This window comes from Perna viridis, chromosome 6 (genome assembly GCF_037379345.1).
Source record: "Perna viridis isolate PV_CMFRI_1.1 ecotype Kerala chromosome 6, ASM3737934v1, whole genome shotgun sequence".
In the NCBI taxonomy this organism is placed as follows: domain Eukaryota; kingdom Metazoa; phylum Mollusca; class Bivalvia; order Mytilida; family Mytilidae; genus Perna; species Perna viridis.
In genome coordinates this window covers 41,039,419-41,182,439 of record NC_142450.1, presented here as the reverse complement: position 1 = coordinate 41,182,439, position 143,021 = coordinate 41,039,419, and the positions used below count along the sequence as shown (strand labels likewise).

Sequence of the window (143,021 nt, the reverse complement as noted above, 5' to 3'; positions counted from 1 at the left end):
AGCACAATTTGTTCGCATTAGAATGCCGACTGTTTGTTAAAGATAAGAGCCGCATGACAGACGGTGCTTAGGCACTGCACAGTATTAAGGATACGTTTGTAATGTCAACAACGTTCTTTATCGTTTTGCAATCTATGTCTGCGTTTGCATATGAATCTTTTAAATGAATATATGTGTTTTCATTAAATTCATTGTTTTTTTCTCGCTTTTATGTCTACATCTGTAAGTCAAGCTACTTTTAGAAATACAAGTTTTAATTTGTATGTGCATTGTATTAAGTAAATTGTTTGAAGTTAAAACTTTATATAATTCAAAGGATTATTACAATGTTCAATAAAAAGAGAACATTGTCAGCACATTCTATTCATGTTCTGAGCACCTAAGAATTCGTCTGTGCAATGACATATTCAAATTAATCTGTCCATCATCATCAGTAACAATGAGAGGTTTCAAAATAATTTTGGGGAATTATTGAATATCGAGAGATGGAGCAAGAATAACTTTCATCAATCATACAATGTCGACTTTAATATTTTGAGTTACAACCGTCAGTTTACTCATGCATTACAAATATTTCACAGCTGATAGAATGTAAATATTCCGATACCAAGTTTTGCACACAATGCATACAATGGTGATCAAGCTGTTGGATTTATCACAACAAAAATGTTCAGTGACAGTATTTGGTATATCTATGATGCTATTTCTTCCGTCATATTCCGTCATATTCGAGAATTAAATTTTCTAGCTAGGTATTGTAGTGACATGAAGTGGAACCATTTATTTCTGAAAATAAAAGGAATTTCATTCGGTACACTTATAATTCGCAGGTAAATTGTTCTTTACTACACAATGACCATTTGGGGGTTTTCAAACAAAGATTTCATTTACTTATATTGCCAGTATGCACGGAATTGATTAGCAAGAAATGTCTGTATAAGGTTTTCTTACACATATTGAAACATTTCAGCAGAGGAAAACCTTTATCTCACGCCCTTTGTCCTATTTTTGCTTAAGGATATTCATTCTCGTAAAGAAGAAAACTTTAGTATTCGTTTTCGCCAAAATAAAACACGAACGAGAGGAATATAAATAAGGGTTATTTCTAACCTTTTTTGGTGCCATTTTTCATTTGTTGGTATAGATCTACCGACGTTTGATTGTGACCAGAAATCGTGAACAAGTTTGTTGGTTCTTTCTGTCAGGGCATCTGGTCTGGTTACGAGTGATGTAAAGAAAGAACGAGTGTTCGGAATGTAAGACATCGGTACTAATTTTCTTCAAAGTTCTACTATTTACACTGTACATCTAATTTTTGTGCAAAACTTTTCTTGGGTCCTTTCTATCGGATACATTTCCCCGCCAATGATCGAAAGGAGTGGATTTTTCATGTAAGTAAACAGCTTATTGTATATCATAAGGACGATACAGAATTCTCTAATGACGAGATGATATGGCTTAAATTCAATTTTCTAAAACATGAAATGCCTTTATGCGTTGTATACAGTCCACTTATTTCCGTAAATCATTTTTGGTATAATTTCATTACATTTTGTCTTTCAGTCGGAAAAGCACTAGATATTAGTCAAGATATTTTAATTACTGGAAATTTAAATGTACATTGATTGCCATAATGAATATATATAGATTAAAAAATACTATATCCGAGCCCACTAGATATGCCTCTTTCTTAGACCCGGCATCAGTAACTGAAGAGTGCAATTTATCATTCTCATGAGTCATTGGCATCGACAGAGAATAAAGAGATCATAACGCAACGCTACGCAAATACAGACTAAATTTGCATTTCCTATTCATGGCACCTTTAACTGATGAGTTTTGCGTTATAAAGATGCCGATTTTTGATGAATTAAATCAGCCATTGAATATTTTAATCGGGAAATGTTTTTAGAAAACGCTTAAACAGCTATCAAAAAGAAAAAAAACTTAGCAATAAATATATGGATCTCGTTAAGCATTCTATGTAAAGAACAAACAGTTAAACGACAGATAAAACGACAAGCTATGGTTAAATTCTGATATTAGACGAGAAATGCCAAAAAGAGACAGATTTGAGAAATTTTATAAAAGTCATTCTACTAAAATAAACGAATCAAAATACAAAATAAAAAAAAAACAAGGGCAAAAACATGATAAAATATTCAAGAGAGCTGTTTTATATAAACGCAAATGATCTTTAAGAGTATAAAGATCCGATAATAAATCATACTAGAAATTGGTTATAGTGCGTTTAGGCAATCCATCAAGTTCTACCACAATACCCCATTAAAAGACTCAGTTATCAAGCCGGTTTTAGAGCAGGTCATTCGACTGTTAAGTAGCAACATTTGTCTTCTTTTATACAATTGGAAAGTCGTATACAGTGGGTTTGGTGGTATTTCACGCGCATTTTAACGTTTCGAGCACTAAGGGTTAATAATCACATTGAAAGGATATGGCCTTTTGGAAACATTTGTAATTGGCTAATAGATATTACCGTGTGAAAACAAAAAGTATTTGTTAAAAGCTTCTCTCCCTAATCCGATGTTCTGAATACTGGTGTACCATTATGATCCGTTTTAGGACCTTTGTTATTTTCAATATGTATAAATTATATAGCAGACAACACGCATAGTTTATCGTGCTGATTTACAGACGATACATCAATAATGTATTCCGCAAGCTATTTACTTGAAACTTGACCTAATAATCTAAAATAATCAGCGAGTGGTAAAAAAATAGTATTTGACATTTAACCCCCTTCAAATTGAATAGTTTTAATTCAACCGTATCAAATATGCCAACTCCAAGACTGGTCATCGCTGGGGATGAGGTAAAACTGTGGACAATCTTGGTTCATCAAATTATCGGTGAGAGGTTCATATTGAAAACATTTTAAAAAGTGAATACATATGAAATATCAATACTTCGTCAATTCTAGACAGACTAGAATATGCCTTTGAAGTATGGGATGGGTGCAGTCAATTTTACTGTGATAAAATAGAACACATTCAATATGTAGCTGCGATAATTTTGACCGGACTCAGACGATTTGCCAATATCAACTTTTAACACCGAATAGGAACATCTTCATTCAAGAAGAAAACTTCGTAAACTTAGTAAATTTAATGTACAGCATCCAATATAAAAAATCTCTTGATTTTGCTAAGAACTGTGTAAGAAATATGAACGTTAATCGGGTGTACAATATCCGCAATAATAATAATTTGACAGTTCCAATTACAAGATTAAAAATTTTGTTCCCATCTACGATACGGTTATGGAACGAGCTTGATATAAACTTGCGTCAGTTGCCGATATTCAATCGTTTTTAAACTAAGTTATTAGAAGGAACGAATTCCCTAAAGCGCCGGCATACCTTTCAGTTCGGATCGAAAATTATACATATTACATATACTTCTGTACCCTCTATCCGATGAATACCTAGTTCCAATGTATTATTAATATCCCTTTTTGTACGGAACTGATTGCACATGCTTGGATCAGAGGTCAGAGGTTGCCGACACTGAACCTGGCATGTTTCATGAAAAAAACAACAAAGATCAGATTACCGGTATTCAGTTTTAAGCTCATCTTAGAGTATTGACAACTTTTTCCAAAACCTCTGTATGGCATATTATTTAATCCCTTTTAGAAATGTAGAAAATACGCATGAATCAAATCAATTGATATTGATTTATGGTCTGCAATTTGCAAAGCTTCCCAAACAACAATCACGTGACCAAATTACGTCATATGCCATACGAATTAACTATGAAAAGCCAGATTAACAAAAAATGAACATTTTCTGGGGATTTGACAAATTAAAATATCAACCATATTTTCTCTCATCTTAAAAACATTCTGCTTAGAAAAAATCAATGGAAATTAATAGTTAAGCAGTATTTAACACTAGAAAATTTTCACAATGAATAAATTTAAGCTACATGTAATTTGGGATATTTTTTTATTTACAGATATATAAAAAATGCTTCGAAATCTGCCTTCAATGCAATACAGAATTGATATTTTTTGTTTTAGTTTTTTTTTGTTGCTGTTATTGATTTTATAAAAGTTGTTTTAATGTACATGTTAAATGATTTAATTTTCTAAATTAGAATTAATTCAAATGAAAAATAAAAATATTATATGAAAAACTTATATAAAAATATATAAATATTTATCAATTAGAAATTAACAAGTTTCAATAATCTGATGATTGAGATCATCCTACACTGCTACAGTATATCAAATTTAAGTAATCTAAGAGTAATCGAGGGAACCAAGGTTACTGCGGTAATAAAAGAATGTAATCCAGGTAGAAATACCAGACATGGATAAACAGACATACAAAACAAAGAACATAGAGTAACTAAAATTATACATACGTTTTCTAAATGAGTTCAATTCCTAATCATTTTCAATCAAATGATTATTTGAATAGGAATTGTAATAAGATAAACATTATTTTGAAATAATTTGCCTTAAAAATGAATTTCAGTGTTTAAATTCTCACATATAAATATTTCTCTTTATATAGGCTTTAAAATAGGTTCTATAAAGTAATTTTTGTCCAGTACTATATTTTTTTCAATAAATCCAATACTAGCATATTTCTATTTATCTATTGGAAATGTATTATATCTCATATGGCTCTTCATACTTGTTTAATCTCTGAACCGGAAATGCACGGATTTTTGGGTAGGACATCAATAATGGCGGATTATTGACGTTTGATTTTCAGTCACTGGTGTAATAATTTAATAAAGACATGCACACAACACAATTTACAGAAGTGGAAAGTAGAATGCCTGAACTTTATTTTTATAAATAATATTAGCATCGTCTGTTAAATGTTCCTGTTCGGTAACTGAATTGGAAGAATATTATTTTGACCAACGGATTAGGAATATCCCATTATACTGGTTTACAACACAGATGTAGTGACCTAAATGCGAATCTATTTTGGTCAATTTTAGAAATGATGCTAGCTGTAGATGTGAGTGGCCCTGTGAAGATTTGCTTCAATATTTCATTAAATGTAAATTGAAAATTGAAAGGGGCATTAACTGAAAATACAGATATTCAAACAATACTTCCTGGTAATGACTTATTTTATGCTGAGCATAATAGCAGAATCTGTTTTTGCCGTGCAACGCCACAAAGAGAATAAAGGTTTGGTACATATAATTGATCTCATGACAACCCTTTCCCGCTTTGTTTTTGTTCTTTCTACTTTCACCGTCATTCTCTCCGCTCTATACATATATGTCATTTCTTTATAACATTTTGTATTATATGAAGAGGACATTGATAAGTAGTTCAAACTTGAGTCCAATGCTTTTATCTGATGAACAATGAAATATGTCTAATCTTTAAATTTGGATAATTTCTTTCAGTCAATATATACAGAAAGAACAAGTACTCAGTTGAAGAAGTGAGATCCTTCCTATTAATTCTAGCAAAATAATATTTGGGCAATAGCCAGCAAATTACAGCAAATCATAGCCTGAACTTCCCATTCTTTACACTCACTTTTAAAAATATCTGGATCCACGCTGGGTACTGAGGATGAGGGCTTTCATGTTCAAATTCACCCAACCTTTACCGCTACAGCCTTGAGTTTGAGTCTCGCTTAAATATAGTGCAGATTGAAAATGTTAGGTTTGTATGAGATACATAAGTACAAAACCGGCAAAAATCTAAAATTGATTTCAGATTTAACCAATGCTTTGATACACGTATTAGTTCTAAAAACAATATTTGTAGACACAATATACATGTAGAATATTATTTTGCATGTATTCGAAATAATTGCTCATATTAAGGAGATATTCGAATTCACCAATACTGTGCACAGCATCATACAGTTTATTCATTACTTTGATATATTTATTATTTGCTTTCCGATTATATTATTTAATGAATCAATTATATTCGACTGTTTACAGGAACATTCTAACTTTTATCATATATGTTGGGTCTTTAGAAATTTGTAAATCAGTATCGATTAAAAAAGGTGTTTAAAGGTAATTCAATAATATTTCGGCCAACATCATAAGAAAAACATAATTCGCTTTTCTACATAATACAGTAAAGGAGTGAATGAAATTTTGTTTTTTATTGTGACTTTATCACGGCGAGCCCCCATATTAGCCGTGCTGAAGTCACTATCTAAAACAATATGACATTTATTCCTTTTATCGGCAATTTGCTATTTTTAAAAGAAAATGAAGCTCATTATCTGAAATATGTCTAAAGATATTACTCAGAAGCATTTTTAAGTGCGGATTACTTTAACGGACGACGATTGGTGGTAATGATTTGTGATACGGTCAAGACAAAATTGTGCAATTAGGTTGTAACAGGGGCCGGGAAGGTTGGCATTCCGTATGATTATGTTTTTAACATCTGTTGTGCATTATTATCAGGATTTTTTAAAGGATAATGCAAATTATACAATGGCGAGTTACGATTTTGCTAGTTCTCTTGAAAGTATAGTCATTCCCGTGTAAGAATTGCTCGAAGTAAAAAACCAGCAAAGGACGATAAACATTGTTAATTATCAAGTTACCATCTATGTGCTATGTAGTATTTATAGTAACTAGTTTACATGACAACAAATAGCATCAGCTACATGACTCGTAAATCGGTAAAAACATCATTGTTTTTTGTGCATTATTTTTCTTCAGCGGGAGAGCAGACAGTTTACACGTACATGTAAGAATGCAGCAAATCTTTAGCGTGGCTTTAGAAAAGTATACCGATTGATTTACTGTAACTTTTTAGGATAAATGTCATAGTCATAGCAAATCGTAATTCCTTTGGCCTCCTCAATGTATTGAGTATTTGGCGATTTTTTTTTTTTGGCGCGTGCTTATTGCACACCGACCCGATAATATCTTGTATCAAGTCAGTCTGCCGATCTATACATTATCAGCAAGTACACATCTAAGGAACTCTCAAATTACCAATAATACATTTTGCCAACATCAAAACATTCAAAAGAACTTCTTTAAGGCAATTAATGCAAAATAGTACAAATCCTACCCTCTAAAACATGCCTAATAAATGAACTAAAAATTTCATTTATATCAAACAAACAATATTAACTCTACTTATTTGGTATGCATTATAATAGTTGTTATAAATACTGATTTAGTGTATTTGTGGGTATGCTTGACAGTTAAATGTCACAAAACGAAGCACTCTTATGTTTTGACATTCATTTTTGTTCTTTTTTATCAAAGACTTCAGGTACTTTTTTAAATTTAAATTAGTAATTTTAATTTTTGCAAATCCCTAATTTGTCATTTTTTATAGAAATATATGTAATATATTATACTATACAACATAATGTACGCAGAGAGACATGAAAAACAAACATTTCCGCCTTGAATTGTAATTTTTCAATTTGAAGAAAAACAGTTTCTAATAAGAAAATCAGTTCTTCTCATTGGAAATCAGATTGTCCAATTGTAGAACTTCGCCCAACCGGTAGAAAATAAATTACCTCTGGAAAACTCATTTTCCAATCGGAAAAAATGGATTCCAGTTGGAATATTGTTTATCATTCCAATGGGAATCATTTATGAATTATTTTTCTCAAATGAGAAGACGTTTATCCAATAGAATTTTTTAAAATTTTCCAATTGGAAGTTTAAAAAGGTAATATTGTACAAGGGTTATTTAGTTCTAGTATCAAATACATATTCTAAAGTTTAACTCGTTTTATATCGAGGACAAGTGATATGCGGAACAATTACCTCTTTTTTACAAATCAAAAACTTTTAAAAATTTCTATAATTCTATTTTGATTGATAAATGCAAAAACTTAAAACTATCGGTCAAAACCTTAACATAGACTTGATACAAATCAACTGTGATACAAACAATCACTAAAGTTGCTTAACACATTTTGTATTCTGTATTTTTGTATTTGTCCTATATTAACCTAAACCCCTTTTGTAATGACTTAAGTCCAAGAACACTTGAAGCTAATCAATATAACACTAGAAATGAAGTTTCAAACATATCAATGACAAATGGACACGTGTATACCACAAAACCCTATTTTCAGTTAGCTGTTTAAATAGAATATTTCAAGGAGTTTGTAAATGTATACTACTGCATAAAATCGGAATTTTTCAACTTTTAAAAATCTTTGAACTGAAGCTTCCATTCACATTGTTTATTCCGTTAAAAAATGTTAAATGCTTTTAAAATCTAAATTAAATTTCATTTTCAACAAATTGCATCAAACGAAAATTCTGTTAAGTTAAATACAAATTTATTTTTCCCATGGCTTGCCAATACTCTTTGTTTGCAAAATGTATAGTTCATTTTGAGAAAAAAGGTTGTGAAATTTATTTAGACCACTCCTTTTCATTTAGATTTCTGATGTTTTATATTATCCTACATCTCTCATTTTCTTTTCTCTTTGTTCTTTGACTTTCCAAAAACATCCTTTGAATACAGTTGTTGTTAAACTTTACTACATTCTATTAGGCTGCGGATTTAGGTCTTATGTTGGCGAATCTAATAGTTAGTTCATTAATCTTAGAATAAGCACAGCACATATCTTGATCAATTGACATCTATATTAGAATATAACAGAATCACATTTTGCGCATTCAATTATGATTTTACATGGATCAGGTTCTTAGAAATACTCCATCGTATTTGAACTGTTCTTTTTTATTTAAACTTGAAGGACTTGTTTGTTTTTGTCCACAAAATGATGAAGTGCATACATTGTAATCGGGAATACACATATAGTAAACATGATATTTAGTAGTTTGGGATTCAAAGAATAAGAAGACCATTGTTTTCAGTTGGGATAAGTTTATCATTTTCAGGAGGCTAATAGTTTTAAGTAGCTCGTCCATATAGCAAAAATGCGTGATATTTTCGTAGATAAAGATTTCATATTTCTTTGACATCTGGGTGGTTTGTATACACATTTAGATTTTCCTTTGAACATCATGCAATGCGTATAGGCTATATAACGATTAACTTAGGTTTTCTTCATACTGATAGAAAATGAAATTACCAGCGCATACACAACTGATATTAAAATGACATATGCACGGCTCGGCCAAATACGGGTATTTGGTATTTAGTAGAATGAGGCATCGTACAATGTATGATATGACTTGTATTGTATGCCAAACTTAAAGCAAACCATTTTTATTGTGTTCGTGTTCAGCTTTTCGACTGCAACACTGTTTTTTGTCGTACAATGGTATCATCATTTGACGTATGTTATCGTTCATGTTTTCGTACGATAAATCGAGTAAAACTTATCTGATCTTTTTCCTATGGCAGGAAAAACCTTTGCATAATTTCATATCAAAACGTAACGTAATAGTCAATGTTTAAAACAAGTTTCTGTGTAATAGTTATAATCATGTGTCAAATGAATTCCGCATGTGTAAATTCGGATAATGAAAGCAAACGAACAGACAGTGTGGTGATTCGTGCCAACATCTAACGAAAATGCATTTGTCTTGATCACGTGGATGGTGCAAAAAATGATGTTTCTTTCTATATCAAACCAAATAAAAACAAAGAGTTTGAATTGCCCGATAATAATGATTGCGGGCTCGTAATTGATAACAGCAGGAGGGTAGAAGGGAAGAAATTCAGTGAACTTAATTCCAGCCAGAAATTCTCAAGTGCAAATTAGCATATTATTACACACATAACTAAGAAAGAATGAGGAATTGCATTTTATATCAGGTGTTTTAAACGTACGGTTGGAAGAGTAAATTTATCTTATCTTAAACTCAGACTGATGCAAAGAAAGAAGTATTTTAAATACTGATTTTGTTTTTGATAAACTAAGTTTAATTGTATATAAAATATTTGGATTTTTTTAAAGATCTAGTATATTTAAAAATGAAAAGGGTTAGGTCGACAAGCACAGAATTGAACCAAATCTCCATTTTCATATTATAAACAAAATATTCAAAAATTGTGTGGTCGTTTTACCTGACATACGAAAACAAATAATTTATATGGATACCCCTTCCACATATTTTTGTTGTATTATGATCTTTTTATAGAAGATAAATACAATATGGACGAAGCCTTGTGTGTGACTGTAAATCAGTTAAAAACTTTTAAACCACTCAGCTGCAGTACATGCACCATCACATGAATGGCGAAATTTCTGAAATTTTCAGTGAATAAATTATGACGAAAGGTATTATTGTGAAAATATATATAGACAGGCGATACTTTAAATGATGAGTTCTTTTTTACCTAAACAAAATTATCAATACTGATTTCTTCTTGGTTGCACGTGTTAAACTTTCAAATGTGTGCAATATTGACTTATTGGCCAAATTACTTTGCCAAAGTAGATCTGAGTAAGCCGCTAATTAGCTGTCTAAAGAATCTTGGTGGGATATGTATTAAAACTAATAAAAATGTGTTTCTGTTGATAGTAGTACCTCAAAGCTACATCAGCTTAAATGTTAATACATAGAAATGAAAAGTTAACAGTGGGAAAATCAAAGTTGTCGCGCATCACAGAATATAATTGAACGCTAACCTTTGCATGTGGTTCTGAAGAGTTTCTAATTACATGGGATAAATGAAATGAGGAAAATCTGGAAATAGAAGATAATTTAGTAAAAATCATTATCTATATCCAGGAAGCAGAAATTAAAAGAACTATAGAATGGTTCTACCTCAAATGTGTTCAGAAAAAAATTAAAAATGTGTTTTTTTTCTAATGATAAATAAGTTGCCACATTAGTCAGGAATATTTTTAACAATTTAATGATACTCAAATGATTTCATCAATATGATTTTGATTTGTTGTTATGATACAGTTATTTTAATATATTTATATTTAGCTCTTAACTGTGAATGTAATTTACTGAATTTAAACATCGTCATCAAAAGCCGATACCAGAACCGCAGTATTTTTTCTTAAATAATGATTTTTTTTGTAATTAATATGAAATAAATTAATTTTGTGTGTTCCATTATTCTATTTAGTGTCAAATTCTTACATATTGATTTAAAATTAAAAAAAATTTATTTGCTTTTTTTTTAATTCAAGGTATAAAGATATCAGTAATAATTGGATCTTTTACTGAAATGTTATATTGATATTATTTTTTGTAATGGTAACAATAGTATGTTATCGCCAAAGGTGAATATGTATGCACAGTGCAATATTTTGTGGATACTGATTCCATGAACTCTGTCAATGAAAATACTACTAATAGAGATAGAACGTTTCATTTATGGTAAAGGTCACGGTGCTTGCTGATTTAGGCCATGTCTACTGGATATTAAAATAAATGGAATAAAGTAGAATTGACAGGATGATTAACTGCAGACTATTCGGTTTATACCCTTCTTGTAAGTCTTAAACATATTATCTGTGTCAAAGACATTGCTTGATTTTATTCATCCAGTCAGCATATTTTGCCCTGGCTATAACATCCACGACAGTTTTCATTAAAAGGCATGCACGTGTTATCAAGGAGGAATCTCAAAAGGATACAGAAGTTGAAAGAGTTTTAACTCATCTTTTGCTTTCAATATTCTGATGGTCATAAACAACACCCAAAATAGAAATCGAGGTACAAAACGGTACAAAATCAAACATTAAAAACCCACTAGTGAAAATTTAGAATAAACGGTACGCTCGCGAAAAGATATCATATCGATGTGGATGTTTAAGTACCTGATCTTACATTTTATGTGGTGCAAGTACATAACTAAAACAAACTAATAAGACATATAATACTACTAAACATTTCTTTCATATAAACACAAAGTACATGTGCCTTTGGAAGCAAAGTCCATGAACTCTACGAATATACTTACCATAACATATTTCGATACAAAAAAAAAACAAAAAAAAAAAAACAAAGTAATGTACAGAATAAACCGAATCCGGTTATTTGTTTCAACAGTATTTATTTTATTTTTATTAAATCTTAAATTTGAACATTAGGTGAAAGCATACAATGGTAATGAGTTGTTTACCAAGTAGAAATTATCTGATAAGTGGAATAACATTCAAAGAAGAACGATACCAAACGACGTTTCGATAAGAGTTATCGGACGTTATTAACTTTCTAGACGCTGTATTTATTATGTTCTTTTTGCGTCCGAATTTCCTCTGACCCTATGACCGTCATCTTTTCATTTGGATACGGATATATTGGGTTGTGTACAGAATGATGTGCCACACAAAGGATGCCACATTTCTAGTTGACATTATTAATGCGCATTATTAATTTTATGGATTCTGATACCACATCTATTACAAATTCAATTTTTATTTTTGATGCAATCAATGTTACACAGCGCCTATTCTGAATCGTCAGACAACTGCTTTTATTTAGATTTTGAATGTTGTTCAACCACGATTGTCTGCCTAGTTCACTTACGAGATTACCAAGAGTACTCAAGAGAACCAAGGTTCTAGCAATAAGTAAAATAATGTAATCCAGGGACAAACTTATAGCATGGACCAGGTGCACCCGTAGGGTAAATGTCCTCTGCTTATCTAAAACACCTATCAAGTTGCTCATAAAAAGTCAAGTCCGGGATAGACGAAAGAGGAAAGGAAAACTATGAGACGTCGAACAGATCAGTTTTCATGGTGCAGATGGATAAAATTTCAGTAATGATGACTTCACTCTTGTAGCAACATAATCCTGTCTCAGAAGCCTATTATATACAATATTTTTGGCCACAAATTGATTCGGTAATGGATAACAATACTGGATTTCGATAAACTGACCTTTTACTGATATGTACCGTCTGTGCGAGACTCGTTCTTTAAACAATAAAGGAAATTACAAGGAGGGGGGTCGACCCGGATGAAATGTTTGCTTTACAAGTGCAATATTTTTATTTATATTTTTGCAGCAAGCAAAATAATTATTTCTGTTTGAAAATCTGTCTTGTTAATTAATGTGGGAGTTTTTTTTTCAATAGATGAATAACTTTTAACAATTTTCTCCCAAAATACCAACCCTCATGAACATACTCCCTTTTTCCTCCCTCTTAAAATGGTCAATAATTTATAGCACTTTGCAATACTTTACATTATTTTATCCCTTAAATGTATCTCTAGCAACATCCGTTTCATTTTTGACCTGTCAAATCTATCTGTACAGATACCGGAATTATTACAGTTCTCGACGTATGGTGGGAATATTTTACACATAAATGCATCATGTGATGTAAACAAACTTCAGACGACAGATTCAAATTCCAAACAAGAAAATGATTGCCTTTCCTATCTGAAAAAAGCTAAAGTTATATTTTCTTCCGAGGCGGGTTAGGTTCTTGGCAACAGCAACCATGGAACAGCCGTAAATCCACGTGTTTTCCGAAGTTTTTATAAACATAATATTCACTTCTTCAAATAAGTGAAACAAATTAGAAAGAGACTTGAAATCTATCAGAAAAGATGAATTTATGTTTACTGAAACGTATCCTAACCCTACATATTTTTATTTGTTTGATTGAGGGAAATGATGAATTTTCTCCGTAAGGACAGTCACTTTTTGTTATTTCCGGGACATTACTTTTTTGTAAGTATATTGTGGAACCTTAAGGGAAATTTAGAAAGTACACGTAATAACGGTAGAGCTCACACCGCTTCGCGGCGCTCGCTATTTAAGAAGTGCCTTATTCAAAGATCAACCATTATATGCGCTTATTGTTTAATGTACTATGGTTTGTCAGTTATGGTTGTAAGCTGTGATAAAACAACTCTAAGGACACTGTACAACATTGAGTTGTGATGTCAATAAATGGCTAGGCGGTATCTACGAGCATGGCTAATATATTTTTTTACAAATGGTTAGCATTTCCTCAAATTTATTATAAAACGTGTCTGTAACCATTAAAGTATCCATCAGATATTCGTCTTCTACATAATCATTGAATTTCTCTTTAAATACTTTTGGGAAATGTTGTGCCATCCGGAAAATTGATGTAGGTATAAATGCATGTACATGCTTGTTAATGTTCCTGTAAAATCCATTCGAAGGTCTGTTGAGGATATGATTGTAATATTGCTAATGCAATTTTCACTTTTCCTGCATTCGTTAATGCAATAAAAAGTATGGGGTTGGCAAGAAAAAATATATAAATGATAAATTTTCTAGAGTACACTTTACAATAGCAGATCCAGTCATACAATTCAACAAATGTTTTCTATAAATGAAAATATTCTCTTGGAACTGATGGTGTCTTGAAATTTTTGGCCATCATTATATCTATTGAATTTATCCAATAATAATTACAGCTAGGTCTAAATCAAAATGAGATAAACAAGACTGTGAGTTATCATAAAACTACCGTGCATTTAATAATGTGATATGTTCACTTTTTTTTTCTCTATTTTATTACAAAAGTGAAGAGACAAACTTGTAAGTATATGTATCAATATACAATTTGACTCGAATTTTTCGAATTGGAAATTGTTTATATACAAACGTACCGCTCATATCAATATTATTATTACAAATGGTGTAAGGTGTTAAAATATTTTTTTGTGGACAAATTAATGTATTAATGAAGATTGTTATTGTCTCTTTTATCTTTTATGTGTTGGTGTTGTGTACACAACACCAACACATAAAAGATAAAAGAGACATGTAATATATGTACAGAAGCATTATGATATGTACATTGATACCTTATAAAGATATAGGCCTGGATCAAATGATTGAAAGAAAATTATCTAAAACGACAGTAATACTAGCAATGAAAGCATTTTTTGTCATTATGGCACAAGGGAAAAACATTGTTAAAACAATCTATGTAGAGCATTTCCTTGAGAATAAGCATCTAGAAATATGCGACTGAATAAAACAAATATTGTTTTTAGTATTTGTCATTTGTCATTGCTACATGTATGTCCAATATAAGTTTTCGTCTTTATCTATAGGCACTTTATTTCGTTTGAGTTACGACATCATACTCTTTTTGATTTTCATTGATTTAATCTGACTGACCCTTGAGGCAATTCAGATGGTACAGAACGATTTTGATTTCAAACAATATTTTAATAGTTTTGAGTAAAAAGAGTTTAAAATGTATAAAATGTAATTGTACTGATTCTTGTGATCCATTTACAATACTGAACAGTATATTTGTTTCATGGTGAAAATGTATTATCAGTATATTCAGTCAGTCACAGATTGTTTATGCTACAATGGTAAAATAAACACAACAAAATCAAAACAGAAGCAGATGGACAATCAGAGGCATTAGAAACTAAGGGCATGATTTAAACATGAGTATTTGAAATACAGAAACACAATGTAGAGAACAAAAAAACTACAATAAGGTATGACACAAAAATCTTACGATGGATTGGGTAATCTGGTTATTGTCCAATGAATTTACTTATGTGTTATCATTTCAAATACACAATCAAATCGTTTATCACTACGTGAACCGACCAATGGAAGCTTTGAAGTTGAGACAGAAAATTAAGGTTCAATAGGACGAGATGTAACCTGAAACCTTGTAAACAAACTGACGTTTTTCTGTGTATTTTATATTTTGTAGATTCGGGGTTTGACCAGGTTAATTTCTTGAAAGGTTTTGAGATTTTCTTTTGTTATCAATTCATGACAATAATTTGTTGACACATATATTCAAAACAAAAATGTGAGCTCATGACCGGAAGGTTCTGCAGTTATTAGAACATTTATCATTTTTTGGCTAATTTTGTTTCTGCTTTCTGGTCTTAGTCAGGGGCAGACAAAAACATTGGACTGGAGAAGAGGAGTGTCTAAACTGATTACTCAGACGATAAATGTTAATTAAGTTTGCCAAGCTCCGCCAACAGCAATAGTGAATTCTGCACCTTTAACGGGTTGTTAATCCTGTGACACGTGTTATCTTAATGGGGGTATCTTTTCACATCAGTGAGATGAAAACTTCATATTGCTCAATCAAATTGTGATGCAGACAATTAAACGTTCGCAGTGATAATACTAACAGTGACAGAACATTTACCTGTCTTAAAAGCATTCTGGACAGTATTTTCGTATATTTATGTGAATAAGAGCAAGCATAACTGACTGAAACAATGAGGAAGTTTGAAACATACGAAGAATATTTGGAGTATGTTTCGTCGATTATATTCACAAAAATATATAAGACATATCATTACTCCCTTGTTGAAAATGGCGTTGAAATTAGTCTTATTGTTTCACATCTAGTGAAACCCGTACCCGGTAAGACATTATTTTATAAGTACATAAATGAAATAAACGCATATGTGGTCACATGAGCGTTCATTTATTTAAATAAAAGAGTAAGATACCCGCTCTGGAGTTATACGAATCCAAAGATAATTCGGAATTCAAGATTGATCGAAAAACCTTCACTAAATTTCCAATTTACTGTTTCAAGGTCAGTGTATTTATCCGCTATGAATAAAAGGGTAATCAAGGGAACAAAGATTTCAACGGAAATCAAAAGAATGCAATCCAGAGAAAAACACTAGACATGGAAAACAGACATACACAACAAAAACATACAGTCACTAAAAAGGTAAATGAGCAACTATGACTCCACTAAAAACTGAACAAGGTATACCGTAGAGTAAGCGTCCTCAACTTTTCTAGAAAAACCCTAAAAGTCCTAGCTAGACGAAAGAGGAGTGGAAAACTATGACACGTTGGACAAATCAGTCTTCATGGTGTGGATACACCGTAACGATCCACGAGTTCATGGTGACGACTATAAAACTTCTGTAGTGATGACTGGATGACTGTAAGTTTGTAGTAAAATAACTCTGTTCCAGCAGCCGAATTGTAAGAAATCTACCACGATACAAAACGTCTATGAAGTTACGCAGGCTCTGGCATTAAGTATACGTGGGATGAGATAACACTTAGGGTTTAGCCCCTAGAGTATTTATGCTTCAGTTAAAATGGCTTATTTTGTATTTCTGTTTAATATTATCAAAATGTATACTTCTGGGGTTCTTTTGATGAATTTTGGCGGTTTTCGTAGTCAGAATTTATCAAAAAAGCGAAAAACGGGATTTCCTATTTTTCGGTCAAAAGTTACATAAATTCGACTTTTCATGTTATTGCTCAACTAACTTTGGCATCATTCGATAGATAATTTAATTGTCTACGTAAATAGATCACGAAAAATAAATTTTCCAAAGAGGATTTCTAAAAAAATGTCAAAAAAAATTACATAGAAAACTGGCCTCAATATCAAACAGAATTTCCGTTCAGAGCATACCAACACCAGAAAACTCACATTTTTATTATTAAGATGATAATGTCGTAAAAAGGAGCATTTTCAGAATTTCAGAATTGTTTCTATATATCATGCGATATGTGATACGGGACATTAATATAAAGTGTTAGCTTCATAATGAGCCCAAGTAATAAATATTTGAACTTTTCCAAGTCAAGTTAGGTTAAAACTTGCAACCCTACCCATGAAAAAAATGCCTCAACATGAACAAATTGTAAATTTTCGGCATATAATCGGTGTACAATAGACATGTTGTGTACTATTGTTTTAATTACCGATGAATTCAACAAATTTGCTCATTTCAGGTGCGTATTTTTCGGTTTCTATGTGTCAATGATGATTTTTTTTATAATAAGGGGAATCTTCATTGACAAATATGCCAATTTAAGCGATTTTCCGGCAGGGTAAGGGTATTTGTTTAGTTTGGTCACACATACTATCACAGGAAGACTTAGACGCTCAAATAATTTTGTCACAAACATGTTGGCTTTTTGACCCAGTAGGGTACAAATATAGGCTTATACTGAAAAAGAATCCGATAATATTCTTTGGCGAAAAATCAGATTCGATAATGGGAGGTATAAAGGTACCTAAAAATCACCATGAAGTTGAAGAGTTGAGGGGATGCACGGTGGACTCTCTGAGCCCATGGACTAATAACGTGTGAGTTCTGATATAAAAACTCCATACGCAGGCGCTGAAAGGGGTGTAGCTCCTGATGAAAGTTGACAATTTCTGAATTAAAAGTCATCACGTTTGTCGTTTAGTTTACCCAATAGTTTTTCTTCACCGTCGATCTCTAAGTATGGGTCAATATATTAGGATGACCTAACACTGTCTCTAGTATCCTTTATCTCAAACTATGATTTTTTAACCATAATAAGTCATCTTTATAGCGAAAATTGAGATTAAAGGATCTAGTTAAACGATGTTCTTTCTTTCGGATCACATTCGTTTACAACGAGACCCAATAAATTAATAAATATTTAAGAACATAAAGATTCAAAAACTAAAACATTTCAAGTTCAACATTTATAGCTGACCATGTCCATCAAATGTTGAAAAGGATAGCGGTATAGTTGACTTGAATTTTTAAGAGCAACTCGGCTGGTGTTTCTAGAAAAGCAGAGGACGCTTACCCTACCGGTGCACCTGGTCCATGCTCCCTGTTTTTAGTGGAGTCCGAGTTGCTCATTTGCTTTTGTTACTTTGTATGTATGATTTTAGTTACCTTATGTTCTTTGTTGTGTATGTCTGTTTCCCATGTTAGGTCTTTGTCCCTGGATTACATTCTTTTGATTACCGCTATAACCTTGGTTCCCTAGATTACTCTTTTTTTAAAATGAGTACGTCGATACATATATATATCATTTAGTGTTATTTCATATACGCTTTTCTTATTGATTAAAACATGGTCATGTGTTATTTGTAAATTTGCTTTTAAATATCAGAAGTGTTAACATGCATGATAATGTCAGAGTCTTTATCACATAGTAATGACTTTTTCAGATTCTTCAATGAAATAAACACAAACGGTGCTTATGCACTGGTATTGTCGATATATTGTCTACCCTAAGGAAGCAATAGTGCCTCCCAATATTGATAATGCTCTTGCTTGCGTCTCAGGACATTATCAATGTTGCAGGTAATACCACATTTTCTATTTTACACTTATGCTTTACCTGATGTGGGAAAACAATCTCTTAACAATGAATAGACTATCAAGAAACTTTCACTGAATCTTCATTACATTTTACCATTGATCACGCACTTTGAGATACTTCTTAGATAGCTTTTTTTGGAAGTCAAAAGATACGTGTTATCAAATGGGAGAGGGGTATCAATTTAGTGAGCATTACTAACATATTTCCTGTTGAAATCTAAATTTGTAACAAAACCAGTGTTGCTATAGTCTATCCCATATTCTAGAAACATTAGTTCGATGCAATGCGAAGTAAAATGCAAGCTTTCCACCCACCAATATAGAAAAGCAGGGATTCATATTTTATATTGCACGCTCTGTTAAAATAAAAAAAGCTCCACATTGTATAAATATATAATGTATAGCCTTTCAAACTATGAAGTTGATTTGGCAAAAAAATATACCATTTGATTTGAAAGTATCCAATACACTTTATACTAACCTGTGATCCATTTTACTAGTTGCTACTATGTGTAAGGACAGCTATGTTAACGAAAAATCACTTGATGGAACCATACCTGTGGACAGTGTTGCGCTTCGTGTCATACAACAGAAGATAATTGCATCTGTAAAGTCTGGATCAGTTATTCACCAAACACTCAGCCTGTTGTTTATATAATTTCTTCTGCGCCAAAAACTACAAAATGCGGCCTAGACATTATTGTACGTAACATTACCTGGGCGGGGGAAAGAGTTCAAATATTAGACCAAATCCAATGCCTTAAAGGCTACAACTATCGTCAGCTAATTTTTTCGAGAAAGGTATAAGATACAACTTGAATCAAGAATAAAGGTTTGGATCATTCACTTCCGGATATTGTCTGCAGATATACAGAGGTAAATAGATTAAAGATGTAGAAGTAAAAAACAGAACAATGAATACAATGTAAAAACGAACTTTACAAATAATGATAAAATACTTCAATGTTTATATAAATATATGTATATATGGAAAACAAATAGTCGCAAAATTATGTAGCTTATATATAAGTTCAAATGAACTAGTTGTATGCCTTCATTTAAATCAATACAAAGCAATTTCTTCATTTTCAACAATATTTATAAAATTTTGTTTGGAAATAAACAAGCAGACTGAACGTCTACATTATACTTGATCTAAATTTATAATGACTTTTTAATACGAACTCATTGGAATAATATTACATGAAACATTTTTATTTTATTTTACATTATTTTGAGTAGGTTTTAAAATAAAAGCCTCAATTATGAATAATTAAACTGTGTTTTATCTAAAAAAAAACATCAAATGTTCTTTGAGAGAGCAAATCAAAGTAAATAGTTATCATATTGATGATTATGATGATGACGATAATTATAATAATAAATTTACATAACAAAAGATTACGTTATCTTTGACGTTAAGCTTTCTAAAGTTTTTATCGAAACTACAAGAACTCTCGTTCTAGTTTTATTTTCCTAACCGGAATCGTAGTACGTATTGCAATCCGAAGACTGATTTGCATTTTATTATTTACTTCCAGGATCTAGAAACACTGCATTACAAGCCTCTTTATGTGCTTGTCCTAACATTATCATCATGTGAAAATAGATATTTATCATTTTATGTTGCTATTTTTTTCACGAAAAGATGTTTTATTATAATTACTGAACTCAGCGCTTTGTAAACCACAAATTTCAAAGCATTTGAACGGCACATTGGGATCATTTTCGTGAAAACACGGAGACATGGGACATGATTTGCTTACCCTTTAAAAGTTAGATTCAACAAAAGTTTATTATCCTAGTCCAAATATCCAAGGCGTATCAACAGTGAATATGAATTATTAGTGAAATTTGTCAACATTTCACATTGAAGCCAAAAAAAATAAATCTATTTTCAATTGTAATGTCGGCTCTGAAGATGGCAGCATTATATTTGTGTGATTTAATTTGTGATAGTTCTCCTGTATTTCCCGTGTAGATAATAACAATCAACACCAACAATCCTTCTTATTGAGTTGTTCAAAACCAGACATCTTGACAACATACGAGGCAACAACCGAATTAGAAATAGGTCATAGTACGTTTTCTGATCATACCATAAGGCCCAATGAGGTATATTTGACTGGTGTGCCAACAGCAAATCAATATATGATAAAACAACACGATGACCCAACAACAATATCACAAAACACCAGTAAGAAGTATAGTGAACTATACTGTGAAAAATCCTTTTTGAAAAAGAGTAATCACGGGAACCAAGATTCTAGCGGAAATCATAAGAATGTAATCCAGTTCTAGAAACACTCGCCAACTTGCTCATAAAAAGTCCAGGGTAGACGAAAGAAGAACGGAAAGCTATGACACATTGAACAAAGCAGATTTTATGGTGCAGATTGATACACCGTTACAATCCACGAGTTCGTAATGACGAACATAAAACTTCTGTAGTGATGACTTCAATCTTAAAACTACATAACACTGTTCCAGAAGCTTAATTGCAAGTAGTTTAGCGCGATACAAAAAGAAATGCTTTGGCATAAAGGTGTGATATGAACACTCCATACGCAGGTGCTGAAGGGATGTTGCCATAGATTAAAGGAAAGTTGAAAATTCGGAATGAAAAATTATCGCGTTTGTCGTATAGTTTGGTCAATAGTTTTCCTTTTCCATCGATCTCAAAGTGTAGGTCAAAATATGAGGCTGACTTTACAGTGTTTGTAGTATCCTTTATCTCAAGTTCTTTTGTGGTAGAAACGATGTATCAAATCCCATAAACTAGGAATTTGTTACGATAATACGTCATCTATATAGCGGAAACTGAGATAAAAGCATCTAACTTTTAGATCAGATTAACTATAAAGTCAGCCTCATAAGAGTGACGAAATAGGTCGGCAAGTTAAGGGGCACAATTTGTCCCCATTGTAATGCGACCGTTTGTTGAAAAACGTGTCCACCACACTGGACAAATATTTTGTCAATAAAAAATTCCAGCATTTTGCAAACTTTTTTTCTGTATATTTGAAGGATGAGTTTTTTAAAAGGTATCGGGAATCTCTATCAAGAACTACATATTTGTATATAGGTGTACCGTCTTTTTTGGAGTAGCAACGATGAAGTCAATACGGTCCACTTCGATCGTAATAATGCTCGAGTACAACTTTTAGTTAAAATGCAGAAGAGATCTGACATAATGCTTACGTACATGGTCTTTTCCCATGAAATTATTATGAGAGATACATACACGTAAATGGACTACAACCATTTCCTTGTCCCTGGATTGCAGGTTTTGGAGTTCCGTTAGAATCTTGGTTCCATTGATTACTGCTTCAATATAAATACATTATAAAAAATGGAGGAGACAACATAATAAATAATGGCAATGCAAGCAAAGACAATAGAATTATGTTCCTCTACTTATTGGATCCTGTCACCTTTATATTTAATACTGAACAAATATGAACCCAATATTAATGTTTAATGCTCAATGTATGATAACAATGAATAAAATAATATATTCCTCCTATCATGGTATAATGAAGAATAGGACAACAATGATAGTCTTCTCTTTTTTGCAAACACTGCAATTTTCAGTCTTTCACAGAGTATTAAGAACATATAAATTTTGTCAATATCAAGTAAAGTTTCCTGGGTTCATAGTATTAGTACCTTGATCCGTTTCTTGGCGTATTTTACATAGAACTGAAGAGTGGATTTTTGTTCTTTTGAAAAACATGGTCGATGTGACTGAAACATGAACATAGTGGTCAGATAGTTGTTTTTCACACATATCTCCAAAACCATTAGGTTTAGCAAAATTCTGGCATAGAGTATCAAAGTGTTCAGCATGATGAGATCTATCTTTTGTCAAATTTTCATATTGATCTGTTTCATGTCAGCAATGTTGGAGTTTTGGCCTTTTTTGACATTCGTTTGCTATTTTTAATGTTAATTCTTTCCATAAATTTCTCCATTGACACTATTCGACCGATTTGAACCGAACTTGGTATGAATCTCCAAAACCGTTAGATTCACCCAAACTCTTGCAATTACTGAAATGATCCTTATAATGATGCCTTCAAAAGTCTTCAGGGATAAAAGTTGTCTGGCGACTCCTTTTAAGAGTCATTGTCCTTTAAAGATGATTTATTGTCCTTGGAAGACAAACATTACCAAATTGAGCTATTCAGGCTCCTTGGAGTCTCTTGTTTAATATTTGGTCCGATTTCCACGAAAAAAACTTTTCTATTGAAGATTTTATAAAATTCCAAACTGCATTTTTCTATTACATTTCTAATATCTCTTACAGTTTTTGAGTTAAAGAGGCCAAAGGGGTCACAACACGCAAAAAAAATCATCTTTTTGTTTTAGTCCGATTTCGAAAATTTGTTTTAATTTGAATTCTAATAAAAATGTCTCCCTGCGTTTTTTCAGATAAACATCTCTTATTATTTTTAGATCGTAGGCAAAGATAAGCACTCTCAAAGCAAAACCTTTTTCCTGCTAACCTTTTTGCTGTACTTATGCCCAAACCAGTTCTAGTGTTCATATTGAATTTGTTATGCTTGAGCGTGTCAAAAACTAACATTGTGTCAAAACTTGCTCCAAATGAACATACTTCAAAATTCTGCGGTCGTAACATGCTGCGCTCCACCAATCCTCTTTATTTCTACCTAGTATCTTGTTGCATTATGATTGTATGATTTGTAACATTATGATTCGTTCCTATTTTGTACCAAATGTTTACCTAGGTCTTCAACAGTTATATAAATTAATAATAAAAGCCATCTTACTTGTTTTTTTTTTTTTTTTTTTTTTTTTGTACGTGTGATACTTTGTCAGGAATAAAATGGGAAAAAAACGAACAAGGAACCGCAAATATGGAGATGAACTACGAAATTCCAAAAGGACAGGATCCATCTTATTGCAGTTCATTGACCAAACCCCACCAAGTGGAGAAATGTATGAAACTGTTGGTAGTTCATCATAACTTTCATGCTATTTTTTCGAATGTTTTGTTTCCTTGATTTTATCTTTCAAAAATATTTATTTCAATTTATGATAAGTCTTTACTTAGTTTTAAAGAGTAATTAAGGGAACCAAGGTTATAGCGGTAGTCAAAAGAATGTTATCCAGGGACAAAGACCAGACGTGGAAAACAGACATACACAACAAAAAACATAAGGTAACTAAAACCATACATACAAAGTAACAAAAGCAAATGTGCAACTCGGACTCCACTAAAAACTGGAACATGGACCAGGTGCACCGGTAGGGTAAGCGTCCTCTGCTTTTCTAGAAACACCCGCCGAGTTGCTCATAAAAAGTCAAGTCCGGGGTAGACAAACGAGGAAAGGAAAACTATAACCCGTTGAATAAATCAGTTTTCATGGTGCAGGTGGTTACACTATAACAATCCACGAGTTCATGACGACGACCATAAAACTTCTGTAATGATGATTTCAATCTTGTAGCAACATAACCCTGTTCCAGAAGCCTATCCGTTAGAGCTCCAGCGCAATACAAAAAGTCTGCGTAGTTTCTGCAAGCTCTGGCATAACGTATGAATTGTGACATGAACACTCCATACGCAGGTGCCGAAGGAATGTTTCCACAGATGAAATGAAAGTGAACAAATAAGATATTGTTATAAAAGCCTAATCAAGACATTTTTAAGCATGCATAAATAAGAAAATTAATAATATTGATTGCTCTTTTCTCGAGTCATCGCAAGTTCCATAAAGGCATTATACAAGCCTAATGAGAGCTTGGGAAGAACAAAAAAAACTCATGACCAGTACTATCTTAAATATGCCTTACAGGTCATTCCACTTATAAAGTTATATCAACTAAGTCGACAACTATTTATTCTTGTAAAAGGGCTGGAATAGGATTATTCAATATTGATGCTTTGTTTACTTTTATTGAAATATGGTAATAATTACATTTAAACACGTACACGAAAAGCACGAAATCAGCTTCCAACCCTGTATATATGTACTTTCTGTTTACTATGTTTACTATATAAAAACTGCTTTTTGGAGAAATTAAATTTATTTCTGGTATTGAATGAGTAATCAAGGGAACCAAGGTTATAGCGATAAACAAAAGAATGTAATCTAGGGACAAAGAACAGACGTGGAAAACAGACATACACAACAAAGAACATAAAGTAACTAAAATTATACATACAAAGTAACAAAAGCAAATGAGCAACTCGGACTCCACTAAAAACAGGGAGCATGGACCAGGTGCACCGGTAGGGTAAGCGTCCTCTGCTTTTCTAGAAACATCCGCCGAGTGAATAGTTTTCCTTTACCATCGATTTCTAAGTATAGGTCCGGATATGAGGCTGCCTTCACAGTGTCTGTAGTATTCTTTATCTCAAATTATTTTGGGTAGATGCGATGTTTCATATCCCCTAAATTAGAATTGTTTAAAGATAAAATGTCATCTATATAGCGGAAACTGAGATTGAAGGATCTAGCCAAACGATATTCTTTCTTTTTTCTGATCAGATATAAAGCCTCATAAGAGTGAAGGAATAGGTCAGCAAGTAAAGGAGCACAATTTGTTCTCATTGGAATGCCCTTCGTTTGTTGCAAAACACGTCCACCACACTGGACAAATATGTTTTCGATTACAAATTCCAGCCAGCATTTTCTAAACATCTTTCTCTGTAAATTTGGAAGATGATTTGGAATTATTTCTTACAAAGTATGAGGAATCTCTACCAAGAACTGCATATTTGTATCTAAGTGTACCATCTTTTTTGGAAAAACAACGATGTACAATGTTTTTAAGTCGGGATTTTAACTGAGTACGGGGAATAGAAGTATACAGTGTTGGTTTTAATGTTATTATATTCAGATAAAGTCTTGAACTAATTATCTCTAAAAGATCTTTCGAATTTTTCAGGATCCACATTGAATTGATACCACTACGGGAGTAACAAGTGTTGTGGTAGGACTGCAGACCCTCTTTGACAGTTGTGAGTATAGAAGTTAAAAGTTTTGAAAGAAGTTTGGTGGTACATTTTGCAGATTCATCTATGAAGCGTTGTTTGTGTGGCTTTTCTGGAGATTAGGAATCCACTACATAGACGGTAAATCACCATCATCGTCCTTGGTAGAGAGATAGGATAGCATAGATTTATGGTTTTCCACAATCTTTTCTTTGGAGAGTGTGGGAGCAATATATGACTCATCACTGCTATTATGTTCTACGTCTACCTCTGATAATAAACATTGGATGTAAAATATTTTGCAGACAAAAACAATGTTGTTTTGGGCTTTGTCTGCTGTTACGACAACATATTTGTCATGTATTGTAGACAATGTTTTTGGTACATCGGGGTTTTTGAAAATTGATGTAGCCTTGGCATTCATAGACCTACTTAAAACTTTCATTCATTTCAAAATTAAGGACCTCACGGCCTTTAACCACTCTGACAGAGAATCAATGTCTTCTTGTTCTCGTTTTATCCATTTTCTTGCATAGTCCTCGACGGCATCTATAAGAACTTTAAAGTTATAATTCCAATTTATGTGGAGCGTGGTTCATGGTACTTGGGACCTTTAGAAAGGATATCACGCAGAGATTCGTTTTCGATGATGGATAAATCTCCCGTAATGAATGTTATGTACAAAGGATAAACTAAAAGATAAATGATACAAATTGGCACGAATTTCAGCAAACATTCTCCTTTAATAATTGTTGTATGCTCGTTTGCATGGTTGTCATTTTTTACGATGAGTCGTTTCAATTTTCTGCAGTTCTTGTGATTGAAAGACCACACAATGACATAAAATGTATTTTGATTCCTAGAATCAAGATGGGTTTTGTTTACGGTCATCAGATTATCGAACATAATTATAGGATGGGTTATGAACTACTAGAATATATCCTATTGAGGAAGTTTATACTTTATAAAACGCGCACTCTGTCTCATGTAAACTGTCCTGGATAATTTTAAAGTTACTGCGGAACAACCTTACTTTACTAAGCCTAAAGTATTGTATTAGATAAACGAAAAACCCGAAAAAAGGCTAGTTCTTCGAAGATCATTGTTCGTTTCTCATTATCACACACTGCGTTTGTTTGGAATAATTTTGAGTTGTGCAAGAATATTTCGTGGCAGTCTTTATAAAATTCAGACAGTTGATGAATGACTTAAAGTACATAACTGATCTCTATTTGCATTTTAATGAAATCCACTGATATATTTACACAGTTCGTACAGCAGTCAATCAAATAACGACTTGACGATATAAATCGATCTAAAAGACATGCCCATTAGCACGTTTGAGGCATTTGATTGATACACAGGTGGTGAATAAACTTCCATATTGAATTTTATTTGTGTTTCAATATCTTAGTCAACATTGGTTTAAAATAAATCATGCCTGTACTTTTGTAAGCGAGACCTTTATATCCTTTTCAGTAGCGAAATTGTAATGATATAAATGAAATGTCGGTACCCCCGAAGTACCCTCTTGCCATGTCGACAAGAAGAGCTGTAAACACAGAGCAATATTCAAAAGATTTCTTTTGTAAGTAAAGGGGTATGTAAAAGCAGGCCATACGCTACATGTAGTAGATATAAGTTAAATATTTTTTTTATTTTGGTTTCAATACCTTATTTGATATTGCTTTCAATGTCGAGTAATTTGCTTTTCAAATAAGTTGAAAAGTTATAGTGTTATACACCTATGCTCTATCAACAACAACTTTCTAAACACAAAAGTTTAGAACCCCACGGAACCCCCTCTCCTTAGAAATAAAAATAGTTTAAAACTATACTACAGCCGTATGTCAAACACTGTGTAAATGTCTTTAAATTTAAATATTAATATTAATCTGTTTGGTTCAGATGTTGTTAACTTCTTCTAATATTTCATATATATCTGATATCAAACCAAATCTCCAGCTGAAAAATGGCAAATCCCCAGTTTTGACGGAATGACTTTATTACATGTTTAGTATCAAGATAACACAACTACCGTTTGTTTAGTCCATCGGACACCTGCATTTTTAAATCTTTCAATTCATACTTTTTCATATGGTCATGCCAATCGGAACTACTCGACCTTAAGGCTGATGAATTCCGACTGAGACCATGCAGGTTTGAGCTCAATTTGAACAGTCGAAAACAATGTCGGTAGGGTGTTTAATATTGTTGACAATCACATTGATTGTCATGTGCATTTTATGTGTATTATGATTTTGCATTTATTTATTTTTCAAAAACAATTTAAATAATTGTACTAACATTTACGTTTAAGATTTTGTGCATGATTGATTAGATAAGTATTCTAATAGTATGTAGCACACAAAGATGCTTTATTTTGTACATGTTATAATCAATATGGTGAATACGAAGCAAAACAATTGTTTAAGGGACTGGTCATGTTTTATCCCTAGGGATGGGCCGGCAAAAATGATTGCGGGGGTCACAAACAAATAGCAATCTTTGAAAAAGGGTGATAGTTTTTTTTTCTGATTTATTAAACAGAGGTTTATGATTCAAAACAAGATATTATTCATTCATAGTTATATGATGCAATTCATATTAAATTATACATGAAATTTTATATACCAGTCTGGATATCAAATCACTCTGTGTGTAAATATGATTTATGCATTGTTAAATCCAGATTGCATATACATCTGCTCCCTTCTAATGTTACTTGAACTTTCAAACTCAAGTTTGCAAATAAAATCATTACCTGTCTATGTTAAATAAACTTCTATACTCCAGTCGTGATATAAAATCAGTGTGTGTTAGATGCACTTCTATATCCCCGTTCTGCATAAATAAATCAATATATCTTTATACTAAATGCTCTTTAATACCCATGTCTAGACACGAAATTGCTAAAGAACTTTCATACTGCAGTCGACATATAAAATCAGATCTGGACATGCATATCAAACGACTCATTGCGTATTATCAATGCCATTTCAGCCTCCCTGCATATTAAACCACTTTCTATGTAGCATATGTGCATCTTTATGCTGAAGACTTTGTACATCATATTATAGAAATATATATGTTTTCATTATGAAATATATATGACCCTCGAGTATAAAAGGCATTTCTCTATTCGTTTTCATGAAATACTTCTGATGTTATGCCGTTAAGATATACAGAGTGTCGTTCAAAGCAGATATATCATTCAGATTCAATAAAAAAATTAGTCGTTGTAGCAGTTTGTGTATGTACGAATTTTGAAATTTTGGGAGATTTTTTATCACCTTCTGTAAACCACCTTTGTCCTGTAGATGACTTGAAAGCAAACAACATTGGCTAGATTTGCTCCAAATGTGGACAATAAAAATTTGACATCAAACTTTATACGTCCTACCATTGAAATTGTACATGCATCCAGTGTGAAATGAATACTGACACTCGAGTATAATTTTGAGACTAAAATTGACATATCTTTGTTTTATGTATTGTAAAAATGCCCCCAAAAAATGCGTCGAATATTATGTATTTAAAAGAGGCATATATGCAGATTTTTTGTAGTTGAAAAGGGAGGTAATAACATTTACCCATATTTTGAAAAGGTGTGATCAGTTCTATTTGTCAAATGTAAACTTACATTTTGGCAGCCAACCCCCTACGAATAAATAATGTCTGGTCCTTAATCTGGCAGAATATTATATTTTGTTGCCTCGTAGTATATATTACTTATCCCATTTTAATCTGTACCGAAAAATCAATTAATGTTCAGACGTACAAATGTACATGTGTAATGGTAAAGGTATCATTTTCACGTTCATATTATAGTATAATGGCGTTAAGTTGTCCATGTTTTTGACTTATTAGATAAATGCTAGTCATATTGAACTGAGGCTCGCCTGAAGGGTAAAGTGAGAACCAATAACTTAGCCAAGATGAACAGCCTGACTCTCATATACATTTTATGTGTACTTGTATTGACCAATCAGTCGTATTAAATAATTCGTGGGTTTATAATTTTGCCCTATTGTCGTAATAAGATTACGTTTTAGTAGTTTGATGCTGTACATATATATATTTGCATGTACTTATTTTAGCGGAAGAAAATTATCATTACCAGTCTTTACTCAAATGACACTGTGGTAGAGTCTGGTACAGTTTAATAATTCCAAGACGTGTAAAACTGACTGTAACGTTTATCACAAGAGTAAACGCGAGCTCTCCGAATATAATACATGTTCAAATATATATACTATTCAATTATATAAGACATATCCATCAATCAATGTGAAACTGAACATAAACATTCTATGTGTCCAGTTTACCCGCCCATTTAGTATTTGTGTACAAGTATTTCTGTCCTCCAGGTATCGATACATTTCTTTTGACTTGCTTATTACTTGTTACTTGTTGTTTTTCATAATATGTTCTTTTACTTCCCCATTTTGGTTGTTTTATACCCGTAAGCCTTTTTGGTTGTTTTATACCCGTACATGCATAAAATTCAATTTATAGTTAACATGAACAATATTAATTCTTAAGGTCATTACACATCCCTCCCTTTCTAAAAATTAACAATTTAATCAATAATGTCTAAGCACTGTCCTATCACAACACTTCTTAATCAATGAAAATGTAAAATATTGTAGTCAATCTACAATGACACACACAAAATCCACAAGATAACATAACTCCAAATGAAAAAGTAAGCCTTCCAAAGAATAAGAGATCAGGGTGATAACTTTTCTTTTGACTATAACTCCTATGTACTGTACGAGCTTAAAAAAGACCAAAGATTAATTCTAATTAAATGCTATGATCAATAGCTCAAAATCATAATTTCGGTGTTGTAGTTGTTAACATGTGTGAGATGAATTCGGCGAGTGAAAAACTAACCAAAGAAACGAACATACAGTGTAGTGATTCATGCCAATATCCAACACAATTGCGATTTTTTGCCTTGATAACGATTTAATAATGTTATCAAGGCAGTAATTGACTTTTCACTATATCAAATATATCAAAAACCAAATTGTAACAATCGTTTTAATTGGCAAGTACGTTGTCTTATGCACAACTACTTTGCCCAAGCAGATTTAGATAAGCTGCTGAGCACTCTCTGACAAATTAGTGTAATTTTTAACCTATGTATGAGATGACGACTTCCGATTTTATCTGCAGCTTAGATATTACCTTAAAGAACTAAATAGCTGACCGTTAGAAATTCATTCTCGTCGTGCATATTAAATCCAAATAAAGCATCTGGTCCAGATATTATAAGTCATAAAATGCACAAAATATGTCCAGAAAAAATAGCAATTTCTTCAAATCATATTCAATAAATCTATTCATCAATGCATATTTCCATCTGAATGGAAAATTGGCAATGCAATTCCGATATTTAAGAAGGGTGACAATTCATTGCCATCAAACTATCGAACGATATCGCTAATAAGCTGTGTTGGTGTAACCGGGTAGATTCTATGAAATAAACACAGTTTCTCAGTAGTTGTTTATTGTGTACAGGACATAAAACAAAACAACCCTGTAATGACAATAAAAATAAATACAAATTACAAAAAGTATAACAACTAAATTATATTATGCATATAATACAATAATAAAAATGTCCTATAGGTATAGTAGATATTATCAGTATTCAATATTTTCAGTAATATTTCAAACTGCTATAACGGTATATAATTCATACCCTAATTAAAACAATGTACGAATAATGTGAAGCAGCATTAACATGTGAACCATGATTTAACCATCATATAAATACTAACACGAATAACTTAATGCAAGATAATCGATCTAAGCTTATTACATAAATACAAAAATATGAACTCAGTACCTGTCTATGGGACTAAGGTTATACAACAATACAACTGTCTTAATCACTATGGAAACAGCTATGTATATCTGAAATATTATGGATATGCGTTATAATAAATACACATAGACTATACTTATGTAAGCACAATATACAATTATGGCACAAAATGGAAAAAATGTAATAAAACCTTAATTGTCACATTAACCTTTATCGTAATGATTAAGTTTTATGATCCCAGCTTTAACAATAAGGTAATTAATGATTTAAAAAGGAACATGTTCTTGTTTGCAGAATTTCTCATAGTACAAAGCAATTTACCTCATAACTCCACAAATTTACACAAATAAGTATCTCGAAAAGTAAAATATAAATACCTTTACTTCATGGAACAACAGTATTCCAAATAACATAAATCCAAGCAATGATTTGTGGATATGTTCCACAAACATATAAGAAAATATAAAAGATCAATATTACTTCAACACAATGAAAGAAAATGAAAGAATCTAAATTCCCTCCAATACGTTCAACCAATCACAAAGGCTTCTCAATCCTCATGAGACATACAACCAATGACAACTCTCGGATACCATTACATCACATCTCAAAGCTAGCTCTGACATCACTTACACACCAGATCTAACCAATCAGATCACTCGCTCAGACATACATCATATAATATTATGTCACATCTAACAGTAAAATTACATCATAGAAAGAATGACCCTATATAAGTCACATGACCAATGCATGTTCACTCTATACCTATACATGTAGTAAAATCAATAAGTCAATAATATAGTCAAGTTAGCTGGAGATAACTTTAATGGTTTAAATGGACAATACATATTTGATTATCAGTTAGTGAATCGATAATTGCAATACACATCATACTTGCTTATACTATTAAAAATCAACCCTATCACATTGGCAAAGTCATGGAAAGGATTATATACAAGCATGTTTACAATAATATTGTTTCAAACTCGGTGATATATAAGTACCAATCAGAATTTTTACTTTTACCCAAATATTCTACAGTTCATCAACTTCTTGAAATGTATATCTGTATACTTGACTCTGTTGAAAAGAAAGAAATTGATTGTTTTGTCTTTTGCGATTTTTCTAAAGCTTTTGATACAGTTTGGCATAATGGGCTATTAAAGAAATTACCGGCTTATACAAAGGAAATGATTTACTTCGTTGGTTTAAGAGTTATCTTGATTCAAGGAAACAAAGATTGTTTTAAATGCGTTTGAGTTGGCTTTATGTAGCATAACCGCGAGTGTGCCTCAAGGTTCTGTTTTAGGTCCCCTGTTATTCATAATATATATATAAATGACATTTCTGAGAAACTTACTTCGTTATGTAGATTATTTGCAGATGACACTTCGTTTAATTATTCGTTTGACAAAAGCGATGAGCATATCAAAACAGTAATTGATCACGATCTCCAGGAATTGAATGACTGGTCAAAGCAATGGCGAATGTCATTCAATCCAGATAAAACTGAAACTATAATTTTCTCAGTGTAGGAAGTCCAGATATAACGTTTACTCTCAACGATGTTGACGTTCCCATTACCAACTGCCATAAGCATCTCGGAGCAACATTAAGTGACGACGCAAATTGGAACCTCCATATTGAAAATATTGTAATTAATGTAACGAAGCATCTAAATGTTTTGAGAAGATTGAAATACCAGTTATGTAGAACTAACTTGGAAAAATCATATCTAGTGTATATAAGGCCTTTATTCGAATAAACTTCTGAAGTCTTGAATAACAGTGGTGTTGGAAACGCATCTAAACTAGAACAACTCCAATTGAAAGTAGCAAGAATTGTTATAGGATTACTAGTATTTACTAAATTAGAAACTTTGTATTCCGAAGTTGGGTAGGAATCTTTGGCAGATATACGCATATATAGAAGGTTACAAATGTTTTATAAAATACAAAATCAAGATACACCTGAATATTTATCTAGACTCACTCCTGCTAAGGTCCAAAGTTTAAGCGCTTATCCATTACGTAATGGAGATGACATTATTATACCTTATTGTTGACTCTATATTACAAATAATTCTTTCATTCCAGCAACAATTAGGCAATGGAATAGTCTTGATCCAAATATACGACATTTTAATTCAATTGGTGTTTTCAAACATGCAATAAAAGGTACCGGGTGGTACGACCGAGTAGTGCCAAGACATTACTCTTATGGCCCAAGAAAATTGAATATAATCTTAACTCAACCGAGATGTTCGGCATCATTTGTTAACTTTGACCTGTGCAAAGCCAAACTTATTTCGGACCCTGCCTGTAGATGTGGTACAGGAAATGAAAATGTAAAAAAAATTTGCTTTGAATGTAAAAAATGTAGTGGATTATAGAATAGAACTTTTTGACACTCTGCACTGCCTACCTATTGAGATGACCACATATATACACATGCCTGTGATAATTCTGAACTTTCATATAATCAAAATGTAAGAATATTTAAATCGGTATTTGAATATACAAGGAAATCAAAACGGTTTCGCATTGTGTAATCATAAGTCTCAAAAACACATCTTCAACATTTGACCCTTTTGTATATATTTCTCCTATGAATTTATAATAGAAAATGAGTGCACGTTCTTGTACCTTGATTTATGTAGTTCTATTATATATAATCACACACACACACACACACACACACACACACACACACACACACACACACACACACACTGTATTGTGGAGAGGGCTTCATAAGTGTGAATTTATTGTGTCCAATCGTTTTTGTTGTTTGACAAATAAAATATGTTTAAACTAAACAAATTGTAAGTTGAAACGCGTACCACTTTAGTCCGAAAAGTAAATCGCGAATCATTGAAATCAAACTTTGAGCAACACTAATGATTTGATTTTCGGATTGTTTGTTTCTAGATTAATTTGTCTTTAATTTAGTTATGAACAATGTATATTAAGCGTGCATGTCCCTTACATTGTGAAAAACAGCATTGCACTTAACAGTACCTACGATGGTGAAGTGAAACGATTGTATATAAAAGTGTATGCATATCTTGCTGAAAACATAATACAACTTGTAAAATTAGAAATCATTGCACCTATTGTATTGTTTATAATGTGAAACTTAACGCCTTCAAAGACAATTTATTATAAAAACTATACGGTATTGCATAAAGTGAATTTTACCTCACAATGATTTCGGTTTTTTATGTCAGTTTTGGTGTTGATATAGGCTATTGGTAAATTAAAGATGTTCATAACAAGATGAATAAATATAGAAGTAAAATTACCCGAGAAATTTAGATTTAAACCAATCAAGTATCTCATATCAAGTCTGACATTATTTTTCGGCCCATTTTCACAGTTGCTAAAGCTCAAAATGTTAGCCCCTTCCTTGTCTAACTGTGGAATTACAACTAGGGTGAAAAAAATAAAGCTTTAACAATGAGTGTCGTCACTTTTTTTCAATATGATAGCTTTATTATGTTTTATCTTATGTAAAGACTCTACTGATTGGTTTCCAAAAGTAGAAATCGGTATAAGTGGAACTGATGAATTACTTTCTAATACTATAAGTCAATTATCAATTTATACATAACAAATATCACTTTAGCAACCGTGGATCGGTGATTAAAATTCAGCTTTTATAACAAATGATAAATATTACACACCAAAATGCAAAAAAAAAAGTTAACTTAATATTTTGCAAAACAAGCGCTATCGGCAAAACAACAGAACTTTGATTGATCTAAAACTATAATTAAAATACGACCACGCCCAATACGACTATAACTAAAGTTTAAAAAAAAGAGTTTTCTATAGAAAAAAAAACCTTTAAGACATACCTTTAAAATCAAGAGCGGATACTTATTATACAAATGATTGTCATGCATGATTTGTAGCCAATGAACTGTGCTGTCCTGGATCTTATACCAAATAAGGCAATCTGAGTCATGACAACGGACAAAATTACAGCAACATTTTTAAATCCTTAAGTTCACCTTGTTTCCAAGGAAAGTTCTTTATATTCTACAACCGATGAAAAATCCATATTAATTCATAATTAAAAAAATATTCACACGGATACCGAGCATTTGATGTGAAATTTGTTAGTGTTTATTCGTAACATACCAAAATCAAAATGTTAATTAGTACGAATCATGAAATTTTTTTTCAAAAATGGAAATGGACATTTATACACATTGGATCGTTGCAAGATCAAAAATGTTGCTGTTTGGAACACTAATGTTCCACATAGAAATATATAAAAACGTAGATTTCAAATATTACATCTATAATCAAAAAGGTATCGTAGTATTTGTATTGCCCTTGCACCTATTAAACACAGAACAAATACTAAACCGATTTCCCCGAGAACTGTCAAATTTGTGATGCAAATTTTTAGTCGTTCACGAGTTCATGATAAAACTTCTGTAGTGATGACTTCAATCTTGTAGCAACATAACCCTGTTCCAGAAGCCTATTTGTTAGAGTTCTAGCGCGGTATAAAAGTCTGCGTAGTTTCGGCAAGCTCTGGTATAACGTATGAGTTTTGATATGAACACTCCATACGCAGGAGCCGAAGGGATATTGCCACAGATGAAAGGAAAGTTGCCAATTCTGAATGAAAAGTCATCACGTTTGTCGTAAAGTTTGGTGAATAGTTTTCCTTTACCATCGATTTCTAAGTGTAAGGCAAGATATGAGGCTGACTTCACAGTGTCTGTAGTATCCTTTACCTCAAGTTGTTTTGGGTAGATGCGATGTATCAAATCCCGAAATTAGGATTGTTTAAAGAAAATACGCCATATATATAGCGGAAAATGAGATTGAAGGATCTATTCAAACGATATTCTTTCTTTCTGATCAAATCAGCTATAAAGTCAGCCTCATAAGAGTGATGAAATAGGTCAGCAAGTAAAGGAGCACAATTTGTTCCCATTGGAATACCGACCGTTTGTTGAAAAACACGTCCACTACACTGGACAATATGTTGTCGATTACAAATTCCAGCATTTTGTAAACATCTTCCTTTGTATATTTGGAAGATGATTTTGGATTATTTCTTACAAAGTATGAGGAATCTCTACCAAGAACTGTATATTTGTATCTAGATGTACCATCTTTTTTGAAAAAAACAACAATGTATAATGTTTTTGAGTCGGGATTTTAACTGAGCATGGGGAGTAGAAGTATACAGTGTTGAAATATTATAGGTTTTAATGCTATTTTATACAGATAATAGTCTTGAACTGATTGTCTCCAAAATATCTTGAATTAATACCACTACGGGAGTAACAAGTTTTGTGGTAGGACTGCAGACCCTCATTGACAGTTGTGAGTATAGAAGCTAAAAGTTTTGAAAGAGGTTTGGTGGTGTTAATAATCGATATCGCCAAAGTGTGAATAGTTCCGTTGTTTTTTATGGGACTACTTTCGAGGATCTGCTTTATCGTAGTTTGACTTTTACCAGAGAATACTTATTTGTTACTTGACGGGTGTCCTAATGGAACAAGAAATGCTTACCATGCCGGTTTAGTTCAAGAAGTTTTCATAGAGCTAGAAAAGTCGGATGACTTAAGTTGCAAATCAAACTTTATATTTGGATTAGAATACAACTTATGTGGTCGAATATATGGCGGTAAAAAACTAACAACGATTAAACAAAAGAATGTGTGGTCATCGTTCGTGAATAAATACCTCAAAATTCCCGACAGTGTATCAACATTTGAATCAACAAGATCATTCAATCCTCTCTATAAAAGTTCGTATTTCAGAACAAAATTACCATCCAAAGAACAGTTCCGTTCTAAGTAAAAGCTATCGTAGGGAAAGAGGGAAGTACTGGATACGCAGAATAGGTACTGTAATACCTTACGCATGCAGTGACAATATCAAAAGTATAGCAAACCTTTCAAGCCAATATAACAATGGCATAAATGTGATGAATTTATTTAACAAAAATCCAATACGGGAAAGGAGGCATGGCCATCGATGAAGAAAAACGATCATTTCTTCCACTACCGTTTGTCAACAAATGTATAGATGCAAGAAATTTGGCTAATATCCTCCATCACAAAAATTCCCCCATATGTCAAACCAAAGCCAAACCAATTATTTCATATTCCCTTACTTTAGCCATTGCATCCAAAATTTCCAACTATAAAAGGCTATTGCTGAACCTCGTGATTGAAGATTCAAGGCTAGACCACCTTATTGTTCTTGAAAAAAAAAACCGCTCCATTCAAATATGGTCCTTCCAGTCACGTTGTTAAACGAAAACGAACCGCTGCGTAGTATCCTTTCTAAAATTCCCAAGTACCGTTAACCACGCTCGATAAATTGGAATAATAATTTTTAAGTTTTTATGGATGCCGTGAAGGACTACGCAAGAAAATGGATAAAACGAGAAGAAGAAGACATTGATTCTCTGTTAGATTGGTTAAAGTCCGTGAGATCTTTAATTTTGAAACGAATGAAAGTTTTAAGTAGGTCGATGAGTGCCAATGCTACCTCAGTTTTCAACCGATGTAGCAAAAACAATGTCTACTATAAATGACAAATATGTTGTCGTACCAGCAGACAAAGCTCAAAACAACATTGTTTTATGTCTGCAAAATGTTTTACATCCAATGTTTATTATCAGATGCAGACGTAGAAAATAATAGCAGTGATAAGACCTATACTGCTACACACTCACAAAAGCAGAGATTATGGAAAACCATAAATCTGTGCTCTCCTCTTTTGGTCTCACTACCAAGGACGATGATTATGATTTACCCTCTATGTACTGGATTCCTTAAGTCAATAAGAATCAATACAAACAACGCTGCATAGCTGGATCTGCAAAATGTTACACCAAACCTCTTTCAAAACTTTCGACTTCTATACTCACAGCTGTCAAAGGCGGTGTGCAGTCCTACCACAACACTTGTTACTAATGTGGTGGTAATAATTCAATGTGGATCCTGAATAATTCGAGGATCTTTCGAGATAATCAGTTCAAGACTATCATCATAAAATAATTGCATTAAAACCTATAATTTGTCAACACTGTACACTTTTATTCCCCATACTCAGTTAAATTCGAGACTTAAAAACATTATACATCGTTGTTTTTCAAAAATAAGATGGTACACTTAGATACAAAGATATCGTTCTTGGTAGAGATACCTCAAACTTTGTAAAAAAGTAATCCCAAACCATCTTCTAAATATACAGAAGAAGACGTTTACAAAATGCTGAAATTCTGAATCGATAACATATTTGTCCAGAGTGGTGGACGCGTTTTTCAAAAGCGGTCGGCATTCCAATGGGAAAAAATGTGCTCCTCTACTTGCTAACCGTCTCTTCACTCTTATGAGGCTGACTTTATAGCTGATCTGATCCGAAAGAAAGAATATCGTGTAGCTAGATCCTTTAATCTCAGTTTTCGCTATATAGGTGAAGTATTATCCTTAAAATATCATAATTTCGGGGATTGGATACATCGCATCTACCCACAAAGAACTTGAGACAAATGATAAAACAGACACTGTGAATACAATTTCATATCTTTACCTACACTTAGAAATCGTTAGTAAAGGAAAACTATTCACCAAACTTTACGACAAACTTTATGACTTTTCATTCAGAATGGTCAACTTTCCTTTCATCTGTGGAAACATCCCTTCAGCACCTGCGTACGAAGTGTTCATATCACAACTCATACGTTATGCCAGAGCTTGCCGAGACTACGCAGATTTCTTGTATCACGCCAGATTTCTAAAAAGAAGGCTTCTGAAACAGGATTATGTTGCTACAAGATTGAAGTCATCACTACAGAAGTTTGATGAGCGTCATCATGAACTCGTGGATCGTTACGGTGCATCCATCTGCACCATGAAAACTGATTTGTTCAACGAGTCATAGTTTTCCTTTCCTCGTTTGTCTACCCCGGACTTTCTATGAGCAACTCGGTGCGTGTTTCTAAAAAAGCAGAAGAACCTACCGGTGAACCTGGTCCATGCTCCCAGTTTTTAGTGGAGTCCGAGTTGCTCATTTGCTTTTGTTACTTTGTATGTATTATTTAATTTACTTTATGGTTTTGTTTTGTATGTCTGTTTTCCATGTCTGGTCTTTGTCCCTGGATTATATTCTTTGGTTCCCTTAATTACTCTTTGAAACGTCCAAAACTGACGTTTTTCTGTATATTTCAGCATTGTACATTCAGGGTTAGACCTGGGTAATTTTTCAAAACGTTTTGATATTTTCTTTTGTAATCAACTCATTAGAATATGTTGCAGACACTTTTTTTTTAAAGTGAACTCAAATAGTCAGTACAAAGATCCTTTTCTCACTTCATAATACATATGTTATCTTAAATTAATATTCATGCAGAACGCTTACCATACCGGTGCACCTGGTCAATGCTTCCAGGTTTCTTTGTACGTATTATTTTAATCATTTCATGTTCTTTGTTGTGTGTCAGTTTTTCCAATTGGTCTTTGCCCTTGGATTGCGTTCTTTTGATTTCCACTAGAACCTTTGCTATTTTTCAAACTTAAATTGACATGAATAACAAACTAAATTTGAATAATAAATAGTAAACAGTAGTACATTTCTAGAGAAAAAATCTTAACTTATAAAATACAAATAAAATGTAGAATTGAAATCTTTTGTTTTCGTGTTTGCGGTCTTAGGCATGGACGAAAGACATTGGACTGGAGAAGAGGAGAATTCAAACTGAATACTCAGACAATAAAAGTAAATTAAGACTGTCAAGCTCCGCCAGCGTCACCGGTCAAATTTCAAGTGATTAGTAAGCGTTATTGTTTTTCATTTTTAAACGATTGTTAATCTGTTGATACGTAATATTTCTAATTTTTTTTTCACATTTATGAGATGGAAACTTCATATTGCCCAACCAATCTATGATGCCGACAATAAAACTTCTGCAGTGATGATATCTACAAAGGCTGAACATTTCCCGGTCCTAGAAACATGTTTGATAGAATTCTCGTTTGTCAAGAATTTTAGTACAAAACAAAAGCACAAGCACTATAGTAATAGTCGTCTGTAGAAAGTATACTCTATAGACATGAGGTCTTAATGAAGGCTTAAGCATCAAGTTTGTCAAGTTTTATGGGGAGATCACAAGTAAGTTATCCTTGTACAACACATATTAAGGAATCATACTACATCTTAAAAGTGAAAACTGAAATGAAAGATCTGATTTAGACAATACTTAAGCCTGAAGTAGCTTTAGGTCTTGTGCGATCAATTGTCATGCGCGTAATGGAGATTGGGCGATAGTCGCGCAACATTTGTTCTATATCTTGTACTACTCAAACACCATAATACTATGGTACAGAGAACAAATACAATACAATTTATATAGATACATAATGTGCATAAGAAGTTGATTAGTGTACATGTATTGGAATGAATAACATTGAGTTCCATTCATGATCAAATAGGTATAATTCCAATAGTCAAGTGGAGCATCTGTCTTTGACAGCTTAACAACACAATACCAAGTGTGCATCATGTTAGAATCAATGCTGTTTTTTAAAAAAGCCATTGTCATTGGATAACGTTTTTTTTATTTTTAAGCTGATTTAAGTTTGTCAAGTTGTAATAAAAAATATAAGTATTTTGCCATATTCTAAATCTGTATAAGAAATAGATCCTTGCCTATTCACGATATAATTGGGCCAGTAATAAGTCACTTGAAATCTAAACAAGAGAGAAGGAAGAATTCAATGGAAATGTCAAGTTGTGCTCTTAAGATTAATGCTTTGTCAAATTCTTGATACTGCATCTGTATCAGAAAAATATGCATCTCTATCTAAAACATAAATTGAGCCAGTAATAAGTAATTTAAAACTACAACAAGAGCGAAGGGGATAGACATGTCTTTCAAATTATACATATAAACAAATGCTTAAAAAGAATTATATCTATCCATACACATTTAGTTAGATTACGCTGAACAGTAGGAACTATAAGGAAGTTTTGAATTTCCGAAAGGATATAAAAAGTATGTTTTTAAATGATATGTGTAAAATTAACAAATGTGGTCATTACTTCCTTGATGAATATGGTGTTGAAATTTCGTTTAATTGTGTCACTTCTTGTAAAGTGTTTCTTATTATCCGGTAAGATATTATTAAATAAGTACATAAATGAAATAAATGCATATATGTGCACATAAATCTTCATCCACTTAAATAAAAATGAAAGATACCTGAAGTAGAGTAATATAAATCAAAAGATAATTCGGATCGTAAGGCCTTCTCAAATTTACAAATTTACTGTTTTTCTACGCTTACATACTAGGTCAGTATATTTTACTGCAATGAATAAAAGTTAAAATTGATCTGTAATATGTTGACGTTTTGAGTTGCTAGCTTTTACAAAAACAGTGTGTGCATACGCATTAAATTACACGTGTCTTTCACTGAATAATGTATTTTAAATATTCGTTTCATACAAAACACAATAAATGAAATAAAAGAATGTATATACATAAGTTTTGAAAACACTTGAACTTCAAAATGATTGTAATCATCTTAATGAGATACACAAATGTTATTGTGAAGGTTCAATGTCATTGAAGGTACAACGTTACTGCCTGAGCCATGCCCATCCGACGTTGACGAAAATAGAGGTATAGTACTGATAAGTATCATTTGTTTTGAAATTTATAACGTCGATATCTACATATGAGTTTGTAAAGACAAAAACAAGTTACTCTTATTGGTTCAAACATGGTCATGTGGTATTCCATTAAAGTGCGTTAAAACGTCAGAAGGGCATTTTCATGGTCCAACATCCTGATAAAACAGTTGCGATCACTTCTAACTTCTCTTCGATCCTGTCAGGATTCGCTGTCATAGAACAGTTCTAAACTGTCAGAAACTGTTCTGACACGCGACACACCTTGTCATGGTCTGTCAGGGCTTTAGACAAGCTCTGTCATAATCTGGCATGGATCCTGACACCCTCCTGTCAGGAACTGTTCTAGGTAGAACAGATACTTGGATTAGAAGAGTTTCTGACAGATTCTGAGAGTCAATTTAGCTCGTGAATATTTCTCTGACTTTACAGTTCATATACGTGATTCCGAAAAAGGCTTAGCACCCGAATCCCGATTCGTACGACCGAACGGAAGCATCGCCTTATTTAAACTTGATTTTTTTTAAATTTTTTATCCGACTTTTATGACACTTTTGTCATTAATTTTAGGCCTTTATGGAAATTAAAATTGCTGGCACTCATACATATATTATAATATTGAAAAATTTAGCATTTCAGTCATAGATTTTAGACCCACATGGAAATTAAAAGTTTGCGCACTCATACATTTTGCAAGAACATGACATTTTTAAAGAATTTTGACTCATTGACAAAATTAGCATTTTAGTCGTTAATTTTTAGACCCTCATAGAAATTGAAAGTGTGCGCACTCATACATTGTTCAAGAATATGACATTTTTAAAGAATTTTTATAAAGAAATAAATGTGTCACAGCCGAATGTAGGAAAAAAAGTAACAGGAAAAAAGTCACAAGAAAAAGTCACAGGAAAAAAATAGGAAAAAAAGTCACAATATATATTTTGTTAGGAATAATGGTCACATATATAGGGAAAAAAATTTAATTTTGTTTTTTAACATCTTTATCATACATGTATTTAGGATTAATTTGTTATACAGATATATAAAATGTCATTTTACGGATAAGTATTTTTTTTGGTAAATATAATTTAAATGCCTTCATATATATTTTGTTTATACTGTAGTTAATTCTTCCTGGATAGAGACCCAGTTGTTTACTTAGTACATGTATTTAATTTATAAATGACTCAGAAACCCTCATGATTGAAATTGAAAGGGATGGTTTATAAAAAGAAGCCACTTGCTTGCTATTGTCATAAATGTCTATACACAGACATACTTTATTAATTGTATAGTCATATATATTGTGACTTTTTTTCCTGTCACTTTTTTACTTGAGACTTTTTTTCCGTTTACCGTCACAGCCACCCACATGATAGTTATATTGAAACATTAAGCATTTCAGTCATTAAGTTTTGACCCTCATGGAAATTAAAAGTGTGGGCACTCACACATATAATGTAATATGATATTTTGGAAGAATTTTGTCAGAAATATATGTGTCACAGTCACCCACATGATAGATATATTGAAACATTAAGCATTTCAGTCATTAAGTTTTGACCCTCATGGAAATTAAAAGTGTGTGCACTCATACATTTTGCAGGAATATGACATTTTTAAAGGATTTTGACTCAAATTAACGTGCAAAAGCCACTATAAGTTAGTTATATTGACAAAATTAGCATTTTAGTCATTAGTTTTTAGACCCTCATAGAAATTGAAAGTGTTCGCACTCCTACATTTATCAAGAATATGACATTTTTAAAGAATTTTGACTTAAATAAATGTGTCACAGCTACCCATATGATAGTTAAGTTGACAAAATAAGCATTTTAGTCATTGATTTTTGCCCCTAATAGAAATTAAAAGTGTGGGCACTCATACATATAATGTAATATGATATTTTGGAAGAATCTTATCAGAAATATATGTGTCACAGTCACCCACGTGATAGTTATATTGAAAAAAAATAAGTATTTTAGTTTAAGACCATTGTAAAAAATAAAACTGCTGGCACTCATACATTTTAGCAGAATTTTTAGAATTTTTACTTGAATACATGTGTCACAGTCGCTAGTATGAAACTAACATTTTTAATTTCTACATTTTCTACATACAAGACCATGCATGTAGGTAAATTGGAAGTGTTAGTGTTCATACTCATATTTGTTGCTAAAAGTGGCATTTTGAAGAATTTTAATCGAAACATTTAGGTATCAGTCATCCATTTAATGCTTAAATTATCAATTTTAACATTTTAGAACGATTTGTGACCCTTATTTATTGAAAATAGGTTTCTCTCAAAAATTACATTGTCAATCTTGAACTTCGTGAGAACTACCAAACATCTGAAAGTTATCGGTTACCGCTTTTACTCTTAGAACAGAAACATAGACCTTTAATTTTATCATTAAATAATTTAATTTAATTAATATCACCGGTATATGGCAGAAGGTAAAAAAAAATATACATGTAAACATAGATAATTTTTGACGATGAGTGACTGGACCGTGATCGACAGCAATCGAATGATTGTGGGGTGATGATCACAACAAGTTTTCTATATATAATTGGAAATTCAATGTAAATTTTGAAATCAAGATTTGTTCCTTATCGGCTTGGCTAATTTACATTAATCACACAGTTTCATTTATTAATCGCGAACTTCCTGTTCTAAATTACGTCACACAGAATCGAAAGATTTAGTGTCAGGAATTGTCCAGTGGTATGACAGTATAGAACAGCTTTTCGTATTTTCTCTGTCACGACCCAGGACAGTTTCTGTCAGGATCTGTCAGAGAATAGGGCAAAATGTGTCATAGTCCAAGACAGCCTCAGACAGACCCTGACAGGATCTGTCAGGATTTCTGTTCTATCTGCTGTCTGCTTTTCTATCCCTGAGGTTAATATAATAATGTTTCTTTTGGTAGCAAAGAAAACTCTGTCAAAGCATAACTGAATTGTATTCGCAATGCTAACTCGTAAAATTTCCAGAAGTCCATCTTGTATGATTAGGAACAGACATCTGTTGAAAATGTTGTTTTGTGGTCAGCAGCAGTGCCCAGTGGTGTGAGGTTTTACTCGTCGTTCAAGAAGACCCATGGGTAACTTTGAGCTGACATTGTTCATCCTTCTGGTGTTGTTCTTGCTTTGACATAGTCACCATATCTGTTCTCGTTATATCTTAACAACAAAACAACATACATATTTTTTTTCTAAATACATGAATATTGACTCCCAAGCTACAAAATTTATGTAACCCCTATTTTCATATTAGCAATTCTTTCTTTAAGGATATTTAAGTCTTGAATCTTTCCTTTGCATTAATTTTCGGTCAAAACATCAATGCTAGTGCGCCTAACTATTGCAAATGACCTTACCAATATAGTTCATGTATAGTTTTATGACTTTAATTGCTGTACATTTTGTTGCGTTTGTAATTGTCTGTATTCTGTGAGCGCTAGGAATTTTAAAATTAATTTATCTTTCAACACTTGTTCTTCTGGATTGCTAATTGGGAACTAGTCAAAACCAAGAAGCATCCATGCATTTCAAATAATAAAATGAAAGTAGATGATCAAAATTTAACACATCTTAACAGATATAATATGGATACACTTACCCAGTGTATAGTTCATTTTATTCTACTCTTTTGTACATTTCAAATTGTTTTCTCTGTACAGACAAAAACAACTATCAATCTTTATTTTTCCCGCTTGTTTTCTTCAGAATATTAGTATGATAGTATTCATTCAATTTATGTGGTAACAAATAAGGAGATTTTAAGTTAGTGATGAAAACGTTTTGGTAAATTATTGATCAATGCCAATTTTTACCTAAACTCAATTAGTATCTTTTACGACCAACAGGGCATTATTATAGGGCTATTATAGATAAGACAAATTTCAAGCTGACCGAATTTTTACAGAAGGGATTATTCACCCTAAAACATGTCACAGTATTTTCAGCTTTACCATGGACTGTTCACCTATTGGTATAATGTTATATTCATAATATAGATAATGATGGCAGATATGTCTTTTTTTTTAAGATTAACGATAATTTGGTTGATACGATGTTGTATGCAAATACTCTTGGATTTTATTGAATAGTTTTAAATATATCCATTTGTCACAAATGACTCACATTAAACGTTATTACACTTGTCATGCTAGTAAAACAACAATAATGTTTAGTTAATTGATTACTTTTTAAGGTATAGTAGTTTTCATAATGGCCCTGTGATATGTCCTTTGTCCGTAATAATGATATATGATGTCTGAAATGGCGGCATTCGGCGGTGCCTCATGCATTTAAATGGCATCCTATGCCGTTGTTATAGACATGACACATACAACAGTGCCATTAGGAAATCACCCATTCATAAAAAAGACATGTAATAAACGACTGTTATATTCACAGAAGCCAATAAATGGCATCCACAATAAAACATTTTAACATAACGATATTATTGTGTATTTTAAATATCAAATAAATATATTCTCGCGTGGATTCATTATTCCTTTATTATGTATCCGTGACATACATGTTAACTCTAACACTTTCCTTAGTTTATAGATGATTTATTAATAATCAACAAGCCTTATTATAGATTTGAAACAAAATTATTTTATATAAACTTACAACTACTACGTGCTCTAAAATGTGCATGAAATAAAAAAGAAATCCTAAAATAAGTGATTCAGTTATGAAAAAAGACGAACTGAAACCAATCGATAATTTGTTTCATAGACAATATATCTTTTATTTTTGATACCAGTTGCAACAATGTGTACCAACAAGTCGGAAGAGGAGAATGCAACTGACGGGTCAATAAATGTTGACAGTGTTGCGCTACGAATATCTGAACAGCACAGTGATTGTGTTTGTAATATAACTGTTAAGTATCAGGTTTCTGGTCCTACCGTATTCTATCTTAAAAGTTATAATAACCTTACAACGTTAGATCCTACAAATGTGAGTTGTGGTTTAGAGATAGATGTGGAAAACGTAACGTATTCAGAGAGTGTAGTAGAAACGCTAGATCCTATCACGTGTTTGACTGGGAATAACAATCGTTCATTTACAGCTCCAGATAAACAAACATTCAAATTGACATTGAGGAAAACAAATGAGACAGTCATGTATGGATATTGTTTACAGATATACAGAGGTGAGTTGTGGAATCGAAGACATGAAATCATTAAAAACCAACCAATAAGGTACAGCTTTTGAATTGCTTAAACTTCCCAATGACATTATATACATGTACCACCACCCCGCCCCCACATTGACCATAACTTTTTCCCCATTCCTCTTATCCATAGGAACGTGACCATTCCCAAAGAATCTTTGTTTTTTGTCATGTTGTTTGATTATCAATTTGAATTGAAGAGTCAAATTTCATTCAGAAAAACCATTGTTGAGATGAACTGGGTATAATTTGTTGACAAATACCTATATTTAAACTGGTTACCCTATTTTCCCATTAAAAATCTCCAGTTCCACCTACGAAATCCTTACTCCCATGAAAGTAATGCATGTTTATCATAAAATGATCCGCAAATTGAGCAACATTTACAATGATAAGCCCATAAACTCCCGGAAAATCGATCACAAATATATTAATTCTTGAAAAAAGTAAATGTAAATGGGAGAAATTAAAGTGGAAAAAATCCAAATGGAAAAAAGAACATATACATTGAGAAGGAAAAGGGAAAACATGTAAAAAGAGAAGAGTAGCACGAACGCCACCAAAAATTGCAGATGAAATCGGGTGTTCAAGACGATGCATACATTGACTAATACAATAGACAAAGAAAACATTGGAATTTAAGTCAACTTACGGTGACTGTACAGTCGTACTAAAGGGCTGTTTGCATTTCAAAATACCCACTTATCTTGATATGTTACCCTACTTACTTATATGGAACTATAGCGTAAAAAAACGATGGAACGTGTAAAGTATTGATGGAAAGGCAGAAACCTACCGCGACGAGAACAATAAAAGTCGTGCTCTCGTTTATTTGGGTTGGAAAAGTGAATCGTGTTGTCTATTGCCTTTGATAATGACCTCAAAGATTACTTTAAGGGACAAAAAGATAAAATTTTCATTTCAAATAAAGAATATAGTTTACAAACAATAAACTATCAAGAAAAACTATTTGAAATAATAATAAGACAGAGCCAATATTATTTATTGAAATGATTTCGAATAGGGGTATGTTCTATTTAAAATCGATCACACCTTGTTTTTGATTAAACAAAAATCAGGAAAAATACACAAGTCTCTACCCGCTTGCAAAAAATTTCGGATTTTTTTTCTAGTTGTAATAATCATACAAAAAAAATGTTTTAGTGAGTGTTGACATCGAAGGCTTGCACACATGACATACACTTACATATGTTTACATGTTTACCTAATATCGTCAATCAAGGTGACATGTTTTTGTGCATCGGCTATGTTAACATGCTCGATTTCGTTATAAATCGAAAGTGACTTACTTACTACAGTCTTGTTTCCTACGCTAGGTAAAAAAATACTTTTACTAAAAATACATGTGTCATGAAATAATAAATTGATACAAGTACAGCTACAAAATGTACCTATAGATGCCACGAAAATAAAAGCTATCAAATTGCTTATGGAACAACAAATACAATGTTAAATAACTGGAAAAAACTATAATCAATGACCACTAACTTGATACCGCCATATCCCTATTTGATAATCTGCACCTTTTGACCCAGATTGTAATTGGGATCAAAATCATAAATAGGAGATATTGTGAAAGTTTTATTAAATACCAACAAGCGGTGTAGGAGGAGTAACGGATAAGAGATTTCCCGTGTAATGTAAGGAAGGACTGATGGGCATCCGCCTCCACTTTACTAGTATACACTCTACAATTATGACATAGAAGTCATAAGGAAAAACTACTACTACTAGTCAGTCTGAAAGCTTTAATAAAAAAAGAACACTTGTTGCACTGTATGTCTTATATTTTAGAAGTACTTATAAGCTGGAAATGATCATTTTCTATTGCCGGTCATATCTGTTTATCAACAATAGCTGCGTGTCACAAGTTTCTATCACTAATACAGATACCTCTAGAAAAATTCTTCTCTGGGTATACATGTAAAGCCCAGTCATTGATAGAAGCAAGTGCCTCTACCATGCGGAGGTAGTTTACGAAAAGAAATGATAGTTCAAAATAAAACAATTTTATTCAATAAATAGGTACAAACAATAATGAAGTTAGGTCACCTATACATGTACAATACATGTACGTTCTACAATAACACATTTGACCCTCTTTGTTTACATTCATACGTAAACAATTATGTAGGTGTGCTTGGTCTTCAAATAACATCGTAAGTTTCAATTAATATCTTCTACGCGCAATATCTGAGGAAAATGATTTTAATACAATCGGAAATAAAAACACTTACCATAAAATACCAATGCATGGTCCAATTTTAAACCATGAAATATTACAGCACCATACTTTAAAAACAAAACTAGAAATTTGTAAAACTTATCCATCGAATTTCAAACCTGTCAGGCAATTGGCATGACCTACACTTGTCATTCCTGTCCATCAAAGATATATAAGTTATATGTTATCCAATCAGTATCAGTTATCATTGCGCAAAATATACACATCACGAATTTCGTAATTACATTAATAATTTGATTTGGATTAAAGAGACTTTAAAGAAGTATTGTTTTTCCATTTTTTTTTGTGTTATCTATCTGAAAATAAAAACTAAATACATATTTAATCAATCTCTAATAAGGAAGACTAGTCAATTTGTATGCAAGAGTTATCAAGGGAACCAAGGTTATAGCGGTAATCAAAAGAATGTAATCCAGGGACAAAGACCAGACATGGAAAACAGACATACAAAACAAAGAACATAAAGTAACTAAAATCATACATACAAAGTAAAAAAAGTAAGTGAGCAACTCGGACTCAACTAAAAACTGGGAGCATGGACCAGGTGCATCGGTAGGGTAAGCGTCCTCTGCTTTTCTAGAAACACCCGCCGAGTTGCTCATAAAAAGTCAAGTCCGGGGTAGACAAACGAGGGAAGGAAAAGTATGACCCGTTTCATGGTGCTGATGAATAAACCATAACGATTCACGAGTTCATGATAACGAACATAAAACTTCTGTTATGATGACTTCAATCTTATAGCAACATATGTAACTGTTAGTATCCTATATAATTTGAATATTTGTGAGACAATACTTTTATTCATTCACATTTTTTTTAGATTCCAATTTAACAACGCCAGCAACTTTAGGAATCCAATGTTTTGACCCTAAACTCGTCACGTCGACAATAGAAACAACAAAAAAAATTTTTCTTCTAATCGACAGCACAGCACTGAATCTACAAGAATTAAGACTACCGGATATGTACCAAACGGCGTGCAGACTGACGACACATCGACATCTCTTAAAATAGAATCCACTAGTTTGTCAGACCAAACAATTTTGGAAACACAAACAGGTATGAAACCTTATTACCCTGTAACACACCGCGTTCGAAGCCAACACACCCATTGGACTCTTTTATTTACACCATCCGACAAAAGTATTGCCGTTATTAACCCTGTGGGTGTAGTAAAGATTCATTTTGATCTTTTGGCATAGAGTTTGATACAGTTTTGTAAACGAAACGAAATAAAAACATTGTAGTTACCGGTTCATTAGATACATTTCTGTTGAAAAAGGGTGCCCACAGCAGGGCAGCAAAGTAAATAATTATTAATTATATCATTAACAAACCTTTCGTAACGCACAAGTTAAATAAATGTACAAAACTCACGGGCTAATCATGAAGCAGTTGTTATTTTTGTTTGGTAAATGGCCCTTCTCTATAACACTTGTACGGTATAAACTATAGCTTACTGTAAATGTAATACACTGGTTGTTCCTAATTTAAAGATTAATGTCATCATTTTAATTGATAGCTATTCAAAGTAAAAAGACAATGTCAAAAAATCACACAGGTGATTACTAGTAAATAAGTAGGACTAATTGCTATAATGTAGGACGAATTTCCACCTAGAAAACTATTTAAATTAGTACGTAGCCTATCCAGATTGGTTCTAAAATTAGAACAACTCTTATTCAAGTTGCTGTTACGGTAATAGAAAATCTGTCGTCTGTTTTGTCATAGATGTTTATTTAATTTACAGTGACATAATATGTATTATTTTTTAAAATTCGGACTCAGCTCCCGAGGGACGACTGAAGCTGTACACTGTAGCAGGGTCAAGTGCCGGAGGTTGTCTTATTATAATTTCCGCTTTAGGGTTTGTAGTTTGTAAGTGGTAAGTACCATTATACATTTCATATCCCTTTGTACATATATGGCATAGCACATAAATAAACAAAAAGGTCCTATATATGTGATTGTAATTAGTGATATAGGAAACAAATTATTGAACCACCAATCTGTTAGTTAACACAAGTCATAATATGACATTGTCGATAAATGCTTTTGAAGTAAAGAAACCAAGATTTTGAAGACAAAATACATTATATTATGCATGTTGCCATTTACGGACTTCAATGAATATATACTGATTTTTTTTTTATAATTGTGATCATGTTTGCATATTTTTAAATTATTAATAATGCTTTACAGCCGATGGAAAAAATCAAACCATAACGGGCGCGCACAGAATAAGCACCCAGCGGATGAAAGTGAAGATAATGACTCGTATGGATTAACAGACAATGTGCTTTACGTTTCATCAGATGTTCAAGAAACTTGTATAGGAAATTATAGTACTGTCGAATTGGAGACTAGGTCAATGGAAAATAACCAATTGGGGTTTGGATCAACATGTATTAACAGTGTTAGCCAAAAGGAAGAAGACAATGTAGTCTTGTCTGAAGCGAAGAAATTTAAACCCGCATTAAAACCAAAACCATCAAATAGCGAAGCAACTATTGGCAAAGGAGACGAGACCAACGCACTAGAATACGCAGTGGTGAATAAAAAACCTATATTACAAGTTGATCATGTGACTCCTGCATGTTCAAGTAATGAGTATGCCGTAGTTAATAAGACATGGAAAACATAGTTTCAAAAGAACAAAACTATTTACCTTTTACTTGTCAAATTTATACACCAATTCTGTTTGAGCTACTTGCTTCTGCATATTGATTGTATAAATCTTAATTGTATAGTCATGCTCTTTAAATCGGACACGTATATTTAAGAGTCTCATGGTCGAAAGCGGTTGCATTTATTTATTTGTTTTATTCTTTATCTATGTTTTAAGCGTATATTATATTCAATTAAAGCAAAATCGATGAAAGCGACTACTTGTATTGTGCAATCACATGTTGTTATATGACCTATGCTTCTATGTAAAAATAACCTGCTAATAAAACCATTATTAGATCGTGACTTTGGTCGTCCTTAGCAGGTCACTTAAGACAGGTTTAACTGTACATTTGGAGATGCAATTGTACCAAGAAATACTTTGCTTTCTTCTAAATAAATATCCATTGGTACGATAATTGTGAAACAGAACCGATAAGAGATGTAATGACTTTGTGACACAACATATGGCTCCATTTCTGAAGTAATTCTAAAAAAAGGCTACCATATAAAACTGTACATTTGTTTTATTATATAATCAAACCTTCAGATAAACTGTTTCTTGTTAAACTTTACAGTTTTGTGTTATTATTGATGAATTGCCTGTGATTGTTTATTGATTGACCAGAAAATCCTTATTTCAAACTTGTTATTGAAATGTATGAACTTTGCAAATAACTTTAAAACGTAGTGATTATGTGATTATTAAAGTCCCTATCAAGTATTCAATCATTTTAGCAAATAAATGCAGTCAAATTGTGTGTAAAAAATACTTAACCTTGATTTTAATACTGATAGAAGCACATCAAATATCCAATGTAATGATAATTAATTAACCAGTGTATTCCTTATTTTTACAAATTCTTTTATAAAATGTTTTCTCTACTTGGGAGAAGATACGTGCCATAAGTATCCACCTAATAAGCTCTCCATCAAGACTGTAGAAGGTATGTTGTCAAATTCAGTGCCTTCTAGCGTCCAGTGTAACCCGCCGGACATATTAACTAAATACCACTTAATTCCACTAAACCGTATAGTTTGTTAAGTATTCTTATACAAGCTTCAATGCAATTGAATCCATATTAACCAAAGTATTGCCTTCACTGATCAAACCCTTCAAAATTAAGGGGTTACACAGGTTTGTAAGCTAAGTTGAAAGAGAAGCACATGTCTACAATTTTTAACTATATTTCGCTGTAAATCAATACTGTAGAGCTAGGCAATAAATCTATCATTTCCGCAGAGGAAGAAGTCCCTAAAGGCGGTAAAGGAGACCCTTCGTCTCCATCTGTTTTCTTTTGGAAGGGAAAAAACAATTTGGCTGGATTGCGCTACTGCTTAACGGAAATTAAGACAATATTGGAGAAACGGAACTCAAGTTGTCTCCTTTTCCTTTTTCCTTTTTCAACATTCGAATACAAAATTGGAAATTATCACATGGAACATCTCAAAAGTGATTTTCACAAATGATATATTTTAAAGTTCTAACAAACCACTAAGCATCTTTTGAGAAACGATTGTGAGAGGGGTTTCATGTGGGACCAAGGGTTTATTTCAACATTCATTTCCTTTTTCAACATTCATTCCCCTATTCGCCGTTTCAGGTCGCATAGACTCGGGAATAGTCGCAATCGACTCGGGAGGGATAAGATATCTCATTTCAACATTCAGTTCTGTATTCGCCGTTTAAGGTCGCACAGAGTAGTGAATGGTTACTATCTATTCGGGAGGTGTCAGAGATCTCATTTCAACATTCATTTCCTTTTTCAACATTCACTTCCTTATTCTCCATTTTATGTCGCACAGTTTTGGGAATGGTTGCAATCGCCTCAGGAGGGGTCAGAAATCCCATTTCAATATTCATTTCCTTTTTCAAAATCTTTTCAAGAGTAATCAAGGGAACCAAGGTTATAGTGGTAATCAAAAGACAAACATAACAAAAGAACATAAAGTAACTTAAATCATACATACAAAGTAACAAAAACAAATGAGAAACTCGGACTCCACTAAAACTGGGAGCATGGACCTAGAAAAGCCCGCCGAGTTGCTCATAAAAGGTCAACTCCGGGGTAAAACGAGGAAAGGAAAACCCGTTGAATAAATCAGAGGGAACTGGAGAAGGAAGAGTCGGTTATAAGAATGTTGCATTTTTTGCAATTTTTAATACCACATTTTTAAATGGTACAATGTGGTTCGTCATCCTTGTAGTCAAATATAATATTTAAAGTGATGGGACAAAGTTTGATAATTTTGAAATAGTCAAAAATTTTATACTGGAGTAGATGGTCTGCAGACTGAACGTATGATTTGGTACTTCATGTAGATCTCCGACCCCTTCTGAGTCGATTTCTATCATTCCCAACTCTGTCTGACCTAGAATGGGGAATAAGGAAATGAATGTTGAAAAATAGAAATGAATATTGAAATGAGATTGCTGACCCCTCTTAAGTCGATTGCGACTATTCCCAACTCTGTGCGACCTAATTTGGAGAATAAAGAAATGAATGTTGAAATGAGCCCTTGGTTCCTCCCGAAAACCCTCTCACAATCGTTCCTCAAAAGATGCTTAATGGCTTATTAGAATTTAAAAATATATCATTTGTGAAAAAAACACTTGAGATGTTCCCTGTATTAATTTCCAATTTTCGAATGTTGAAAAAGGACAAAAAGGAAAAAAGGAGACAACTTCAGCTCTGTATTTAAGAATATGTTTTTGCTGTCTTACCGCGTGATAACATGAAAGACGTACTATTTATGATGAACAATATTATGGTTTCTTTTCACAATTTTATTTTGGGTTAAAGACTAGCTATTGTAATGAAATAATGGAGCAAAAAATATTCGTAACCTTACAGGGCCGATTTTCTTCAAATGAATCCTTTATTCCGGACTTTTCTACAGTTATTCAATTTATATGTGTGCATATAGGTATATGTTTTATTGAAACATTTTTACTTTTTAATAATTCACAGTTGGTTTTATTATTTTAATTTAACTAATACATATCTTGATGTGCTTTACAACACCGTGAGTGATAGATAAACGTCATTGTTAAAACTCGATAATTCAATTACATGTACATCAGATTAAATTGTTTGCCACACTAACGATGATAGATCCATCTTTAGAAGACTAAAAAAAAGTGTTCATAGAGGTACAGTATTCCCTCTATGAGTCCTATAGAAAGTACTTCTAAGTTATAGGTACAATGAACAATAACAATTAAAAAAAGAAACCAAAAAATCTGAATCCATTATCCTTTTGCCTTTAAACACTGCACGAAATGTATAAAAAAATTCCGACTATTTGGAAAATGGGTTAAATACGTTATGGTCTGCCTGAGGCCTTCAGGAGAAATGAATGCATAAATGTAAATAGAATATAATTTTGATCATACTTTATGTCTGAATTATTTTTGATTGCATGACAGCCGACGGAAACATTCAAAACATAACCACCGCACAAAGAACGATGACAATGAAGATTATGATTGTGAATGTATGCCATCTTAGGAAGTTTAAAAAAGGACGTAACCCATCAACACTTGACAGTATGGTTGATTGTCTCATTTTGGAAAAGAGGAACAAGAAATATTTTTCCTTGAAACTATATCCATTTTCACTTCTGTTACTACATTCAATGTCCTTTACGTTTCATCAAATGTTCAAGAAACTGTAATTGGAAATTATAATACTGGTGAACTGGAAACAAGTCAATCAACAACTTATTCACAAATGGGTTCAGAAACAACATATATTAACAGTGTTGGTAAAAAAAAAGAAAACGACGAAGTCTTTTTTGAACCAAAGAAACCATCAAATAGCAAAGCAACTTTGGGAACAGGAGAAGAGATCAACGCAGTAGAATACGCAGTGGTAAATAAGACATCTAAAGTACCAGTTGATCATGCAGTCACAAGTAATGAGTATGCCGTTGTTATTAAGACATGGAAAACATAGATCCAATATACCGTTATTATATTACTGACTTTGACTTTTTAAGCAAAGGGGAGTAGCTCTCAATCCCGACAGACTGGTTTACTGTCCAATTGGAGCAACGGAGAGCAGAAACTTTAAATTCAAACATACGATTTACTGGAGCTAAAAACTTGAATACTTTTCGATAACTTATTTCAAACCTTTTATGTAGTAACAGAGGTGAAAATAGATATAGTTTCAAGGAAAAATATTTCTTGTTCCTCTTTTCCAAAATGAGACAATCAACCATACTGTCAAGTGTTGATGGGTTACGTCCTTTTTTAAACTTCCTAAGATGGCATACATTCACAATTGTTTCATTGTAGTCATATCATTCATTGCCATTTTTCTCTACTCAATTTACAATCTTGGTTAATATATTTTTTAAAGTTAACTGGTAAATGGTGGTTAAGATCGTAGTCAGGTGTTGAACTCGTTTACATTTGGCCAAAATTTTAGAAGTTATCTGTTGTTATAACATTATGGGTTCGTAAATCCTTTATACTTATTACACCATCCTGTAGAGAACCGTTTACTAAAAAAAAACAGCCGTTTTGCCAGAGCCGGCGCCTGGATTATCAGTTTTTGGAGCCCTTTTCTAGACAATACCCTGGCGGGACAAATACACCATTTATATGATAAATAACTTTCTTTTTTTCCTGTATTGTTATATCTAATTGCGCTTTTTTTAGTAAACTGTTTATGTTTTACTTTTAGTTCACACAATTGGTTTCACGATTGTGACTTCCGTCATTGTCGTTGTGCACTAGGTCAGTTGTATATTTTGTTCGTATCTCATATGCATAATTAGTTGTTGTTGTTTCATTTTAGTTATTTTGTCCGAAAGGTCAATACGGTCACCATGAGCAAGTCATAAGGGTTAGTTACATTTGTCATAGACTAGAACCTTTTCAGCCATTTTTGGACTCATTTTCCGTCTATTTAGGTCAGGGTACTTTGGCAGTTCGTAAAATGTTACATTTGGCAGTTGATCGCAGTGATCGTTTGTATGGAGAAGTGTTATCTGCTTATTCTTCACTTACTTTAGAAATTGCGATGGTATATACTATTAAACAAATGATTCAAGATTTCCTTATATTAGGGGAGGAAAGAACAGAAGTCTAATTCCAATAATTTTATAATAATAAACTTTAAGTTTTTTTTTATTTTGTACAGTCTCTGAATCTGATTTGAGTTCTATTCGGCGTAATATCGGTAATTTGGCCAGTAATCAGAAAAATATTACACATGTAGTGTCCGAAAGTATATGTATTTTAAATATTACGAGAAATCAGATTTTTCAAATAGTTAACTCTTGAATTCATTAGTCTTTAAATATAAATGACTCATAGGTCGTCTTCAAATCAATACTGAAATTTTAGAGAAACATATTGTAAGTGTAGAAAATTTCATGGTACTTAATTTTCATTTGCGACCTTTATTTAAAGAAATTCATTTCATGACTACAAAGCTTATTTTGTCTAGATAATTTGAAATTTCAATTGAACATGTTATCTTTAGGGCATTTATCGCCTTCACTTATTACGACTTGGGAGCTAAGGAAACTTTTACTAGACGTACAGGGTCACTTACCTTTATTTTTGCAATTATCTTCAGATCCCATAAAAGGACTTATGGGATTATTATAAATCTTTTAGATGTTCAACTTTAATTTAAGATGATAAGGTTTTAATTCTTTTTCGTTACCTTTGCTTGAGTATCGGGGAGAATTAGAAATTGTTCAGGCACACTATTTTCCTATTTGTATGATGTCCACTCGTAGTAAATTAGTAACTAATGCATTGGCAGTGAATAAGGCAAGAACGCAATATGTTTTATTGACCTAAGACGAATTAAAACAGCGTTCCAATCCGTTAGTAGAGTTTACAATATTAAAATTCAGTCTACCCAGTAAATTTAAGTAAGACATGCATAATTACTTTTTTCATGAAAAATGAATGTGTTAAATAAACGTTGTCAAACACTCATTTTTCCTAATTCGATTCTACATACGGGAAGGTCACACAAAAACGATTAAGGCTCTCTATAGTTTATCGTCACCCTTCCCAATAATCTACCACAAGAATAAATCCATCTATTGGATTAGTAAACTTGCAAACTTATTGCTCTGCTAATAATGTTTCGTTAAAGTTGCATTAGCTATCATTTTCGTATTTATTTGTTTCTGCTGAAATATACCTTAACTTTGAATTATTTCTACTAAATTGTACTTTTCCTGTATAATTTCATTTGATATCCACAATAAAATGCATTAAATACATGAAATATGTGCCTATACATGTATTGTCTTGCAAGACAAAAAATCGACCTAGATAAATTCGTATACATGTGACTTCTGGTAACCTTAATCCTCGCATGCGCTGTAAGGGTCGCTTCTTCAATAACAAATATGATTGCAAGGCGAAAGTGGTTATTCGACGGCAAGGAAGACAGACGGACTCAAGTCGTAAAAGAAAAAACTTCGAATATAACCCATGGACCCTTTTAAAATTTACTTTTGTGATTATAATGTGGCTCAAATATGGTCATTATTTATTTGAAAACTAATCAAGAAGTAGATGAAATGAAATGAAAAAAAGAAACGTGCTTACCTGTGTATCCATTATTGTTATTTTTTTACCATTTTTTTAGTATTTTTAACCAACGCAATGTCCTGTCGCCAATCTTTGGAAGTAATCAGAGCTATCGATCTACTCTTAAAAAAACGTTGTTTTCACAATATTTTCTAGGTATTATCGACTTTTATTGCTTCAATCCCATTACTACAAACTTATTTTTTTATTGAATCAGCAAAATTAAGAAGAATCAAAACTGAACAGATTTAATAGCTAATGCAGCTTTAACACTTTTATCTTATTACAAGGGCGATGATCGTTTTCAAAGTTCACAACCATTCAAAAGATTAATTGAAATTTACAATATGTCAGAAATAACATTATGGAAACCGTTTCACTTAGATTTATTTATTGTTTCTGTTGATGAGCTTCCCAACACATTGCAACAAATGGAAACCATACCAATGACGAATCTAATCAATCAGTTAAAAGATTTACAATAAATTGATACTAGTTTTCAAATTCCAAATTGGTGGTATCCAGGTATCTCATTGTTAATTGCCACATTAATTGGGGTTGGGATATTTTGTTATTGTCGACAAGCTAGTTTTTGTAGACACTCATGGTTGGCCATTAAAAACATACATAGAGATATGTCTGACGCACATGAAGCAGCTGAAAATGGATATAAACTGGTGCCAAATGTGTCGAATGATGCTGACTCTGGATAATGTAATGGACGATACTGCGACTTAGACGAAAACAAGTTGAACAAGTAGGCATGAAGTCTTCAGGATGTACACCCATGTTCGAGATTGACATTGACAATTCATGTTTACAATTGCTGTGATTGGCAATCAATTGGACAGTGATGGACAATATTTATGTAGTGTACCAATGCTGGTCGCGTCAGCAATTGCTGAGGGCCTCACTTATATTCGTAGTCATCTTCATAAAACTTTTCTCATTTGATGTGTAACTGGAGATGTGGTGACAGATATTTCGACATAAATTGACTGTACAGAATTAGCAAGCGCTAGTACAACGCAATAATATAGTAAGTGGCCTTTTTGCTGAATCTGCGATATTTTTTTAGAAATGGAGGAAATGTGATAGGACAGTTATTACAACACATTATTGAATAAAAATTGTTAGTTTTGAGAAATGGAGGAATGTGTTAGGACATTATATGACTTGAGAGTTATTATTACTCATGTTAATTAGGGCATTATATATTTCGTAAACAAAATAATTTGACGTCGAATAATAGCAAAAGATGAATGTCTTGTGTACATGCATGTTGACTACATGTATGAAATACGTCGACCATTAAAGTTTTACTACTACTTCATAATTAGAAAAGACAAGTTCATAAACCCAAAGCAACGACAAAGTACTTTTTTTTTTGACTCCGTCCTCTGTCTTTGGTAACGCTAAACTGTAGTTCTAAACTTAATTTCTAGTTAAGTGGAAAAATCCAACAACGGCAAATAAAAGGTAAACAGTCATTGTTCCACAAAACCTGTTTTTACCTGAATGATCGAATGAGGATTTTGATGCAAATGCAGCTAAATTATTATATTTCTTTTTCGTGATGTGTTTTGAAACACTGACGGCAACGTCTTGATTGAAATAGTGAAACCGTGACAAATATCAACTAGCACACCATAGAACTACTTGTATTAACGGCAGTTACGCAGAATTATATATTCCTTTCGTGTTTACTATAATGAATTAACGGTTACATTGTATATTGCAACTGAAAGCAAACTTGGAAACAGAAATTGCTTCACATAGTACATTTACATGGCAAATCTTAATGAGATACACGCAAGGTAATTTCGGGTATTAATATTCATACAATAGTGATAGGACAGTGATTAGACATTATTGATTAAAATCGTTAGTTTTGAGAAAGGGAGGAATGTGTTTGGATATTATATGACTTTAGAATCATTATTACTCATGTTAATTACTTATTGAATTATATGTATTTAAGGGGGTAAAACAACCAAAAAATGAATCAAAAGAACATATTATCAAACAAATTATCTATACAACACATATACTTAAGGCTAAATAATAAAAGTGTTAATCAAATGAACATGTAGACAAAATAGTTATCCACACAATGAAATATCTCGGTGAAAAACAAGTAATAAAACAAATAAGTAAAATGAAATTTATTTATACCATTAACCAAATAAATTTTAAGAAATACTTGTACATAAACAATTAAATTGGTCAATTATTAATACATAATGCGGGAAAACTGGACATAGCAAATATCTGTGTCAAAATGAAAAGGGGTTTAATGTTGTTTTTACATAATAGGTGAGTATGTATATGAAAATGTTGTGTGTTTTGAGGATCATCGCTTTTAACATCTTTAATAAACGTTGCAGTCGACATTGTTCTTCTTTTGGAAATACACACTGTCCAAGATTCTAGTACACAATAAATGTTTAGTCATGTAATTTTATGCACATTCCACGTGGATGTCTTAGAATGAAAAAAAAATAAAAAGAAAAAAAACAATGACGTCTGCTCATTTTATTATTTCTTTTAGTGAAACCCTAAACAATTTAGTTACATAAAGTTGGATGTAATCTTTAGATGCATATATTGCCAATTGTCATATAGGATTTCTCTTTATTCGTAAATAAGATTGAACGGTAGATTGAACGAAACTCCAATCTCATAATTGATTGATTGATTGATTGATTGATTGATAGGGTTTGACGCCCGAGCAACAATATTTCAGCCATATTCAGGCGATGAACATGAAATGAATGATAAAATGAACATGAAATGATGATGACGATGAAATGAAAAAAAAAAAGGATGGGACACAAGGATAATGGGGTCGATGGATTTTGATTGCCACTAGAAAAAGGGGGGATGGGTAGGGTCGGGCAATTTAGCCTCCTGAATGGTCTAGGGCGCTGGATTTAGTGCAGGCAGTGTTGCCATAGATGTCACAGCGGTACGAGTTCGAGTCCCGCGGAGGGAACGACCAAAAATTTGCATCGCAAATTTGACAGTTCTAACATCGTTGGGAATTTTTCAGACCTTTCTCTTTAGTGATGACTTCAATCTCGTAGTAACATAACCCTGTTCCAGAAGCCTATTTGTTAGAGTTCTAGCGCGACCATAACACTATAAACTAGTATTTAAGTTACATGTAGCACAGGTTAAGACAAATCTTTGACATATGTATATAAAATTGGTTTTTTTTGCAAACTTTAGTAACATACACATGTTTTCTACGTCTGAGAACGGGTACTTTACATTAAAAGATAAAATGATCGGTTAGCATTGAACATAATGTAATATTATTCAGTCTCCTATTCAAACACACGGTTTCGTTACAATGGACCATATAGGTCATAAACATCTATATATAGTTCTTTTTGTGGATATGCATAAGACCAAAACTGAGAGGTGTTATTGGTGCATTGTCGTCTGCAGATAGGTGTTCTCCCTTTTGAGAACACTGAACAACCTCACAGCAGTAGATGTTGCAACACACATTGTCAATAAGACCAAAATTAGTAATTTAAACGAAATGCATAGCTTACACCCGTAGCCAGGGGGGATTCATAAGTTTGTTAAGATTCCCCTCCCTTTAAAACAAATAAGCACTGCTTAAGTCGAAGTTTTTTTGTTTGATTATTGACTATTAAAGTCGATAGCACTTCGGGGTGCGAGGAGCCGGATTGCTTCGCGAGTCCACATAACTCCCTCTACAAACTCCTGCTTACGATCTTGTTTACGTCCGTCGTCGTCTATAAATGTTTGCCTAAATCAATCTGATGCAGATGGTAAAAAGAATCCGCATTAGGCCCAAGGTATGAAGAAAATGATTACCGCATAGTGAAGTCAATACGACATGCACATTGACGTTTACATTACATACATATATAGTGAATACACACTATTTCCACCAAAGACGGATAGGACGTGTACAAGGTTTTGTTGCATATTCATAGATGACATATTACTTGAGTCTCCTTTTCTCTCATATCCCGACTTGTTACTTAATTGTAGCTTAGCCGATGTGTTCAAACAGTTGTTGTGACGTAAATGTAGCTGCACCACTGTTGTGGATGAAGGAGTAATCAAGGGAACCAAGGTTATAGCGGTAATCAAAAGAATGCCATCCAGGGACAAAGACCAGACATGGAAACAGACATACACAACAAAGAACATAAAGTAACTAAAATCATACATACAAAGTAACAAAAGTAAATGAGCAACTCGGACTCAACTAAAAAACTGGGAGCATGGACCAGGTGCACCGGTAGGGTAAGCGTCCTCTGTTTTTCGCCGAGTTGCTCATAAAAAGTCAAGTCCGGGGTAGACAAACGAGGAAAGAAAAACTATGAACTGTTAAATAAATCAGTTTGGAGATGGATACACCATAACGATCCACGAGTTCATGATGACCACTATAAAACAAAACTTATGTAGTGATGACTTGAATCTTGTAGCAACATAACCCTGTTCCAGAAGCCTATTTGTTAGAGTTCTAGAGCGATACAAAAAGTCTGCGTAGTTTCGGTAAGATCTGGCATAACGTATGAGTTACATACGCAGGTGCTGAAGAGATGTTACCACAGATGAAAGGAAAGTTGACAATTCTGAATGAAAAGTTATCACGTTTGTCGTAAAGTTTTGTCAATAGTTTTCCTTTACCATCGATTTCTAAGTGTAGGTCAAGATATGAGGCTGACATCAGTGTCTGTAGTATCCTTTATCTCAAGTTCTCACGGTAGATGCGGTGTATCAAATCCCCGAAATTAGGATTGTTTAAAGATAATACGTCATTTGTATAGCTGAAACTGAGATTAAAGGATCTAGCCAAACGATATTCTTTCTTTCTGATCAAATCAGCTATAAAGTCAGCCTCATAAGAGTGAAGGAATAGGTCAGCAAGTAAAGGAGCACAATTTGTTCCCATTGGAATGCCGACCGTTTGTTGAAAAACACGTCCACCACACTGGATAAATATGTTGTCGATTAAAAATTCCAGCATTTTGTAAACATCTTCCTCTGTATGTTTGGAAGATGATTTTGAATTATTTCTTACAAAGTATGAGGAATCTCAACCAAGAACTATATATTTGTATCTAGGTGTACCATCTTTTTTTGGAAACAAAACGATGTATAATGTTTTCAAATTGGGATTTGAACTGAGTATGGGGAATAGAAGTATACAGTGTTGAAAAATCATAGGTTTTAATGTTTTAGTGAAGAAAAGTATACATGTACATATATACCAACTGATATTTTAATCTCAAATTTTAATCCCTATTATACATTCGCTCTAATTGCTCATTTGCTTTTGTTACTTTGTATGTATGATTTGTTGGTTCCCTTGATTTTTCTTTCTTTAGTCTTTTTCTTAGTAGACTGTAACTGAAGTTGTTTTTGATATGTCGGTAATGATCGTAAACATATGCATAATATACCAATTTGAAGATGATTTGGTTTATAATTTTTCAAAATTGTTAACATATTATACTTATATGTGCTTTTTGGAATGTTTTAAAATTCGTGTCCAATAAAATAGCATGTCCAATATATTTATAGGCATACCTCGCGAACTAGTTAAACACTACAGAAAAAACAAGTACTATCTTTAAAAAAAAGACAGCGGACGCATTAGAATTTTACTTCTAAGTTCTACATTTCTTCAAGGAATTATAGAAAATATTTATTAATCCTTGAATTCTTTCAATAAAATAACACATGGCACGCAATTTCAAATTTTCGATACAGTTTTTTTTTTAACGCAAATTAAATTTTTCTATACAGTTTTTTTGAACGCCACTAAGTTCTCAGTATTTGGCCAATCGGGAAACAGAATTGCTATCAGGTGACTTGCGCTTCCATGGAAGAGCGTCCTTAAGGTCAAAGGGTAAAAACGAAACTATACGACTGCGTCGTAAAAACATACCTAAACAATTACCGAAATAAAAGTATTCCCCTTATCCCTCACGTTATCATTTGCAGATATTTATGAACTCAACAATAAAATGCATTTCCATTTGCAACTAGTATGTTTTGATGCCAGAGTTATAAATGTACAGAAGGTTATGATGTTTTAATTATGTTGATCTTGAATTAAATCACATTCGGAAGATACGATTAGGACGGGAAAAGAGATTGAGTAATATTATATATCTATGTTAATAACCTGATATGGGGGTTCACCACCTAAAACATCACTGGACTGTATGGGGCGGTAATGGTTATACGTAACCTCTGCTTTTACAGTTATATAGGTTTTAAATATTTTTTTTATAGTTTTTTTTTTTTTTTTTTTTTTTTTTTTTTTGGGGGGGGGGGTTGCAACTGTGTACTATCTGGAGATGTACTAGAGTTTGGGCGGTTTAATTTTGACCATACCATATTTTAGTTACATGCATTCGTCAACTGAGAAAATAAAACAAACATAAAAAAGTTCTGTATTTGAATTACATTGAATAGAATTTGTCCATGCATTTCTTCATTTTTCTTCTATTTTTTTCCTCTTTCTATCCCTTCTTTGACTGCTTCATACGCTTCTCTTGCCAGCTCATTTGTAGACTTTCGTTTTGATGGTGTTGGTTGGTTATAATCATCCGGAGAAACATCCCCTCCTAGTTTTTTTTTACTATTCACTGGAATCGCTTCCTGTCTTCATCCCTCCCCCATCCCCCTCTGGCTCATTTAGTTCACGATTTAGACCAGGAATGTCCCTCCTTATTATCTCTACGACTTCCTCTACTATTTTCCTGTGGTCGAATGACCTCTTTATAGCCTACCAATTGATTTAAACTTTTAATAGTATTTCTCTCATGCATAAAACAGTTATCTGCACAAAACATGATAAAGTTAATGCAACTGTGAAAGAGTTGAACCTTGTGTATGTGTGTTTAACATTTATTTTCGTTGCTTATTCATGTTAGAAACGGAGTACTTTATTTAGTTGATAATAATGTAAATTTGAATAAAATGAAGTAAATAAATAAACTTGTGCATAAATGTTAAGTGGACAAAATTTATATCTACAGTAGTGTGAGTTAATTCAATGACGCGTAACTGTCGTTTTCAATAAAATATTATACTATTCGAGCAGTCCGCAAATAATAATGCTTTGCTTTCACATGTAATGGATTTGTACAAGTCGAGTACACGAATGGAAGTAAAGTTTATTCGATTCGATTTTTATTAATGATTGTACTGATACAAAAAAAGTATTTATTTTCTTTCATTTCCTAGTTAATGATAACAGCTCCTTCTTTGGTAAGCTTTCTTATTTGGTCCGCCATTCTGCGCTTAAGACGTGGAAAGTCTCCTGTCTTCTACATTTGTTGTGCATGAACTGATAAATCATCCACATTATTTTCACCTCTTCTAGAATAAGCGGCTAGTTGCATCGATTCTTCTCGTATGCTCTTGCAATGAGCAATTTTTCAATAAATGAAACCTCTATGTGTGATTTGGAAGTCATGGTTAAGAATGATAACCGATTGGTTGGCTTTGCAAGAAAGTATAGGTACAAGGGCAAACTTTCCATTTCATTGGTTTAAAATCATCAAACAACATGATGAAAAAATAACAACTTTAAACCATACAAATTATGAATATACTTAACAAAAAGTAAAGCAACATTAGTACATGTACGTGAAATTGTGATTTGTTGAATTTTTTATAGAAAAGAAGTGGCAAATAAAAGACATATTTCTGATATACAATTTGTTACATCTTGTTATTACACCTATCCTTTTATACATGTATCACATGTAATTATATGTTGATACCGTATGTAGTTTAGTATATAAATAATTTAGCCACTCATTTGTTAAATGCTCAAAATGGATAGAAGAGAACAGTTGTTTGCACTGGTCCTTATAATGTATATGCAATACAGAAGACTGAAGTTTATATATTTACTATTTAACAAAGAGGAAGATTTTTGGTTTATTTTGACGATGAAGTTTTTCAACGAGTACAGAAGGAATAAGTGCAGTTGCTCTGCCTTTCAACAACCCAACCATACGTAACAGGATACTTGAAACGCATGCTGTACCAGCGATGATGGAGACCAACAGTTTATATAAATTACTATTTACAAGACTGTTCGAGTTATCCGGAGAGACAGTGGACTCTTTCAGGGATATACTATTACAAATATCGCCGCGAACAGCCAAATTCAGATTTGGAGGAAGATGTATGACATTGGAGAATAGTCTTTTAATTACTTTAATGTGGCTACGTCAATATCCAACTACACAGTACTTTCAATTACTGCGGTAAGTGCAGTAATAAGCAGGATGTGGGTATTTCTTTGGGAAGAATGTGCTGGATTTATAGCGTGGTCGGATGTCAACACATGGCAGCAAAGATCAGGAACCTGGCCATAAATGCAGAATGTTGTTGGATGTATCGACGGAATATCTCACGAAATTCTTGTACCATCAACAGAGCCACAAGAGGTGTTATACAGTGGCCATAGAAAGTTCCACTGCATTCATAACCAGTTTCAGTATCAGTTATCATAAACTGATAACAAGAGGCTCCCAGGAGCCTGAATCGCTCACCTGGTTCAATTTTGCCTTTCAAGGGCAATAAGTTAAACAAGAAGTTGTCCAACAATTTTGACTCAAGAAAACTTTGATAGGACTTATCATAGGATCATTTCAGTAAATGAAAGTCTAAATCTATCATAGTTTTCAAGACACTGGCTAAAAAAACCTGTCATTTTCCCCTGTCAACGGCAATAACCCGTCTTACAAATTTTATGCCTGAAGACTTTTGTAGTCCTAAAAATAAGGATCATTTCAGCTTTTGAAAGAATTTGGCTAAACCTAACCGTTTTGGAGATATATGCGAAAAACTATTGTCTGACCCCTATGTTCTATTTTTAGTAACGGCGGCCATATTTTTCGACGGATCAAAAACCCTCATATCAGTTCTATGCAGGAAACCCCAAGAATTATTCATGCCAAGTTTGATTCCAATTGGTCAAGTAGTTTCTAAGGAGAAGAGTTTTGAAAAATTGTTAACGACGACGGACGCCAAGTGATGGCAGTAGCTCATCTGGCCGAAGGCCAGGTGAGCTAAAAACTAGAAGTTTTCATGTACATGTACAAGTACAATGGGTACATAAAAATAATATTTTATATTCTAATTACTTTTTAAGTTTTGTGTTTTGTCTCTGTAGCATATTTCGCTATTCGTCAATATCGATGAGTTAATTGTATTTTTCATGTTTGAAAGTTCTGACATTCATAGAAAATCTATAGAAATATCTTGTTGAAATGATGATTGGGGGTTTTTACGGTCTTGACTATCCTTACGGATCTCGCACGACCGCCCCTTACGGGGATTCTGTTAGTAAATGTATGATAGTAGTTGGAGGTAGCGGAGCCTAGCCTTCGGGATACCCATCCTCCAAAGTCAGGGTTTTGAGTCCACTCTCGCTCCCTCAAACCCCTGACATCACTCATTCATATTTAGCGGGTATCGTCCAGCCAATTCCGATTGCTTGCTTCTCCGGGTGAGAAGCACCAATGATAATCGATTTAACAAAAAATGTCTGTGGAAAGGTAAACAATAATACGAGGTAATAGATCTCGGACGGTCCGATATAGTATCTGAAAGTTGCATGATGTCACAAATGATGCAGTTTGGGCAAAAATGATAACTGTAGATCTGTGTAGAGTCTTTACTGAAAAAAATGACGTTATGTGTAGCCACTTTGTAAGTTATATCGAAGAGTTTCTATTACGAGTGATTTGATTGGATTTCATTAGATGGCGCTGAACGATACCCACTAAATATGAATGAGTGATGTCAGGGGTTTGAGGGGACGAGAGTGGACTCAAAACCCTGACTAAGGAGGATGGGGATACCCGACTTAAGACATAAGTCAGAGTACGTCCTACTATCAGCTGGGCTGCTCTGTTGACGCTCTGGTCTACTCCCAGACCCCACGTGGGTCCGAGGGCGTTTCCCCACTCTAACTGTTTGGGAGTACCTCAACGTGAAGAGTCTCTTGTTGAAATACAGAAAAAACTCAGTTATATAACCACTAGTTTTCAATGACGCGGACCTCTAAGAAAGCATCCCATCTTCCGTCTAGTGAAAGTCATATTTTTCAGTATCGTAATAGCACAAGAGTACGAGCAATTTAATCGATTGTTATTGAATACTGATATAATGCATCTATTCCATTTGATATTTTTAAAACAATTTACACCCTCTTCCCCCCCCAAAGAAAAAAAAATACATCAAGCCCATTTAACTACATTCTATTTGACTAAAGAAGCAATAATCACTCGGTAAAATCAGTTGTTTCCAATGCGGTGGTTATGGAAAATAGGGTTGACGAGTGATAGTTGTGCTGTAATATTTAAACTTGAAGAGCATTAAACAAATCAACATGTGTACGAAACAAGCAAATTCACGAGCAACGTCGTGATTCCTTTTGCTGAAAATCTTTCATTTATTATTTGTGTCCAATTCTGGCATAGCCGATCTAACGATGTCCTGATAACCCCTTTTGTCTTGGAGTATTTAAAATATTGATCTATCCTTAAAGTTAAACCAATATTTACTCTAGATGCAATGAAAATGCTACCTCAATTCATATCAAGCGTGTCAGAAATATGCTCGACATTGGTTTTTACAATAATTGTAACATTTTTCGGGACTTTAAGTATGTTATTTGTACAGAACCCATATTTAATGACGCCCAATGTTCCCATTAAATAATTACATTTAACAATAAACATTTAAATGTTGAAAAGTTGAGAAACAGTCATATTGTATTTAAGAATAACGAATTGTGAACGATAGCCACGTTCAATGGGTATCAATGGAACTAAGTACAAATGAAATATGAATGAAAGGTAAAAAGAAATTGATAAATGTGACCCTAAATTTGCGGCCTTACGGCAAAGAGTATTGAAGATAAAACAAATTATATTGTGTAATTTCTAGTCGTAGCATAAACTTAATACATTCATTTTCATTGACAGGCGACAGTGCAAATTTTGTCTGTATCTCAGTGATCACGCAAAACTAAGAAAAAATCAAAGTAATCGTGTACTGAATCAATTTTTATCGATCGTTTGAAATTTTACGCCTTGAAGCACCCGAAGTTCTGCTATCTTTACACATGGCCAAAAAAGCCCATAAGAATGATTATTACAAAAAGCAATGTTACCAGATCTAGACAACAAATTAACATCATTCCCGAGATGCGCATTATCGAAATTCCTATGCTATCATCTAAACATAGTTTCATTTTTATTTGTCATCCTTTTCCGGGTTTCCGATATCACGAGGCGGTAACCGTAATAAAATACACGATACAGTGAGTGATAGATAGATATGTTTCGGGGGCTATATGCTACCATTCTGTGCAACGTTTGGCCAAAAAAGGTGTGGCAAATGATAGCTTGGAACCCCTTTCTCTGTATAAGTTTCTTGATCGGATGCACTGCCCCTGTTTTGTACATATTTGGATCCGCTAGGGCTTGCATAAAATACATAAAAACAGCTTCAGCATTCCTCATTATATTTCATTTCTGTGATCGATAAATATTTATAGCCTAGCAGGTTTTTTTTTTCATTTTTAGCTAAACATTAAATAGTGTATTATGCGTCAAAAAATAAATAAACAACTTGAAAATACATGTATCGACAGTGAACGACTAAACAGGTACTGACAAATTGTTAGATGTCAACTATTTTCAATCGGATCGTTGTTAATTCAAATGTACAGTCACTTGTGTGTACATGCCTAACTGATCAGCATATTTAGTTAATAGTAAAAAAATGTTTATTGGGTTTGTTTATTGGCGTAAATAACATAGAATCAAATTTGGTATATCAAAATACCTATAAAATGGACCTAACTATCTGTATTTGAACCTATAATATATATGCCGATTGGACTATTTAACTGCGGTAGTGTAGGATAATTGCAGATGCTACCATATTTTACAAATCTCAAGGTTCCGCGACTGCTACATGTATTTCAATTCTGATCTTCGATCTAAATTGATAAAAATACCGTTAGTAGAATTAACTAAAAGTAACATGAAAACTATAAAGTATGCACAAACAGAATGTAATTGGCGAAGAAAATGATACAAGACGGTTATCTTTTATATGTATTTTTTTAAATTTTATAACGGTTATTTCATTGATTTCATGGCCATTTCAAAAAGGGAAAAACATGCTCTTTTCATAATGTGGGAAACATTTGACTTTGAGAGAATGGAACTTTTTGAAATTTGACAAAAGGTGCCATACCGTAAAAAGAAGTCCGATTTGTGGTTATGCCTTGAACCATCCATGAGTGGGACTGCAAAACTGTATATAGGCTGAATTTCTTAAATTCGTAAATGACATATCAGTCAATACATTTGTTTTGCATTGTACTCGGAATTAACGCAATGTACAATTTACATCGTAACTTATTTGAAGACAGTAACGAAAGGGGAATAAATCGAATGTAGCGTCAAGAAGGTTTGTATCCAGATCTAGAACGTGTGTGTTAAGGACATTTCTATGAAAAGAAAGATAACTGGAATGTAATTTTTGTTACTTTTCACATTACGTCCGTAATTTTGTTTTCCGATTATCTCTATTAGGTTCAATCAGTCCAAATTATTTGATTCTGATATCCGCTTTAGCTGTACCTTAGTGTACTACATGCCTATAATACATTTTGTAAAGTCAATATTTTGATCGTACTCAAAACCGGTATTGGTGTGATCACTGGTCTGTCAAGTTGTTTGGGTTTGTAAAACAAACGAAACATCTTTACATTTGTTATGGATTTCGTCCTCATAAAGGACCGTTTAAATCATATTTTACGGTTTATAAGCTGAAGGTATATTTGCACTAACTCAATTTAGCTGAAAAGAACCAACAACAAAAACTACAAAAATGCATACACAGTGAAGTAAAACGTAGAGTAAAATACATTAAGTTTTATCATAAACTATTATCAGCATTCCTTATATCAAATGACCCGACTTGATCAATGAAATATTTGATAATTCTGGTTCTATACAGATTGTTTTTAAAGATACATTTTCCGCTACGTTGATAACAAAATAGGCATGACATTGAACAATGGACACGTTTTTAACGTCATCAGACCAGCTAGGGTTGAAAAATAGCTTTAATGATAAACTACTTTCTTTATTCATTAATCTGGCATGTTGTTCCTTGACATCAAATAACATCTATTATGCACAAATGTAGTTTTTGTGATATTTTGTCGCTGAACAAGTAAGATTCTTTAATAATCTATTTACGGACGACATAAACAATTGCGATGTATTCATATTTGCACAAAAAATATATCTGTGTTTATTAATTAACAAGATCATTCAATCCTCTCTATGAACGTTGGTATTCTTGGAAAAATATATCATCCAACTAACAGTCATGTCCTAAGTTAAAGCTATCGCATGGAAAGAGAGGAATACTGGATACGCAGACTAGGTACCTCAATACCTCATGGGTGCAATGACAACATCTAAAGTATAGGAAACCTTTCAAGCCAATATAACAATAACATAAATGTGATTAATTTATTTGACAACAATCCAAGACGGTTACATGTAAGGAGTCATGGCCATTGTCACTAGACATCACATGATTCATGAAGTCTCCATAGATGGTATCCTTCGTTTCATTCAAAATTCTCTTGGACTTCTTTATATTCGAACTTAACTCTATTCTATATCTCTCACTTTACTATATTCCCTTTACAAAACAAGTTTTGACACTTATGATTCTGAACCTACCTCACCATTATACAGACTTTTGGCCAACATTTTGGATATTGATTTCCACAGACTCTTTTAACCAGTTTGTGTTAAAGGTCATGATGAAGAAAACGATAATTTCTTCCATTACTGTTTTGTCATTAAAGGTATAGATGCAATTGATTTGGCTAACATTCTCCATCACAAAAATATCACGAAAAAAAATCCCCTGTATTTCGGAGACAACTTCATATTCCTATACTTCACCTATTGCATCCAAAATTTGTAATTATAAAACGCTATTTCAGAACCTCAAGATTAAAGACTTCACAGCCAAACCACCTGGCTGTTCTTGCATCAACTCTTCCTTCAAATATGGTCCTTCCGTTCGTGTCACGTCATTCACATGTAGAAAACAAATCTCTCCGTAAGGTCCTTTCTAAAGGTCCCAAGTACCTTATACCACACTCCATAGACTGGTATTATTATTACTTATTCTTATGGATGCCGTAGAGAACTTTACACGAAAATGAATAAAATGAGAACAAGAAGACATCGATTCACTGTCAGGGTGGGTAAAGGTTATGAGGTCTTCAACTTTAAAACATATGAAAGTTTTAAGTCGGTCAATGAGTGTCAATGCTACAAAGATCCCGATGTTGCAAAACGTTGTCTACTATACATGAAAAACATGTTGTCGTACCAGCAGAGTAAGCAGACAAAGCCCAAACCAACATTTTTTCGTGTGGAAAACATCCAATGTTTATTATCAGAGGTAGACGTACAAAATAATGGATTTAATAAGGCCTATATTGCTACCACACTCTCCAAAGAAGAGATAGTAGAAAACCATAAATCCTCTCTACCACAAAAACGAAGATTATGACCTACTAAGTCCCTAATCTCCACACTAATCCATACATACAACGCTACATATTTGAATTTGTAAAATGTAACACTTAACACTTTCAAAACTTTTAACTTCTATCCTACCACGACACTTCCCGTCCTGGATAACAGCATCATACGAATGTTACATTCTAAACTCCATTCACCTGGTGAGGGACACAATATTTAATCTGGGACACACTCAAGCAAACCAAATCACAGCTCATTTGTAATAGACACACACATAACTTGGACACAATATTAAACAAAATTTAAAATTCATTTAAAGGTGATAAATAGCTTTCAAAATTGGACGTAGGATAAAAAAAATAGGCCAAAAAAGTGTGTGAAAATTTCAAAAAATTATCCGATATGTTTTACTCAGTTATCGTAAATTTAAAAAAAAGTTAACAGATGCAAAGACGACGACGACAGGATGATACATTTACCATAATGCACCCGAACAATAAAAGCTTTGCAGTCTTATAAAAACTGAACAAGAGAACGATGAAAAAACTTTAATATAACCATATAATACAGGACATATTATACAAGACCTTATTCTATTGAAAAACCGTATTTATAGAGCTGCGTATATGTCATTTGTATATCCTTTGTACGCGTTTATATTCATTTTCTATCATTGTTAAGTAAACCAAATTTAATCTTTGTATAGCGTATATGAATTGTATGATGTTCAAAGAAAACGTTAAAAAAGTATACCAAGTGATAACATTAAAGCATCCAGATGTCCGAGAAATTTAAAATCTTACTTTTAAGTATAGCACACATTTTGTACTGTATGGACAGTTTACTATAGCCACTAGCACCTGAAAATGGTAAAGTAATCTCAACTGAACGTCTAATACTTTGTAACGCTGCCCCTTTTTTTGGATTTTAATCATGGCTTAATATATGTGTATTATCGAATATATGTACTATAGCATTTTCTTGTCCACATGAATAATTTCAACAAGTTATAAAGAAGGAACAATTCACATATGATGGAGTATTTTTCTGACTATCTGCACCATGATAAAAGAGAAAAATGGGTTTCTGTCCAGCTTTTTCATATTATAACATCGACGTCAACTACAATTAATCTAGATACGTGCCGTGACTACTCTAAGATTATAGCACCATTGTGTACATTCGTCAACATAGTAAGGACACGGATTCGAAACTGCTCAGCCTAGTAAAATATTGTAAAGGTTTAATGAAAACAGTATTCGAGGGATTGTTTCTTGGAAGTCAAACAACAGAGAAGAAGAAAATAAGAAATTCAGGATAATATAAAACATCAGTAATCAAAATCAAAGGAGATCACAGTAAATTCGAATTTACACTGAAATAAATTATATATTTTGTCAATAAAGAGCATTGGCAATCCACGGGAAAATCATTTTTAAGGAACTAGACCGAATTTTCGTTTTATGCCAATTAGTCTTTTTAATGTAAATTGAAACAAATTAGTCATGTGAACCAAGATTCAAGCGGAAAACAAACGAATGTATTCCAGGAACAAAGACAAAAAATGAAATAAAATCAACAAAGAACATAAAGTAACCAAAATAATACATCCAAAGCAACAGAAGTCGATGAGCAACTCGGACTAAAAACTAGGAGCATAGACCAGGTGCACCGGTATGGTAAGCGTTTTTTGATTTATACAAACACTCTCCGAATTGCTCATAAAAAGCCAAGTCCAGGGTAGACGAAAGAGGAAAGGATAACTATGACACGTACAACAAATCGGTTCCCATGGTTCAGATAGATATACCGTAACGAAATACGAGTTCATGATGAGTACCATAATGCGTCTATAGTGATGACTTCAATCTTGTTACAAAATAGCTCTGTTCCAGAGGCCTAATTGTACGAAGTCTAGCGCGGTACAAAAAGTCTGTGTAATTATGGCAAGCTCTGGCAAAACGTATGTTGTGATTGGATATCCTGGTTACTAGGACTACGTTCCATGTATTAGCTACTAGCCATACTATCTCTTATATTTGTATATGAGTAACATAACGAATATTGCTATTGGGAACTGGTCTATGATAGGAAAACTCTATACGCATGTGCTGAAGGGATGTTGCATCAGATGGAAGGAAACTTGACAATACGGAATGAAAAGTCATCGCATTTGTCGTATAGTTTGGTCAATAGTTTTCATTTACCATCGAGCTCTAATTGTAGGGCAAGATATGAGGCTGTAGTATCCTTAAATCTCTAGTTCTTTGGGGTAGATGCGATGTATACAATCCCCGAAAGTTGGATTTTTTAACGATAATACGTCATTTATACAGCGGAAACTGAGATCAAATGATCTGGCTAAACGATGTTCCTTCCTTTGGAGTATATCAGCTATAAAATCAACCTTATAAGGGTGAAGGAATAAATCAGCGAGCAGAAAAGCACAATTTGTTCTCTTTGGAATGCCGACCGTCTCTTGAAAAACGCATCCACCATACTAGACAAAAGTGTTGTTGATAAAAAATTCCAGCTTTTTGAAAACATCTTCTTCGGTATTTGTGGAAGATGATTTGGCATTTTTTTTTTAAATTATGAAGAATCTCTACCAATTACTACATATCTGTATCTAGGTGTACCGTTTTCTGTTTTTGTTTTTTTTTTTGTTTTTTTTTCTTGTTACAACGACGTATAATATTTTTGAGTCGAGAATTTAACTGAGTATGGGAAATAGAAGTGTAAAGAGTAGAAAGATCATAGTTTTAAATGCTATTGTATTCTGATAATAATCTTGAATTGAGGGTATCCAGAAGATCTTTTTCGGGATCCACATTACATTAATACCACTTCCGGTATTACACATACGCGGTAGGACTAGATACCCTCTTTGATAGCTATGTGTATAGAAGTTTAAAGTTTTGAAAGGGGCATTTTGCAGATCCAGCTATGTAGTGTTGTTTGTATGGATTATTGTGGAGTTTAGGAATCCAATACATAGACGGAAAATCACAATCATCGTCACTGTTGGAGAGACCAAAAGAGGATGACTTAGATTTATGTGTTCCATTATTTCTTCTTTAGAGGCTGTGGTAGCAGTAGTAGTCTTATTACTGCTATTAATTGTTTACGTCTACCTCTCGAAATTGTTCGTTTAATATATGCAAAAGGTCGATTGAACAAAATCCATTTAAATGAATTACACGCAACAACAACAAAAAAACTTAATAATAACAAGCACAGGAGGAGGGAAATTAGTGTTACTAAAACTTTTTTTATGAACCTGAAGTGTCCCCATATATACAGTGACGCAAACCTGTTTAGATTAATATAAAATAAAAAAATGTTTTGAGTTTTAGCCATCAACGTTGAAGTGTTTGTCATATATTTCAAATAGAACTTATTAAATGAAATGATATTTTATGAGCAACTCGGCGGATGTTTCTAGAAAAGCAGAGGACGCTTACCTAACCGGTGCACCTGGTCCATGCTCCTAGTTTTTAAAACCTTTTAATTTTAATTATGTTTGCAGATGTACAAAATGTAGTCATTCCGAAAATAATCATGAAACTGAGTTACATAATCGATCTCGGACAATAAAAACGTTGCATCTGAGTACGGCGTACAGTATAACGTCCTCTATGTCCACTCTTATCACAAACACCATGATTGTCTTGGCTCAGAATATGCCACTGTCGTCGGGGTTTATACACCTGTGACGGTTGTCAGTTTCTATGCATTAATTTTTTTGCATTTACAAATAAATTGTTTTGGTTATTTTCTCTTATATTTATCTTTTTGGTTTGGCGGTTCAATCCGTGCAATTTTGACTGGTTCATCGATAAAAAAACAATCAACTTTATTCCAAGTGTGTCTCAAAAGTTGTACTCGGGATTTTTCCTTGTTTTACATTATGGAGTTTTAATCCTATTAAATCTTGAAATTGAGGCATAAAATCTTTGTCTTGTGAATTTTGATTGGTTAATTTTGTGTAAAAACGTGTGCTATTGGGCTCCCAATCACATTCTCTTGTTGCTGAAAAGATCCTTGAAGTAGTATATAAGCGCTTGAAATTTGTAGTAAAATTGCTTTTTTGTTACAAGAGCCACAATCCTTTAGACTATTCAAGAAAGCTAGTACTGTATTTTTTTACAGTTGAATCTGCATTTTTCATGCAGTAGCAAACCATTTCATGGCTTTTTATAATGAATTTCTAGAGGACCTAATTATTTATTTTTTCGGAATTTCTCTGCTCGCCTGGTTTTAGAGTTATAGGACTTAGGTAAATCTTTGAACTTAAATTATTAAAGCCAGTACTTTCCTTCTTAATGAAGTAGGAAATTCAAAATAAACCAATAATTCCAAAAATTATGTAGGCTTCATACTTTTGTTTAGTTATGGAATCTGTTTAGGAATCCGTCGCTCTAATACTTATGGTGTATTATATAGTATGTATTTTAACATAGTTGTTGACATGTTTGTTAGTTCGTAAAGTGTAATCTTTGTGAAATTAAAATATGTTAATTTTGCCATTCCTTCTTCTTATTTAGATTAGTAAAAACTTCAGGTCCAGTGAACAAACTCTATTTCAAAGCTAGAAAGACTTTAAGAAACAAAATGACAGTAAACAAAATGCTTGAGTTATACCATTAATTATTTAAAAGAATCTGAAACAGTCTACAAATTTTACACTTAAACCAAAGATCCCATTCAACTCAAAAGTAAAAACACGGCACGTGTGAAAACCTTAAAAAACTCCCGCCACATAGGAACATGGAAAGAAAATAAAACAACAACTTCAGTATTCACCTTTCAAAAAGCCCCTCCTGTTACACACCAAACCAAACTTAACAGACTAATTAGATATTCTGATTCCCTGGTCAATATCATAAGCAACCCTAGGATCGCAAAAATATAGGAATATATGAGTAAATTGCCGTTTATGAAATAAAACAAACACAAAGACAAAATGATCTAAATTAACTTTATCATGGTGCATTTGTATCGAAAGATGATATAAGTAATATGAAAGAAGTATTGTAACGTATCTTTTTTAAATTTGCATATTAGAAGGTATAAAAAATTTAATAACGTCTTATCCTCTAAGCCAATCAAAAGACAGAAGACGTCACTGGTGACCCGGCGTTACATTTGAGAGAAACTTGTGGAACAGAAATATTATCCGGGCTACCAGGTTAACTAATGAGAAAACGAATTATATGATAAACAGACAGAAAGTAGACACTGTAAACATGGTAAATGAAAAATAACATGAAATCACTAGTGTTGAAAACAAGACTTCAAAACCTAAAGATGTCGCTAACACCAAGAATAATATACATTTTGTATAAACTGAAACTAAAAAGAAATAAAGGCTTTTAATAGAATTAAAACAATTAAAAAACAAAATTACTAATAATATTGATTTATGTATGAATAATTAAAACAAGTATATTATTGTTTCCCATGTTTTACGGTGAATTCTGATCATTTACATCGATGCTGCCTGTTTTGGATATTGTTTTTTACCAATATCATATAAACGTAATTCACGTCATGAAATGTTGCTTAATAAACGATATCGCAAAACTGTGAATGGTTCCGTTGTTTTTTATGGAACTACTGTCAGGGATCTGCATTATTGTAGTTAGACTCTTACCGGAGAATACCTACTTTCAATGTGACGGGTGCAACTGATAGGGCAAGAAATGCCCACCATGCCCGCTCAGTTCAGTAAGTTTTCATAAATCCAAAAAAGTCGCAAAGTTAAACATGATTCCCCTGTTTTCAGATTATGCATTTTCATGCAAATTAAAGAATATTTTTTTTTTGGAAACCGCTGTTGTCTTTTTTTTCCATGCATAGGCAATTGTAAAACATAAGAGAATTAAAAACCGATTTTTAGCTCACCTTGCGTCCGTCGTCGTCGTTCACAACCTTTTCAAAACTCTTCTCCTCTGACACCACTTGACCAACTGACACCAAACTTGGCATGAATGTTCCTTGGGGTATTCTGCATAGAACTGATATAGGGATTTTTGATCCGTCGAAAAACTTGGCCACTGTTACTAAAATAGAACATAGGGGTCAGACAGTAGTTTTTCGCATATATCTAAAAAAAAACGTTAGGTTTCGCCAAATTCTGACTAAGGAAAAGTATTTAGCATGATGAGTTCTATCTGCGGTCAAATTTTCATTTTGATATGTTTAGCCATGTCCCTTTTCGACGTTTTTTTTGTTGCTATTTTGAGTGTTATTTCTTTCAAAAATCTTCTCCTCTGACACCACCTGACCAATTGGAACCAAACTTAGTATGAATATTCCTTGGGGTATCATGCATAGAACTGATATTGGAATTTTTGATACGTCAAAAACATGGCCGCCTTTACTAAAATAGAACATAGGGGTCAGACAATAGTTTTTCGCATATATCTAAAAAAAACCGTTAGGTTTAGCCAATTATGACATGGTGTAAAATGATCTTTATTGTGAGGACTACAAAAGTCTTCAGGGACCAAAGTTGTCAGACGACTTCTTGTAAGAGTTATTGCCCTTGAAATGTTTTCAGATAATATCTTGAAAACTATGATTGCTTAAAAGAAACTTTCAATTGTAGAAATGATCATATGATAAGTCCTACTAAAGACTTCTTGAGTCAAAATTGTTGGACAACTTCATGTTAAATTTATTGCCTTTGAAAGGCAAAATTCAACAAGGTGAGCGATTCAGGCTCCTGGGAGCCTCTTGTTTCACTAAGAACTTACTTTCAATTCCCCCTCAAATTATATACAAACGTGTTTATTTCCATTCAAATTGAAGAACAATCTCATAAATACGGCATAGCCGGGTCGTTGTATCCAAAACCCGGATGCATTTTCTGCAGTTTTACTTCAGGTGTCTAATACACATATTTTCTATAACAATTTGACTAACTGAGCTAACTTAGTAAAACGTCAAGGTTAATATTTCGTAATCGAGTTGATAAGTGCCATAAAGGGCAGACCGTATTTTTTGCATTCTGGACATAGTTTAAAGCACTGTCATCTATCAAGATATCTTTCTTTCTTTATCTGTTATTATTTTTTTAATTTCATTTGTTTGTTGTTTTGTTTTTGTTTTTTTTGTTTTTTGTTTTTTTGTTTTTGTTTTTTGTTTGTTTTTGTTTGTTTGTTTTTGTTTGTTTGTTTGTTTTTTGTTTTTTGTTAGTTTTCTTGTTGTTACTGTTTTTGTTGTTTTTTTTTTTGTATTTGGTTGAAATTCTGTCCAAAAACTTACCTGATTTTAAATACAAAAATGTCAACGGGAATCTGCAGTTGTACGGTCACTGACGGTGAGTCAGTATGACGGAGATCGGGGTTCGTATCCACCCCAAGATGAAGCAAAACAACCAATCTATAATACACCGTATGAAATGTAATTTCACTTGAATTGAACTGTGATTGCCAATTTCGATATTGGGTTTTCATTTTATGCATATTTTCTTTTAAATTGATGAAAGTCGTTTACAAAATCGAACAAAATCCTGTTACTCTGGCTTTACTTTGATAACCGCTGAACATAAGGGATGTTAAATTTATCTTTCAGCTGAAAACGTACAGTTTTAGATATTTGCGTTTTTACGTAAATTGATTCATTATTCTTTGAAAAAATAAATATATTTAGACTAAATTGATACAGTCAATTTAAAGAGGATATGAATCCATTGTTATACTATTTTTCAGCCCCTCCGAAAAAGATAAAAATCAATAGAAATTGATGTTAGCGTTTCTCATATGCGACTTTTCAAACCCTTCCGGGATTCAGGACTTCATATTAAGGGGGGGGCGTAAATAGAATTAATGACCGAACAAAGCAATGCAACAAAGTTTAAGGTGTAGATTTTGTGAAAAATGAAGGTTTTAAGCACACACTTAAGTATGCGTTGAGGGGGTGGCGCAACAGGTCCGGTCCCTATGAATCTGTTTATGCATGCATGATAATTGGCAATTTGATTAGTTCTCATTAATTCGGCCTCAAGACTATATAAATATTCAGTATTGTTATCTTGTGCAAAGTTTACAATGACTTGCGCGCAGGAAATACAAAAAACAATAGTTTCATAACGATGCATTTTGAGAACAACGACCAAGATGATAATTATGTCAATTACACTTTAACTTTTTTAAAAAGAGGATGACCCTGTTAAAATATAGAAATATGCAAGTGAATAAAACAAAATCTTACTGTTTTTGTTTTCCGATTGAATTATTATATTTATTTCAACAGTGACTATTGTTGTAATTAATATGGTAACAAAGGGATCTGTCAAAAGCACATTAAATGTTATTCGCAAATCCATATTGCATTGTCAAGGACTGACATGTGTATATAATGTTGTGTTGGGGCCAACTTCAGTCTGCCCTGTGACATGAAGGTTTTCCCGTCGTTTATTGAAGACCCAAGAGTAGCTTTGAACTGACACTTTTCATCCCGGAGGGGTTATTGTTGCCTTAACATATTCACCATATCAATTCTGGTCATTCCATTCCAATCTTAAACAAAACCAACATATATATTTTTATCTTAATACCTGAATTTTAAAGCCCAAGCTACAAAAGTATGTAACCCCCATCTTCAATGTATCAATGAAATTAAAATGTTCTTTTCTCTCTTAGGATATATTATTATTTTTTTTTTGCGTAAATTGTCGGTAAAAAATCAGCTGTTTGTTTTCTTTATTAGGCAATGACCGTGTATCTAACCATCTCAAATGACCCAAACAAGGCCATTTCATATTTAATTCACAGTTAAAGATATTTTATGACTTTAAATTCTGTACATTTATGTTGTTTTTGTTATTATCTGTATTCTGTGAAAATCTAGGAATTTCAAAATTCACTTGTCTGACACCATTTGTTCATCTTGATTGTTAACTTGGAACTAGTTAAAATCAAGACCCGTTAATGCACTTCAAATTATAAAACGAAAATTTCTAATATTTTAACAGATATGATAGGGATACACATAACTAGTATACAGTTAATTCTGTATTACTCTTTTGTACATTTCCAATTATTTATTCGGTACAGATAAAGACAACTTTCAACCGCTTTTTTTTATTTTAGCCGCTTGTTTTCTTCAGAATATTGGTTGGAGAATGTATCAATTAAATTTAAGCGGTAACAAATAAGGAGATCTTAAGTGTGTGATTAAAACGTTTTGGCAAATCATTGATTAAATGCCCATGTTGTACTTAAACACAAACAGCACCTATTACGACCAACAGGGCACTATTATTATATGTTAATAAATATATAATTTCATATTGGCCCTGTTATAGGTTTGAAGTCTCTCATATTGGTCGAGGCGGTCGTATTGGTCCCGAGGCATCATCGAGGGCCGATACGACTGTCGAGGCCAGTATGATTGACCGAAACCTATAACAGGGCCAATATCAAATTACATATTTATTGACAATTTTATTAACCAACTCAACTAGATGATTTGTAGAACAGTTGTTTTCGTGTTTTACTAAGAATATGTAGGTTTATTTGCATTAATCAGTCATAAATATCCGTTTTGTATAAAATGGAAGATTTTTTGTGTTCTGCAGCTTTTAGTCCTGGTGATCAAAGTTCCTGAAATAACACAATTCTGAAAGCACATTTTAGATATACAAATGTGCAATTGAAATTATATTCTGCTCTTTTGTTTTAGGCATTACAATAGGGTTGCCAGGTGTAATAAATTATTGGTTTGCATATCATAGTTATGTTGGATTCTTTTCTTTTTTTTTTGTTTTCTATGTGTACATCCTTTGATTCTAGTTTGTCTGGTTTATGTTACATAATGTATGTTTTTATATTTGGTCTGAAGCTCTTTAGAGCTTGTTATTGTATGTGAATGATATGCCAAATCAAAATCAAGTTTTCTTACCTTATTCTTAGTTTTTTATTTATTTGGTTAAATTATATACATGTTTAGGTACATATGCATAGATAATCCAACAGGATAATGAAGTGATAATATCTAATTCAAAATGGCGGTATCAAACGTCCGGAAGTTATGATGTCGTATTGGCCCTCTTTTTTCATATTGGTCCTCTTTAGATGCCCGGTTTGAATTCATATCAATTGGTCAGTTTTAGACATATTTTATCGTACTTTGGGTAGTTGGTTAATAAAATGGTATTATGGATAAAAGCAGTTATTACAAACTTCTAGGTGGTCAAACTTTGGAAGGGATCAATTCACTAAAACATAGTTTTCTCATCTTCACCTTGGAATATTTATGCATAATCACATATAGTGTTTCCTGTGTGTAGCTGCTCAACTTTTTTAGGAAAAGATGTTTTCATAATGGCCTTGTTATATTCCTTTGTCAGTAATATTGGTCTGGGATGTCTATAATGGTCGCATTCGGCGTTGCCTCATGTCATAACAGGCATCCTATACCACTATTATAGACCTTCACATATACCAGGGCCATTATGAAAACACCCGTTTATAAAACTATATTCAAACCCTTATATACACATATTGTTACAAATTGGTAAACTCCTCATGCATTTATTTCGATTACGATTGTCATATTAGTCATGGAAAGTGATATTACCTTAATTTTGACTTGATTAGTAATATTTATCGATCTATTTCGGTCTGTTTACATTGAGATTTACAAGTCGTAACGCTTAATTTTACGTCCTGTTAAAATGACACGGATAGTTGACGCTATTTATGATTATGGTTCCTTAGGAAAGTATCCTTAACAGATGTTGAGATCATTATATGTATGATTTGTATTTTTTTATTAGTAAATATTGCATTTTCTTTTCTGGAGAAAACACAACTTGCGATCGCCACTCCTGTTTACATTTTACGGGGACATTGCACGTGTTTGTAAGAAGTATTCTGATTGGTCAGTGGTGATGTCATCAGCATATAAAAAGAGGCCTACTTTCGGCTTCAAGAGATTCTGAATCTCAATAGCTGCCTGAGCAGTCACTTCTGAAGCCAAAAACAGAACCATACCAATCTTGACTTAGTATCACTATGAGTGATAACCACCAGAGAAAATCTGAGATAGGCATGGTATGATACCTACTCACATATGCAAATTAGCCATATGCTTGGATTAGTCGTCCTCCTTTGGGGTTTTCCCTGTTAGCCGTCAACTTGGTTGAAATTATATACCGTAGAGAGAATTTGATTCAAAGTTCCAAATAAACTTCTAGTAGATGAATACTCACTAGATAACCTTCTATGAGTTGTATAAGACCTTCTGGTAGGCTTAAATTATTTTAAAAACCAACATCAGGTACTGATAGGATACTAGGACCAAATTGGGTTTTAGAGGAATAGGCTACTGATTTTTGTCACGTTATTGTAGTATTGAAAAGAAGATCATTTATTCATATAAAGGTTATGAACCTATCCTGACTATGTGTTGAATCAACCAAATACCAAATCAAAGGGATCCATGCAAATGAATGTTTCGGTTTGGCCTTTTTTAATCAATACAAATAAGCCACTCGGACTGAAAGGCGCCTAAACCGTTACACTGGTGTCAGAAGTGGGATTTAGTTCTTTGAATTTGGTGGTTGAAAATTTGTGGATTTTCTTTTGGCTTGCTTTAAATCTTGACGTTGGATGAAAATGGTTGAGTCCTTCTGAGAAATTCTGTTGAACCCAAATACTTTAGAAGTAGAAGAAAGTGATGATGATGTGACCATTCCTTTAGAAAATATAGTTAATGAGGAGGTTGACTCAGCCCAGCCTATGGTTAATGAAAACCTACACTTACAAACCTTATTGACTGAAATAAGAAAATTTAAAGATGAATATAGGGAACAGTTAAGGACAACAACTCATGATTTTCTAAACTACCAAAAAAGAGGTGATTGAATCCTTTAACCAGATTAGGCAAGATGTAGAGACAGAAAGTTCTTTAATTAAAAACAGAAAACTGAAAATGGAAGACAGAATTGAGAATAATGAGCATAACATAGCCAAGATTTATGAAACAATGAAACAATACCAAGATACCAATATAAATCCACAAATAAAAGGTTTTAATGTCAGAGACAAAACACAAAAAATAATTACAGAAAATTGTCAAGCAACACAAACAAGAAAAAACAATAAAAGTTTAATTGACAAGAAACAACCAGATGATAGTATTTTAGTGAGTACAGGAAATGTTTTTGATAAGAATCAGAACTATGCTGTGTTGGATAATCAGGTTAATAGAAACTCACCAATCCCAGCTAAATCTGGTAATGTTACCATAAAGCCACAATTATATGAAGGGGATGGACGTAGATGAATATTTGGCCCAATTTGAAATATTAGCTGAAATAAGCGGTTGGAATTACACAACCAAATCCCTGTATTTAGCGGGTAGCTTAAAGGGGGGAGCAAGAGCTCTGTTAAATGAATTAGATATGGAGACCAGGAAAGATTATGATAGCTTGGTAATGGTTTTAAACAAAAGATATGGTTCAGCTGAGAAATCGGAATTATTTAAAGAAAACTTCAACCAAGAGTTATGGGTAAAGAGGAAAGCCTGCCAGAGTTGGCCCAATCCATTAAGAAGTTAACACGACAGGCATACCCTAATGCACCATGCTCCTTAACCAATGTTTTGACACTTGAACATTTTATAGATACCATTCCTGATCCAGAAATGAGATTAAGATTAAGAGAATCTAGTCCTAAAACTGTAAATGAAGCCGAAGCCTTAGCAGTAAGATTAGAAACCCTTAAATTAGCTGAACGTCAGAAAAGGAGGTTTGTTCGAACAGCTGATTCTGCTCAAAATTACACTCATAAGCCCAACCACGAAGAGGTCAATGCTGACAAATTTTTAAAGCTCTTCAGAACGATTTTTCCAGTATAAGACAAGAACTTTCCACCTTGACTAGATAATTAAAGGGCTTGGTCCACAACCAAAACTCACAAAGGTACCCAGAAAATAACAATAGGAGAAACTTCAATGGCCCAATTAAGAATTTTGGTCCCAACAATAGAAGGCCCAACCAGGGAAAAATAAGCAGCAATCAAATGGTAGCTTCCAGGGAGGTCGAACTCGGGTGTCGGAGCCAGATCATTACCAAATGGCCCAAGTCGATAAGAGTTAATGAATCCTGGTCTAGTAATGAGGGGCTATTTGTTAAAGCAGGAATCAATAACAAAACTTTAGCTTTCTTGGTTGACACAGGCGCAAATGTTACAATACTGAGTAAATATTTTATAAATAGCTTAGAACCCTCATTACATGACAAAATTGAACCAGTGAATATAAATTTAATCACTGCCACTGGAGAAAGGGCACCTTTTGTAGGGCAAATTCAAGTTAAAATTGGTCTGGGTACCAAGATTTATGCCAATGATGGTATCCTTGGCATAGATTTTCTGGTTGATCAGCACTGTGATGTCTTGCTTAGCCAGAATAAATTGAAAATTAAAGGGGAGATAATCCAATGTTTTCATTATGCAAGTAGTGTCAAATCCTGTTATAGAGTTGCTATACAGGAACAATATAACAGTACCTGCTAGCACAGAGATAATAGTACATGGGAAATCAAGTGATCCAATTTTGAGGGGTCACACCGGGTTATTAAACCAAATGACAAGTTTATAGAAAAGAATGGGGTTTTGGTGGCTCGGGCCATTGTAAAATCTGATATGTATAATATTCCAAAAAGATTGATGAATGTCCAAGATGAACCTTGCACACTATATAAGAGGACAGTTGTTGCCAATTGTCATAAAATAGGGGATGGTGATATACAAACATCTGAGTTTGTCAACAGTGTAATAGGTGGCCCAAACGAACCCAAAGAGGTGGTACAACTACCATCTCATTTGGCAGATGTGTATCAATCTGGCCAAGAAGATCTAGACGAAAACCAAAGAAAAGATTTTAAAAATCTTTTGATAAAATATAGTGATATATTTTCTAAAACTTCTGATGACCTTGTTTTAACAAACCATGTAGATCATACTATCAGTACGGGAAACCACCCTCCAGTAAGACAGAGGCCTAGACGAATTCCACTATCTCGCATGGCAGATGCCGAAGCTGAAATTCACAATCTTTTAAAACAAGATGTAATAGAGCCCTCTTCAAGCCCATGTAATTCCAATATTGTATTGGTAAAGAAATCAGATAACACTTGGCGGTTTTGCATAGATGTCAGAGCTGTCATTGAGGCAGTTATTAAAAACTCCCACCCATTACCCAGAATAGACGACTCGATAGATGCTTTATCTGGGGCAATTTTTTTTTTCAAAGTGAACTTAAAGTCAGGGTACTTTCAGATTCCAGTCGCTGCGAGCGACCGTCCAAAACAACTATTTCATTTCCGGGGGGAGGTTCATGGCGATTCAAGAGAATGCCCATGGGACTATGTAATAATGCCCCTGTTTTCGAAAGGTTAATGAAAAAAGTATTGTCAAGGTTCAACCTTCAAAGTCTGCTTAGTATACCTAGATGACATAATAATATATTCAAAATCATTCTCAGCCCATATAGAGAACCTAAGGGAGGTGTTCCAGAGACTTAAGGGTGCAAACTAAAACTAAACCCTAAGAAATGTAATTTCTTAAAGAGGCAGGTCAAATTTTTGGGTCATGTAGTAAGCCAACAAGGAGTGGCTACTGATCCTAGTAAAATTGAAGCAGTAAAAGACTGGCCAATGGTGCCTTGAGATGGTTATTTAATTTCAAAAACCCTGAGGGGCAGTTGGCCCGATGGTTCGAAGTATTAGCCTATTACGATTTCAGAATTGAACATTGGGCAGAGAAATCTCATAATAATGCAGACGCATTAAGTAGAAGACCCTGCATTGATAAAGAATGTACACATTGCCCGAGAGCAGAAAGAAATTATGAAATCTGTCCGAACCACCTTTGGACAGATAATTCAGAGTCTGACCTTTCCTCAGAAGTGAAACTGAAAGATAACAACTCTATGATGGTTATGATTGGTAAAAAATCTCTTTTTACCAAAGAAAGTCCTGGGAGACCTTCAATTGAGTTAGGAATACTTAAAAAGGGGGATCGAAAGAATAACCTTGACCATTTCCCAATCAAATCTAAAGAGATAAAGGTTTGTACTAGAGCCAAAAATTATGAATCCGAGTTAGACACTTATACCAGTGAAACAGATAAGCATGGCTTACACAGTATGTAAGAGTTACAAGCTGCTGATCCTGTAATCAGCGCTATTTTAAAATGGAAACGCCTTGATCTAAAACCCAAGTGGGAAGATATATCTCATATGAGCATTGAAATAAAATTCTTTTGGGCAAGGTTAGAATCCCTGGTAATTGTGGATGGAATTTTATATAGGAAATGGGAGAGAAATAATGGTAAATATGATTTGCATTTAGTTATCCAAGAAAGTTTAAAAGAATTGGTTATGAACCAAGTTCACAATTCCGTAACAGGTGAAAATCTCGGTGTTAAAAAAGCTTCTCAAAAGTCAAAACTAGATATGTTTGGTATAAGATGAGGAGAGACATTCAAATCTGGTGCAAAAATGTGATACCTGTGCTTCTAAGAAAGCCCCTTGTAGGAGACCTAAAGCGCCACTGCAGCAATTCCTAGTAGGTTCCCCTTGGGAGAGAGTAGCAATCGACATTTCAAGTCCGCTACCAAATAGCTATAAAAATAACCGTTACCTACTGGTAATACAAGACTATTTTTCCAAATGGGTAGATGCCCTTCCAATACCTGATATGGAGGCAGTAACAGTTGCCAAAAGTTTCATAGATAGGGTTGTTACTATTTTCGGGGTTCCATTGTCCATACATTCGGATCAAGGATCCAATTTTGAACCACAAATATTTAAAGAAATGTGCAATATTCGGGGGATGCATAAGACCCGGACCACACCATTTAGGCCAAAATCTGATGGGATGGTAGAAAGATCAAATTCCACTATTGAAACCATGTCGTCTGCTTTTGTAAACGAGCACCAGCGAGACTGGGATGATTTTATTTACCTTTTAAAGTTGGCATATCGTTCGGCAGAACATGAAAGATTGGGAACCTCACCATGTTCTATGATATTTGGCGGAGATGTTAATTTGCCAGTTGACTTACTATTGGGGAAACCTAGCTCTGAATACCTCAACACTGTCTTGAAATCAACTTATGCACATGAACTTTCTAAGAAAATTGATACAATACATGAGTTTGCCCGAACGAAGTTAAAACTGTCGAGCGACAGAATGAAGAAAAATTATGATATAGGGACGAGGATGCAGAAATTTGATAAGGGTTCTGCAGTTTGGCTGCATAACCCACGACGCAAAAAGGGACTATGTCCCAAATTACAGAGAAATTGGGAAGGTCCTTTCATAGTAATACGCAAAATGAATGATGTAATATATAAAGTACAACAGAATCCAAAAACTAAACCAAAAGTGGTCCATCAAGATAGGTTGAAACCTTATAAGGGTAATAATACACCAACTTGGTTCCATGATTGATGTACTATTGTAAGGATACATGAGGCTCTACAACAGATTATCCAACAAGCACAAAAAAAATATTCATTTAATCATTGATGAAAAATATTTAGGAAATGTTCCATCTATTTATTACCGACCACCATGTACCGGTGCGGTATATGCAAAGATTTTACTTTTGATACCACCCTTAGTTGCAAGAGGCATATGACCGAACAACACTCAGGGTTTGGGTATAGATGTAGTACCTGTAAGGCAGTAGTAAGCCGGCTAGGTGCACACAACAGAAATTGCACAGGTGTGACCAAACTAGTTAATAGGCAGACTATGACATTGACCTCCCAGGAGAAGGAAGATTTTGATACCTTCCAGGAGTCTAGAGGAAGAAGAATAATTAAAGAACAAGTGCCTTTAAGTGAGAGGAAGGGAACCAGGAAAGATGTACGCAAAGGGAGGGAAGACAAAAGAGAGAGGAAAGATAGGAGGGAAGATACAAGGACAGAACACCGAAGTCCCTTAGAGGAGCTATACCATGGCAGCGGGACCAACAAGATTGGAATAGAAGAGAAAGGCGACAGGAAGGACAAGAAAGAGAAAGAGAAGAGAAAGGAGAAAAAGATGAGAACAAAGAGAATAAGAAAATGAGATCAGAGGACAGGAAAGTGGTACATGAATTAGAGGAAGTACAGAAAGAATTAGACACCATTCCGGATTGTTTCATTTACGATATAAGAGAAATAAACAGTGGAGAGAAACATGAAATATGTGACAAGAAAGAAAACATGAAAATCAAGAAGAGAAATTTAGAACAACTTAGCAAAGATTTGGAGACATCCTCTTGTGAGGCCATCTCCATCTGTGGGGATATCGATGAAGACATATCAATGTTTAGTACAGATGAGGATATCCGGGAAATGATTGAAAATCCTGTCAGCCCAGTGAAGAACAATGAAGAAATAACTTCAATTCCAGAGATAGATCAAAAAGGAGAAAGTCTGAAATTGTTGGTCAATGCAACAGAAAGCAATGGAGTCAAGTCTGATACAAATGTAGCAGAAGAAGAGCCAAGAAGTGAGGATGTTGAAGAAGAACCAAATCTATATGCATCCACTCCAATCTGGAAGTTGAAGCTGGAGAAGTTACAGGCTAGTCAACAGAGTCGATTTGTGATAAATGTTGGTGAAACCAAGTTTGAAACATCTGCTCCTGTGATGCAGGCTATTCCAAACACTTTAGTAGGTCACATGATCGGGAAGGACTCACCTACGAAGCCCTACAGAGTGGATGGAAGGACATGCTATTTTGTGGACAGAGATCTAAAGCATTTCTTCCTTATATTAAATTATTTACGAAGTGGTGGTAATTGCCATCCGGACATGTTCCCAAGGGATATTCGTCAATTAAGAGAGTTACTGTTAGAGTGTGAATTCTACGAATAAAATCAAATGCAGTCGTTTGTCTCTAGAAGAATACAAGATCTCCAGTTTGGGACCATGATAAACTGAGTAATAGACGTTGGGGATGGATTTTATAAGAACTCATACATTATCTGATCATGGTGATGAATATTGAACGCATGTGTACACATTTTATGGGGGTGGATTTTTCTATTAGTGCTATGTAGTTTTCTACTATTAATGAATGTTGATGTTGATGTTGAATCTTAGTACAGCACAACAATACTCAAGAAAATTCCCATGACATCTTTGGAAGTAGATTCATTTTTATATACTTTTCTTGTGTTTTGTTGTCTGGTATTGGTTTATATATTCACAAAAATGGTAGAAGGTGGTGTCCTGTACAAAGTGTGTCTCGGTCTAAACATATATGTAAAATTGTTACTAATTACCTATTTGCTTATATTTGTGTGAAATATGAGCTGTAATATGATGGGAAAAAGGTGATAACCTTACTATATGTATGTTTTGAAGGCCAACCAACCAACTTTTCAATGCATGAATGGTATATTTATGTTTCATTTGAGGACAAATGTTTGTTAGGAAAGGGGGCTGTGTTACAAATTGGTAAACCCCTCACCTCATGCATTTATTTCGATTACGATTGTCATATTAGTCATGGAAAGTGATATTACCTTAATTTTGACTTGATTAGTAATATTTATCGATCTATTTCGGTCTGTTTACATTGAGATTTACAAGTCGTAACGCTTAATTTTACGTCCTGTTGAAATGATACGATTTGTTGACGCTATTTATGATTATGGTTCCTTAGGAAAGTATCCTTACCAGATGCTGAGATCATTATATGTATGATTTGTTTTATTTTTATTAGCAAATATTGCATTTTCCTTTCTGGAGAAAACACAACTTGCGATCGCCATTCCTGTTAATATTTTACCGGGACATTGCACGTGTTTGTAAGAAGTATTCTGATTGGTTAGTGGTGATGTCATCAACATATAAAAAGAGGCCTACTTTCAGCTTCAAGAGATTCTGAATCTCAATAGCTGCTTGAGCAGTCACTTCCGAAGCCAAAAACAGAACCATACCAATCTTGACTTAGTATCACTATGAGTGATAACCACCAGAGAAAATCTGAGATAGGCATGATATGATACCTACTCACATATGCTTGGATGAGTCATCCTCCTTTGGGGTTTCCCTGTTGCCGTCAACTTGGTTGAAATTATACACCGTAGGGAGAATTTGATTCAGAGTTCCAAATAAACTTTTAGTAGATGAATACTCACCAGATTACCTTCTACGAGTTGTATAAAACCTTCTGGTAGGCTTAAATAATTTTAAAAACCAACATCAGGTACTTATAGGATACTAGGGCCAAATTGGGTTTTAGAGGAATAGGCTACTGATTTGGTCATGTTATTTTAGTATTGAAAAGAAGATCAATTATTCATATTATTCATATAAAGGCTATGAACCTATCCTGACTTTGTGTTGAATCAACCAAATACCAAATCAAAGGGATCCATGCAAATGAATGTTTCGGTTTGGCCTTTTTTAATCAATACAAATAAGCCACTTTGACTGAAAGGCGCCTAAACCGTTACAATATATATAAGGGTCTGAAAAATTCCCAACGATGTTAGAATTGTCAAATTTGCGATGCAAATTTTTGGTCGTTCCCTCCGCGGGACTCGAACTCGTATCGCTGTGACATCTATGGCAACACCGCCTGCACTAAGTCCAGCGCCCTTGACCACTCGGTTATATAAAAATTTAGCTTTCGCTGGCCGGGTCATTCCTCCTTGTAGAATTAATCTTGGGCTGTAACTTAGTACACGATGTATGGTAGAACTGGACAGTTCATCACATTCTTAGACGTTGTATAATATTGATTTGTTGCGACATGCATCATTAATTTGATCCTCTATCCTACATAATAACACATAAATGAACTGTCCAGAACTATCATACATCGGATACTAAGTTACAGCCCAAGATGAATCCTACAAGGAGGAATGACCGGCCAGCGAAAGCTATATTTTATATAGCCTAGCTGGCCGAGTGGTCTTGGGCGCTGGACCTAGTGCAGGCGGTGTTGCCATAGATGTCACAGAGGTTCGAGTTCGAGTCCCGCGGAGGGAACGAGGGAACGAGGGAACGACCAAAAATTTGCATCGCAAATTTGACAGTTCTAACATCGTTGGGAATTTTTGAGACCCTTCTATAAGTTCACGTTATCTTCCCTGTATCAATTTAATCCGATGGAGCAGTGTAGCCGAATAGAGTCGTCACATTCTGAGACGTTGTATATATATATATATATATATATATATATATATATCCCACTATTTAAAAAATGATTATCTACCACATATGAATTGTGGGTTTCCACGGACGTTTTAGTAGGTATGAGGTACCTTTCTTTCGCCAAAAAATAATCTAGCACCTAATTTGATTAAATACGTTGGCTATATCATTATCTTAAATATAAATATAATATGAGGCTCAGCCTTAGTTAAACGGTGTCGGTATGCTGTGAATGGGAATTTTGTTGATACTGAGACCAGCCTTCTACTGGTAGGGTAATATTTTTAACCTTTTTTGAAAATTATTTCTTGAAAATTAGTTTGTCGTGGTTTATCTATGTTCAAAATTGAATTATATACCGAATGATACCTTTGAGACGTTTTAGTTGAGCAATAACGTAATGCATCACTTTACGGGAAAACCAAAATTCTTGTGATAAATTCTGATTACGAAAATAACCAAACGTCATCAGAAGGATCCCAGAAGTATTATTTGTGATAATAATAAATAGGACATACCAAATAAGCCATTTTGTACTCAATCATAAATACTTCAGGGGTTTTGACATCGATAAATATGTCAATTTAAGCGATTTTTCGGATGGGTAGTGGTAGGTACATTTTAAACGTTTTACTCCAAAATCTTGATACCATAGTAAAGCTGAGTTATTGGGCTATATGATGATACCTTTATCTAGTTAGTTTCTTTACACATAATGGTTTATACAAAGAGTAATCTAGGAAACCTAGGTTACAGTGGTAATCAAAAGAATGTAATCCAGGGACAAAGACCAGACATGGAAAACAGACATACACAACAAAGAACATAGAGTAAATAAAATCACACACACAAAGTAACAAAGCAAATGAGCAACTCGGACTCAAAACTGGGAGCATGGACCAGGTGCACCGGTATGGTAAGCGTCCTCTGTTTTTTCTAGAAACACCCGCCAAGTTGCTCATAAAAAGTCAAGTCCGGGTAGACGAAAGAGGAAAGGAAACCTATGACACGTTGAACAAATCAGTTTTCATGGCGCAGATGGATACACCGTAACGATCTACGAGTTCATGATGACGACCATAAAACTTTTGTAGTGATGAATTCAATCTTGTAGCAAAATGACCCTGCTCCAGAAGTCTATTTGTTAGAATTCTAGCGCGATACAAAAAGTCTGCCTTGTCTCGGCAAGCTATGGCATAATGTATGAGTAGTGATATGAACACTTTATAAGCAGGTGCTGAAGGGATGTTGCCACAAATGAAAGGAAAATTGACAATTTTGAATGAAAAGTCATCACGTGTGTCGTAAAGTTTGGTAATAAAAAGAATCCGAGAATATTCTTTGGCGACAAATTGATTCGGTAACGGGAGGTATAGATGTACCCGAAAATTACCATGAAGATGATGAGTGGGGGTGCACGGTTCTGGAAATAATTATAAAACCGACTTACATAATCGATCTCAGGACAATAAAAACGGTGCATCTGAGTACGGCGTACAGTATATTCTCCTTTATGTTCCATCAACACTAAGACCATGATTGTCTTGGTTCAGAGTATGCCACTTTTGTTGAGATTTATACACCAAACCAAACTCAACAGACTACAAATTCTGGGATAAACAGATGTAATGTAGACAATGTAAACAGGGTAAATGAAAAACAATATGTAAACACTGCTGATGAAACCAATCTTTCAAACCAAGAGATGTTTGTAATGTCAAAATAATATACATTATTTATAAACTGTTGCTTAAAAAAAGAAATCAATGTGTAATAAATAAGTCAAACAATTCAAAAAAAAACTTTTTTCCCATGGTTTACGTTGAATTCTTATCATACAAATTAATGTTGCCTGTTTTGGATATTTCTTTTTACTATTTCATATAAACGTTTTTCACATCATGAAATGGTGCTTCATCACACGCTTAAGCCCTTTGCTCCCAAAGCGGTGATTATCGCAAATGCGGTTGATAAAGAAGTTGACACTTGGAGAAAAATAATCAATCCTAAAGAAAAGTGGAGACTTTTTTTCAAGTAAGTCTTACACGATTCCTTCGTTTAAATGTTTTCTCACTAGCAAATGATTCGAATATATGGAAAATGTTTCTTGTAGATTGAGCAAATTTCTAGTTCAAAGTAAAAACATTCCTTTTTTCACCTGAACTTTTCTCAAATGTTGCCTTTTTTATTGTAAACGGGCAAATTTAAACAACACAAAAATGATTTTCATTTTTATCTTCTTTGTAAAACCAACTCATAGAAACATTAAAAATTCCAAGTTTGTAATAATTTAGATATAAATAACTTTATCAAAGCAAGTATGCCGAACATGTGTAGCTTTTCATGCGGTTGATGTCATAGTTTAAAGCGTTTGAGAGCACAAAAATATGTCGCAAATGCGGTTATTTTTTTTTTTTTTATTTTACGACATGAATAACAATGAAAAGTTATGGCTATGTTTAGAAACTAGCTAAACACATGAGCCTTTTTTACTATGATGTGCATATGTGTAAATAAATTATAGGTGCATATTACTGTTTATCTAAGTTGGTTTTTTTTTCTGAACGTACAGGATAGGCATGATTTTTTTTTATGTTTCTATTTCGATGAAAATACTAATGACATCATTTTATACTTGTATAGCGAAATAGTTTCCTCTATATACTCGAGTTACAAAAACAGAGGCCAGAAGTTCCAGACTTGAGACTGCGGGGTTAAAGTACTTGGCGTGATCACAACTCCTTTAAAATCTGGATACTGTGGGAAAAATATTACACAATTAACACAAATAACAATCAGTTCAAAAGGTCTGAGTCCCTTATTACAACGGAAATAAAGATACTAAATATAAATTACGCAAATGTATAAACTAAGGAATACTAGCAGTTTACTGATTGCCAACATCAGACAAGTTAAAAACAAATGCAGAGAAATCTCTACGTGCGTTGATATAGACCATGCAACACAGGTCGGTTTTTTCTCTTTTAATTTGAATAAAAACAAATATGCATGTACATGTAAACCCATGTATTACACAGTTATGATATTCGTAAAATTAATTGAAGATCATTTCAATTTTGGATGATTTATGTTTCGTTCAATGATATGGACTAAAATAAGTTTATCAAGTATAAAATTTTACCATATTTATTATCGAGTATATTTTATATTGACGATCACATCAACCGCACTATGCAAGCACACAGTTTGTAATTCAACCGCTGTAAAAGCAACATCACTTCATCGAAAAAGTCCAATTTCCTTTAAAAACAGTATTTTTTCATAAATAACTGATATAGATGTATCGAATATCATACTAGGTAAATTGACTCAAAAATAAATAGCGTAAAAATACGTTCATCTCGAATGGTATTTGAAAACAGTCTAAAATGACGAAGATTATTGTAATATCCGGACAAAAATGAATTACACACGCGTCTAATCAACTTACATACTCAGTTAAAATCCCGACTTAAAAAACATTATACATCGTTGTTTTTCCAAACAAAAAGATGATACACCTAGATACAAATATTTCGTTCTTGGTAGAGATTCCTCATACTTTGTAAAAAAAAGTATTCCAAATAATATTCCAAATATACAGAAGAAGATGTTTACAAATGCTGAAATTTTTAATCGACAACATATTATTCCAGTGTGGTGGACGTGTTTTTCAACAAATGGTCGTCATTTCAATGGGAAAAAATTGTACTCCTCTAATTGCAGACCTATTCCTTTACTCTTATGAGGCTGATTTTACAGATAATCTGATCCGGGGATTGGATACATCACATCTACTCCAAAGAACTTGAGATAAAGGATACTACAGACACCGTGAAGACAGTTTCATATGTTGACCTACACTTAGAAATCGATGGTAAGGAAAAATTATTGACCAACCTTTACGCCAAAGTTGATGACTTTTCATTCCGAATTGTCAACTTTCTTTTCATTTGCGACAAACATCTCTTGAGCACCTGCGTATGGAGTGTTTATATCACAACTCATACGTTATGCCAGAGCTTTTAAAACTACGCAGACTTCTTGTATCGCGCTAGACTACTAGCAAGAAGGCTTCTGGAACAGGATTATGTTGCTACAAGATTGAAGTCATCACTACAGAAGTTTTTTGGTCGTCATCCTGAACTGGTGGATCGTTACGGTGTATCCATCTGTGCCATGAAAAGTGATTTGTTCAACGTGTCATAGTTTCCCTTTCCTCTTTCGACTACCTCGGACCTGACTTTTTTATGAGCAATTCGGCGGGTGGTTCTAGAAAAGCAGAGGACGCTTAACCTACCGGTGCACCTTGTCCATGCTCCCAGTTTTTAGTGGAGTCCGAGTTGCTCATTTGCTTTGTATTATATTTTAGTTACTTTATGTTCTATGTTATGTTTTCCATGTCTGGTCTTTGTCCCTGGATTGCATTCTTTCGTTCACTTGATTACTTTTTGAAACGTCCAAAACTGACGTTTTTTTTTTGTTGATTTCAGTATTGTACTTTCAGGGTTAGACCTGGGTAATTTTTCAAACTTTTTGATATTTTCTTTTGTTATCAATTCATGAGAATATTTTGCAGACAAGTTTTCTTTTAAAAAAGTGAACTCATTGCCGGAAATGGCCGGAGTTATAGGTATTTATTTTAGTCAGTACAAAGATCCCTTTCTCACTTCATAAATATATATGTTATTTTAAATCAAAATTCATGACATCACTTGCAAGACGCTTACCATACCGGTGCACCTGCTTCCAGGTTTCTTTAAACGTATTATTTCAATTATTTCATGTTCTTTGCTGTGTATCAGTTTTCCCAACTGGTCTTTGTCCTTGGATTGCGTTCTTTTGATTTCCACTAGAACCTTTGATCATTTGATTACTCTTTTAAAGTACTAACTTATGTGTAAGCTTGCTATTTTTCAAACTTAAAACGACATTAACAACAAATTAAATTTGAATAGTAAATAGTAAACAGTAGCTACATTTCAAGAGAAAAAATCTTCAACTAATAAAATACAAATGAAATGTAGAATTGAAGTCTATTTTTTTTTTTTTTTTTTTTTTTTTTTGTTCTTGTTTATGGTCTTAGGGCAAAATACATTATAGTGGAGAAGAGGAGAATTCAAGCTGAATACTCAGACAATAAAAGTAAACTAAGACTGTCAAGCTCCGCCAGCGTCACCAGTCAAATTTCAAGTGATTAGTATATGTCATTTCTTTTTCATTTTTAAACGATTTTTAATCTGTTGATACGTAATATCTTCATGCGAGTATCTTTTTCACATTTATGGGATGGAAACTTCATATTGCTCAACCAATCTATGATGCCGACAATAAAACTTTTGCAGTGATGATTTCTACAAAGGCTGAACATTTCCCGGTCCTAGAAGCATGTTTGATAGAATAAAACAAAATCATAATCACTATAGTAATAGTCGTCTGTAGAAAGTATACTCTATAGACATGAGGTCTTATGTAATTAAATTAATTTAAAAAATCTAAATCATCAAAGTTTGTCAAATTTGTTTGGGGAGATCACAGTTAGTTATTCTTGAATAACAAATATTCAGGAATGATACTACATCTGTATAATGGAAACTGAAATGAAAGATCTGATTTAGACGATATTTCTGCCTGTAGTATCTTTAGGTCTTGTGCTATCATAATGTCATGCGCGTAAAGAAGGAGATTTGGCGATAGTCGTGCAAAGTTTGTTCTTCATCTTTTACTACTCAAACACCATAATACTATGGTATAGAGAACAAATATACAATACAATTTATATAAATACATAATGTGCATAAGAAGTTGATTAGTTAACATGTATTGGAATGAATAACATTGCGTTACATTCATAATCAAATAGGTATCATTCCAATAGTCAAATGGAACACCTGTCTTTGACCAAGTGTGCATCATGTAAGAAGCAATGCCATGTTTAAAAAAACAAGCCATTGTCATTGGATTGCGTTCTTTTGATTTTTAAGCTGCCTTACGTTTCTCAAGTTGTAATAAAAAAATAATATTTTGCCATATTCTTGATACTGTATAAGAAATAGATTTTTGCCTATTCAAGACATAATAAGTCTCTTGAAATCTTAACAAGAGAGAAGGGAGAATTCCATGGAAATGTCAAGTTGTAATCTTAAGATTAATGCTTGTTATATTCTTGATACTGAATCAGTATCAGAAATATATGCATCTCTATCTTAACCATAAATTGAGTAAACGTTACTTGAAAGCTAAAACAGGAGTGAAGAGAAGAGAAATGTCTTTCAAATTATACATATAAATCAAATATTTCAATAGAATTATATCTATCCATACACATTTAGTTAGTTTACACTGAACAGTAGAAACTAATACTGAGGAAGTGTTAAATTTCCGAAGGGATATAATAAGTAAGTGTTGTGAATGATATGCGTAAAATTAACAAACTGTGGTTATTACTTCCTTGATGAATATGGTGTTGAAATTTATTTTTAATGTGTTACTTCTTGCAACGTGTTTCTTGTTATCCGGTAAGATATTATTAAATAAGTACATAAATGCAATAAATGCATATTTGTGCACATAAATCTTTATTAACTTGAATAAAAATGTAAGATAGAAGTAGAGTAATATGAAACAAAAGATAATTCGGATCGTAAGGCCTTCTCAAATTTACAAATTTACTGTTTTTCTACGCTTACATACTAGGTCGGTGTATTTTACTGCAATGAATAAAAGTTAAAATTGTTCTGTAATATGATGACGCTTTGAGTTGCTAGATTTTCAAAAAAAAAGTGTGTGCATACGCATTAAATTACACGTATCTTACACTGAATAATGTATTTTAAATATTTGTTTCAAACAAAACACAATAAATGCAATAAACGAATGTATATACATAAGTTTTAAAAATATTTGAACTTTAAAATGATTTTATTCATCCTAATGAGATACACAAATGTTATTGTAAAGGTTCAATGTCATTGAAGGTACAGCGTTACTGGCTGATCCATGCCCATCCGACGTTGACGATAATAGAGGTATAGTACTGATAAGTATCATTAGTTTTGAAATTTATAACGTCTATATCTACATATGAGTTTGTAAAGAAAAAAACAAGTTACTCTTATTGGTTCAAACATGGTCATGTGGTATTCATTAATGTGTGTTAAAACGTCAGAAGGGCATTTTCATGGTGCAATATCCTGATAATACAGTTGCGATCACTTCTAACTTCTCTTCGATCCTGTCAGAATTCGCTGACATAGAACAGTTCTAAACTGTCAGAAACTGTTCTGAACCGCGACACACCTTGTCATGGTCTGTCAGGGCTTTAGACAAGCTCTGTCATAATCTGGCATGGGTCCTGACACCCTCCTGTCAGGAACTGTTCTAGATAGAACAGATACGTGGATTAGAAGAGTTCCTGACAGATTCTGAGAGTCAATTTAGCTCGAGAATATTTCTCTGACTGTACAGTGCATATACGTGATTCCAAAAAAAGGCGTAGCACCCGAATCCCGATTCGTAAGACCGAACGGAAACCTCGCCTTATTTAAACTTGATTTTTTTTTCAATTTTTTACCCGACTTTTATGACACTTTTGTCATTAATTTTAGGCCCTTATGGAAATTAAAACTGCTCGAACTCATACATTTTTCAAGAACATGACATTTTTTAAAGAATTTGGACTCAAATAAATGTGTCACAGCCACCCACATGATAATTATATTGAAAAATTTATCATTTCAGTCATTGATTTTAGACCCTCATAGATACTGAAAGTGTGCGCACTCATACATTTTTCAAGAATATGACATTTTTAAAGAATTTTATTCCTTGACAAAATTGGCATTTTAGACATTAATTTTTAGACCCTCATAGAAATTGAAAGTGTGCGCACCCATACCTTTTTCAAGAATATGACATTTTTAAAGAATATTGACTTAAATAAATGTATCATAGCCACCCACATGATAGTTATATTGAAACATTAAGCATTTCAGTCATTAAGTTTTGACCCTCATGGAAATTAAAAACGTGTGCACTCATACATTTTGCAAGAATATGACATTTTTAAAGAACTTTGACTCAAAATAACGTATCACAGCCACTATATGTTAGTTATATTGACAAAATTAGCATTTTAGACATTAATTTTTAGACCCTCATAGAAATTGAAAGTGCTCGCACTCATACATTTATCAAAAATATGACATTTTTAAAGAATTATGACTTAAATAAATGTGTCACAGCCACCCACATGATACTTAAATTGACAAAATTAGCATTTTAGTCATTAATTTTTTACCCTAGTAGAAATTAAAAGTGTGGACACTCATACATACATATAATGGAATATGATATTTTGGAAGAATTTTGACAGAAATTTATGTGTAACAGTTACCCACATGATAGTTATATAGAAAAAAATAAGTATTTCAGTCAATAGTTTAAGACCATTGTAAAAAAATGAAACTGCTGGCACTCATACATTTTGCAGAATTTTTTGAATTTTTACTTGAATGCATGTGTCACAGTCGCTAATATGAAACTAACATATTTAATTTCTACATTTTTTTGCATACAAGACCATGCATGTAGGTAAATTGGAAGTGTTCATACTCATATTTGTTGCTAAAAGTGGCATTTTGAAGAATTTTAACCGAAACATTTAGGTATCAGTCATCCATTTAATGCTTAAATTGTCAATTTTAACATTTTAGAACGATTTGTGACCCTTATGTTATTAAAAGTAGGTTTCTCTCAAAAAGTACTTTGTCAATCATGAACTTCGTGAGAATTATCAAACATCTCAAAGTTATCGGTTACCGCTTTTACTCTTAGAACAGAAACATAGACTTTTAATTTTATCATTAGATAATTTAATTTAATTAATATCAGAGGTATATGGCAGAAGGTAAAAAAAATATACATGTAAACATAGATAATTTTTGACGATGAGTGACTGGACCGTGATCAACGAAAATTGGAACATAAACAGCAATTGAATGATTGTGGGGTGATGATCACAACGAGTTTTCTATATATAATTGGAAATTCAATGTAAAAATCGGCTTGGCTAATTTACATTAATTACACAGTTTCATTTATTAATCGCGGACTTCCTGTTCTAAATTACGTCACACAGAATAGAAAGATTTAGTGTCAGGAATTGTCCAGGGGTATGACAGTTTAGAACAGCTTTTCGTATTTTCTCTGCCACGACCCAGGACAGTTTCTGTCAGGATCTGTCAGGGAATGGGGCAAAATGTGTCCTAACCCAAGACAGCCTCTGTCAGACCCTGTCAGGATCTGTCAGGATTTCTGTTCTATCTGCTGTCTGCTTTTCTATCCCTGAGGTTAATATAAAAATGTTTCTTTTGGTAGCAAAGGAATCTCTGTCAAAGCATAACTGAATTGTATTCGCAATGCTAACTCGAAAAATTTCCAGAAGTCCATCTTGTATGATTAGGAACAGACATCTGTTGAAAATGTTATTTTGTGGTCAGCAGCAGCAGCCTGCCCTGTGGTGTGAAGTTTTACTCGTCGTTCAAGAAGACCCATGGGTAACCTTGAGCTGACATTGTTCATCCTTCTGGCGTTGTTCTTGCTTTGACATAGTCACCATATCTATTCTCGTTATATCTTAACAACAAAACAACATAAATATTTTTTTTTCTAAATACATGAATATTGACTCCCAAGCTACAAAATTTATGTAACCCCTATTTTCAAATTAGCAATTCTTTCTTTAAGGATAAATAAGTCTTAAATCTTTCCTTTGCATTAATTTTCGGTCAAAACATCAATGCTAGTGCGTCTAACTATTACACATGACTTTGCCAATATAGTTCATGTATAGTTTTATGACTTTAATTGCTGTACATTTTGCTGCGTTTGTAATTGTCTGTATTCTGTGAGCGCTAGGAATTTTAAAATTAATTTATCTTTCAACACTTGTTCTTCTTGATTGCTAACTGGGAACTAGTCAAAACCAAGAAGCATCCATGCATTTCAAATAATAAAATGAAAGTAGATGATTAATATTTTACACATTTTAACAGATATAATATGGATACACTAACCTAGTGTATAGTTCATTTTATTCTACTCTTTTGTACATTTCAAATTGTTTTCTCTGTACAGACAAAAACAACTATCAATCTTTATTTTTCCCGCTTGTTTTCTTCAGAATATTAGTTGGAGATAGTATTCATTCAATTTATGTGGTAACAAAAAGGAGATTTTAAGATAGTGATGAAAACGTTTTGGTAAATTATTGATCAACGTTTACCTAAACTCAATTAGTATCTGTTACGACCAACAGGGCATTATTATAGGGCTATTACAGATAAAACAAATTTCAAGCTGGCCGAATTTTTACAGAAGGGATTATTCACCCTAAAACATGTCACAGTATTTTCAACTTCACCATGGACTGTTTTTGTATTCCCCTATTTGTATAATGTTATATTCATAATATAGGTAATGATATATAGATATATATATATATAATGATGGCAGATGTGTCTTTTGTTTTAATATAGGTAATGATATATATATATATATATATATATATATATATATATTGAACTTTAAGAACTTTAAGGAGTAATTTCTCATCAGCAGCATTAAAATCAAATATGTAGAAGATCATAATCAAAATATTTGTTGAATACAAGAAGTACTCATAACAAAATCTATTGAAAGAGGAAGCCAATTATATCACCGAGAGGTTCTACCATATGCAATGCAAGGAACTTATTTTTAAATTTGGAATACTGCAAAATTTCATAAAAAGGGTACATAATATGTGATATTATTCGGGGTCAGACAAGTCTGACTACTGGGTTGGTGAATACCCTCGGGGACCTAAGGTCCACCAGCAGTGGTATCGACCCAGTGGTTCTTAAATGCAAAAAAAAAAAAACCACCAGTTTTATGTATTGTAAATTTCGATATGCTATACACGTTTTTGAAGGAGTAACTCATTAGCAGCATTGAAATCAAGTATGTAGGAAGATCATAATCAAATAGCCCCGTGCAGGTCCGGGTGTTAAAAGAATAGGCCTGCAGCAGCGCTAAGCTTGTCGTAAAAGGCGACTAAATAGTGCTCAGAACCCTAGCCGGGGGTTAGGGCGCTCTGCCCACAGAGCAATTGGGATGTGTGCACCAGGTGGTAGAATGGGGTACCCCTGGCGTGTTACATGCTGGGGTTGTCAGGCTATAATACGGAAAACCTGACCGCAAACCATAGTGGTGCACCGTGTTGGGAAAGATGCCACGTTCCTCACACGTTAAAGAACCCTACTGTGGTATTCTCCCGGAGTAGGAACCATAGGGCTCCGCCACAGGAGGCTAAATTGCCCGACCCTACCCATCTCTCCCTATTTCCAGTGGCAATCAAAATTTGTCGACCCCGTTATCCTTATGTCCCATCCCTTTTTCATTTCATCATCATTTCATGTTCATTTTATCATCAATTTCATATTCATCGTCTGAATATAGCTGCAATATTGCTGCTCGGACGTTAAACCCCAACAATCAATCAATCAATCATAATCAAATAATAAAGGGGCCTCTAATGAGATAAACATTGTATATTAAATGAGTTATCTTCGTTAAATAAATAATTTATTATTATTATATTTTTTATTATTGTTATTATTTTTGTTATTACTGTCATTATTATCATTATTATTATTATTATTATTATTATTATTATCAAGGTAATGACATTTGTCCTGAAAGCCTAAATATTGTATATTGTGTTTAAATTAATTCATAACATGAGCTTAAATGTGCTGCAACATTCCAATAAATTATAAGAATACAAGTGTTAAATTAGCTGGTCATGCGTTTAGTGACGTACGGGTTGTCCGATTATTCTTTACATTCTTGTGTATTCAGTTAAGTACGTTGTGTTATTTATGAGGTTTATACTTATATCATTTTTGTCATGACTCTTGCTTTTACTTTTATAGAACGTATATCACTTAAAAGAAATTTAATAAAAAATTTAACTATTATCCTTAATCGGGTAGGGAAATATAAAAATGTATATGGCAAAGTCGTGAATAAACATGATCGAATGATTGATTGTTTGATTGGTTAATTATGGTAAAACGTCCTACGGCAGATATGCTTAGTGCTAGTTCGACACGCTGAACCGGATCTTTATTGTGCTAGCTCACAGGAAAAAAATAACCCGCGGGTAGGGATACACCACTCAGATCGACACATTATTCTGACTTTGAGCCAACCAATTATCAACCTTCTCCTTAGATACCTAGGCATCACGCGTAGTTTATCTATTTGAAGCTGTGTATAACGCAAACAAAACTGTAATAGTTGACTCTTTAATTTTACTTTCGTTTCCGGACATCAGATTCAAGTAAGCTTTGAATAAGGACTATATGGAAACCATATATTCTGTCTAAAATGATGTTTCTGGGCCAGCTGTAGCCTTCCCTGTGGTGTGAGGATTTCCCTGTCGTTCACTGAAGACCAATGAGTGGCTTTGGGCTGATATCTTAATCCAAGTGGGGTTATTGTCTCTTTGACATATTCACCATACCTATTCTCTTTATATTATCTATATAATTGAAACTGAAATCAAATGACTTGGATAGTGACTTCTTGTTAGCTCTTGTAAAACTAAGCTTTATACAAGTAAAGAGGCGGGTTTCCAATAGTAGCGTAAACTGTTATCTAGGGTGTTTAAATTGTCTACGGGAACAGCTATTCTTATAACTCGACAATTATGTTGTCGACCAGCAGTCCTATACTTTTGCAACAGCATACTTCTATTATTTTTAATAGAATCTGTTTTCACAAAATAAGCATATTCTCCGCCTAATACTATCTTATGATACCTGTAAGTGCCATATATTTTGAGAAGCATTGGTGAATATGATCAAGGGTAACCAACTTAAGCTTATGTTGCGGAAGTAGGGTATGCAAGGTTTGATATTTGATAATGATTGACTCCTTGAAAATGAATTACCAAACTAACGAGTAAATAGAATCAGCAGTTAATCCGGACTTCACAGTAATTGAACGTATTTGTAATTTATATTTTATGATTCTTTCACAAAAAAACCTTGGTTTTTCATGCAAAGGACAACCGCACGTCGGACCCCTATTTTGCATATTCTCTCCCAATATCAACAGACTTTCCATATTAGTATAAAATTAAAAACCGGGAGCATGTACCAGGTGTACTGGTGTATCGGTGGGGTAAGCATTCTTTGCTTTTCTAGAAACACCCATTGATTTGCTCGTAAACCGTCACGCGTCAAGGTTAGACAAAGTAAAAATATGACACTATGAAAAAATGGTATTCATGGTGTAGATGGAAACATCATTACGATCCATCAGATTGAAACTACTGTAGTGACAAATTTAATCGTGTAGCAACATAACCATATTACAGAGGCCTAAGTTTAAGAAATCCAGCACGGTACAAATATTCCGCGTAGTTTCGGCTAGCTCTGGCATAAAGTATGAGTTTTATTTAGCAAAAATCAATACACAGGTGCTGAAGGGATATTGTCACGGATAAAAGGAAAGTAAAATATATTGAATGAGCAGTTTGTCGTAGAGTTTGATCATGAGTTTTCCTTTCCCATCGATCTCTTAGAGAAGGCCAAAATAAGAGGCTGACTTCATAGTATCTTTTGGTAATTAGGAATGTCTTTTTTCGAATAAGTGTCTGAATCCTATAACTACAAAAACGCTCACCTTGAGTCATATTGTCTATATTTCATAGTCTAAATGCAAATATTTTATCAAACTCTTGATACTGAAATGGTATTGAAATACGTTTTTACATGTACAATAATGAGGGAGAAGGGAGTCTAGAATGTGAATATTTCAATGGGACCTTATACATATATTCACTGAACAGATTGAAAAAAGGTAAGTTTAAGTTTCCGGGCGGATAATAATATTTTTTTAATAACAAATCGTGGTCGTTCAACTGTAAACTAAGTCAATTTGTAAAATCAGTTCATACTTCCTTGTTGAGAATGTTGTTGAAATTAAGTTTTATTTTTTCTATCCTAGTACAGTATTTTCTGGTTTCAGGTAAGATATAATTGAATATGTGCATCTTCATGAATGAAATAATTATGTACACATTAACCTCAAATAACTGGAATAAAAGTTGAAAATGTCCACATTATAACATTACATATCTAACTATGATCGGTCTCTTAGCCTTCTGTAAGTCATTTCAAATTTTAAAGCCCCGTGCAGGTCCAGGTGTTAAAAGAATAGGCCTGCAGCAGCGCTAAGCTTGTCGTAAAAGACGACTAAATAGTGCTCAGAACCCTAGCCGGGGGCTAGGGCGCTTTGCCCACAGAGCAACTGGGATGTGTGCCCCAGGTGGTTAAATTGGGTACCCCTGGCGCGTGTTACATGCTGGGGTTGTCAGGCTATAATACGGAAAACCTGACCGCAAACCATAGTGGTGCACCGTGTTGGGAAAGATGACACATTCCTTGCACGTTAAAGAACCCGACTGTGGTATTCTCCCGGAGTAGGAACCATGGGGCTCCGCCACAGGAGGCTAAATTGCCCGACCCTACCCACCTCTCCTTATTTCCAGTGGCAATCAAAATTTGTCGACCCCATTGTCCTTGTGTCCCATTCCTTTTTCATTTCATCATCATTTTATGTTCATCGTCTGAATATAACTGAAATATTGCTGCTCGGACGTTAAACCCCAACAAATAAACATATTATGTAGTTCATCACTAACATTTACTGAGGCATTATTTTTTGTAAACTCAGAAAAATACATCATACAAACCTTTAGGAAGTTGAAATATGCGTTTGTAACAAAACCCAATAAATTCACAAATGTTATAAACGGTATATCCCCATACATTCAAAACTAGTAAATCACAATGATTTAAATTGAATATTATTGAGGTAACGGTTCAATGACATGTTAGGTACACCATCTACATCTGATCCATGTCCATCCAATGTTGCCAAGGAAACAGGTACTCTATTTATATCACAAACTTTTTTTCCTTCAAATAATCAAGACGATTTTTAAGTACAGTTTACATACAATTCGGAAGCTGCCAATGGTAAAGTGATTCATGGTGAAGAAAAACCCACCAAACAAACGATACTTTATTAGTGTACATGCGCTATACTTTTACAGAAAGTGTACCATTTTTTCACTTAGATCTGAACATTTACGAAAATCGTACATTCATCACCCACTTAAATCAACCAAATGAAACCAAGAACGATAACCCATGTTAAGTGCTAGTTTCATGTTCAATCTATACAATTTTTTACAGCAAAAGCGCAATTACCAAATGAAAAACTAAGACTGGATATGTAAACAATAAATGCGTCTGAAAAGGAAATAAAACTGAATTCGGTGGTTTTTTTTATATGCACAAGTTACCTTCTGTCTACTTAATATTACTTCGTGAATGATTACATGTATATAGTTATAAAAACACAAAGCAATAAATACTGAAAAAGAAAATCAAATCCAGTACCGAGAGGTTCTAACATGTAATAATTTGGTCGGATGGTCTTAACGTTGGTAAAAAATCGCACTACTGTGATTTATTTATTTGTTTTTATTTTTGTATCAATTTTCGTCTTTAGATAAAAAGTCCGCAAGTAAACATCAATTTTAAAATTAACATTGAATTACTAAATTTTCCAGATATAAAGAGCTCTTTGTAATCATCATCCCACATCATTCGATCGTGGTCCTTTTTCCAACATTCAGTACTCATGGCTCAGTCACCCATCATTGTTATTGTTTACATGTATAATTTGTATTCATTCTGTCATAGACCTGTAATCAAATTTTATTTATTTAATTACATGTCTATGATTATGTTCTAAATGAAAAAAAAAGGTAAGTGATAACTTTAAGGTTTTTGGTTATTTAATAAAGTTCAAGATTAATAAAGTATTTTTTTTATAAAAGTACTTTTAAATTTTATTAGGGTCTCAAATCATTCTATAAAATGTTAAAATTGACAATTTCAACATTGAATGGGTGACTGCTACCTTTATATTTGCGACAATTATAAGTGTGAATTTCCACTTTAAATAATGGTGTTAAATCAATGAACAAAATGGCCCCGTGCAGGTCCAGGTGTCAAAAGAATAGGCCTGCAGCAGCGCTATGCTTGTCGTAAAAGGCGACTAAATAGTGCTCAGAACCCTAGCCGGGGGCTAGGGCGCTCTGCCTTCAGAGCAACTGGGATGTGTGCCCCAGGTGGTGGAATGGGGTACCCCTGGCGTGTTGCATGCTGGGGTTGTCAGGCTATAATACGGAAAACCTGACCGCAAACCACCGTGTTGGGAAAGATGTCACGTTCCTTGCACGTTAAAGAACCTTACTGTGGTATTCTCCCGGAGTAGGAACCATAGGGCTCCGCCACAGGAGGCAAAATTGCCCGACCCTACCCACCTCTCCCTATTTTCAGTGGCAATCTAAATTTGTCGACCCCATGGTCCTTGTGTCCCATCCCTTTTTCATCGTCATTTCATGTTCATCGTCTGAATATAGCTGAAATATTGCTGCTCGGACGTTAAAACCCAACAAACAAACAAACAAACAAACATGAACAAAATGTAGAAATTGCAAATATTAGCTTCATATTATAGACTGTATCAACTGTATTTTAATCAAAATTATAAAAAAAAATTGACATATTTCAGCAAAATCTTTGAATGCTAGCACTTCTTATTTACTTAAGGGTCTAAAATTATTGACTAAAATGTTTAATTGTTTAATATCACTATCATGTGAATGACTGGCACAAAAATTTGAGTCAAAACTCTTTAAAAAAAAATGTCAAATTCTTGCAAAATGTATGAGTGCGAGCAATTTTTAAACCCCAACAAACAAACAAACAAATAAAGTCAATAAGAGTCTACAATTGTTATATAAAATGTAAATAAAAGTATCGTACTGGTAACTGCGACATATATACTTCAATGAAAAATCCTAAAATTGCCAATTTTTTGGCGAAATGTATGCGTTCGATTATTTTTAATTTTCATAAGGATAAATAGATTTTGACTAAAATGTTTTGTTTTTTATTTTTTTTTTCAGTATAACTATCATCTGGATGATTGTGGCATAAATATTTCCGTCAAAGTTTCTTTTAAATGTCATATTCTTGCAAAATGTATTGTATAGAATGTTAAAATTGTAAATATAAGCATCATACTGGCAAGTGACACATATATTTCAATCTAAATTCTCAACATTGACATGTTTTGTTTTTTTTTTTTTTTTCGCAAAATGTTTGAGTGCGAGAACATATGATTTCAAAAAAAGTCTAAAATATTGATTAAAATGCTAATTGTTTTCATTATAACTTTCATGTGGGCGACTGTGGCACATATATACTTCAGTCAACTTTTTTAAATGTCATGTTGCTGCTAAATGTATAAATGCCAGCACTTTTAAATTCAAAAAGGGTCTAAAATCATTGCATAAAATGCTAACATTTTCAATATAATTATCAAGTGGGTGACTGTGACATATGTATTTCTGTCATAATATTTTTTTTAAATGTCATATTCCTGCAAACTGTTTTATAACGGCCTAAAGTATCTGTATAAAATGCCCAAACTGGCCACTGTGACACATAAACTTCAGTCCAAACACTTTAAAGTCAGGGTACAGCAGGTAAGATAAGTTGCTGTACCAAAATCATTCTTGTTGGTACTGCATGCCGTACATAAAAGTCTTGTCAACATTTTCTTAATGTAATTCGCCCAAAGAATGCCAGCTAGTGACTCTCAAAACTATCTCTTCTAATCCTCGTAATTTAGACGTGGAATTAGTTTCTATGATTGGTTAGGTAATGCTGTTCAGAATAACCTAAAACAGAACAGTTCTACCTGGAACAGTTTCTGACAGAGAGTGTCATGACCCACGACAGACTATGACAGAGCTTGTCCAAAGCCCTGACAGATCCTGACAAGATGTGTCGGGGGTCAAAATAGTTTTTATGTTTAGAACTGTTTTTATGACAGCAAACCCTGATAAAATCGAAGAGAGGTTACGAGTGATTGCAACTGTATGTCGACAGTTCGATATGAATAATTTTTTCGTGCCACTTTGACGATGCCAAATTTTAACATCTAGAATCTAAGTCGATTGACTTTATATTCATCTACAGAGGTTATTGTTCGTTGTATAATATATTTTTTTATGGTTTTGCACGACATGCTACCCTCCCAGAGCACCTGATGTCAATGCAATTTTTATCGTTGGAGTTCCTTTAGCTTTTCTTTTTTTGTGTGTCTTTTGGCGTTTTGTTTTCCTTATCATCAATTTTATATGTAATTTATTTTTGATTCCCTACATTGAATGTATAGATCGTACTTGTTTATTGTTTTTATGTTCAGGATATGTTTTTAGTTTTTGACGTGTTTAAATGATCCCACTGTTTCGTATGTTTTTGTTTTGTTTTGTTTTTGTTTGTTTGTTTGTTTTTGTTTTTGTTTTTGTTTTTGTTTTTTTTGCCAATATAAAGGAAAGTCGAGACCCAAAATAAAACATCTGTAAACAATGAAAACTGAAACAAACCTGTCAAAACAGTGAGCTATATGTAGTTGTTGAACACTTCATTTAATACATTTCATCGCCTTATTTTTTGTAGAAAAAATGTCCTTTTAAATTACCTATTAAATTAATAAAGAATTGGTTCTTGGTATTTGCATCACGGCTGATACAAAGTGAGATAAGCAACTAAAGCTAATAACAAAATATTTGACATAAATACGATTTGGATACGGTGCATCCGGTCCATGGTCCCAGTTTTTAGTGTGGAGTCCGAGTTGCTCATTTACTTTTGTTACTTTGTATGTATAATTTTAGTTACTTTATGTTCTTTGTTGTGTATGTCTGTTTTCCATGTCTGGTGTTTGTCTCTGGGTTACATTCTTTTGATTACCGCTATAACCTTGGTTCCCTTGATTACTCTTTGAAACAACGACAATTTCAAAAAGGTTTAATTTGATAAATGATACCTTAGATATATGATTGTAACAAAATTTTATTATAGATTTAAAATGCAAATAATTTCAGTCTTTTTAGCATTTGCCTTTTTTCGTGCATCATGATTTGTTGTTCACCTTTCACCTCAGCGATTTTAGTTTTTACAATAGTGTAAATTTCTTGAAGATACTGTAAACAACATGAGCCTGCAAGAAAAAAATATTAATATATTTTTTTTTAAATAGGACCATTTACGCACAAACCTGACATAAAAGTCCTTCGGACTTTAGTTGTTTTGTGAGTGAATGGTCTGATTTTACACATCGATAAATTCTGGAAAAAAAGTCTTATAACAAAGAATCGTCGTTCACAATAGCTTAGGGTTGCTGTTGAATTCGATAATTTTAATGAAATTCAGTAATAGTTATAGTTATATAGGAAATTGCACATTTTGTGAGGAATGAAACAGTTTGATAGATTTTGTTTTTATTTTGGTATTAGTCGCAACAATGTGCACTAATTCTAGTGGTGAAGAAGAAACGCACGAAGGGTCATATACTGCTGATGGTGTTGTATTACGAATAATGAAGCAACAAACTGGTTGTGTTTGTAATATAACCGTTGAATATCTGGTAAAATCTCCTGCTGTATTGTTTCTCAGAAAGTATGACGAGCTTAAATCTTCCGCTCCCACAACAGCGAGCTGTGGTTTAGAGATAGATGTGGAAAACATTACGGTGTCTGGGAATAATGAAGCCTTAGATTCGATCACGTGTTTAACTGGATATGGAAACCGATCGTTTACATACCCAGATGAACATACATTTACAATGACATCACGGAAAACAGATGCCGAGTTCGCTTATGGATACTGTTTGCAGATATACAGAGGTGAGTTGTTAAATATGAACATATGATAACAAAAACTATTTATATGGGAATGCAAATTTTAGCTGTTTTGTAGAGTGCGTTGACACTCCGAAAATAAAACATTTTTGAACGCAAATACTTTGGTATCTATCGTCTGTAGAAAATATCAATATAAATTGATAAACATTGATATAAACCATCGAAACATTCAACTTTAACTCACGACACACAACCAAATGAGCTACACATTAGAACCATATACTTTTAAACATATCATTTACATATAAATGGAGCACCATATGATAATCATATGTTTGAAGCCGAAATTAACATTTGAGAATTATATCATGAAAATCATAAGACTATAATATAATTATCATATAATTAGTATATGATTATCATATAATTAGTATATGATTATCATATGATTTTAGAACCATTTGATCATCATGTGTGGCAAATTCGGCTGTGTAAATGCATGCCGTTTATTGTAAATATGCATTAACATCGATCTATTTATCAACGGTTTATTTCTATATTGCCTAGTTGGCTGTGTGACCTGAGACTTTGATTTTGGTTGGTGGTGTTGCCATATATAATAAAACAGAGAAAGGTTTTGAATCCTGCTTAAGAAGCGACCAAATGTTCAAAACGTATATGTCGTCAATCTTATTTCATGTTTGGGTCAGTTTGAATGCAAATGTTACTACCTTATAATTTAATTTGTAGTACTCAATGCCATTTCATTGGTTAATTGACACTGACGAATACGGTCTACTAACGATAACCTGGTTTGGTATTTAGACCCCGCCCCTTCCGGTACTACTTTTTAAAACGCAAATATTGACATTCCAAAACAATTACACTGCAATACTATTAACAAACAGAAACAACGGAACCTTACAACAAATTACCACAGTTTATATGCAATTTTATGCAAATTAATAAATTATTAAATATTAAGAAAAAACAACAGCAAAATCCCGCAATAATTTTTGAGAAAACGATATTTGATTAATCTGTCGCCTGCTTGTTTAATGTTTGATCTTGGCTATGATGTTCCGATAGCGGATAGTCAAAATCAACCAGAAAAAGTACCAAATGGAGTGTGAAATTGTTTTAAGGTGTGTTTAATATTTAATTTGTGTTGAAAACAAATCATTTTTTTCATCATCTCACCATGATATACCAAGATCAGGATTTGAACCTGAATCTCTCATGCAAACATGAGTGTTTTACTTTTAATCTATCAAAGTCTTATAAGGCTAATAAATTAATGAAAAAAGCAGTATTTTTAACTAATAACGAATCCGTAGAATGTCAAATAAAATATAAATTTTAAAATTAAACCATTTCAATTCATTTACCGTTTCAAAATGGAGTTTAGAAGCCCTGGGCACATATACAGATTTTATCACCATTTCCGTGGTTGAATTTGACCAAAGATTGGGCATACTTTACGCTGAGGCTACTCCAAAACAAAATGAAAATAGGAGTAAACAAATGTCAAAAGAACAAGCTGCGGAATATACACAAAATATCTTCAAATCTATTCGCTCTGCTATTAATCGTCACTTGCAGGATTCAGGAAGAGATCTGGACATAGATCATGGCATGGAATTTCGTACTTGTAATAATGTTTTAGATGGGAAGCTTAAAAAATGTACGATATGATACCGGGGTATCTACGGTTCAGCGGTTCACTTCGTTTCAAGGGGGTTGGAATTTCACTACAACTTAGAATGAACTCCTTCATCCTGAATAAAGATGAAAATTGGAATTAGTACGTCACATTATCCCATGAAACAAAATAAAAGAGTGGGCAAGGCAGTATTGATGCGTCTGATAATCCAAAAGAAAATGTACGCTATTCCGAGTGCCGAAGATAAATGCCCTGTCAAATCATTGCTGTTGTTCATGTCAAAAACAGACCCCACAAGTCTGTTCAACAGGTGTTCAAAGCCGGCGTTGTGCACACCTGATAATGAATCTGTTTGGTATTATGATATTGCTCTTAAACCATTCCAATTTACACGCTTCATGGCTGACATTTAGAAACATTCAAAATGTACAAAGAACTGCAAAGCCCATTTCCTATGTGCAACAGCAATCCAAAATATGAATGACGCCGGGTTTGAAATTAGGCACTCAATGCACACGAATGGACATCGCAATGTATCCAACTGGGACTGCTCAACGAACCAGAAAAAGGTTATCTTGTTTGTTTGTTGGGGTTTAACGTCCGAGCAGCAATATTTCAGCTATATTCAGACAATGAACATGAAATGGATGATAAAATGAACATGAAATGAAAAAAAGGAAGGATGGGTCACAAGGATAATAGGGTCGACAAATTTTGATTGCCACTAGAAAAAGGGGGGATGGGTAAGGTCGGGCAATTTAGCCTCCTGTGGCGGATCGCAAAGGTTCCTACTCCTATCGAATACCACAGCAAGGTTCTTTAACGTGCGAGGAACATGGCATCTTTCCCAACACGGTGCACTACTATGGTTTGCGGTCAGGTTTTCCGTATTATAGCCTGACAACCCCAGCATGCAACACGCCAGGGGTACCCAATTCTATCACCTGCGGCACACATCCCAGTTGCTCTGTGGGCAGAGCGCCTAGCCCTATCAGTGACGCTCTTGTTAGTTGTTTTGTTCCCGTATCAAACCAAGTCCCTTCAGTGCAGTCACCAGTAGGTCAACTTTCTCAGCCATCCTGTCAGTCTGGTCCAATTCAGTGCTCCGAAATGTCGATATCAGCATCCCAGTCATCAAATGTACTGTCTTCAGGATCTATATCAAATCTTCTTTTAACAATTGTGTGTTTAATTTCGGCAAATAGACTGTTAGAATCAAACTTTCTTGTTCGCGTTTTCCTGACTTTCCATTTCCAATATGGCGGACCTCAATCGTGTGCTTCATGATATTCCTACGCCAAAACGCTCCACATTTCAAATTCGTATCGTTATTTAAAAAAAACGTAATACAACATAAAGAAATTTGAATTAGATTTTTGTTGTAATTAAATTATAAGGAATGTTTCTAAATTTTGAACAGGTTATACGAAATTACCTGGTTTGGTTTGGGCAGTGGACACTTGTTATAAACCGCTTCGCAGTTTATAAGCATATACTGCCCCAAACCTTGTAATTTCGTTTACCCTGTTCAAAAATTAGAGACATTCCTTAAACACTAAAGACTAAATATAAGGCCATCGATATTTTTTTCTCATAAGAATGTCAATTATGGTTTACATCTACACAATACCTAATACATTACTAGTAAGGTACACAAACTCATAAAAGACACCAAATAGTTCAACTATGGACCAGTTGACTCGGCATTTAAAACACCAGTTCAAGCTTTTGGTGTTTAAATAACTTGTGTGCATTTTTATTGACACTTAAAAAAATATATAAAATGAAATCATATCTTGTAGAATACAGATAAAGATATTTTGTAAATATTTACTCTATACAACCAATGTATGTGCAAAATTGCATATATCGTGTTTTTTAGTGCCAAATACGGTATGACTGTTTTCAATGGTTTCTTGGGTAAACTTTGACTTTGTAAATAATTCAATATTTTTTATTTTTTATTTCGGAATATTGGAAGTACTTTTTCTTTTCATTGCATTGAAGAATTGAAAAATGCAACGCCATCGACTTTGAAAATCGCTTGTTTTGAACCTATTGGTGCCATGTCAACAATAGAAGCAACAACTAATGTGTTATCGCAATTAAGCACCAAATCTACAGATACAAACAAATCAGGAACAAGTGATATACCTAAAACTATGACTGGACTTTCATCGACAGTTTATATGGAGACTCAAACAGGTATAAATATACATTTATTTAACACAGAATCTCGGTGGCCAACAATCAAAGACGAATAAAACGTCCGTTAATTGTTTAATATTTGCAAAAAAGAACTGCTTAATATTATGAGTTGTTCATTTATTTTTGTTTATTTGTACGTATTATTTTTGGTTACTTTATGTCCTTCGTTGTGTGCTTGTTTCCCTGTCTGGTCTTTGTTTCTGGACTACGTTCTTTTCATTTCCGCAAAAATTTTGGCTCCCTTGATTACTCATTATCAAAAAGAAAATATTCTGATTTTACAACCAATTTGACGTAAATTCCCACTAGTCAAGTGCACTATCTTCGATATTTTTGCTTAGAATTTGACTCTAGTTTAATATTTTTATACCCAAAGGAAATAACATTTTAAAATACAAACAACTAGTTTTTCTATAATTCTTTTGAGAATGAATGTTAATTCCAGCATTTAAAAAAAAAATAATTGATTATTCAGAAGAAATAATATAGGATTAAACAGCTACGTTCGGTCGTTCATACATGTATGAACTGATCTCGGAGCTCCCAAACTCTATTAACAGCAAAAGGCCTTTCATTTAATGTTTTGGAGTGGGGAAATCCATTCATACATCCAAGAACGACAGAAAATATTTGTTTAATTCTTATAATTCTATTCCGACAATTTGGAATTATTTTGTTAAAAATTTGTTGAGACGGTAAATGTATTTATATAATTTAGTTCAAGTACTATTTAATTTTGGGGCGAATTTACTTGATCAAGCATTCCTATGTTTCTTTCCCCGAGGTAAAAAATACTCTCTGTAAACAAACTGGACCGGTTAAATCAATGGTGGATGTAATAAACTATTAAGGCTATATTATGCCATTTAGTTCGTTTCCACACTCTTTCGAACTACACGGCCACCATATTGGTTTCAAGTTGACCGGCGTTCATGCATGTATAAACGATCTATAAAGTTCGTGCAAGTATGAACTTTCTGGCAAAGACGTTCTCGGCCAATCAAAAACGGCAATAAGCATGAAGAATCTCTTGATTAGGGTTATTAAATAAATAACTAACTAACATAAACAGACAGGTTAAACAAATATACATGTACATACATATACTTTACATGTAAAACACTGGTTGATAGTAATTTCAAGGTTAAGGTCATCATTTTAATTGATAACTATTCAAATTAAAAAGACAGTGTCAAAAGATCACGCAAGTGTTTAGTAGTAAATAAGTAGGACTAATTGCTATAATGTAGGACGAATTTCCACCTTCAGAACAATTTAAGTTAGTACTTAGCCTATCCAGATTAGTTATAAACCTCTTATTCAAGCTGCTGTTACGGTAATAGAAAATGTTTTGTCTGTTTTGTCATAGATGTTCATTTGATTTACAGTAATATAATATGTTTTATTTTTAAGATTCGAACTCAGCTCTCGAGGAGGGACGACTGAAGTTGTACATTATAGCAGGGTCAAGTGCCGGAGGTTGCCTTATTACAATTTTCATTTTAGGGTTTGTAGTTTGCAAGTGGTAAGTACCATTATACATTGCATATCCTTTTGTACTTATGGTATAGCACAAAATAAAAAAGGTCCTATATATGTGATTGTAATTAATGATGTAGGAAACAATTTATTAAACCACCAATCAAGTTCTGTTTGTTAACAATTAACATGACATTATCGGTATATGCTTTTGAAGTAAAGAAAAAAATATTTCGAAGCCAAAGTACATTATATTATGCATGTTGCCTTTTAGGGGCTTCAATGAGGATATACTGAATTTGTTTCATAATTGAGATCATGTTTGCATGTTTTTAAATGATTAATAATGCTTTACAGCCGACGGAAAAAATCAAACCATAACGGGCGCACACATAATAAACACCCACCGGATGAAAGTGAAGATAATGACTCGTATGGATTAACAGACAATGTGCTTTACGTTTCATCAAATGTTCAAGAAACTTGTATAGGAAATTATAGTGCTGTCGAATTGGAGACTCAATCAACAGACAATAATCAATTGGGTTTTGGATCAACATGTATTAACAGTGTTAACCAAAAGGAAGAAGACAACGTAGTCTTGTCTGAAACAAAGAAATTTAAACCCGCATTAAAACCAAAACCATCAAATAGCGAAGCAACTATTGGCAATGGAGGCGAGACCAACGCACTAGAATACGCAGTGGTGAATAAAAAACCTATATTACAAGTTGATCATGTGACTCCTGCGTGTTCAAGTAATGAGTATGCCGTCGTTAATAAGATATGGAAAACATAGTTTCAAAAGGACAAAGCTATTTACCTTTTACCTGTCAATTTTTACACATCAATTATGTTTGAACTACTTGCTTCTTTATATTGATTGTATAAATCTAAATTGTATATACATGCTCTTTTAATCGGAAACGTATATTTAAGAGTCTCATGGTCGAAAGTGGTTACATTTATTTTTTTTTATTCTTTATGTATGTTTTACGCGTATATTAAAGCAAAATGGATGAAAGCGACTACTTGTATTGTGCAATCACATCTTTTTTTATTTATTCTATATGTATGTTTTACGCGTATTTTATAATTCAAGAAAAGCCAAGTCGATGAAAGCGACTACTTGTATTGTGCAATTACATGTTGTTATATGACCTATGCTTCTATGTAAAAATAACCTGCTATTAAAACCAATATTAGATCGTGACTTTGGTCGTCCTTAGAAGGTCACTTAAGACAGGTTTAACTGTACATTTGTATATGCAATTGTACCAAGAAATACTTTGCTTTCTTCTAAATAAATATCAATTTGTACGATAATTGTGAAACAGAACCGATAAGGAGATGTAAAGACTTTGTGACACAACATATGGCTCCATTTCTGAAGTAATTCTAAAAAAAGGCTACCATATAAAACTGTACATTTGTTTAATTATATCCCAACCTTCAGATAAACTGTTTCATGTTAAACTTTACAGGTTTGTGTTATTATTGATGAATTGCTTGTGATTGTTTATTGATTGACCCGACAATCCTTATTTCAAACTTGTTATTGAAATATATGAACTTTGCAAATAAACTTAACTTTAAAACGTAGTGATTATGTGATTATTAAAGTCCCTATCAAGTATTCAATCATTTGAGCAAATAAATGCAGTCAAATTGTGTGTAAAAATACTTAACCTTGATTTTAATACTGATAGAAGCACATCAAATATCCAATGTAATGATAATTAATTAACCAGTGTATTCCTTATTTTTACAAATTCCTTCATAAAATGTTTTCTCTACTTGGGAGGAGATACGTCACATAAGTATCCACCTAATAAGCTCTCCATCAAGACTGTAGAGAGTATGTTGTAAATTTAGTGTCTTCGAGCGTCCAGTGTAACCCGCCGGACATATCAACTAAATACCACTTAATTCCACTAAACCGTATAGTTTGTTAAGTATCCTTATACAAGCTTCAATGCAATTGAATCCATATTAACCAAAGTATTGCCTTCACTGATCAAACCCTTCAAAATTAAGGGGTTACACAGGTTTGTAAGCTAAGTTGAAAGAGAAGCACATGTCTACAATTTTTAACTATATTTCGCTGTAAATCAATACTGTAGAGCTAGGCAATAAATCTATCATTTCCGCAGAGGAAGAAGTCCCTAACGGCGGTAAAGTAGACCCTTCGTCTCCATCTGTTTCCTTTTCGAAGGGAAAAAACAATTTGGCTGGATTGCGCTACTGCTTAACGGAAATTAAGATAATATTGGAGAAACGGAACTCAAGTTGTCTCCTTTTTCCTTTTTCCTTTTTCAACATTCGAATACAAAATTGGAAATTATCACATGGAACATCTCAAAAGTGATTTTCACAAATGATATATTTTAAAGTTCTAACAAACCACTAAGCATCTTTTGAGAAACGATTGTGAGAGGGGTTTCAGGTGGGACCAAAGGCTCGTTTCAACATTCATTTCCTTATTCAACATTCATTCCCCTATTCGCCGTTTTAGGTTGCATAGACTCTGGAATAGGCGCAATCAACTCGGGAGGGATAAGATATCTCATTTCAACATTCATTTCTTTATTCGCCGTTTTAGGTCGCACAGAGTAGTGAATGGTTACTATCGATTCGAGAGGTGGCAGAGATCTCATTTCAACATTCATTTACTTATTCGCCAATCTAGGTCGTAGAGAGTTAGGAACTGTCGCAAAATACTCAGGAGGGGTCAGAGTTCTCATTTCAACTTTCATTTTCTTTTTCAACATTCACCTCCTTATTCTTCATTTTATGTCGCACAGATTTGGGAATGGTTGCAATCGCCTCAGGAGGAGTCAGAAATCCCATTTCAATATTCATTTCCTTTTTCATAATCTTTTCAAGAGTATTTAAGGGAACCAAGGTTATAGCGGTAATCAAAAGACATACATAACAAAAGAACATAAAGTAACTTAAATCATACATACAAAGTAACAAAAACAAATGAGAAACTCGGACTCCACTAAAACTGGGAGCATGGACCTAGAAACACCCGCCGAGTTGCTCATAAAAGGTCAACTCCGGGGTAAATAAACGAGGAAAGGAAAACCCGTTGAATAAATCGGTTTTCATGGTGCAGAGGGAAACACCATAACGATCCACGAGTTTATGATGACGACAATAAAACTTCTGTAGTGAATACGTCAATCTTGTGGAAAGTTGACAATTATGAATGAAATGTCAGCACGTTTGTCGTAAAGTTTCAATGTTTCAAACTTTTTTGCCATTAATATATTGTATAGCTTTTTTGACCTCAATAAAATTATTGCTCAACAATGTCTTATCTTTCCAAACATTTACAATACTTTTCTTTGACTCATCAGACCGAAGCAATATTAACCATTCTTTGGGCATCGTTTTTTTCATAATCATATACTCAGACATCCAATTTCTTTTCTTTTGATTTGCGACTACTTGATCGTTAATTTGTTAATAGATCCTGACAACAAAAATGCTAAAATTAGTTTTGTATATTTCTAACATTGGCTATAATGCGAATGAGGGCTTTTCTGTAAAACCTTTTCATGTTGCAGTTTAACATGTACTGTCGTCAACTTCAATATCCTGACAACAAAAATGCTAAAATTAGTTTTGTATATTTCTAACATTGGCTATAATGCGAATGAGGGCTTTTCTGTAAAACCTTTTCATGTTGCAGTTTAACATGTACTGTCGTCAACTTCAATATTTGTTTTCACTGCAAATGTTGTTATCTGTTGTTGTTTTCACATAAATAAATCGTAAATGTAAAACATATAACGTCATTATCGAAGATACTATAATTGTGATGTTATAAACCAGTGCTTGTTGCATAGTAAAACGAGTTACAATATTATTCGATACTGTGCAATATAGCGTATCAATTCATGCATTTATGATTAAAAAGACAATTAGTTAGACCTAAGTTAAGGAACAAAAACTATACAATTCATAGATTATTTGTGTACACAATTTTACAATGTAAGAATCTAAGTTACTTATATGCATTTCAAGAAATTGAATATGTTACAAACATAGCATTTGTGTATAATGTCCGTATGCATACGCCTAATTTTCATTTCTTCGTATGTTAAGAAAAAAAAACAAAATTAACCAAACTGATAAAGTATAGGCAAATCAAATTCTTGGGAAATCTATCTACATATGAGTCGTTAATGTTTGATCTTACTCAGATATATTATGATGGTCAGCCAATTTTTGTTCGAAATTATTTTTTTATCTCCTACATACATATCGACTCCTTTTCTTTTTTCAACAGTCAATGTTGAACTCAGGATTGTTTTTAATTTTTGACCACGTTATGTAATCTTCCTTTATTTCAAATTCTTTGGGTTTAAAATTCCCGACGCTAAGATTGTATCACGATAAAACGTCATCTTTATAGCGAAAATGAGATTAAAGGATCTGTCTACACGATGTTTCCGACCTACGAATCAGATCACCTTTAAAGTCACCCTCATGAGAGTGAAAGAATAATTGAAATGCGGACCGTTTATTGAAAACTACGTCTACCACACTGGACAAATAAATTGTTGATCAAAAGTTTTAGCATGTTAAAACATCTTCTTCGGTATAATTTGAAGACATTTTATTAACAAAGTTTGAAAAATCTAAAGCTACATATCTGTACGTCCTAGATGTACCGTCTATTTTGGAGTTTTAGAGTAACAACGATATGTTTTGTTTTTGAGACGTGATTTTCACTGAGTATGGGGAATCGAAGTATAAACAGTTGAAAAATCATAGGTTTTAATGATATTGTATTTTGATAATAATCTTGAATTGAGGGTTTCCAGTAGACCATTCGAATTTTTCAATATCAACATTGAATTAAAACCATTACGGGGTAACACGTGTCGAAGTAGCGTTGTTTTATGGATTCTTGTGAAGTTTAGGAACCCAGAAAATAACGGTAGATCACAATCATTGTCTTTGGTAGAGAGACAGAAGAAGGATAAAACTGGTTTATGTTTTTTCTCTGTCTTTTCTTTGGAGAATGTGGCAACAGTATACGTCTTATTCCTGTTAGTATTCTCTATGTCTACGCCTGATTTGAAGCAATGGATGTAATGCATTTTGCAGATAAACAATATGCTGTTATAGGCTTTGTCTGCTGATACGGCAACATATTTGCATATTACAACAAATGGTACATACAGTCGAACAAAATGTGTGTTCTTTTTTATCGATTTCAAAATGACAAAATATAAATTTATTATTATCATAATGAATCATAATAATCTTGAAAATGGAACGAATTATTATGAACATTAGAGAAAACATATATGTTATTGTTTTTACATATATATATATGTAGGGATATCGGGAAGTCCAAAGATTTGTAGGAATTAGATCATTTTCGATTATATTAAATTACGTTTTATCGTTAAGCAATCTTATACATCACATCTACGAAAAAGAAATTGAGATAAAGGATACTAGAAGTCAGCCTCATATTTTGACACACACTTAGAAATCGATGGTGAAAGATAACTATTTACCAAACTATTAGACAAAGGCGATGATGTTTAACAAAAAATAGAACCTGAACAATAACAAGTAAGAAAAAAGAAACCAAAAAATCTGAATCCATTATACTTTTGCCTTTAAACACTGCACGAAATGTATAAAAAAAGTTCCGACTATTTGGAAAATGGGTTAAATACGTTATGGTCTACCTGAGGCCTTCAGGAGAAATGAATGCATAAATGTAAAAACAGTATAATTTTGATCATACCTTATGTCTTTGAATTATTTCTGATTGCATGACAGCCGACGGAAAAATTCAAAACATGACCACCGCACAAAGAACGATGACAATGAAGATTATGATTCGCATGGGTTGAAGGACAATGTCCTTTACGTTTCATTAAATGTTCAAGAAACTGTAATTGGAAATTATAATACTGGTGAACTGGAAACAAGTCAATCAACAACTTATTCACAAATGGGTTCAGAAACAACATACATTAACAGTGTTGATAAAAAAGAAGAAAACGACGAAGTCTTTTTTGAACCAAATAAACTTAATCCTGCGTCAAAGTCAAAACCATCAAATAGCAAAACAACTTTGGGAACAGAAGAAGAGATCAACGCAGTAGAATACGCAGTGGTAAATAAGACATCTAAAGTACCAGTTGATCATGCAGTCACAAGTAATGAGTATGCCGTTGTTATTAAGACATGGAAAACATAGATCCAATATACCATTATTATATTACTGACTTTGACTTTTTAAGCAAAGGGGAGTAGCTCTCAATCCCGACAGACTGGTTTACTGTTCAATTGGAGCAACGGACAGCAGAAAATTTAAATTCAAACATTTGATTTATTGTAGCTAAAAACTTGAATACTTTTGGATAACTTATTTCAAACCTTTTATGTAGTAACAGAAGTGAAAATAAATATAGTTTCAAGGAAAAATATTTCTTGTTCCTCTTTTCCAAAATGAGACAATCAACCATACTGTCAAGTGTTGATGGGTTACGTCTTTTTTTAAACTTCCTAAGATGGCATATTCATAAAACTTTCATTGTAGTCATATCATTCATTGCCATTTTTCTCTACCCAATTTACAATCTTAGTTAATATATTTTTTAAAGTTAACTGGTAAATGGTGGTTAAGGTCGTAGTCAGGTGTTGAACTCGTTTACATTTGGCCAAAATTTTAGAAGTGATCTGTTGTTATAACATTATGGGTTCGTAAATCCTTAAAACCTATTACACCATCCTGTAGAGAATCGTTTACTAAAAGAACAGCCGTTTTGCCAGAGCCGGCGCCTGGATTATCAGTTTTTGGAGCCCTTTACTAGACAATACCCTAGTGGGACAAATATACCATTTATATAATAAATAACTTTCTTTTTTTCCTGCATTGTTATATCTAATTGCGCTTTTTTTAGTAAACTGTTTATGTTTTAGTCCACACAATTGGTTTCACGATTGTGACTTCCGTCATTGTCGTTGTGCACTAGGTCAGTTGTATATTTTTTTCGTATCTCATATGCATAATTAGTTGTTGTTGTTTCATTTTAATTATTTTGTCCAAAAGGTCAATACGGTCACCATGAGCAAGTCATAAGGGCTAGTTACATTTGTCATAGACTAGAACCTTTTCAGTCATTTTTGGACTCATTTTCCGTCTATTTAGGTCAGGGTACTTTGGCAGTTCGTAAAATGTTACATTTGGCAGTTGATCGCAGTGATCGTTTGTATGGAGAAGTGTTATCTGCTTATTCTTCACTTACTCTAGAAATTGCGATGGTATATACTATTAAACAAATGATTCAAGATTTCCTTATATTAGGGAAGGAAAGAACAGAAGTCTAATTCCAATAATTGGTAAAACTTTAAGTTTTTTTTTTTTTTTTGTACAGTCTCTGAATCTGATTTGAGTTCTATTCGGCGTAATATCGGTAATTTGGCCAGTAATCAGAAAAATATTACACATGTAGTGTCCGAAAGTATATGTATTTTAAATATTACGAGAAATCAGATTTTTCAAATAGTTAACTCTTGAATTCATTAGTCTTAAAATATAAATGACTCATAGGTCGTCTTCAAATCATATTACTGAAATTTTAGAGAAACATATTGTAAGTGTAGAAAATTTCATGGTACTTAATTTTCATTTGCGACCTTTATTTAAAGAAATTAATTTCATGACTACAAAGCTTATTTTGTCTAGATAATTTGAAATTTCAGTTGAACATGTTATCTTTAGGGCATTTATCGCCTTCACTTATTAAGCCTTGGGAGCTAAGGAAACTTTCACTAGACGTACAGGGTAACTTACCTTTATTTTTGCAATTATCTTCAGATCCCATAAAAGGACTTATGGGATTATTATAAATCTTTTAAATGTTCAACTTTAAGTTAAGATGATAAGGTTTAAATTCTTTTTCGTTACCTTTGCTTGAGTATCGGGGAGAATTAGAAATTGTTCAGGCACACTATTTTCCTATTTGTATGATGTCCACTCGTAGTAAATTAGTAACTAATGCATTGGCAGTGAATAAGGCAAGAACGCAATATGTTTTATTGACCCATGACGATTTAAAACAGCGTTCCAATCCGTTAGTAGAGTTTACAATATTAAAATTCAGTCTACCCAGTAAATTTAAGTAAGACATGCATAATTACTTTTTTCATGAAAAATGAATGTGTTAAATAAACGTTGTCAAACACTCATTTATCCTAATTCGATTCTACATACGGGAAGGTCTCACAAAAACGATTAAGGCTCTCTATAGTTTGTCGTCACCCTTCCCAATAATCTACCACAAGAATAAATCCATCTATTGGATTAGTAAACTTGCAAACTTATTGCTCTGCTAATAGTGATTCGTTAAAGTTGCATTAGCTATCATTTTCGTATTTATTTGTTTCTGCTGAAATATACCTTAACTTTGAATTATTTCTACTAAATTGTACTTTTCCTGTATAATTTCATTTGATATCCACAATAAAATGCATTAAATACATGAAATATGTGTCTATACATGTATTGTCTTGCAAGACAAAAAATCGACCTAGATAAATTCGTATACATGTGACTTCTGGTAACCTTAATCCCCGCATGCGCTGTAAGGGTCGCTTCTTCAATAACAAATATGATTGCCAGGCGAAAGTGGTTATTCGACGGCAAGGAAGACAGACGGACTCAAGTCGTAAAAGAAAAAACTTCGAATATAACCCATGGACCCTTTTAAAATTTACTTTTGTGATTATAATGTGGCTCAAATGTGGTCATTATTTATTTGAAAACTAATCAAGAAGTAGATGAAATGAAATGAAAAAAAGAAACGTGCTTACCTGTGTATCCATTATTGTTATTTTTTAACCATTTTTTTTAGTATTTTTAACCAACGCAATGTCCTGTCGCCAATCTTCGGAAGTAATCAGAGCTATCGATCTACTCTTAAAAAAAAACGTTGTTTTCACAATATTTTCTAGGTATTATCGACTTTTATTGCTTCAATCCCATTACTACAAACTTATTTTTTTATTGAATCAGCAAAATTAAGAAGAATCAAAACTGAACAGATTTAATAGCTAATGCAGCTTTAACACTTTTATCTTATTACAAGGGCGATGATCGTTTTCAAAGTTCACAACCATTCAAAAGATTAATTGAAATTTACAATATGTCAGAAATAACAATATGGAAACCGTTTCACTTAGATTTACTTATTGTTTCTGTTGATGAGCTTCCCAACACATTGCAACATATGGAAACCATACCAATGACGAATCTAATCAATCAGTTTTACAATAAATTGATACTAGTTTTCAAATTCCAAATTGGGGGTATGCAGGTATCTCATTGTTAATTGCCATATTAATTGGGGTTGGGATATTTTGTTATTGTCGACAAGCTAGTTTTTGTAGACACTCATGGTTGGTCATTAAAAACATACATAGAGATATGTCTGACGCACATGAAGCAGCTGAAAATGGATATAAACTGGTGCCAAATGTGTCGAATGATGCTGACTCTGGATAATGTAATGGACGATACTGCGACTTAGACGAAAACAAGTTGAACAAGTAGGCATGAAATCTTCAGGATGTACACCCATGTTCGAGATTGACATTGACAATTCATGTTTACAATTGCTGTGATTGGCAATCAATTGGACAGTGATGGACAATATTTATGTAGTGTACCAATGCTGGTCGCGTCAGCAATTGCTGAGGGCCTCACTTATATTCGTAGTCATCTTCATAAAACTTTTCTCATCTGATGTGTAACTGGAGATGTGGTGACAGATATTTCGACATAAATTGACTGTACAGAATTAGCAAGTGCTAGTACAACGCAATAATACAGTAAGTGGCCTTTTTGCTGAATCTGCGATATTTTTTTAGAAATGGAGGAATTGTGATAGGACAGTTATTACAACACATTATTGAATAAAAATTGTTAGTTTTGAGAAATGGAGGAATGTGTTAGGACATTATATGACTTGAGAGTTATTATTACTCATGTTAATTAGGGCATTATATATTTCGCAAACAAAATAATTAGACGTCGAATAATAGCAAAAGATGAATGTCTTGTTTACATGCATGTTGACTACATGTATGAAATACGTCGACCATTAAAGTTTTACTACTACTTCATAATTAGAAAAGACAAGTTCATAAACCCAAAGCAACGACAAAGTACTTTTTTTATTGACTCCGTCCTCTGTCTTTGGTAACGCTAAACTGTAGTTCTAAACTTAATTTATAGTTAAGTGGAAAAATCCAACAACGGCAAATAAAAGGTAAACAGTCATTGTTCCACAAAACCTGTTTTTACCTGAATGATCGAATGAGGATTTTGATGCAAATGCAGCTAAATTATTATATTTCTTTTTCGTGATGTGTTTTGAAACACTGACGGCAACGTCTTGATTGAAATAGTGAAACCGTGACAAATATCAACTAGCACACCATAGAACTACTTGTATTAACGGCAGTTACGCAGAATTATATATTCCTTTCGTGTTTACTATAATGCATTAACGGTTACATTGTATATTGCAACTGAAAGCAAACTTGGAAACAGAAATTGCTTCACATAGTACATTTACATGGCAAATCTTAATGAGATACACGCAAGGTAATTTCGGGTATTAATATTCATACAATAGTGATAGGACAGTGATTAGACATTATTGATTAAAATCGTTAGTTTTGAGAAAGGGAGGAATGTGTTTGGATATTATATGACTTTAGAATCATTATTACTCATGTTAATTACTTATTGAATTATATGTATTTAAGGGGGTAAAACAACCAAAAAATGAATCAAAAGAACATATTATCAAACAAATTATCTATACAACACATATACTTAAGGCTAAATAATAAAAGTGTTAATCAAATGAACATGTAGACAAAATAGTTATCCACACAATGAAATACCTCGGTGAAAAACAAGTAATAAAACAAATAAGTAAAATGAAATTTATTTATACCATTAACCAAATAAATTTTAAGAAATACTTGTACATAAACAATTAAATTGGTCAATTATTAATACATAATGCGGGAAAACTGGACATAGCAAATATCTGTGTCAGAATGAAAAGGGGTTTAATGTTGTTTTTACATAATAGGTGAGTATGTATATGAAAATGTTGTGTGTTTTGAGGATCATCGCTTTTAACATCTTTAATAAACGTTGCAGTCGACATTGTTCTTCTTTTGGAAATACACACTGTCCAAGATTCTAGTACACAATAAATGTTTAGTCATGTAATTTTATGCACATTCCACGTGGATGTCTTAGAATGAAAAAAAAAATAAAAAGAAAAAAAACAATGACGTCTGCTCACTTTATTATTTCTTTTAGTGAAACCCTAAACAATTTAGTTACATAAAGTTTGATGTAATCTTTAGATGCATATATTGCCAATTGTCATATAGGATTTCTCTTTATTCGTAAATAAGAAAATCGGTAGATTGAACGAAACTCCAATCTCATAATTGATTGATTGATTGATTGGGTTTGACGCCCGAGCAACAATATTTCAGCCATATTCAGGCGATGAACATGAAATGAATGATAAAATGAACATGAAATGATGATGACGATGAAATGAAAAAAAAGGATGGGACACAATGATAATGGGGTCGATGGATTTTGATTGCCACTAGAAAAAGGGGGGATGGGTAGGGTCGGGCAATTTAGCCTCCTGAATGGTCTAGGGCGCTGGATTTAGTGCAGGCGGTGTTGCCATAGATGTCACAGCGGTACGAGTTCGAGTCCCGCGGAGGGAACGACCAAAATTTGCATCGCAAATTTGACAGTTCTAACATCGTTGGGAATTTTTCAGACCTTTCTCTTTAGTGATGACTTCAATCTCGTAGTAACATAACCCTGTTCCAGAAGCCTATTTGTTAGAGTTCTAGCGCGACCATAAAACTATAAACTAGTATTTAAGTTACATGTAGCACAGGTTAAGACAAATCTTTGACATATGTATATAAAATTGTTTTTTTTTTTTTTGCAAACTTTAGTAACATACACATGTTTTCTACGTCTGAGAACGGGTACTTTACATTAAAAGATAAAATGATCGGTTAGCATTGAACATAATGTAATATTATTCAGTCTCCGATTCAAACACACGGTTTCGTTACAATTGACCACATAGGTCATAAACATCTATATATAGTTCTTTTTGTGGATATGCATAAGACCAAAACTGAGAGGTGTTATTGGTGCATTGTCGTCTGCAGATAGGTGTTCTCCCTTTTGAGAACACTGAACAACCTCACAGCAGTAGATGTTGCAACACCCATTGTCAATAAGACCAAAATTAGTAATTTAAACGAAATGCATAGCTTACACCCGTAGCCAGGGGGGATTCATAAGTTTGTTAAGATTCCCCTCCCTTTAAAACAAATAAGCACTGCTTAAGTCGAAGTTTTTTTGTTTAATTATTGAATATTAAAGTCGATAGCACTTCGGGGTGCGAGGAGCCGGATTCGCTTCGCGAGTCCACATAACTCCCTCTACAAACTCCTGCTTACGATCTTGTTTACGTCCGTCGTCGTCTATAAATGTTTGCCTAAATCAATCTGATGCAGATGGTAAAAAGAATCCGCATTAGGCCCAAGGTATGAAGAAAATGATTACCGCATAGTGAAGTCAATACGACATGCACATTGACGTTTACATTACATACATATATAGTGAATACACACTATTTCCACCAAAGACGGATAGGACGTGTACAAGGTTTTGTTGCATATTCATAGATGACATATTACTTGAGTCTCCTTTTCTCTCATTTTCCCGACTTGTTACTTAATTGTAGCTTAGCCGATGTGTTCAAACGGTTGTTGTGACGTAAATGTAGCTGCACCACTGTTGTGGATTAAGGAGTAATCAAGGGAACCAAGGTTAAAGCGGTAATCAAAAGAATGCAATCCAGGGACAAATACCAGACATGGAAACAGACATACACAACAAAGAACATTAAGTAACTAAAATCATACATACAAAGTAACAAAAGTAAATGAGCAACTCGGACTCAACTAAAAAACTGGGAGCATGGACCAGGTGCACCGGTAGGGTAAGCGTCCTCTGCTTTTCGCCGAGTTGCTCATAAAAAGTCAAGTCCGGGGTAGACAAACAAGGAAAGAAAAACTATGAACTGTTGAATAAATCAGTTTGGAGATGGATACACCATAACGATCCACGAGTTCATGATGACCACTATAAAACAAAACTTATGTAGTGATGACTTGAATCTTGTAGCAACATAACCCTGTTCCAGAAGCCTATTTGTTAGAGTTCTAGGGCGATACAAAAAGTCTGCATAGTTTCGGTAAGATCTGGCATAACGTATGAGTTACATACGCAGGTGCTGAAGAGATGTTACCACAGATGAAAGGAAAGTTGACAATTCTGAATGAAAAGTTATCACATTTGTTGTAAAGTTTTGTCAATAGTTTTCCTTTACCATCGATTTCTAAGTGTAGGTCAAGATATGAGGCTGACTACAGTGTCTGTAGTATCCTTTATCTCAAGTTCTCAAGGTAGATGCGATGTATCAAATCCCCGAAATTAGGATTGTTTAAAGATAATACGTCATCTTTATAGCTGAAACTGAGATTAAAGGATCTAGCCAAACGATATTCTTTCTTTCGGATCAAATCAGCTATAAAGTCAGCCTCATAAGAGTAAAGGAATAGGTCAGCAAGTAAAGGAGCACAATTTGTTCCCATTGGAATGCCGACCGTTTGTTGAAAAACACGTCCACCACACTGGATAAATATGTTGTCGATTAAAAATTCCAGCATTTTGTAAACATCTTTCTCTGTATATTTGGAAGATGATTTGGAATTATTTCTTACAAAGTATGAGGAATCTCAACCAAGAACTATATATTTGTATCTAGGTGTACCATCTTTTTTTGGAAAAAACAACGATGTATAATGTTTTCAAATTGGGATTTGAACTGAGTATGGGGAATAGAAGTATACAGTGTTGAAAAATCATAGGTTTTAATGTTTTAGTGAAGAAAAGTATACATGTACATGTATACCAACTGATATTTGAATCTCAAATTTTAATCCCTACTATACATTCGCTCCAATTGCTCATTTGCTTTTGTTACTTTTTATGTATGATTTGTTGGTTCCCTTGATTTTTCTTTCTTTAGTCTTTTTCTTGTAGACTCTGTAACTGAAGTTGTTTTTGATATGTCGGTAATGATCGTAAACATATGCATTATATACCAATTTGAAGATGATTTGATTTATAATTTTTGAAAATTGTTAACATATCATACTTATATGTGCTTTTTGGAATGTTTTAAAATTCGTGTCCAATAAAATAGCATGTCCAATATATTTGCAGGCATACCTCGCGAACTAGTTAAACACTACAGAAAAAACAAGTACTGTCTTTAAAAAAAAAGACAGCGGACGCTTTAGAATTTTACTTCTAAGCTTCTACATTTCTTCAAGGAATTATAGAAAACATTTATTAATCCTTGAATTCTTTCAATAAAATAACACATGGCACGCAATTTCAAATTTTCGATACAGTTTTTTTTTAACGCAAATTACATTTTTCTATACATTTTTTTGAACGCCACTAAGTTCTCAGTATTTGGCCAATCGGGAAACAGAATTGCAATCAGGTGACTTGCGTTTCCATAGAAGAGCGTCCTTAAGGTCAAAGGGTGAAAAGCGAAACTATACCGACTGCGTCGGAAAAACAGACCTAAAATAATTACCGAAATAAAAGTATTCCACTTATCCGTCACGTTATCATTTGCAGATATTTATGAACTCAACAATAAAATGCATTTCCATTTTCAACTAGTATGTTTTGATGCCAGAGTTATAAATTACAGGTACAGAAGGTTGTGATGTTTTAATTATGTTGATCTTGAATTGAATCACATTCGGAAGATACGATTAGGACGGGAAAAAAGATTGAGTAATATCATATATCTATGTTAATAACTTGATATGGGGGTTCACCACCTAAAACATCACTGGACTGTATGGGGCGGTAATGGTTATACGTAACCTCTGCTTTTACAGTTATATAGGCTTTAAATGTTTTTGTTATAGTTCTTTTTTTTTTTTTTTTTTTTTTTTTTTTTTGGGGGGGGGGGGTTGTTATAAAAACTCTGCAACTGTGTGCTATCTGGAGATGTACTAGAGCTTGGGCGTTTTAATTTTGACCATACCATATTTTAGTTACATGCATTCGTCAACTGAGAAAATAAAACAAACATAAAAAGTTATGTATTTGAATTACATTGAATAGAATTTGTCCATGCATTTCTTCATTTTGTCTTCTATTTTTTTTCTCTTTCTATCCCTTCTTTGACTGCTTCATACGCTTCTCTTGCCAGCTCATTTGTAGACTTTCGTTTTGATGGTGTTGGTTGGTCATAATCATCCGGAGAAACATCCCTTCCTAGTTTTTTTTTACTATTCACTGGAATCGCTTCCTGTCTTCATCCCTCCCCCATCCCCCTCTGGCTCATTTAGTTCACGATTTAGACCAGGAATATCCCTCCTTATTATCTCTACGACTTCCTCTTCTATTTTCCTGTGGTCGAATGACCTCTTTATAGCCTACCAATTGATTTAAACTTTTGATAGTATATCTCTCATGCATAAAACAGTTATCTGCACAAAACATGATAAAGTTAATGCACACTGTGAAAGAGTTGAACCTTGTGTATGTGTGTTTAACATTCATTTTCGTTGCTTATTCATGTTAGAAACGGAGTACTTTATTTAGTTGATAATAATGTAAATTTTAATAAAATGAAGTAAATAAATAAACTTGTGCATAAATGTTAAGTGGACAAAATTTATATCTACAGTAGTGTGAGTTAATTCAATGACGCGTAACTGTCGTTTTCAATAAAATATTATACTATTCGAGCAGTCCGCAAACAATTATGCTTAAAGTTTGCTTTCACATTGAATGGATTTGTACAAGTCGAGTACACGAATGGAAGTAAAGTTTATTCGATTCGGTTTTTATTAATGATTGTACTGATACAAAAAAAAGTATTTATTTTCTTTCATTTCCTGGTTAATGATAACAGCTCCTTCTTTGATAAGCTTTCTTATTTGGTCCGCCATTCTGCGCTTAAGACGTGGAAAGTCTTCTGTCTTCTACATTTGTTGTGCATGAACTGATAAATCATCCACATTATTTTTCCCCTCTTCTAGAATAAGCGGCTAGTTGCATCGATTCTTCTCGTATGCTCTTGCAATGAGCAATTTTTCAATAAATGAAACCTCTATGTTTGGTTTGGAAGAATGATAACCGATTGGTTGGCTTTGCAAGAAAGTATAGGTACAAGGACAAACTTTCCATTTCATTGGTTTAAAATCATCAAACAACATGATGAAAAATTAACAACTTTAAACCATACAAATTATGAATATACTTAACAAAAAAGTAAAGCAACATTAGTACATGTACGTGAAATTGTGATTTGTTGAATTTTTTATAGAAAAGAAGTGGCAAATAAAAGACATATTTCTGATATAAAATTTGTTACATCTTGTTATTACACCTATCCCTTTATACATGTATCACATGTAATTATATGTTGATACCGTATGTAGTTTAGTATATAAATAATTTAGCCACACATTTGTTAAATGCTACAAATGGATGGAAGAACACAGTTGTTTGCACTGGTCCTTATAAAGTATATGCAATACAGCAGACTGAAGTTATAATTTACTATTTAGCAAAGGGAAAGAATTCTTGTTTATTTTGATGATGAAGGTTTTCAACGAGTACAGAAGGAATAGTGCAGTTGCTCTGCCTTTCAACAACCCAACCATACGTAACAGGATACTTGAAACGCATGCTGTACCAGCGATGATGGAGACCAACAGTTTATATAAATTACTATTTACAAGACTGTTCGAGTTATCCGGAGATACAGTGGACTCGTTCAGGGATATACTATTACAAATATCGCCGCGAACAGCCAAATTCAGATTTGGAGGAAGATGTATGACATTGGAGAATAGTCTTTTAATTACTTTAATGTGGCTACGTCAATATCCAACTACACAGTACTTTCAATTTACTTTGGTGTTAGTATTGCCACGGTAAGTGCAGTAATAAGCAGGATGTGGGTATTTCTTTGGGAAGAATGTGCTGGATTTATAGCGTGGTCGGATGTCAACACATGGCAGCAAAGATCAGGAACCTGGCCATAAATGCAGAATGTTGTTGGATGTATCGACGGAATATCTCACGAAATTCTTGTACCATCAACAGAGCCACAAGAGATGTTATACAGTGGCCATAGAAAGTTCCACTGCATTCATAATCAGGTACAGTATCAGTTATCATAAACTGATAACAAGAGGCTCCCAGGAGCCTGAATCGCTCACCTGGTTCAATTTTGCCTTTCAAGGGCAATAAGTTAAACAAGAAGTTGTCTTAGACACTGGCTAAAAAAACCTGTCATTTTTCCCTGTCAAGGACAATAACTCGTCTTACAAATTTTATGCCTGAAGACTTTTGTAGTCCTAAAAATAAGGATCATTTCAGCTTTTGAAAGAATTTGGCTAAACCTAACCGGTTTGGAGATATATGCGAAAAACTATTGTCTGACCCCTATGTTCTATTTTTAGTAACGGCGGCCATATTGTTCGACGGATCAAAAACCCCCATATCATTTCTATGCAGGAAACCCCAAGAATTATTCATGCCAAGTTTGATTCCAATTGGTCAAGTAGTTTCTAAGGAGAAGAGTTTTGAAAATTTGTTAACGACGACGGACGACGACGACGGACGCCAAGTGATGGCAGTAGCTCATCTGGCCAAAGGCCAGGTGAGCTAAAAACTAGACGTTTTTATGTACATGTACAAGTACAATGGGTACATAAAAATAATATTTTATATTCTAATTACTTTTTAAGTTTTGTGTTTTGTCTCTGTAGCATATTTCGCTATTCGTCAATATCGATGAGTTAATTGTATTTTTCATGTTTGAAAGTTCTGACATTCATAGAAAATCTATAGAAATCTCTTGTTGAAATGATGATTGGGGGTTTTTACGGTCTTGACTATCCTTACGGATCTCGCACGACCGCCCCTTACGAGGATTCTGTTAGTAAATGTATGATAGTAGTTGGAGGTAGCGGAGCCTAGCCTTCGGGATACCCACCCTCCCAAGTCAGGGTTTTGAGTCCACTCTCGCTCCCTCAAACCCCTGACATCACTCATTCATATTTAGCGGGTATCGTCCAGCCAATTCCGATTGCTTGCTTCTCCGGGTGAGAAGCAACAATGATAATCGATTTAACAAAAAAATGTCTGTGGAAAGGTAAACAATAATACGAGGTAATGGATCCCGGACGGTCCGATATAGTATCTGAAAGTTGCATGATGTCACAAATGATGCAGTTTGGGCAAAAATGATAACTAGATTCTGTGTAGAGTCTTTACTGAAAAAAATGACGTTATGTGTAGCCACTTTGTAAGTTATATCAAAGAGTTTCTATTACGAGTGATTTGATTGGATTTCATTAGATGGCGGCGCTGAACGATACCCACTAAATATGAATGAGTGATGTCATGGGTTTGAGGGGGCGAGAGTTGACTCAAAACCCTGACTAAGGAGGATGGGGATACCCAACTTAAGACATTAGTCAGAGTACGTCCTACTATCAGCTGGGCTGCTCTGTTGACGCTCTGGTCTATTCCCAGACCCCACGTTGGTCCGAGAGCGTTTCCCCACTCTAACTGTTTGGGAGTACCTCAACGTGAAGAGTCTCTTGTTGAAATACAGAAAAAAACTCAGTTATATAACTACTAGTTTTCAATGACGCGGACCTCTAAGAAAGCATCCCATCTTCCGTCTAGTGAGTCATATTTTTCAGTATCGTAATAGCACAAGAGTACGAGCAATTTAATCGATTGTTATTGAATACTGATATAATGCATCTATTCCATTTGATATTTTAAAAACAATTTACACCCTCTTCCCCCCCCAAAGAAAAAAAAATACATCAAGCCCATTTAACTACATTCTATTTGACAAACGAAGCAATAATCACCTGGTAAAATCCGTTTTTTCCAATACTGTGGTTATGGAAAATATGGTTGACGAGTGATAGTTGTGCTGTAATATTTAAACCTGAAGAACATTAAACAAATTAAAATGTGTATGAAACAAACAAATACACGAACAACGTCGTGACTCCTTTTGCTGGATATCTTTCAATTATGCTTTGTGTACAATTCTGGCATAGCAGAGCTAACGATGTCCTGATAACCCCTTTTGTCTTGGGGTATTTAAAAAATTGATCTATCCAAAAAGTTAAACAAATATTGACTCTAAATGTAATGAAAATGCTACCTCAATTCATATCAATTGTGTCAGAAATATGCTCGACATTGGTTTTATAATACATGTAATATTTTTCGGGACTTTAAGTATGTTATTTATACAAAAAATAATTAACAGATAATTTGAATACCATGACATTAATTTTAAATTGCATTTTACGGGTGATTATTGACAACCAAAAGAACATATGCTTCGTTCAGGCTAAAAACCACTAATTCCACTTCCCATAGGCTTCTATGCTAATTTCACAATATTCAATGGCTTCTCTGGACTTTACCTTAACTTTAACCTGCAGATGACTATATATCAGCATGATTCTACATATGTCAGCTCACAATCCTCAGAATGGCATGTGGGGTTAGCAGACTTGCAGTGCAGTACTGGTCACCGGAAGTGAAGGGTCTATAAATAGCATGGGAAATCCCAGTGTTTTCACAAGATAGGGGTATATTTAAAAATCATTATGGAGATTAGGCTTCACATCACAAGAAGCAAAATGCACCTATAAAATGTACAGAAATGTTTTTCCTTTCAGAAACTGTTTAAATTTTTAAAATAAGATGAGAACTTTTTTCACAGCACTATGAGGAACAGGGGTAATTTCTGCGTAGGACTATTTTTGCGTACGTTCCAAATGCTCATTGGTTGAATTGGTGGTCTGTAACCTAAAGAGTCACTTTTTGTCTTAGAAAAAATAAATAACTATACAGGTATCTTTCTACACACATACTGAATGCATTTGCAAAGTTTCAGTGAAATGTGACAAGCACTTTTTTAAATATTTGATTTTTAAATATAGGGTAACCAAGTTGTGCCAGCAAAAAAGTGAAAATATTCTACCATACTGAAATGCATTAAATATTTGCAAAGAACTTTTTCTGACTTTTCAAATAAAAAATATCAATCACAACTTGTTTTTTAACAATATTAATGAAGAAATAGTTTTAAAAGTAATCATTTTCTGAGAAATTGGTCTATTTTTAAAAATTTATTTCTGACATGCCTCCCCCTTTTTCTTGATCATATGTCAAATATCCTAAATCTTTAAATTTTCACAAAAGGTGATATATTTGGCTTTAAATTTGTAAATACAGTGTTTTCACATTAAAACATGACCAGTAAAGGGCACCTAAAGCAAAAAAAGTGCTCAATAATGGATTTTCCATGTTGCCATAGGGGAATGCTTATATGGCCTTAACCGCAGTAATGAAAGTGAGTTTTTCCTCATTTCTAACCTAATTTTTGCTCAAATCTACACAAAACTTGATTTCAAGTGCTTATTACTACCATATTTAGGTAAATGTAGCCCTCAAAGTTTAATATTTGATATTTTTACTAAATTTTCTACACTTTTTACAAGATAGGACATAAAAATCAGCCAAAAAGACCAATTTTCCATAATTTGGACCTATAACTTAAAAAAATGCATATTTTGAAGGATTTTTGTAGTGTATTCCTCTCATGGCAAAGTTAACAAGATCTTCAAGTAGTTTAAAGCTATTTCAAGAAACTTTTCATTTTGCCATGGCTTCAGCTTAAGGCTAAAAACCACTAATTCCACTTCCCATAGGCTTCTATGCTAATTTCACAATATTCAATGGCTTCTCTGGACTTTACCTTAACTTTAACCTGCAGATGACTATATATCAGCATGATTCTACATATGTCAGCTCACAATCCTCAGAATGGCATGTGGGGTTAGCAGACTTGCAGTGCAGTACTGGTCACCGGAAGTGAAGGGTCTATAAATAGCATGGGAAATCCCAGTGTTTTCACAAGATAGGGGTATATTTAAAAATCATTATGGAGATTAGGCTTCACATCACAAGAAGCAAAATGCACCTATAAAATGTACAGAAATGTTTTTCCTTTCAGAAACTGTTTAAATTTTTAAAATAAGATGAGAACTTTTTTCACAGCACTATGAGGAACAGGGGTAATTTCTGCGTAGGACTATTTTTGCGTACGTTCCAAATGCTCATTGGTTGAATTGGTGGTCTGTAACCTAAAGAGTCACTTTTTGTCTTAGAAAAAATAAATAACTATACAGGTATCTTTCTACACACATACTGAATGCATTTGCAAAGTTTCAGTGAAATGTGACAAGCACTTTTTTAAATATTTGATTTTTAAATATAGGGTAACCAAGTTGTGCCAGCAAAAAAGTGAAAATATTCTACCATACTGAAATGCATTAAATATTTGCAAAGAACTTTTTCTGACTTTTCAAATAAAAAATATCAATCACAACTTGTTTTTTAACAATATTAATGAAGAAATAGTTTTAAAAGTAATCATTTTCTGAGAAATTGGTCTATTTTTAAAAATTTATTTCTGACATGCCTCCCCCTTTTTCTTGATCATATGTCAAATATCCTAAATCTTTAAATTTTCACAAAAGGTGATATATTTGGCTTTAAATTTGTAAATACAGTGTTTTCACATTAAAACATGACCAGTAAAGGGCACCTAAAGCAAAAAAAGTGCTCAATAATGGATTTTCCATGTTGCCATAGGGGAATGCTTATATGGCCTTAACCGCAGTAATGAAAGTGAGTTTTTCCTCATTTCTAACCTAATTTTTGCTCAAATCTACACAAAACTTGATTTCAAGTGCTTATTACTACCATATTTAGGTAAATGTAGCCCTCAAAGTTTAATATTTGATATTTTTACTAAATTTTCTACACTTTTTACAAGATAGGACATAAAAATCAGCCAAAAAGACCAATTTTCCATAATTTGGACCTATAACTTAAAAAAATGCATATTTTGAAGGATTTTTGTAGTGTATTCCTCTCATGGCAAAGTTAACAAGATCTTCAAGTAGTTTAAAGCTATTTCAAGAAACTTTTCATTTTGCCATGGCTTCAGCTTAAGGCTAAAAACCACTAATTCCACTTCCCATAGGCTTCTATGCTAATTTCACAATATTCAATGGCTTCTCTGGACTTTACCTTAACTTTAACCTGCAGATGACTATATATCAGCATGATTCTACATATGTCAGCTCACAATCCTCAGAATGGCATGTGGGGTTAGCAGACTTGCAGTGCAGTACTGGTCACCGGAAGTGAAGGGTCTATAAATAGCATGGGAAATCCCAGTGTTTTCACAAGATAGGGGTATATTTAAAAATCATTATGGAGATTAGGCTTCACATCACAAGAAGCAAAATGCACCTATAAAATGTACAGAAATGTTTTTCCTTTCAGAAACTGTTTAAATTTTTAAAATAAGATGAGAACTTTTTTCACAGCACTATGAGGAACAGGGGTAATTTCTGCGTAGGACTATTTTTGCGTACGTTCCAAATGCTCATTGGTTGAATTGGTGGTCTGTAACCTAAAGAGTCACTTTTTGTCTTAGAAAAAATAAATAACTATACAGGTATCTTTCTACACACATACTGAATGCATTTGCAAAGTTTCAGTGAAATGTGACAAGCACTTTTTTAAATATTTGATTTTTAAATATAGGGTAACCAAGTTGTGCCAGCAAAAAAGTGAAAATATTCTACCATACTGAAATGCATTAAATATTTGCAAAGAACTTTTTCTGACTTTTCAAATAAAAAATATCAATCACAACTTGTTTTTTAACAATATTAATGAAGAAATAGTTTTAAAAGTAATCATTTTCTGAGAAATTGGTCTATTTTTAAAAATTTATTTCTGACATGCCTCCCCCTTTTTCTTGATCATATGTCAAATATCCTAAATCTTTAAATTTTCACAAAAGGTGATATATTTGGCTTTAAATTTGTAAATACAGTGTTTTCACATTAAAACATGACCAGTAAAGGGCACCTAAAGCAAAAAAAGTGCTCAATAATGGATTTTCCATGTTGCCATAGGGGAATGCTTATATGGCCTTAACCGCAGTAATGAAAGTGAGTTTTTCCTCATTTCTAACCTAATTTTTGCTCAAATCTACACAAAACTTGATTTCAAGTGCTTATTACTACCATATTTAGGTAAATGTAGCCCTCAAAGTTTAATATTTGATATTTTTACTAAATTTTCTACACTTTTTACAAGATAGGACATAAAAATCAGCCAAAAAGACCAATTTTCCATAATTTGGACCTATAACTTAAAAAAATGCATATTTTGAAGGATTTTTGTAGTGTATTCCTCTCATGGCAAAGTTAACAAGATCTTCAAGTAGTTTAAAGCTATTTCAAGAAACTTTTCATTTTGCCATGGCTTCAGCTTAAGGCTAAAAACCACTAATTCCACTTCCCATAGGCTTCTATGCTAATTTCACAATATTCAATGGCTTCTCTGGACTTTACCTTAACTTTAACCTGCAGATGACTATATATCAGCATGATTCTACATATGTCAGCTCACAATCCTCAGAATGGCATGTGGGGTTAGCAGACTTGCAGTGCAGTACTGGTCACCGGAAGTGAAGGGTCTATAAATAGCATGGGAAATCCCAGTGTTTTCACAAGATAGGGGTATATTTAAAAATCATTATGGAGAT

General features: G+C 33.3%; 2 protein-coding genes and 2 pseudogenes across 2 annotated transcripts; 3 read left to right on the top strand and 1 right to left on the bottom strand.

Annotated features, from left to right (window-relative positions):
* The first annotated feature begins 41,773 nt into the window (after positions 1-41,773).
* On the top strand, positions 41,774-125,586 carry LOC148614983 (uncharacterized). The gene is made up of 7 exons (XM_088590482.1): positions 41,774-41,902; positions 100,909-100,959; positions 113,430-113,819; positions 117,448-117,645; positions 119,062-119,173; positions 119,485-119,925; positions 124,942-125,586. The coding sequence occupies exons 1-7, from the start codon at positions 41,797-41,799 to the stop codon at positions 125,363-125,365; spliced, it is 1,722 nt and encodes a 573-aa protein (XP_088446608.1). The 5' UTR covers positions 41,774-41,796; the 3' UTR covers positions 125,366-125,586.
* LOC148614985 (uncharacterized) lies at positions 47,214-52,856 on the top strand. The gene is made up of 4 exons (XM_088586255.1): positions 47,214-47,598; positions 50,756-50,944; positions 51,674-51,770; positions 52,088-52,856. Exons 1-4 carry the CDS (start codon positions 47,214-47,216, stop codon positions 52,527-52,529), a joined length of 1,113 nt encoding a protein of 370 aa, XP_088442381.1. The 3' UTR covers positions 52,530-52,856.
* Positions 65,495-66,606, bottom strand: LOC148614984 (uncharacterized; annotated as a pseudogene).
* A 10,713-nt stretch (positions 125,587-136,299) lies between the features above and the next one.
* LOC148614982 (uncharacterized) overlaps positions 136,300-143,021 on the top strand; it is a 7,309-nt pseudogene continuing 587 nt past the window's right edge.

Coding starts and splice junctions, on each gene's coding strand:
- LOC148614985 (XM_088586255.1), top strand. CDS start 47,214: ATGTGTACCAACAAGTCGGAAGAGGAGAATGCAACTGACGGGTCAATA. Junction 47,599..50,755: donor TTGTTTACAGATATACAGAG/GTGAGTTGTGGA, acceptor TGTTTTGACCCT/AAACTCGTCACGTCGACAAT. Junction 50,945..51,673: donor AATTTTGGAAACACAAACAG/GTATGAAACCTT, acceptor ATTCGGACTCAG/CTCCCGAGGGACGACTGAAG.
- LOC148614983 (XM_088590482.1), top strand. CDS start 41,797: ATGATATGTGTAAAATTAACAAATGTGGTCATTACTTCCTTGATGAAT. Junction 113,820..117,447: donor CTGTTTGCAGATATACAGAG/GTGAGTTGTTAA, acceptor ATTGCATTGAAG/AATTGAAAAATGCAACGCCA. Junction 119,926..124,941: donor AATAAGATATGGAAAACATA/GTTTCAAAAGGA, acceptor ATTGCATGACAG/CCGACGGAAAAATTCAAAAC.